Consider the following 144,179-nt stretch of genomic DNA (forward strand, 5'->3'; position numbering starts at 1 on the left):
AAATGCATTTATCTATTGTACAAAATTTTCCTAAGCCAAACTTGGAGTATTTTAATATTAGTTAAGTTACTAAATAGCTACTATATTCCTAAATTTTAAGTCATTATTTTGTATTTTATTTACAATACCAGTTTTCTGAATAGTACAAAGTTGCATTTCTACACCAGTGGTCCCCAACCATTTTGGCAACAGGGACTGGTTTCGTGGAAGACAATTTTTTCCAGACAGGAAAGGTGGGGTAGGAAGGGATCGTTCAGGTGATAATGCAAGTGATGATTCAGGCAGTAATGTGAGTGATGGGGAGCAATGGGGAGCGGCAGATGAAGTTTCGCTCTCTTGCCCACTGCTCACCTCCTGCTGTGCAGCTAGGTTCTTATCAGTCCTTGTGGCCTGGGAGTTGGGTATCCCTGTTCTAAACCACACAATACAAGAAGGATGTAGGTTCTCTTATTTTTTAAATAAATTTTTTTATTTATTTTTGCTGCATTGGGTCTTTGTTTCTGCATGTGGGCTTTCTCTAGTAGCAGCGAGTGGGGGCTACTCTTTGTTGTGGTGCACGGCTTCTCATTGTGGTTGCTTCTTTTCTTGCTGAGCACCAGCTCTACGCGGGTGGACTTCAGTAGTTGTGGCACATGGGCATAGTAGTTGTGGCTCATGGGCTCTAGAGCGCAGGCACAGTAGCTGTGGCACACGGGCTTAGTTGATATATGGCATGTGGGTTCTTCCCGGACCAGGGATCAAACCCATGCCCACTGCACTGGCAGGCAGATTCTTAACCACTGTGTCACCAGGGAAGTTGGATGTAGCTTCTTTATACTGTCTTTTAGAAGAATCACTTTGCTCTACTTTTAGCAGTATACCCTGCAAGAGCTACTAATCTGCTTCATGTTCTAAATCCATTGTTCGTGTGAGTAATGGAAATTCCCTCCAGATTTCTGCAAAATGTTCATTGTCAGTCAGTTTAGTATTCTGTGCTTTTTACAAATTTTTGGCTGTTTGTAAATTTTTGTGTGAGGTTGGGAGTAGTTTTACCAGGAAAGGAGGGTCAGATGGCATTGTATGATGGATTAGAAATTTCATTCCACATTTCTATTATGAAGTTGTTTGTACCATAAGATATTTTGGGTGAGTCCTACGTGCTGATATGCTCAGAAAACTTCCATGTGAAATCTACACTCTTATTAAAGAGTTTCATCGTATCATTCTGATTGTTATCAAAGTGGGTTCTAGGTATCAAAACTCACTAACATTTTGTTGATGTTCCTTTCAACCACTTATTCATGTGTGAGATAATGATTTTCTAAATATTTTTCAGAAAAATTGCTTTATAAGAAACATACATTGTCTGCAAAAAGTTTTTTTATATTTATTAGAATTGTATCTAATTGCAGCAATATGCATAGTGTCAGTGGCTTATATAAAGTAGTGTTTTTAATTTTTTCACTTAACAAAAATTTTTAAGTAGGCAATCCATGGCTGTTACGGCAGTACCATTATGCCATTAGATAGCCACAACTAATTATTTTGCCTCCTATATTACTATTTGAATTTTAGGAAGAAAAAATGGGAAGTGCAAGAGGCAAATGCTAAGAGTCTGCCTCAATGATATGTTTATTAGTTATATTAAGCTACATTTGGAGTGGTAGTGGGTTGGGGATGTCCCTGATTTATAGCATTTGCTGATTACATTGATATAAATACTGTTCTCGCAAGCCAGTTAAATAGATGGTTTTACCACAGACTCTTTGTTCTGCCCTCTTCTAAAGCACTTTCTTGGGAGCCACACTAAACAATTTCTTTTTATATCTGATTACTCAGAATTGTATTCTGTAGCAATCTCATGCTACACAGGAGCCTAGAAATTAGTACTGCCCTAAAATCAGAGAAGGGGAGAATAGCTGTTAGGCCAAAAGTTTCTCCCATAATTGTCCATGAAAAATAATAAAGTAATATTAGAAATATTTCTGAGGAACAGAATATTTAGAAAAAATAAATTAGGCTACTTCTATAAAGTAGCAGAAGCAGGCAAATTGAAAGATTGTACACAGTAGATGCATAATTCAGTGCTGAAATATTTTATTAAAAAGTTATTAAATTTGAGTCTGTAAATATGTAAAGGAATAAAAGTAAAACTGCTGAAAATATTCATATCTTTAAAATGTTTGGATGACAGAAAAATATTCTCATTGCATAAAATTTCATTATGGCTATATATATATATATATATATGAAGCATATATGCTTCAAAGGAAGCATATACAGAACATATTTAACATAAATTTATTAGTGTCTAATAATGTATAAAATGTAAATTGGTGGCAATGGTAGAAAATGGTTTTATTTTATTATTTTTTGGGGGGGGGGTTACGTGGTCCACACACTGTTGTGGCTTCTCCTGTTGAGGAGCACAGGCTCCGGACGTGCAAGCTCAGTGGCCATGGCTCACGGGCCCAGCTGCTCTGTGGCATGTGGGGTCTTCCTGGACTGGGACAGAAACCCACGTCCTCTGCATCGGTAGGGGGACTGTCAACCACAGCACCACCAGGGAAGCCCTAGGAAATAGATTTTTCACTTAAAATTGAATTAGAGTTCATTTGTTCTAAAAATAAATTAGGGAAGAAAATATGTATATTCCAAGTTCAGAAATTGTTGCTTTTTCTATTCCATTGGAATTCCAAGCAATAACTATGAGAATAATTTTTCCCTGGCTCTGAGATGGAGTCAAGAAGATTCATCAGTTCATTTTATCTGGATCATTGTTTTAATGCTTTCTAAAATCTATTATATTATTCATTTTCTAATTAACATCTACTGTGTGCTACGCAATTGTGTCAAGACATCTTTTAGTCTATTGGGGAAGATAGTCAATAAACATCATTTAAATGATGGTATCTTACCAAATTCTACTGCAAGGAGGAGCTGAAGAACCCTGTTGCCCATAAATTAACTAATTTGAGAATCATTGAATGCTTAAACACTAATTCCTCAGTTAATAAAATTGTTAAAATTTGTTTTCCCTCAAGTGTAAAATCATAGAAGAAAATGAAGTACACATTTGTAACTGCATCATGCCTCGCATGATGACAGATCACCTTCTTTGTTTATCTATAGACAGATATATCTATAATAGGTAATTCCACAGCAAAAATTGAAAATGATTATGCTTCTATGTTATCATATTCTCCTCAACTTCCTTCTGACAATTGTGATTGACTCCAGTTTCTAAAAGTGAGATATTATGTCTTTTTAGAATTATAGTCCCAATATCTATAAAATTCCTGAAATTATAGTAAATGGTTGAAAATAAATGTTGAATGAATAAATGAAAGCTGAGAGGATATTAGTGGTGTGCTGAAGTTCCGGATTGATAAGAGGCCAAGTGAGTTGGAAAGCAGCTGATAGGCCAAGAGAAATCTTTTCATTTAATAGTAAAGGCAAGAGACACTGTCTCTTGTATGATTTTGGACTCATGCCATACATATTTGTCATTATACATCTAAAGAAAACTAAATTATTTTTGCTAATGGACTGTATGGATAATTTTGTGTTTTTTTAACTTCTTTATTGGAGTATAATTGCTTTTCAGTGGTGTGTTAATTTCTGCTTTATAACAAACTGAATCATTTATACATATACACATGTTCCCATATCTCTTCCCTCCTGCATCTCCCTCCCTACCACCCTCCCTATCCCAACCCTATAGGCAGTCCCACACCTCTTAGCTGTTTTCCCTGTTCTACGCGGCTGCTTCCCACTAGATATATACTTTACGCTTGGTAGTGTATATATGTCCATGCCACTCTCTCACCTCATCACAGCCTATCCCTCCCCATCCCCATATACTCAAGTCATGCTCAGTAGGTCTGTGTTTATATCCCCGTCTTACCCTTAGGTTCTTCATGACCATTTTTTTTCATATATTCCATATATATGTGTTAGCATACGGTATTTGTTTTTCTTTTTCTGACTTACTACACTCTTTATGACAGACTCTAGATTCATCTAACTCACCTCAAATAACTCAATTCCGTTTCTTTTTATGGCTGAGTAATATTACATTGTATGTATGTGCCAAATCTTCCTTATCCATTCATCTGCTGATGGTCACTTAGGTTGCTTCCATATCCTGGCTATTGTAAGTAGAGATGCAATAATATTTTGGTACATGACTGTTTTTGAATTATGGCATTCTCAGTGTATATGTCCAGTAGTGGGATTGCTGGGTCATATGGTAGTTCTATTTGTAGTTTTTTAAGGAACCTCCCTACTGTTCTCCATAGTGGCTGTATCAATTTATATTCCCACCAACAGTACAAGAGGGTTCCCTTTTCTCCAAACCCTCTCCAGCATATATTGTTTCTAGATTTTTTTGATGACGGCCATTCTGACTGGTGTGAAATGATATCTCATTGTAGTTTTGATCTGCATTTCTCTAATGATTAATGATGTTGAGCATTCTTTCATGTGTTTGTTGGCAGTCTGTATATCTTCTTTGAAGAAATGTCTATTTAAGTCTTCTGCCCATTTTTGGATTGGGTTGTTTGTTTTTTTGTTACTGAGCTGCATGAGCTGCTTATAAATTTTGGAGATTAATCCTCTGTCAGTTGCTTCATTTGCAAATATTTTTCTCCCATTCTGAGGGTTGTCTTTTGTTCTTGTTAATGGTTTCCTTTGCTGTGCAAAAGTTTTGAAGTTTCGTTAGGTCCCATTTGTTTATTTTTGTTTTTATTTCCATTTCTCTAGGAGGTGTTTCAATAAGGATCTTGCTGTGATTTATGTCATAGAGTGTTCTGCCTATGTTTTCCTCTAAGAGTTTGATAGTTTCTGGCCTTCCATTTAGGTCTTTAATCCATTTTGAGCTTATTTTTGTGTATGGTGTTAGGGAGTGATGTAATCTCATACTTTTACATGTACCTGTCCAGTTTTCCCAGCACCACTTATTGAAGAGGCTTTCCTTTCTCCACTGTACATTCCTGCCTCCTTAATCAAAGATAAGGTGACCATATGTGAGTGGGTTTGTCTCTGGGCTTTCTATCCTGTTCCATTGATCTATCTTTCTGTTTTTGTGCCAGTACCATACTCTCTTGATTACTGTAGCTTTGTAGTATAGTCTGAAGTCAGGGAACCTGATTCCTCCAGCTCCGTTTTTCGTACTCAAGATTGCTTTGGCTATTCACGGTCTTTTGTGTTTCCAAACAAATTGTGAATTTTTTTGTTCTACGTCTGTGAAAAATACCAGTGGTACTTTGATAGGGATTGCATTGAATCTGTAGATTGCTTTGGGTAGTAGAGTCATTTTCACAGTGTTGATTCTTCCAATTCAAGAACATGATATATCTCTCCATCTATTGGTATCATCTTTAATTTCTTTCATCAGTGTCTTATAATTTTCTGCATATAGATCCTTTGTCTCCTTAGGTAGCTTTAGTCCTAAATATTTTATTCTTACTGATGTAATGGTAAATGGGAGAGTTTTCTTGATTTCACTTTCAGATTTTTCATCATTAGTGTATAGGAATGCCAGAGATTTCTGTGCATTAATTTTGTATCCTGCTACTTTACCAAAGTCATTGATTAGCTTTTGTAGTTTTCTGGTAGCATCTTTAGGATTCTCTACGTATAGTATCATGTCATCTGCAAACAGTGACAGCTTGACTTCTTTTCTGATTTGAATTCCTTTTATTTCCTTTTCTTCTCTGATTGCTGGGGTTAAAACTTCCAAAACTATGTTGAATAAGAGTTCTGAGAGTGCACAACCTTGTCTTGTTCCTGATCTTAGTAGAATTACTTTCAGTTTTTCACCATTGAGGACGATTTTGGCTGTGGGTTTGTCATATATGGCCTTTATTATGTTGAGGAAAGTTCCCTCGATGAGTACTTTCTACAGGGTTTTTATCAAAAATGGGTGTTGAATATTGTCGAAAGCTTTCTCTGCATCTATTGAGATGATCATATGGTTTTTCTCCTTAAATTATTTAATATGGTATATCACATTGATTGATTTCAATATATTGAAGAATCCTTGCATTCCTGGAATAAACCCCACTTGATCATGGTGTATGATCTGTTTAATGTGCTGTTGGATTCTGTTTGCTAGTATTTTGTTGAGGATTTTTGCATCTATGTTCATCAGTGATATTGGCCTGTAGTATTCTTTCTTTGTGACCTCCTTGTCTGGTTTTTGTATCAAGGTGATGGTGGCCTCGTAGAATGAGTTTGGGAGTGCTCCTCCCTCTGCCATATTTTGGAAGAGTTTGAGAAGGATAGGTGTAAGCTCTACTGTAAATGTTTGATAGAATTGGCCGGTGAAGCCATCTGGTCCTGGGCTTTTTTTTTTGTTGGAAGATTTTTAATCACAGTTTCAATTTTAGAGCATGTGTTTGGTTTGTTCATATTTTCTATTTCTTCCTGATTCAGTCTTGGCAGGTTGTGCATTTCTAAGGATTTGTCCATTTCTTCCACGTTGTCCATTTTATTGGCATAGAGTTGCTTGTAGTAATCTCTCATGATCTTTTTTATTTCTGCAGTGTCACTTGTTACTTCTCCTTTTTCATTTTTAATTCTATTGATTTGAGTCTTCTCCCTTTTTTTCTTGATGAGTCTGCTAATGGTTTATCAATTTTGTTTGTCTTCTCAAAGAACCAGCTTTTAGTTTTATTGATCTTTGCTACTGTTTCCTTCGTTTCTTTTCATTTATTTCTTTTCATTTATTTCTGATCTGATTTTTATGATTTCTTTCCTTCTGATAACTTTGGGGTTTTTTTGTTCATATTTCCCTAATTGCTTTAGGTGTAAGGTTAGGTAGTTTATTCGAAATGTTTCCTGTTTTATAAGGTATGATTGTATTGCTATAAACTTCCATCTTAGAACTGCTTTTGCTGCAACCCATAAGTTTTGGGACGTCATGTATCCATTGTCATTTGTTTCTAGGTATTTTTTTATTTCCTCTTTGATTTCTTCAGTGATCTCTTCGTTATTAAGTAGTGTATTGTTTAGCCTCCATGTGTTTGTATTTTTGACAGAACTTTTCCTGTAATTGATATCTAGTCTCATAGCGTTGCGGTCAGAAAAGATACTTGAAACAATTTCAATTTTCTTAAATTTACCAAGGCTTGACTTGTGACCCAAGATATGATTTCTCCTGGAGAATGTTCCATGAGCACTTGAGGAAAATATATATTCTGTTGTTTTTCGATGGATTGTCCTATAAATATCAATTAAGTCCATCTTGTATAATGTATCATTTAAAGCTTGTGCTTCCTAATTTATTTTCATTTTGGATGATCTGTCCATTGGTGAAACTGGGGTATTAAAGTCCCCTACTATGAATGTCTTACTGTCAATTTCACCTTTTATGGCTGTATTTGCCTTATGTATTGAGGTGCTCCTATGTTGGGTGCATAAATATTCACAATTGTTATATCTTCTTCTTGGACTGATCCCCTGATCATTATGTAGTGTCCTTCTTTGTCTCTTCTAATAGTCTTTATTTTAAAGTCTATTTTCTCTCATATGAGAATTGCTACTCCACCTTTCTTTTGGTTTCCATTTGCATGGAATATCTTTTTCGATCCCCTTACTTTGAGTCTGTATGTGTCTCTAGGTCTGAAGTGGGTCTCTTGTAGACAGCATATATATGGGTCTTGTTTTTGTATCCATTCAGCTAATCTGTGTCTTTTGGTGGGAGCATTTAGTCCATTTACATTTAAGGTAATTATCGATATGTATGTTCCTATTCTTATTTTCTTAAATGTTTTGGGTTCGTTATTGTAGGTCTTTTCCTTTTCTTTTGTTTCTTGCCTGGAGAAGTTCCTTTAGAAGTTGTTCTAAAGGTGGTTTGGTTGTGCTGAACTCTCCCAGCTTTTTCTTGTCTGTAAAGTTTTAATTTCCCCATCAAATCTGAATGAGATCTTTGCTGGATAGAGTAATCTTTGTTGCAGGTTTTTCTCCTTCATCACTTTAAATGTGTCCTGCCACTCCTTTCTGGCTTGCAGAGTTTCTGCTGAAAGATCAGCTGTTAATGTTATAGGGATTCCCTGTGTGTTATTTGTTCTTTTTCCCTTCCAGCTTTTAATATTTTTTCTTTGTATTTAATTTTTGGCAGTTTGATTAGTATGTGTCTTGGTGTATTTCTCCTTGGATTTATCCTGTATAGGACTCTCTGTGCTTCCTGGACTTGATTAACTATTTCCTTTCCCATATTAAGGAAGTTTTCCACTATAATCTCTTCAAATATTTTCTCAGTCCCTTTCTTTATCTCTTCTTCTTCTGGAACCCCTATAATTGGAATGTTGGTGAGTTTAATGTTGTCCCAGACGTTTCTGAGACTGTCCTCAGTTCTTTTCATTCCTTTTTCTTTATTCTGCTCTGCAGTGATTTCCACTATTTTATCTTCCATGTCACTTATCCATTCTTCTGCCTCAGTTACTCTGCTATTGATCCTATCTAGAGTAGTTTTATTTTCATTTATTGTGTTGTTCATCATTGTTTGTTTCATCCTTAGTTCTTCTAGGTTCTTGTTAAATGTTTCTTGCATTTTGTCCATTCTATTTCCAAAATTTTGGATCATCTTTACTGTCAATATTCTGAATTCTTTTTCAGGTATACTGCCTATATCCTCTTCATTTGTTAGGTCTGCTGGGTTTTTATCTTGCTCCTTCATCTGCTGTGTGTTTTTCTGTCTTCTCATTTTGCTTCTCTTACTGTGTTTGGGGTCTCCTTTTTGCAGGCTGCATGTCCGTAGTTCCCGTTGTTTTTGGTGTCTGTCCCCAGTGGCTAAGTTTGGTTCAGGTGGTTGTGTATGCTTCCTGGTAGAGGAGACTAGTGCCTGTGTTCTGGTGGATGAGGCTGGATCTTGTCTTTCTGGTCGTCAGGCCCACGTCTGGTGGTGTGTTTTGGGGTGTCTCTGGACTTATTATGATTTTAGTCAGCCTGTCTGCTAATGGGTGGGTTTGTGTTTCTGTCTTGCTAGTTGTTTGGCATAGGATGACCAACACTGTAGCTTGCTGGTCGTTGAGTGAAGCTGGGTGCTGGTGTTGAGATAGAGATATCTGGGAGATTTTTGCCATTTGATATTATGTGGAGCTGGGTGGTCTTTTTTGGACCAGTGTGTTGTAGTTGGCTCTCCCACCTCAGAGGCTCAGCACTGACTCCTGGCTGCAGCACCAAGAGACTTTCATCCACACGGCTCAGAATAAAAGGGAGAGAAAGTAGTAAGAGAGAATTAGTAGAAGTAGAAAGAAAGAAAGAAAGGAGGGAGGGAGGGAAGGAGGAATGAAGGAAGGGGGGATGGAAGGAAAAGAAGAAAGAAAGAAGATACAGTAAAATAAAATAAAGTCAGATAAAATATAACAGTTTTTAAAATAAAAGAATAATTATTAAGAAAAGAAAAAGAAAAAAATTAAAAAAACAAAAAAGCAACAACAAATACCAGATGGATAGAAACCTAGGACAAATGGTGGAAGCAAAGCTATAGAGACAAAATCTCACACCAAAGCATATACATACACACTCACAAAAAGAGGAAAAAAGATAAAAATCATAAATCTTGCCCTCAAAGTCCACCTCCTCAGTTTGGGATGATTCGTTATCTAAAGGAGTGAAGGAAGGTAAGAAAGAAAGAAAGAAAGAAAGAAAGAAAGAAAGAAAGAAAGAAAGAAAGAAAGAAAGAAAGAAGATAAGGTAAAATAAAATAAAGTTATTAAAATAAAAGATAATTATTAAGAAAAAAAGTAAAAAAAAAATCTACACACACACACACACACAAAAAAAGAAAAGGATGGATAGAACCCTAGGACAAATGGTGGAAACAAAGCTATACAGACAAAATCTCACACAGAATCATACACATACACTCTCACAAAAAGAGGAAAAGGGGAAAAAAACATAAATCTTGCTCTCAAAGTCCACCTCCTCAGTTTAGGATGATTCATTTTCTATTCATGTATTCTACAGCTGCAGGGTACATCAAGTTGATTGTGTAGCTTTAATCCGCTACTTCTGAGGCTGCTGGGAGAGATTTCCCTTTCTCTTCTTTGTTCTCACAGCTCCCAGGGCCTCAGCTTTGAATTTGGCCCCATCTCTGCGTGTAGGCCACCGGAGGGCATATGTTCTTCGTTCAGACTGCACAGGGCTAAAGGAGCTGCTGATTCGGGAGCTCTGGCTCATCAGGCCCTGGCGAAGGAGGGGCATGGAGTGTGGGGCGAGCCTGCGGCAGAGGCCGGCATGATGTTGCACAAGACTGAGGTGCACTGTGAGTTCTCCTGGGGAAGTTGTCCTTGGATCCCTGGACCCTGGCAGTGGCGGGCTGGACAGGCTCCCCGGAAGCGGGGTGTGGATAGTAACCTGTGCTCGCACACAGGCTTCTTGGTGGTGGCAGCAGCAGCCTTAGAGTCTCATGCCCGTGTCTGTGGTCCACGCGGCTCGCGCCCATCTCTGGAGCTCCTTTAAGCAGCGATCTTAATCTCCTTTCCTCGTGCACCAGGAAACAAAGAGGGAAGAAAAAGTCTCTTGCCTCTTTGGCAGGTCCAGACTTTTCCCCAGACTCCCTCCCGGCTAGCCGTGGTGTATTAACCCCCTGCAGACTGTGTTCACGCTGCCAACCCTAGTCCTCTCCTGGTGCTCCAAACGAAGAACAAGCCTCAACTACTAGCCCTGCCCACCCCAGCGGGTGAGCAGACAAGCCTCTCGGGCTGGTGAGTGCCAGTAGGCCCTGATCCTCTGTGCAGGAGTCTCTCTGCTTTGCCCTCCGCACCCCTGTTGCTGTGCTCTCCTCCGTGGCTCCAAAGCTTTCCCCCTCCGCCACCTGCAGTCTCTGCTTGCGAAGGGGCTTCCTATTGTGTGGAAACCTTTCCTCCATCACAGCTCCCTCCCACTGGTGCAGATCCTGTCCCTAACCTTTTATCTCTGTTTATTCTTTTTTCTTTTGCCCTACCCAGGTACCTGCAGAGTTTCTTGCCATTTGGGAGGTCTGAGGTCTTCTGGCAGCATTCAGTAGGTTTTCTGTAAGAGTTGTTCCACGTGTAGATGTATTTCTGATGTATCTGTTGGGAGGAAGTTGATCTCCACGTCTTACTCTTCCACCATTATCCTGGAAGTCTCAAGGCTTGAATCTCTGCTTTTCTAATATAAGCATTTGGTGTTATAAATGTCCCTCAGACTAACATTTTGGTGTATTCCACCAGATTTTATAGGGCCTATTTTCATTATCATTTGTTTGCAATATTTCCTAATTTCTATTATGATTAATAATTACAATTTGTCCTTTGTTGGTCATATTTATCACTTGATTCAGTTCGTATTTTTAAACGTTGCCACCCTAGGTTGTTTGTTTCTGTTTTCCTTGGGTTATTATTTTTTAACTTAATTACATTTTGTTCAGAGAACGTGGTTTCCACCTTCACAACACTTTTTTGAAAATTGCTGACATATATTTGTTGCCTAGTGTATGATCAGCTTTTCTAAATGTTCCAATTGTGCTTCCAAAGAATATATATTCTCTAATCTTTGGACCTAGTATTGTGTACATGCCCATTACATCAAGATTTTAATAGGGTTCTTCAAATCTTCCTTATCATTGCTAATAGTTATTGTTTTCTTAATCGATCAGTTACTGAGTGAGACACTAAAAGTTCCCACACTGTGAATTTGTCAATTTCAGTGAATTTTTGGCATATGTATATTTTGAGCTTTCGGAATTATAATCAAAATAATTAGCCCTGAATCCCTCCTTTTAATCATTTAAGAACTGAAATAATCATTTAAAAAATGTTCACAACTGTTTACTTTTGACGCTGCCATGCCCTTATGATTTAGATAGTCCTTTTTTAAGGTCATATGGCTCCATTTTGAAATTTTCCTAGTAATCTCTAGTTTGCAGTTGTTTCTGTCATCTTATTTCTGCTTCCTATTTATTGTGATTTTTCCCTACACTTCTCATGTATTATTCTCTTTTTCTGTTTTGTATTGCCCTGACTGAGTCTCTGTTGGATGGATTGAGTGTTCTTTAGTACCTTATTCACTCTAGTGGTTTGGAAGTAATATATCCTATTTCTATTTGTCAAGTTCACCCATGACATTTTAGCATGCTCTCCAGTGTTGCCGAGTCAGGTGTGCTGCTATGAGCAAATACTTGTTCATAGACAGCTTTACCCTAACCCAGTGTTCCTTAGGGAAAAATTTAACTCATCAACACAATCTAATGGACATCATGACAAAGATTTAAACCCAGTTGTTTAGATTTGGGGGTGGAAGGTTTGTAGTAGACTGGGGAGCTAATATTTACTAAGCAGTTTTAATATTCCAAGCACTTTATATGCATTTTTCTCATTTGACACTCCCAAACACCATACCAGATATGCATTCTTATATCCTCATTTGAAATGGGAAAAGTGAGAATCAGAGAGTTTAACCTTTCCCTTATCACATACCCAGACATTTCAGGAGTGAATCTAGATTCCTTTGACTGTAAATATCAGGGGCTCCCTATTTTCCATATTGTCTTCAGAGCGTGTGTTGAATTTTGTCACCAGGTTTTTCTGCTTCTATTGAGATTATCATATGGTTTTTATCCTTCAGTTTGTTAATATGGTGTATCACATTGATTGCTTTGCATATATTGAAGAATCTTTGCATTCCGGGGATAAACAGCAGTTGATCATGGTGCATGATCTTTTTAATGAGCTGTTGGATTCCTTTTGCTAGTATTTAGTTGAGGATTTTGCATCTATATTCATCCATGATATTGGACTGTAGTTTTCTTTTTTTGTGATATCTCTGTCTGGTTTACATATCAGGGTGTTTTTGGCCTCATAGAACGAGTTTGGGAGTGTTCCTACTTATGCTGTATTTTGTGAGAATTTGAGAAAGATAGGTGTTAGCTCTTCTCGAAATGTTTCATAGAATTCGCCTGTGAGGCTAACTGATCCTGGGATTCTGTTTGTCTGAAGATTTTTTTTAAGCACTGAATATTTTATATAAAAAACAATATAATAAAATGGTGAGCACAAATACATACATGTCAATTTATAAATCAATTGACAAAATGCACTTATCTACTGTACAAAGTTTTCCTAAGCCAAACTTGGAGTATTTTAATATTAGTTAAGTTACTAAATAGCTACTATATTCCTAAATTTTAACTCATTATGCTGTATTTTATTTTCAATAATAGTTTTCTGAATAGTACAATGTTGCATTACTACACCAGTGGTCCCCAACTTTTTTGGCACCAGGGACTGGTTTCGTGGAAGATAATTTTTCCACAGACAGTAAAGTTGGAGAGGAAAGGGATGGTTCAGGTGATAATGCAAATGATGGTTCAGGCAGTAATGGGAGTGATGGGGAGCAATGGGGAGCGGCAGATGAAGTTTCGCTCTCTTGCCCAGTACTCAACTCCTGCTGTGTAGCCAGGTTCCTAACAGGCCATGTGGCCTGGGAGTTGGGCATCCCTGTTCTAAACCACACAATACAAGAAGGATGTATGTTCTCTTATCTTTTAAGAAATTTATTTATTTTAAGTATTCATTTTTGTCTGTGTTGGGTCTTTGTTGCTGCATGTGGGCTTTGTCTAGTTGCAGTGAGTGAGGGCTACTCTTTGTTGTGGTTCATGGGCTTCTCATTGTGGTGGCTTATTTTGTTGCTGAGCACCAGCCCAAGGTGCGCAGACTTCAGTAGTTGTGGCACGTGTGCTTAGTAGTTGTGGCTCATGGGCTCTAGAGTGCAGGCTCAGTAGCTGTGGCACATGGGGTTAGTTGCTCTGCGGCATGTGGGATCTTCCCAGAGCAGGGATCGAACCCGTGTCCACTGCACAGGCAGACAGTTTTTTAACCACTGTGTCACCAGGGAAGTTGGATGTAGATTATTTATACTGTTTTTAGATGAATCACTTTGCCCTACTTTTAGCAGTATACCCTGCAAGAGCTACTAATCTGCTTGACATTCTAAATCCATTTTTCTTGTGAGTAATGGAAATTCCCTCCAGATTTCTGCAAAATGTTCATTGCCAGTCAGTTTGGTATTCTGCGCTTTTTACATAATTTTGACTGTTTGTAAATTTTTGTGGGAGTTTGGGAGTAGTTTTACCAGGAAAGGAGGGTCAGATGGCATTGTATGATGGATTAGCAATTTCATTCCATGTTTCTATTATGAAGTTGTTTGTACCATAAGGTGCGTTGGGTGAGTCCTACATGCTCAAATGCTCAGTAAACTTCCATGTGAAATCTACACTATTATAAAACAGTTTCATCATATCATTCAGAATGTTTTCAAATTGGGTTCTAGCTATCAAATCTCACCAATTCTTTGTTGATGTTCCTTTCAACCACTAATTCATGGATGAGATAATAAATCTCTAAATACTGTCTGGAAAATTTGCTTTATAAGAAACATACATCATCTGCAAAAATAAGTATTTATATTTATTAGGATTGTATCTAATTGCAGCTAAATGCATAGTGACAGTGGCTTATATAAAGTACTGTTTTTAATTTTTTCACCTAACAAAAATTTTGTAAGTAGGCAATCCAGGGCTGTCACGGCAGTACCATAATACCATTAGAGAGCCACTACTGATTATTTTGCCTCCTATATAACTATTTGAAGTTTAGGAAGAAAGAATGAGAAGAGCAAGGGGCAATTGCTGAGTCTGCCTCTATGATATGTTTATTAGCTACATTAAGCTACATTTGGAGAGGGGGTTGAATGGGGATGTCCCTGATTTGTAGCATTTGATGATTTCATTGATAGAAATACTGTTCTTACAAGCCACCAAAATAAATGGTTTTACCACAGACTCTTGGCTCTGCCCTCTTTTAAAGCACTTTCTTGGGAGCCACACTAAACAATTTCTATTTATATCTGATTACTCAGAATTGAATTCTGTAGCAACCTCAAGCTACACAAGAGGCTAGAAATTAGTACTGCCCTAAAATCAGGGAGGGGAGTATAGCTGTTAGGCCAAAATTGTCTGCTATAGTTGTCCATGAAAATCAAAAAAATAATATTAGAAATATTTCTGAGGAAGAGAATATTTAGAAAAAGTAAATTAGGTTACTACTATAAAGTAGCAGAAGCAAGCAAATTGAAAGATTGCACACAGTAGAAGAATAATTCAGTGCTGAAATATTTTATTGAAAAGTTAACAAATTTGCATATGTAAATATGTAAAGAAATGAAAGTCAAAGTGCTGAAAATATTCATATCTTTAAAATATTTGGACGATAGAAAAATATTCTCATTGCATAACATTTCATTATGGCTATACATATATATATATATATGCTTCAAAGGAAGCATATACAGAACATATTTAACATAAATTCATTAATGTCTGATAATGTATAAAATGTAAATTAGTGGCAATGCTAGCAAATGGACTTTTTTTTTTTTTTTTTGCGGTACGCATGCCTCTCACTTTTGTGGCCTCTCCTATTGCAGAGCACAGGGTCCAGACACGCTGATTCAGCCACCATGGCTCACGGGCCCAGCTGCTCTGTGCCATGTGGGATCTTCCCAAACAGGGGCACGAACCCACATCTCCTGCATTGGTAGGCGGACTGTCAACCACAGAGCCACCAGGGAAGCCCTAGGAAATGGATTTTTTTCACTTAAAATTGAATTAGAGTCCATATGTTCTAAAAATAAATTAGGGAGGAAAATATGTATATTCCAAGTAGAGAAAGTTTTGCTTTTTCTGTTCCATTAGAATTCCAAGCAATAACTACGAGAATAATTTTTCCCTGACTCTAAGATGGAGTCAAGAAGATTCATGGGTTCATTTTGTCTGGATCATTGTTTTAATGCTTTCTAAAATCTATTCTATTATTCATTTTCTAATTAAAATCTACTGTGTGTTAGGCAATTGTGTCAAGACACATTTTAGTCTAATGGGGATGATCGTCAATAAAAATCATTTAAAAAATGGAATTCTTGCCAACTTCCACTGCAAGGAGGAGCTGAAGAACACTATTGCCCATAAACTAAACTAAATTGAGAACCATTGAAAGCTTATAAGTTAATTCCTCAGTTAATAAAAATGTTAAAAATTGTTTTCCCTCAAGTGTAAAATCATAGAAGAAAATGAAGTACAGATTTCTAACTGCATCATGCCTGCCATGATGACAGATCACCTTCTTTGTTTATCTATAGCCAGATATATCTATAATAGGCAATTCCGCAGCAAAAGTTACAAATGATTATGCTTCTATGTTATTATCATATTCTCCTCAAGTTTCTTCTGACAATTTTCATTGATTCCAGTTTCTAAAAGTGAGATATTATATCTTTCTAATATTATAGTCCCAATATCTATAAAATTCCTGAAATTATAGTAAAAGGTTGAAAATAAATGTTGAATGAATAAATGAAAAGCTGAGAGGATATCGCTGGTGTGCTGAAGTTCTGGATTGATAAAAGGCAAAGTGAGTTGAAAAGCAGCTGATAGCCCAAGATAAAGCTTTTCAATAAATGTTAGAGGCAAGAGCCATTGACTCTAGTATGATTTTGGACTCATACCATACACATTTTTCATTATACATCTAATGAAATCTAAATTATTTATGTTAATGGACTCTATGGATAATTTTGGGGTTTTTTTAAAACATCTTTATCGGAGTATAATTGCTTTACAATGGTGTGTTAGTTTCTGCTTTATAACAAAGTGAATCAGTTATACATATACACATGTTCCCATATCTCTTCTTTCCTGCATCTCCCTCCCCCCACCCTCCCTATCCCACCCCTCTAGGTGGTCACACAGCACCTATATGATTTCCCTGTGGTATGGGGCTCTTCCCACTAGCTATCCACTTTACGCTTGGTAGTGTATATATGTCCATGCCACTCTCTCACCTCATAACAGCCTCCACCTCCCCCTCCCCATATTCTCAAGTCCATGCTCTGGTAGGTCTGGGTTTATATTCCCGTCTTCCCCTAGGTTCTTCATGACCATTATTTTTTCTTAGATTCCATATATATGTGTTAGCATATGGTATTTGTTTTTCTCTTTCTGACTTACTTCACTCTTTATGACAGACTCTAGATCCATCCACCTCACCACAAATAACTCAATTTTGTTCCTTTTTATGGCTGAGTAATATTCCATTGTATATATGTGCCACATCTTCTTTATCCATTCATCTGTTGTTGCACACTTAGGTTGCTTCCATGTCCTGGCTATTGTAAATAGAGCTGCAATGAATATTTTCTAACATGACTCTCTTTGAATTATGGTTTTCTCAGGGTTTATGCCCAGTAGTGGGATTGCTGGGTCATATGGTAGTTCTATTTGTAGTTTTCTAAGGAACCTCCATACTGTTCTCCATAGTGCCTGTATCAATTTACATTCCCACCAGCAGTGCAAGAGGGTTCCCTTTTCTCCACACCCTCTCCAGCCTTTATTGTTTCTAGATTTTTTGATGAAAGCCATTCTGACCAGTGTGAGATGATATCTCATTGTAGTTTTGATCTGCAGTTCTCTAATGATTAATGATGTTGAGCATTCTTTCATGTGTTTGTTGGCAATCTGTATAATTTCTTTGGAGACATGTCTCTTCAGGTCTTCTGCCCATTTTTGGATCAGATTCTTTGTTTTTTTTTGATATTGAACTGCATGATCTGCTTGTATATTTTGGAGATTAGTCTTCTGTGAGTTGCTTCATTTGAAAATATTTACTCCCATTCTGAGGGTTGTCTTTTCATCTTGTTTATTGTTTCCTTTGCTGTGCAAAAAGTTTTAAGTGTCATTGTGTCACAATTTTTTAATTTCTATTTCTGGGTCATAATGGATCTTGCTGTGATTTATGTCATGCATTGTTCTACCTATGTTTTCCTATAAGAGATTCATAGTATCTGTCCTTACATTTATTTCTTTAATCCATATTGAGTTTATTTTTGTGTACAGTGTTAGGGAGTTTTCTAATTTCATTCTTTTACAGGTAGCTCTCCTGTTTTCCCAGCACTAGTTATTGAGGAGGCTGTCTTTTCTCCACTGTATATTCTTGCCTCTTTCATCAAAGATAAGATGACCTTATGGTTTTGGTGTATCTCTGGGCTTTCTATTCTGTTCCATTGCTCTATATTTCAGTTTTTGTACCTGTACCATACTGTCTTGATTATTGTAGCTTTGTAGTATAGTCTGAAGTCAGCAAGCCTGTATCCTCCAGCTCCGTTTTTGTTTCTCAAAACTGCTTTGGCTATGGGGTCTTTTGTGTTTTCATTCAAATTTTGAAATATTTTGTTTTACTTCTTTGAAAAGTGCAATTTGTAGTTTGAAAAGGATTGCATTGACTCTGTAGATTGCTTTGGGTAGTATATTCCTTTTCACAATGTTGATTCCTCTGACCCAAGAACATGGTATATCTCTCCATGTGTGTGTCTCATCTTTAATTTCCTTCATCAGTCTCCTATGTTTTTCTCCATACAGGACTTTTGTCTCCTTAGGTAGGTTTGTTCCTAGGAATTTTCTTTTTTTCTGCAATGGTCAATGGGAGTGTTTCCGTACGTTCCCTTTCAGATTATTCTTCATTAGTGTATAGGAATGCAAGTGATTTCTATGCCTTAATTTTGTATACTGCTACTGTTCCAAATTGATTGATTAGCTCTCGTAGTTTTCTGTTAGCATATTTAGGATTCTCTATCTATAGTATCATGTCATCTGCAAACAGTGACACTTTTACTTCTTTCCTTATTTGGATTCCTTTTATTTTTTTTTCCTTGTCTGATTGCTGTGGCTAAAACTTCCAAAATTATGTTGAATAATAGTTGTTAGAATGAGCAGCCTTGTCTTATTCCTGATCTTAGTGGTAATGGTTTCAAGTTTTCACCATGGAGAACGATGTTGGCTGTGGGTTTGTCATATATGGCATTCATTATGTTGAGGTAAGTTCCCTCTATGCCTACTTTATAGATGGCTTTTATCATCAATGTGTGTTGAATTTTGTCACCAGGTTTTTCTGTTTCTATTGAGATTATCATATGGTTTTCATACTTCAGTTTGTTAATATGTTGTATCACCTTGATGGCTTTGCATATATTGAAGAATCCTTGCATTCCTGGGATAAATACCACTTGATCATGGTGCATGATCTTTTCAATGTGCTGTTGGATTCTTTCTGCTAGTATTTAGTTGAGGATTTTTGCATCTATATTCATCCAGGATATTGACCTGTAGTTTTCTGTTTTTGAGATATATTTGTCTGGTTTTGGTATCAGGGTGATGTTGGCCTCATAGAATGAGTTTGGGAGTGTTCCTACTTATGCTGTATTTTGTGAGAATTTGAGAAGGATAGGTGTTAGCTCTTCTCTAAATGTTTCATAGAATTCACATGTGAAGCTACCTGGTCCTGGGATTTTGTTTGTTTGAAGATTTTTTTTAAGCACTGAATATTTTATATAAAGAAAACAATATAATAATAAGGTGGTGAGTACAAATACACACAATGTAGATTCATAAATCAAATGACAAAATACATTTATCTATTGTACAAAGTTTTCCTAAGCCAAACTTGTAGTATATTTATATTAGTTAAGTTACTAAGTAACTACTATATTCCTAAATTTTAATTCATTATCTTGTATTATTATTTACAATACCAGTTTTCTGAATAGTACAATGATGCATTTCTACACCAGTGGTCCCCAAATTTTTGGCACCAGGAACTGGTTTCGAAGAAGACAATTTTTCCATAGACAAGAAAGATGGTGTGGGAAAGGATGGTTCAGGTGATAATGAAAGTGATGGTGCAAGCAGTAATATGAGTGATGGGGAGAGATGGGGAGCAGCAGATGAGGTTTCACTCTCTTGCCCACTGTTCACCTCCTGCTGTGCAGCCCGGTTTCTAACAGGCCATGTTTGCTGGGAGTTTGGTATCCCTGTTCTAAACCACACAATACAAGAAGGATGTAGGTTCTTTTATTTTTTTAATAAATTTATTGTTTTATGTATTTACTTTTGGCAGTGTTGTGTCTTTGTTGCCACATGTGGGCTTTCTCTAGTTGAAGCAAGTGACGGCTACTCTTCCTTGTGGTGGCTTATTTTGTTGCTGAGCACCAGCTCTAGGTGTGCAGACTTCAGTAGTTGTGGCACGTGGGCTTAGTAGTTGTGGCTCATGGGCTCTAGAGTGCAGGCTCAGTAGCTGTGGCACACGGGCTTAGTTGCTTCATGGCATGTGGGATCTTCCTAGACCAGGGATCGAAACCGTGTCCACTGCACTAGCAGGCAGATCCTTAACCACTGTGTCACCAGGGAAGTTCGATGTAGCTTCTTTATACTGTCTTTTTGATGAATGTTTTTGCTCTACTTTTAGCAGTGTACCCTGCAAGAGCTACTAATCTGCTTCACTTTCTAAATCCATTGTTTTTGTGAGTAATGGAAATTCCCTCCAAATTTCTGCAAAATGTTCATTGCCAGTCAGTTTAGTATTCTGTGCTTTTAAAATATTTTTGACTGTTTGTAAATTTTTGTGTGAGGTTGGTAGTAGTTTTACCAGGAAAGGAGGGTCAGATGGCATTGTATGATGGAATAGCAATTTCATTCCATATTTCTATTATGAAGTTGTTTGTACCATAAGGTATTTTGGGTGACTTCTATGTGCTCAAATGCTCAGTAAACCTCCATATGAAATCTACACTCTTATAAAAGAGTTTCATCATAACATTCAGATTGTTATCAAAGTGGGTTCTAGCTATCAAAACTCACCAACGCTTTGTTGATGTTACTTTCAACCACTAATTCATGTGCGCAATAATAATTCTCTACATATTTTCCAGAAAATTTGCTTTTTAAGAAACATACATCCTCTGCAAAAAAAGTTTTTTGTATTTCTTAGAATTGTATCTAATTGCAGCAAAATGCATAGTGACAGTGCCTTGTGTAAATTAGTGTTTTTAATGTTTTCACCTAACAAAAATTTTGTAAGTAGGCAATCCAGGGCTGTTACAGCAGTTCCATTATGCCATTAGATAGCCACAACTGATTATTTTGCCTCTTATATAACTATTTGAATTTTAGGAAGAAAGAGTGAGAAGGGCAAGAGGCAATTGCTAAGAGTCTGCCTCAATGATATGCTTATTAGCTACATTAAGCTACATTTGGAGAGGGGGTAGAATGGGGATGTCCCTGATTTGTAGCCTTTGCTGATTTCATTTATATGAATACTGTCCTTGAAAGCCAGTGTAATAGAAGGTTTTACAACAGAGTCTTGGCTCTGTCCTCTTTTAAAACACTTACTTTGGAGCCACACTAAACAATTTCTATTTATATCTGATTACTCAGAATTGTATTCTGTAGCAACCCCTTGCTACAGAGGAGGCTAGAAATTATTACTGATGTAAAATCAGGGAAGGGGAGAATAGCTGTCAGGTCCAAAGTGTCTGCTATAGTTGTCCATGAAAAGCAATAAAATAATATTAGAAATATTTCTGAGGAAGAGAATATTCAGAAAAATAAATTAGGTTACTTATATAAAGTAGAAGAAGCAGGCAAATTGAAAGATTGCACACAGTAGATGCATAATTCAGTGCTGAAATATTTTATTGAAAATTTATTAAATTTGAGTGTGTAAATATGTAAAGAAATGAAAGTCAAACTGCTGAAAATATTCATATCTCTAAAATATTTGGACGATAGAAAAATATTTCATTGCATAAAATTTCATTATCGATATATATATATACTTATATATATGCTTCAAAGGAAGCATATACAGAACATATTTAACATAAATTTATTAATGTCTAATAATGTATAAATTTTAAATTAGTGGCAATGCAAGCAAATGGATTTCTTTCTTTTTTTTTTTTTTGCGGTATACGGGCCTCTCACTCTTGTGGACTCTCCTGTTGAGGACACAGGCTCCATATATTCAGGCTCAGCGGTGATGTCTCACGGGACCTGCCGCTCCGCGCCATGTGGGATCTTCCCGAACTGGGGCACGAACCCACGTCCCCTGTATCGGTAAGCAGAGTCTCAACCACTGCACCACCAGGCAATCCCTAAAAAATGGATTTTTTCACTTAAAATTGAATTACAGTCCATTTCTTCTAAAAATAAATTAGGGAATAAAATATGTATATTCCAATTACAGAAAATTTTGCTTTTTCTATTCCATTAGAATTCTAAGCAATAACTACAAGAATAATTTTTCCCTGACTCTAAGATGGAGTCAAGAAGATTCATGGGTTCATTTTGTCTGGATCATTGTTTTAATGCTTTCTAAAATCTATTCTATTATTCATTTTCTAATTAAAATCTACTGTGTGTTAGGCAATTGTGTCAAGACATCTTTTAGTCTATTGGGGAAGATAGTCAATAATAATCATTTCAAATATGAAATTCTTACCAACTTCCACTGCAAGGAGGAGCTGAGGAACTGTATTGCCCATAAACTAATCTAATTTGAGAATCATTGAAAGATGAAAAATTAATTAATTCCTCAGTTAATAAAATTGTTAAAAATTGTTTCCCCTCAAGTGTAAAGTCATAGAAGAAAATGAAGTACACGTTTGTAACTGCATCATGCCTCCCATGATGACAGTTCACCTTCTTTCTTTATCTATAGCCAGATATATCTATAATAGGTAATTCCACAGCAAAAGTTGCAAATGATTATGCTTCTATGTTATTATCATATTCTCCTCAAGTTTCTTCTGACAATTTGGATTGATTCCAGTTTCTAAAAGTGAAATATTATGTCTTTTAAATATTATAGTGCCATTATCTACAAAATTCCTGAAATAATAGTAAATGGTTGAAAATAAATTTTGAATGAATAAATGAAATGCTGAGAGGATATCAATGGTGTGCTGAAGTTCTGGATTGATAAAAGGCGAAGTGAGTTGGAAAGCAGCTGATAGGCCAAGAAAAAGCTATTCAATAAATAGTAAAGGCAAGAGACATTGACTCTAGTATGATTTTGGACTCATGCCATACATATTTGTCATTATACATCTAATGAAAACTTAATTATTTATGCTAATGGACTCTATGGATAATTTTGGTTTTTTTTTAACATCTTTACTGGAGTATAATTGCTTTACAACGATTTGTTAGTTTTTGCTTTATAACAAAGTGAATCAGTTATACATATACACATGTCCCCATATCTCTTCCCTCCTGTGTCTCCTTCCCTCCCACCCGCCCTATCCCACCACTGTAGGCGGCCGAACACCACCTTGTGCTACACAGCTACTTCCCACTAGCTATCCACTTTACGCTTGGTAGTGTATATATAGTGTATATAGTGTATATATATCCATGCCTTTCTCTCACTTCATCAGAGCCGACCCCTACCCCTCCTCATATGCTCAAGTCCATGCTCTAGTCGGTCTGTGTTTTTATTCCTGCCTTACCCCTAGGTTCTTCATGAAGTTGTTTTTTTTCTTAGATTCCATATATATGTGTTAGCCTACGGTATTTGTTTTTCTCTTTCTGACTTACTTCACTCTTTATGACAGACTCTAGATGCATCCATCTCACCACAAGTAACTCAATTTTGATTCTTTTTTGGCTGAGTAATATTCCATTGTATATATGTGCCACATCTTCTTTATCCACTTACCTGCTGATGCACACTTTGGTTTATTCCATATCCTGGCTCTTGTAAATAGAGTTCTAGTGAATATTCTGGTACATGACTCGTTTTGAATTATGGTTTTCTCAGGGTTTATGCCCAGTAGTGGGATTGCTGGGTCGCATGGTAGTTCTTTTTGTAGTTTTTGAAGGAAGTTCCATACTGTTCCCCATAGTGGCTGTGTCAGTTTACATTCCCACCAACAGTGCAAGAGGGTTCCCATTTCTCCACACCCTCTCCAGCCTTTATTGTTTCTAGATTTTTGGATGAAAACCATTCTGAGCGTTGTGAGATGATATCTCATTTTAGTTTTGATTTGCATTTCTCTAATGATTAATGATGTTGAGCACTCCTTCATGTGTTTGTTGGCAATCTGTATACCTTCTTTTGAGACATGCCTGCTTAGGTCTTCTGCCCTTTTTGGATTGGCTTGTTTGTTTTTTTGATATTGAGCTGCATGATATGCTTGTATATTTCGGAGAGTAGACTTCTGTGAGTTGCGTCATTTGAAAATATTTTCTCCATGCTGAGGGTTGTCTTTTCATCTGGTTTATGGTTTCATTTGCTGTGCAAAATATTTTAATATTCATTGTGTCACAATTTTTATTCTATTTCCATTTCTGGGCCATAATGGATCTTGCTGTGATTTATGTCATGGATTGTTCTGCCTATGTTTTCCTCTAAGAGTTTCATAGTGTCTGGCCTTACATTTAGTTCTTTAATCCATATTCAGTTTATTTTTGTGTACAGTGTTAGAGAGTGTTCTTATTTCATTCTTTTACACATAGCTATCCTGTTTTCCCAGCACTAGTTGTTGAATAGCCTGTCTTTAATGCATTGTATATTCTTGCCCCTTTCATCGAAGATAAGAGGACCTTATTGTTTTGGTGTATCTCTGGGCTTTCTATTCTGTTCCATTGCTCTATTTTTCAGTTTTTGTTCCAGTACAATACTGTTTTCTTTACTGTGGCTTTGTAGTATAATCAGAAGTCAGGGAGCATGAAACCTCAAGCTCCATTTTTCTTTCTCAGAATTGCTTTGGCTATCAGGTCTTTTGTGTTTTCATACAAATTTTGAAATTTTTGTTTTAGTTCTGTGAAAAGCTCAATTTTCAGTTTGATAGGGATTGCATTGAGTCTGTAGATTGCTTTGGGTAGTATATTCATTTTCACAATATTGATTCTTCCAACCCAGGAACATGGTATATCTCTTCATGTGTGTGTACCATCTTTAATATCTTTCATCAGTGTCTTTTGGTTTTCTGCATACAGGACTTTTGTGTCCTTAGGTAGGTTTGTTCCTAGGAATTTTCTTCTTTTTGTTGTATTGGTAAATGGGAGTGTTTCCTTACATTCTCTTTCAGATTTTTCTTCATTAATGTACAGGAATGCAAATGATTTCTGTGCCTTAATTTTGTATACTGCTACTTTACCAAATTCATGGATTAGCTCTCATAGTTTTCTGGTAGCATGTTTCAGATGCTCTATGTATAATATCATGTCATCTACAAACAGTGAAAGTTTTACTTCTTTCCTAATTGAGATTCCTTTTATTTCTTTTTCTTGTCTGATTGCTGTGGCTTAAACTTCCAAAACTATGTTGAATAGTATTGCTTAGAATGAACAGCTTTGTGTTGTTCCTGATCTTAGTGGTAATGGTTTCAAGTTTTCACCATGGAGAACGATGTTGGCTGTGGGTTTGTCATATATGGCATTTATTATGTTGAGGTAAGTTCCCTCTATGCCTGCATTCTGGACGGTTTTTATCATCAATTTGTGTTGAATCTTGTCACCAGGTTTTTCTGCTTCTATTGAGATTATCATATGGTTTTCATCCTTCACTTTGTTAATATGGTGTATCACCTTCTTTGCTTTGTGTATATTGAAGAATCCTTGCATTCTTGGGATAAAAAACACTTGATCATGGTGCATGATCTTTTTAACGTACTGTTGGGTTCTTTTTGTTAGTATTTAGTTGAGGATTTTTGCATCTATATTCATCCGAGATATTGGACTGTAGCTTTCTTTTTTTTTTCTGATATCTCTGTCTGGTTTTGGTATCAGGGTGATGTTGGCCTCATAGAATGAGTTTGGGAGTGTTCCTACTTATGCTGTATTTTGTGAGAATTTGAGAAGGATAGGTGTTAGCTCTTCTCTAATTGTGTCATAGAATTCGCCTGTGAAGCTACCTGATACTGGGATTTTGTTTGTTTGAAGATGTGATTTTTAAGCACTGAATACTTATATAAAGGAAAACAATATAATAAGGTGGTTAGCACAAAATCACACAAGGTAGATTTATAAATCAAATGACAAAATGCATTTATCTATTGTACAAAATTTTCCTAAGCCAAACTTGGAGTATTTTAATATTAGTTAAGTTACTAAATAGCTACTATATTCCTAAATTTTAAGTCATTATTTTGTATTTTATTTACAATACCAGTTTTCTGAATAGTACAAAGTTGCATTTCTACACCAGTGGTCCCCAACCATTTTGGCAACAGGGACTGGTTTCGTGGAAGACAATTTTTTCCAGACAGGAAAGGTGGGGTAGGAAGGGATCGTTCAGGTGATAATGCAAGTGATGATTCAGGCAGTAATGTGAGTGATGGGGAGCAATGGGGAGCGGCAGATGAAGTTTCGCTCTCTTGCCCACTGCTCACCTCCTGCTGTGCAGCTAGGTTCTTATCAGTCCTTGTGGCCTGGGAGTTGGGTATCCCTGTTCTAAACCACACAATACAAGAAGGATGTAGGTTCTCTTATTTTTTAAATAAATTTTTTTATTTATTTTTGCTGCATTGGGTCTTTGTTTCTGCATGTGGGCTTTCTCTAGTAGCAGCGAGTGGGGGCTACTCTTTGTTGTGGTGCACGGCTTCTCATTGTGGTTGCTTCTTTTCTTGCTGAGCACCAGCTCTACGCGGGTGGACTTCAGTAGTTGTGGCACATGGGCATAGTAGTTGTGGCTCATGGGCTCTAGAGCGCAGGCACAGTAGCTGTGGCACACGGGCTTAGTTGATATATGGCATGTGGGTTCTTCCCGGACCAGGGATCAAACCCATGCCCACTGCACTGGCAGGCAGATTCTTAACCACTGTGTCACCAGGGAAGTTGGATGTAGCTTCTTTATACTGTCTTTTAGAAGAATCACTTTGCTCTACTTTTAGCAGTATACCCTGCAAGAGCTACTAATCTGCTTCATGTTCTAAATCCATTGTTCGTGTGAGTAATGGAAATTCCCTCCAGATTTCTGCAAAATGTTCATTGTCAGTCAGTTTAGTATTCTGTGCTTTTTACAAATTTTTGGCTGTTTGTAAATTTTTGTGTGAGGTTGGGAGTAGTTTTACCAGGAAAGGAGGGTCAGATGGCATTGTATGATGGATTAGAAATTTCATTCCACATTTCTATTATGAAGTTGTTTGTACCATAAGATATTTTGGGTGAGTCCTACGTGCTGATATGCTCAGAAAACTTCCATGTGAAATCTACACTCTTATTAAAGAGTTTCATCGTATCATTCTGATTGTTATCAAAGTGGGTTCTAGGTATCAAAACTCACTAACATTTTGTTGATGTTCCTTTCAACCACTTATTCATGTGTGAGATAATGATTTTCTAAATATTTTTCAGAAAAATTGCTTTATAAGAAACATACATTGTCTGCAAAAAGTTTTTTTATATTTATTAGAATTGTATCTAATTGCAGCAATATGCATAGTGTCAGTGGCTTATATAAAGTAGTGTTTTTAATTTTTTCACTTAACAAAAATTTTTAAGTAGGCAATCCATGGCTGTTACGGCAGTACCATTATGCCATTAGATAGCCACAACTAATTATTTTGCCTCCTATATTACTATTTGAATTTTAGGAAGAAAAAATGGGAAGTGCAAGAGGCAAATGCTAAGAGTCTGCCTCAATGATATGTTTATTAGTTATATTAAGCTACATTTGGAGTGGTAGTGGGTTGGGGATGTCCCTGATTTATAGCATTTGCTGATTACATTGATATAAATACTGTTCTCGCAAGCCAGTTAAATAGATGGTTTTACCACAGACTCTTTGTTCTGCCCTCTTCTAAAGCACTTTCTTGGGAGCCACACTAAACAATTTCTTTTTATATCTGATTACTCAGAATTGTATTCTGTAGCAATCTCATGCTACACAGGAGCCTAGAAATTAGTACTGCCCTAAAATCAGAGAAGGGGAGAATAGCTGTTAGGCCAAAAGTTTCTCCCATAATTGTCCATGAAAAATAATAAAGTAATATTAGAAATATTTCTGAGGAACAGAATATTTAGAAAAAATAAATTAGGCTACTTCTATAAAGTAGCAGAAGCAGGCAAATTGAAAGATTGTACACAGTAGATGCATAATTCAGTGCTGAAATATTTTATTAAAAAGTTATTAAATTTGAGTCTGTAAATATGTAAAGGAATAAAAGTAAAACTGCTGAAAATATTCATATCTTTAAAATGTTTGGATGACAGAAAAATATTCTCATTGCATAAAATTTCATTATGGCTATATATATATATATATATATATGAAGCATATATGCTTCAAAGGAAGCATATACAGAACATATTTAACATAAATTTATTAGTGTCTAATAATGTATAAAATGTAAATTGGTGGCAATGGTAGAAAATGGTTTTATTTTATTATTTTTTGGGGGGGGGTTACGTGGTCCACACACTGTTGTGGCTTCTCCTGTTGAGGAGCACAGGCTCCGGACGTGCAAGCTCAGTGGCCATGGCTCACGGGCCCAGCTGCTCTGTGGCATGTGGGGTCTTCCTGGACTGGGACAGAAACCCACGTCCTCTGCATCGGTAGGGGGACTGTCAACCACAGCACCACCAGGGAAGCCCTAGGAAATAGATTTTTCACTTAAAATTGAATTAGAGTTCATTTGTTCTAAAAATAAATTAGGGAAGAAAATATGTATATTCCAAGTTCAGAAATTGTTGCTTTTTCTATTCCATTGGAATTCCAAGCAATAACTATGAGAATAATTTTTCCCTGGCTCTGAGATGGAGTCAAGAAGATTCATCAGTTCATTTTATCTGGATCATTGTTTTAATGCTTTCTAAAATCTATTATATTATTCATTTTCTAATTAACATCTACTGTGTGCTACGCAATTGTGTCAAGAAATCTTTTAGTCTATTGGGGAAGATAGTCAATAAACATCATTTAAATGATGGTATCTTACCAAATTCTACTGCAAGGAGGAGCTGAAGAACCCTGTTGCCCATAAATTAACTAATTTGAGAATCATTGAATGCTTGAACACTAATTCCTCAGTTAATAAAATTGTTAAAATTTGTTTTCCCTCAAGTGTAAAATCATAGAAGAAAATGAAGTACACATTTGTAACTGCATCATGCCTCGCATGATGACAGATCACCTTCTTTGTTTATCTATAGACAGATATATCTATAATAGGTAATTCCACAGCAAAAATTGAAAATGATTATGCTTCTATGTTATCATATTCTCCTCAACTTCCTTCTGACAATTGTGATTGACTCCAGTTTCTAAAAGTGAGATATTATGTCTTTTTAGAATTATAGTCCCAATATCTATAAAATTCCTGAAATTATAGTAAATGGTTGAAAATAAATGTTGAATGAATAAATGAAAGCTGAGAGGATATTAGTGGTGTGCTGAAGTTCCGGATTGATAAGAGGCCAAGTGAGTTGGAAAGCAGCTGATAGGCCAAGAGAAATCTTTTCATTTAATAGTAAAGGCAAGAGACACTGTCTCTTGTATGATTTTGGACTCATGCCATACATATTTGTCATTATACATCTAAAGAAAACTAAATTATTTTTGCTAATGGACTGTATGGATAATTTTGTGTTTTTTTAACTTCTTTATTGGAGTATAATTGCTTTTCAGTGGTGTGTTAATTTCTGCTTTATAACAAACTGAATCATTTATACATATACACATGTTCCCATATCTCTTCCCTCCTGCATCTCCCTCCCTACCACCCTCCCTATCCCAACCCTATAGGCAGTCCCACACCTCTTAGCTGTTTTCCCTGTTCTACGCGGCTGCTTCCCACTAGATATATACTTTACGCTTGGTAGTGTATATATGTCCATGCCACTCTCTCACCTCATCACAGCCTATCCCTCCCCATCCCCATATACTCAAGTCATGCTCAGTAGGTCTGTGTTTATATCCCCGTCTTACCCTTAGGTTCTTCATGACCATTTTTTTTCATATATTCCATATATATGTGTTAGCATACGGTATTTGTTTTTCTTTTTCTGACTTACTACACTCTTTATGACAGACTCTAGATTCATCTAACTCACCTCAAATAACTCAATTCCGTTTCTTTTTATGGCTGAGTAATATTACATTGTATGTATGTGCCAAATCTTCCTTATCCATTCATCTGCTGATGGTCACTTAGGTTGCTTCCATATCCTGGCTATTGTAAGTAGAGATGCAATAATATTTTGGTACATGACTGTTTTTGAATTATGGCATTCTCAGTGTATATGTCCAGTAGTGGGATTGCTGGGTCATATGGTAGTTCTATTTGTAGTTTTTTAAGGAACCTCCCTACTGTTCTCCATAGTGGCTGTATCAATTTACATTCCCACCAACAGTGCAAGAGAGTTCCCTCTTCTCCACACCCTCTCCAGCATTTATAGTTTCTAGATTTTTTTCATGAAAGTCATTCTGACCAGTGAGAAAAGATATCTCATTGTAATTTTGATTTGCATTTCTCTAATGATTAATGATGTTGAGCATTCTTTCATGTGTTTGTTGGAAATCTGTATACCTTCTTTGGAGACATGTCTGTTTAGGTCTTCTCTCCATTTTTGGATTAGCTTCTTTGTTTTTATGATATTGAGCTGCATGATCTGCTTGTATATTTTGGAGATTAGTCTTCTGTGAGTTGCTACATTGGAAAATATTTTCTCCCATTCTGAGGGTTGCCTTTTCATTTGTTTATGGTTTCCTTTGCTGTGCAAAATATTTTAAGGGTCATTGTGTCACAATTATTTTAAAATTTCCATTTCTGTGTCATAATGGATCTTCCTGTGATTTATGTCATCGATTGTTCTGCCTATGTTTTCCTCTAAGTGTTTCATAGTGTCTGTCCTTACATTTATTTCTTTAATCCATATTGAGTTTATTTTTGTGTACAGGGTTAGGGAGTGTTCTAATTTCATTCTTTTACAGTTAGCTGCCCTGTTTTCCCAGCACTGGTTATTGAATAGGCTGTCTTTAATACATTGTATATTCTTGCCTCTTTCATCGAAGATAAGTTGACCTTATTGTGTGGATGTATCTCTGCGCTTTCTACTGTGTTCCATTGCTCTATATTTCAGTTTTTGTACCAGCACCATACTGCCTTGATTACTGTAGCTTTGTAGTATAGTTTGAAGTCAGGGTGCCTGAATACTTCAGCTCCATTTTTCTTTCTGAAAATTGCTTTGGCAATCTGGTCTTTTGTGTTTTCATACAAATTTTGAAATATTTTGTTTTACTTCTGTGAAAACTACAATTTGTAATTTGATAAGGATTTCATTGAATCCGTAGATTGTTTTGGGTAGTATATACATTTTCACAATGTTGATTCTTCCGACCCAAGAACATGGTATATCTCCCCATGTGTGTGTATCATCTTTAATTTCTTTCATCAGTGTCTTATGGTTTTCTGCATACAGGAATTTTTTCTCCTTAGATAGGTTTGTTCTTAGGAATTTTCTTCTTTTTGTTGCAATGGTAAATGCGAGTGTTTCCTTATGTTCTCTTTCAGATTTTCCTTCATTCATGTATAGGAATGCAAGTGATATCTGTGCCTTAATTTTGTATACTTCTACTTTACCAAATTCATTGATTAGCTCTCGAAGTATTCTGGTAGCATCCTTCGGATTCTCTATGTATAGTATCATGTCATCTGCAAACAGTGACTGTTTTACTTCTTTTCTGGTTTGGATTCCTTTTATTTCTTTTTCTTGTCTGATTGCTGTGGCTAAAACTTCCAAAACTATGTTGAATAATAGTGGTTAGAATGAGCAGCCTTGTCTTGTTCCTGACCTTAGTGGTAACAGTTTCAATTTTTTACCAGGAGAACAATGTTGGCTGTGGGTTTGCCATATATGGCATTTATTATGTTGAGGTAAGTTCCCTCTATGCCTACTTTCTGGACAGTTTTTATCATCAATGTGTGCTGAATTGTGTCACCATGTTTTCCTGCTTTTATTGAGATTATCATATGGTTTTTATACTTCAGTTTGTTAATAGGCGGTAACACATTGATTGCTTTGCGTATACTGAAGAATCCTTCCACTCCAGGGATAAATACCACTTGGTCATGGTGCATGATCTTTGTAACGTGCTGTTGGATTCTTTTTGCTAGTATTTAGTTGAGGATTTTTGCATCTATATTCATCCGTGATATTGGCCTGTAGTTTTTATTTTGTGATATCTTTTTCTGTTTTTGGTATCTGGGTGATGTAAGCCTCATAGAATGAGTTTGGGAGTGTTCCTACTTATGCTGTATTTTGTGAGAATTTGAGAAGGATAGGTGTTAGCTCATCTCTAAATATTTCATAAATTCACCTGTGAAGATACCTGGTCCTGGGATTTTGTTTGTTTGAAGATATTCTTTTTAAGCACTGAATATTTTGTATAAAAAAACAATATAATAAGGTGGTGAGCACTGATACACACAATGTAGATTTATAAATCAAATGACAAAATGCATTTATCTATTGTACAAAGTTTATCTAAGCCAAACTTGGAGTATTTTTATATTAGTTAATTTACTAAATAGCTACTATATTCCTAAATTTTAATTCATTATCTTTTTATCTACAATAACAGTTTTATGAATAGGACAAAGTTGCATTTCTACACAAGTGGTCCCCAAACTTTTTGGCACCAGGGACTGGTTTCACGGAAGGCAACTTTTCCACAGACAGGAAAGTTGGGGTTGGAAGGGATGGTTCAGTTGATAATGCAAGTGATGTTTCAGGCAGTAGAGCGATGGGGAGTGACAGATGAAGTTTCGCTCTCTTGCCCACTGCTCACCTCCTGCTGTGCAGCCATGTTCCTAACAGGCCGTGTGGCCTGGGAGTTGGGTATCCCTGTTCTTACTCATACAATACAAGAAGGATATAGGTTTTTATTTCTTAAATAAATTTATTTATATTATGTATTTATTTTTGGCTGTGTTGCGTCTTTTTTTGCTGCATGTTGGTTTTCTCTAGTTGTAGCGAGTGAGGGCTTCTCTTCGTTGTGGTGCACGGGATTCTTATTGTGGTGGCTTCTTTTTTTGCTGTGCAGTAGCTGTAGGAGTGTGGACTTCAGTAGTTGTGGTCGTGGGCTTAGCAGTTGTGGCTCATGGGCTCTAGAGCACAGGCTCAGTAGCTGTGGCACACGGGCTTAGTTGCTCCGGGCATGTGTGATCTTTCCAGACCAGGGACTGAACACGTGTCCACTGCACTGGCAGGCAGATTCTTAACCACTGGGTAACCAGGGAAGTTGGATGTACCTTCACTATACTGTCTTTTAGATGAATCTCTTTGCTATAATTTTAGCAGTATACTCTGCAAGAGCTACTAATCTGCTTCACATTCTAAATCCGTTGTTTCTGTGAGTAATGGAAATTCCCTCCAGATTTCTGCAAAATTTTCATTGCCAGTCAGTTTGGTATTCTGTGATTTTTACATATTTTTGGCTGTTTGTAAATGTTGTGGAAGGTTGGGAGTAGTTTTACCAGGAAAGGAGGGTCAGATGGCATTGTATGATGGAATAGCAATTTCATTCCATATTTCTATTATGAAGTTGTTTGTACCATAAGGTATTTTGGCTGAGTCCTACATGCTCACATGCTCAGTAAATTTCCATGTGAAATCTACACTCTTATAAAAGAGTTTCATCATATCATTCAATGTGTTATCAAAGTGGGTTCTAGCTATCAAATCTCACCAATTCTTTGTTGATGTTCCTTTCAGCCACTAATTCATGTGTGAGATAATAATTCTCTAAATATTGTCCAGAAAATTTGCTTTAGAGGAAACATACATCATCTGAAAAAATAAGTTTTTATATTTATTAGAATTGTATGTAATTGCAGTAAAATGCATAGTGAAATTGGCTTACATAAAGTAGTGTTTTTAATTTTTTCCCCTAACAAAAATTTTGTAAGTAGGCAATCCAAGGTTCTTACGGCAGTTCCATTATGCCATTAGATAGCCACAACTGATTATTTTGCCTCCTATATAACTATTTGAATTTTAGGAAGAAAGAATGAGAAGAGCAAGAGGCAACTGCTAAGAGTCTGCCTCAATGATATGCTTATTAGCTACATTAAGCTACATTTGGAGAAGGGGTTGAATGGGGATGTCCCTGATTTGTAGCATTTGCTGATTTCTCTGATATAAATACTGTTCTTGCAAGCCAGTGAAATAGATGGTTTTACCACAGACTCTTGGCTCTGCCCTCTTTTAAAACACTTTCTTGTGAGCCACACTAAACAATTTCTATTTATATGTGACTACTCAGTATTGTATTCTGTAGCAACCCCTTGCTGCAGAGGAGGCTAGAATTATTGCTGCCCTAAAAGCATAGAAGGGGAGGAGAGCTGTTAGGCCAAAAGTGTCTGCTATAGTTGTCCATGAAAAAGAATAAGATAATAGTAGAAATATTTCTGAGGAAGAGAACATTGAGAAAAAAACAATTAGGTTACGTCTATAAAGTAGCAGAAGCAGGCAAATTAAAAGATTGCACACAGTAGATGCATAATTCAGTGCTGAAATATTTTATTAAAAGTTATAAAATTTGAGTATGTAAATATGGAAAGGAATGAAAGTCAAACTGTTGAGAATATTCATATCTTTAAAATGTTTGGACAATAGAAAAATATTCACACTGCATAAAATTTCATTATGGCTATATATATATATATATATATATATATATATATGCTGCAAAGGAAGCATATACAGAACACATTTAACATAAATTTATTAATGTATAATAATGAATAAAATGTAAATTATTGGCAATGCTAGGAAATGGATTTTTATTTTATTTTTCTTTTTTTGTGGTACACGGCCTCTCACAGTGGTGGCCTCTCCTGTTGCAAACCACAGGCTCCGGACGCACGGGCTCAGTGGCCATGGCTCATGGGCCCAACTGCTCTGTGGCATGTGGATTCTTCCTGGACCAGGGCACGCAGTCGCGTCCCCTGCATCGGTAGGCAGACTGTCAACCACTGCACCACCATGGAAGCCCTAGCAACTGGATTTTATTACTTAAAATTGATTTAGAGTCCATTTGTTCTAAAGATAAATTAGAGAAGAAAATATGTATATTCCAAGTACAGAGAATTTTGCTTTTTCTATTCCATTAGAATTCCAAGGAATAACTATGAGAATAATTATTCCCTGACTCTAAGATGGCGTCAAGATGATACATGGGTTCATTTTGTCAGATCATTGTTTTAATTCGTTCTACAATCTATTCTATTATTCATTTTCTAATTAAAATCTACTGTGTGCTAGGCAATTGTGTCAAGACATCTTTTAGTCTATTGGGGAAGATAGTCAATAAAAATCATTTCAAATATGGAATTCTACCAACGTCCACTGCAAGGAGATGCTGAAGAACCCTATTGCCCATAAATTAAACTAATATGAGAATCATTGAAATCATAAAACTTAATTCCTCATTTAATAAAATTGTTAAAAATTGTTTTCCCTCAAGTGTAAAATCATAGAAGAAAATGATGTACACGGTTCTAACTGCATCATGCCTCCCATGATGAAAGATCACCTTCTCTGTTTATCTATAGCCAGATATAACTATAATAGGTAATTCCACAGCAAAAGTTGCAAATAATTATGTTTCTATGTTATTATCATATTCTCCTCAAGTTTTTTTGGACAATTTTGATTGATTCCAGTTTCTAAAAGTGAGATATTATGTCTTTTTAAAATTATAGTCCCAATATCTACAAAACTCCTGAAATTATAGTAAATGGCTGAAAATAAATGTTGAATGAATAAATGAAAGGCTGAGAGGATATCGGTGGTGTGCTGAAGTTCTGGATTGATAAAAGGCAAAGTGAGTTGGAAAGCAGCTGATAGGCCAAGAAAAAGATTTTCAATAAATGTTAAAGGCAAGAGACATTCACTCCAGTATGATTTTGGACTCATGCCATACATATTTTTCATTATATATCTAATGAAAACTAAATTATTTATGCTAATGGACTCTATGGATATTTTTTTAACAACTTTATTGGAGTATAATTGCTTTACAATGGTGTGTCAGTTTCTACTTTATAACAAAGGGAATCATTTATACATATACACATGTTCCCATGTCTCTTCCCTGCTGCATCTCCCTCCCTCCGACCCTCCCTACCCCACTCCTCTAGGCGGTCACACACCACCTAGCTGATTTCCCTGTGCTATGCGGCTGTTTTTCACTAGCTATCCACTTCATGCTTGGCAGTGTATATATGTCAATGCCACTCTCTCACCTCATCATAGCCTACCCTTCCCCCTCTCCATATCCTCAAGTCCATGCTCTGCTATGTCTGAGTTTTTATTCACGTCTTACACATAGGTTCTTCATGACCTTTTATTTTTTTTGTTAGATTCCATTTAAATGTGTTAGCATACGGTATTTGTTTTTCTCTTTCTGATTTATTTCACTCTTTAAGAGAGACTCTAGAGCCATCCACCTTACCACAAATAACTCAATTTCGTTTCTTTTTATGGCTGAGCAATATTCAGTTGTATATATGTGCCACAGCTCCTTTATCCATTCATCGGCTGATGGACACATAGGGTGCTTCCATATCCTGACTATTGTTAATAGAGCTGCAATGAATATTTTGGTACATGACTCTTTTTGAATTAATGTTTTCTCAGGGTATATGCCCAGTAGTGGGATTGCTGGGTCGTATGGTAGTTCTATTTTTACCTTTTTAAGGAACCTCCATACTGTTCTCCATAGTGGCTGTATCAATTTACATTCCCACCAATAGTGCAAGAGGGTTCCCTTTAGTCCACACCCTCTCCAGCATTAGTTGTTTCTAGATGTTTTGATGAAAGCCATTGTGACCAGTGTGAGATGATATCTCATTGTAGTTTTGATTAGCATATATCTAATGATTAATGATGTTGAGCATTCTTTCATGTGTTTTTTGGAAATCTGTATACCTTCTTTGGAGACATGTCCGATTACGTCTTCTGCCCATTTCTGGATTTGCTTGTTTATTTTTTTGATATTGAGCTGCATGATCTGCTTGTATATTTCAGAGATTAGTATTCTGTGAGTTGCTTCATTTGAAAATATTTTCTCCCATTTTGAGTGTTGTCTTTTCATCTTCTTTATGGTTTCCTTTGCTGTGCAAAGATTTTAAGTGTCGTTGTGTTACAATGTATTTTTATTTCCATTTCTGGGTCATAATGGATCTTGCTGTGATTTATGTCATAGATTGTTCTGACAATGTTTTCCTCTAAGAGTTTCATAGTGTCTGGCCTTACATTTAGTTCTTTAATCCATAATCAGTTTATTTTTGTGTACAGTTCTAGGGAGTGTTCTAATTTCATTCTTTTACAGTTAGCTCTCCTGTTTCCCAGCAGTAGATATTGAAGAGGCTGTCTTTTGTCCACTGTATATTCTTGCCTCTTTCATCGAAGATAAGATGACCTTATTGTGTGGGTTTATCTCTTGGCTTTCTATTCTGTTCCATAGCTCTATATTTCAGCTTTTGTGCCAGTACCTTACTGTCTTGATTACTGTAGCTTTATAATATAGTCTGAAGTCAGGGGGCGTGAATTGTCCAGCTCCATTTTCCTTTCTCAAAATTGCTTTGGCTATCGGGTCTTTTGTGTTTTCATACAAATTTTGAAATTTTTTGTTTTGGTTCTGTAAAAAGTGCAATTTGTAGTTTGATATGGTTTGCATTGAGTTTATAGATTGCTTTGGGTAGTATATTCATTTTCACAATGTTGCATCTTCCGACCCAAGGACATGGTATATCTCTACATGTGTGTGTATCATCTTTAATTTCTTTCAGCAGTGTCTTATTGTTTTCTGCATACAGGACTTTTGTGTCCTTAGGTAGGTTTGTTCCTAGGAATTTTCTTCTTTTTGTTGCAATGGTAAATGGGAGTGTTTCCTTACATTATTGTTCAGATTTTTCTTCATTACTGTATAGGAATGCAAGTGATTTCTGTGCCTTAATTTTGTATACTGGTACTTTACAAAATTCATTGATTAGCTGTCATAGTTTTCTGGTAGCAACTTTCGGATTCTCTATGTATAGTATCATGTCATCAGCAAACAGTGCCAGTTTTATTTCTTTTCTGATTTGGATTCCTTTTATTTCCTTTTCTTGTCTGATTGCTGTGGTTAAAACTTCCAAAACTATGTTGAATAATAGTGGATAGAATGAGAAGCCTTGTCTTGTTCCTGATCTTAGTGGTAATGGTTTCAATTTTTCACCATGGAGAACGATGTTGGCTGTGGGTTTGTCATATATGGCATTCATTATGTTGAGGTAAGTTCCCTCTGTGCCTACTTTCAGGACAGTTTTTATCATCAATGTGTGTTGAATTTTGTCACCAGTTTTCCTGCTTCTATTGAGATTATCATATGGTTTTTATACTTCAGTTTTTTTAATATGGTGTACCACATTGATTGTTTTGCATATATTGAAGAATCCTTGCATTCCTGGGATAAACACCACTTGATCATGGTGCATGATCTTTTTAACGTGCTGTTGGATTCTTTTTGCTAGTATTTAGTTGAGAATTTTTGCATCTATATTCATCCATGATATTGGCTTGTATTTTTCTGATATTTTTTTCTGGTTTTGGTATCAGGGTGGTATTGGCCTCAAAGAATGAGTTTGGATTTGGTCCTACTTATGCTGTATTTTGTGAGAATTTGAGAAGGATAGGTGTTAGCTTGTCTCTAAATTTTTGATAGAATTCGCCTGTGAAGGTACTTGGTCCTGGGATTTTGTTTGTTTGAAGATTTTTTTTTTAAGCACTGAATACTTATATAAACAAAAACAATATAATAAGGTGGTGAGCACAAATACACACAATGTAGATTTGTAAATCAAATGACAAAATGCATTTATCTATTGTACAAAGTTTTCCTAAGCCAAACTTGGAGTACTTTTATAGTAGTTAACTTACAAAATAGCTACTATATTGCTAAATTTTAATTCACTACCTTGTTTTTTTAATTTACAATACCAGTTTTCTGCATAGTACAAAGTTGCATTTCTACACCAGTGATCTCCAACCTTTTTGGCACCAGGGAGTGGTTTTATGGAAGACAATTTTTCCCCAGGCAGGAAAGGTGAGGTGGGAAAGGATGGTTCAGGTGATAGTGCAAGTGATCGTTCAGGCAGTAAAATGAGTAATTGTGAGCGTTGGGGAGCAGATGAAGATTCGATCTGTTGCCCACTGCTCACCTCCTGCTGTGCAGCCAGGTTCTTAACAGGCCATGCAGCCTGGGAGTTGGGTATCCCTGTTCTAATCCACACAATACAAGAAGGATGTAAGTTCTTTTATTTTTTAAATAAATTTATTTATTTTATGTATTTATTTTTGGCTGTGTTGGGGCTTTGTTGCTGCATGTGGTCTTTCTCTAGTTGCAGCGAGTGTGGGCTACTCTTCGTTTTGGGGCACGAGCTTCTCATTGTGGTGGTTTCTTTTGTTGCTGAGCACCAGCTGTAGGCATGCGGACTTCAGTACTTGTGGCATGTGGGCTTAATAGTTGTGGCTCATGAGCTCTAGAGCACAGGCTCAGTAGCTGTGGCACACTGGCTTAGTTGCTCCATGGCATATGGGATCTTCCCAGACTAGAGATTGAACCCATGTCACCTGCACTGGCAGGCAGATTCTTAACCACTGTGTCATGAGGTAAGTTGGATGTTACTTCTTTATACTGTCTTTTAGATGAATCACTTTGCTCTACTTTTACAAGTATACGCTGCAAGAGCTACTAATCTTCTTCACATTCTAAATCCATTGTTCCTGTGAGCAATAGAAATTCCCTCCAGATTTCTGCAGATTGTTTTTTGCCAGTCAGTTTGGTATTCTGTGCTTTTTACATATTTTTGGCTGTTTGTAAATTTTTGTGTGAGCCTGAGAGTAGTTTTACCAGAAAAGGAAGGTCAGATGGCATGGTATGATGGAATAGCAATTTCATTCCATATTTCTATTATGAAGTTGTTTGTACCATAAGGTATTTTGCATGAGTCCTACATCCCCAAATGCTCAGTGAACTTCCATGTGAAATCTACCCACTTATAAAAGAGTTTCATCATATCATTCAGATTGTTATCAAAGTGGGTTTTAGCTATCAAACTCACCAACTCTTTGTTGATGTTCCTTTCAACCACTAATTCATGTGTGAGATAATAAATGTCTAAATGTTGTCCTGAAAATTTGCTTTATAACAAATACATCACCTGCAAAATAAGTTTTTTATATTTATTAGAATTGCATCGAATTGCAGCAAAATGCATAGTGACAGTGGTTTATATAAAGTGGGGTTTTTAACTTTTTCACCTAACAAAATTTTTCTAAGCAGGCAATCCAGGGCTGTTACGGCAGTTCCATTATGCCATTAAATAGTCACAACTTATTATTTTGCCTCCTATAATACTGTTTGAATTTTAGGAAGAAAGGATGAGAAGGGCAAGAGGCAATTGCTAAGAGTCTGTCTCAATGATATGTTTTTTAGGTACATAAAGCTACATTTAGAATTTGAGTGGGATGGGGATGTCCCTGATTTGTAGCATTTGCTGACTTAGTTGATATAAATACTGTTCTTGCAAGCCAGCGAAACAGAAGGTTTTACCACAGACTCTTGGCTCTGCCCTCTTTTCAGCACTTTCTTGGGAGCCACACTAAATAATTTCTATTTATATCTGATTACTCAGAATTGTATTCGGTAGCAACCCCTTGCTACAGTGGAGGCTAGAAATTAGTACTGCCCTAAAAACAGGGAAGGGGAGAATAGCTGTTAGGCCAAAAATGTCAGCTATAATTGTCCATGAAAAGCAATAAAGTAATATTAGAAATATTTCTGAGGAAGAGAATATTCAGAAAAAATAAATTAGGTTACTTCTATAAAGTTGCAGAAGCAGACAAATTGAAGGATTGCACACAGTAGATGCATACTTCAGTGCTGAAATATATTATGAAAAATTTATTAAATTTGAGTATGTAAATATGTAAAGGAATGAAGGTCAAATTGCTGAAAATGTTCATATCATTAAAATATACGTGCAGGGCTTCCCTGATGGCACAGTGGTTGAGAGCCCGCCTGCCAATGCAGGTGACTTAGGTTCGTCTCCCTGTCTGGGAAGATCCCACATGCCGTGGAGCGGCTGGGCCCATGAGCCATGGTCGCTGAGACCGTGCGTCCAGAGCCTGTGTCCAGTGGTGGGAGAGGCCACAATAGTGAGAGGTCCATGTACTGCAAATAACTAAATAAGTAAAACTAATATAAAATAAAAAAAATATATGGAGGATAGAAATATATACTCATTGCATAAAATTTCATTATGGCTATATATATATATATATATATATATATATATATATATATATGTCAAAGGACGCATATAGAGAACACATTTAACATTAATTTATTAATGTCTAATAAAGTATAAAATATAAATTAGTAATAATGCTTGCAAATGGATTTTTTTTTTTTGTGGTACATGACCTCTCACAGTTGTGGCCCCACTTGTTGTGGACCACAGGCTCCAGACGCGCAGACTCAGTGGCCATGGCTCATGGGCCCAGCCACTCCATGGCATGTGGGATCTTCCCGGACCAGGGCATGAACCCACGTCCCCTGCATTGGTAGGTGGACTCTCAACCACTGCACCACCAGGGAAGCCCTAGCAAATGGATTTTATCACTTAAAATTGAATTAGAGTCCATTTGTTCTAAAAATAGATTAGAGAAGAAAATGTGTATATGCCAAGTACATAAAATTTTGCTTTTCATATTCCATTAGAATTCCAAGAAATAACTATGAGAATTATTACTCCCTGACTCTTTGATGGAGTCAAGAAGACACATGGGTTCATTTTCTCTGGATCGTTGTTTTAATTCTTTCTAAAATCTATTCTATTTTTCATTTTCTAATTAAAATCTACTGTGTGCTAGGCAACAGTGTCAAGACATCTTTTAGTATATTGGGGAAGATAGTCAATAAAAATCATTTAAAATATGGAATTCTTACCAACTTCCACTGCAAGGAGGAGTTGAGAAACCCTATTGGCCATAAACTAAACTAATTTGAGAATCATTGAAAGCTAAGAAGTTAATTCCTCAGTTAATAAAATTGCTAAAAATTGTTTTCCCTCAAGTGTAAAATCATAGAAGCAAATGAAGTACACATTTCTAACTGCATCATGCCTCCCATGATGACAGATCACCTTTGTTTATCTATAGCCAGATATATCTATAATAGGTAATTCCACAGCAAAAGTTGCAAATGATTATACTTCTATGTTATTATCATATTCTCCTCAAATTTCTTCTGAAAATTTTGATTGATTCCAGTTACTAAAAGTGAGATACCTGTTTTTAAAAAATTATAGTCCCAATATCTAAAAAATTCCTAAAATTATAGTAAATGGTTGAAAATAAATGTTGAAATAATAAATGAAAGGCTGAGAGGATATCGGTGGTGTGCTGAAGTTTTGGATTGATAAAAGGCAAAGTGAGTTGGAAAGCAGCTGATAGGCCAAGAAAAAGCTATTCAATGAATAGTAAAGGAAAGAGACATTGACTCTAGTATGATTTTGGACTCATGCCATACATATTTGTCATTATACTTATAATGAAAACTAAATTATTTATGCTAATGGACTCTGGATAATTTTGTGTTTTTTTAACGTCTTTATTGCAGTATAATTGCTTTACAATGGAGTGTTAATTTCTACTTTAAAATAAATTGAATTAGTGGTTCATATACACATGTGCCCATATCTCTTCTCTCCTGCATCTCTTTCCCTCCCACCCTCCCTATCCCACCCTTCTAAGTTGACACACACCATCTAGCTGATTTCCCTGTGTTTCACAGCTGCTTCCCACTATCTATCCACTTTATGCTTGGTAGTGTATATATGACCATGCCACTCTCTCACCTCATCACAGCCTACCACTCCCGCTCCCCATATCCTAAAGTCCATGCTCTAGTAAGTCTGTGTTTTTATTCCCATCTTACTCCTAGTTTCTCCATGACCTTTTTTCTTTTCTTTTCTTAAATTCCATATATATGTGTTAGCATATGGTATTCGTTTTTCCCCTTCTGACTTACTTCACTCTTTATGACAGTCTCTAGACCATCCACCACACTACAAGTAACTCAATTTCATTTCTTTTTATGGCTGAGTAATATTCCATTGTATATATGTGCCACACCTTCTTTATCCATTCATCTGCTGATGGACATTTAGGTTGCTTCCATGTCCTGGCTATTGTAAATAGAGTTGCAGTGAACATTTTGGTACATGACTGTTTTTGAATTATGGCATTCTCAGTGTATATGTCCAGTAGTGGGATTGCTGGGTCATATGGTAGTTCTATTTGTAGTTTTTTAAGGAACCTCCCTACTGTTCTCCATAGTGGCTGTATCAATTTACATTCCCACCAACAGTGCAAGAGTGTTCCCTTTTCTCCACACCCTCTCCAGCATTTATGGTTTCTAAATTTTTTGATGAAAGCCATTCTGACCGGTGTGAGATGATATCACATTGTACTTTCGATTTTCAATTCTCTAATGATTAATGATGTTGAGCATTCTTTCATGTGTTTGTTGGAAATCTGTATACCTTCTTTGGAGACATGTCTGTTTAAGTCTTCTGCCTATTTTTGGATTGGCTTGGTTGAATTTTTGATATTGAGCTGCATAGTCTGCTTGTATATTTTGGAGATTAGTCTTCTGTTAGTTGCTTCATTGGAAAATATTTTCTCCCATTCTGAGAATTGTTTTTCCATCTTGTTTATGGTTTGCTGTGCTGTGCAAAAGATTTTAAGTGTAATTGTGTCACAATCTTTTTTTTTAAATTTCCATTTCTGTGTCATAATGGTTCTAGCTGTGATTTATGTCATGGATTTTTCTGCCTATGGTTTCCTCCTAGAGTTTCATAGTGTCTGGCCTTACATTTAGTTCTTTAATCCATATTGAGTTTATTCTTGTGTGCCGTGTTGGGGTGTGTTCTAATTTCATTCTTTTACATGTAGCTGTCCTGTTTTTCCAGCACTAGATATTGAAGAGGCTGCCTTTTCTCCATTGTATATTCTTGTCTCTTTCATCAAAGATAAGATGACCTTGTTGTGTGAGTGTATCTCTGGGCTTTCTATTCTGTCCCATTGCTCTATATTTCAGGTTTTGTGCCAGTACAATACTGTCTTGATTACTGTAGCTTTGTAATATTGTCTGAAGTCAGGGAGCCTGAATCCTCCAGCTCCGTTTTCCTTTCTCAAAATTGCTTTGGGTATCGGGTCTTTTGTGTTTTCATACAAATTTTGAAATTTTTTGTTTTACTTCTCTGAAACGTGCAATTTGTACTTTGATAGGAATTGCATTGAGTCTGTAGATTGCTTTGCATAATATATTCATTTTCACAGTCTTGATTCATGCGGCCCAAGAACATGGTATCGCTCTCCATATTTGTGCACCATCTGTAATTTCTTTCATCAGTGTCTTATGGTTTTCTGCGTACAGGACTTTTGTGTCCTGAGGTAGGTTTGCTCCTAGGAATTTTCTTCTTTTTGTTGCAATGGTAAATGGGAGTGTTTCCGTACATTCTCTTTCAGATTTTTCTTCATTAATGTATAGGAATGCAAGTGATTTCTGTGCCTTAATGTTGTATAATGCTACTTTACCAATTTCATTCATTAGCTCTCGTAGTTTTCTGGTAGCATCTTTCGGATTCTCTATGTATAGTATCATGTCATCTGCAAATAGTGACAGTTTTACTTCTTTTCTGATTTGGATTCCTTTTATTTCTTTTTCTTGTCTGACTGCTGTGGTTAAAACTTCCAAAATTATGTTGAAAAATAGTGGTTAGAATGAGCAGCCTTGTCTTGTTCCTGACCTTAGTGGTAATGGTTTCAGTTTTTCACCAGAAGGATGATGTTGGCTGTGGGTTTGTCATATATGGCATTTATTATGTTGAGGTAAGTTCCCTCTATGCCTACTTTCTCGACGGTTTTTACCATCAATGTGTGTTGAACTGTGTCACCCTGTTTTTCTGCTTTTATTGAGATTATCATATGATTTTTATCCTTCAGTTTGTTAATATAGTGTATCACAATGATTGGTTTGTGTATATTGAAGAATCCTATTATTTTTGTTTATTATGTCTATTCCTGGATAAACACCACTTGATCATGTTGTATGATCTTTTTAACGTGCTGTTGGATTCTTTTTGCTAGTATTTAGTTGTGGATTTTTGAATTTATATTCATCCGTGATGTTGGCCTTTAGTTTTCTTTTTTTGTGATATCTTTTTGTGGTTTTGGTATCAGAGTGATGTTGGCCTCATAGAATGAGTTTGCGAGTGGTCCTACTTATGGTGTATTTTTTGAGAATTTGAGAAGGATAGGTGTTAGCTCTTGACTAAATGCTTGGTAGAATTCGCCTGTGAATCTACCTGGTCCTGGTATTTTGTTTGTTTTAAGATTTTTTTAAAGCACTGAATATTTTATATAAAGAAAAACAATATAATAATGCTGTGAGCACAAATATACAAAATTTAGATTAATAAAACAAATGACAAAATGCATTTATCTATTGTACAAAGATTTCCTAAGCCAAATTTGGAGTATTTTTATATTAGTTAAGTTACTAAATAGCTACTAAATTCCTAAATTTTAATTCATTATATTGTATTTTCATTTACAATACCAGTTTTCTGAATAGTGCAAAGTTGCATTTCTACAGCAGTGGTCCCCAAACTTTTTGGCACCTGGGTCTGGTTTCGTGAAAGACAATTTTTCCACAGCGAGGAAAGGTGGGGTTGAAAGTGATGGTTCAGGTGATAATGCAAGTGATGGTTCAGGCAGTATTGTGAGTGATGGGGAGTGATGGGGAGCAGCAGATGAAGTTTCACTCTCTTGCCCACTGCTCACCTCCTGCTGTGCAGCCTGGTTCATAACAGGCCATTCGACCTGGGAGTTGGGTATCTCTGTTCTAAACCACACAACACAAGAAGGTTGTAGGTTCTTTAATTTTTTTATACATTTTTTTATTTTATGTATTTATTTTTGGCTGTGTTGTGTCTGTGTTGCTGCATGTGGGCTTCCTCTAGTTGAAACGATTGGGGGATACTCTTCACTGTGGTGCATGGGCTTCTCATTGTGGTGACTTCTTTTGTTGCTGAGAGCCAGCTCTAGGTGTGCGGACTTCAGTAGTTGTGACACGTGGGCTTAGTAGTTTTGGCTCATGGGCTCTAGAGCGCAGGCTCAGTAGCTGTGGCACACGGTCTTAGTTGCTCTCTGGCATGTGGGATCTTCGTGGACCAGGGATTGAACCCGTGTCCACTGCCGTGGCAGGCAGATTCTTAACCATTGTGTCACCAGGAAAGTTGGATGTAGCTTCGTTATACTGTCTTTTAGATGAATCACTTTGTTCTACTTTAGCAGTATACCCTGCAAAAGCTACTAATCTGCTTCACATTCTAAATCCATTGTTCTTGTGAGCAATGGAAATTCCCTCCAGATTTCTGCAAAATGTTCATTGCCAGTCAGTTTGGTATTCTGTGCTTATTACATACTTTTGACTGTTTGTAAATATTCATGGGAGTTTGGAAGTAATTTTACCAGGAAAGGAGGGTCAGATGGCATTGTATGATGGAATAGCAATTTCATTCCATATTTCTATTATGAAGTTTTCTGTACCATAATGTACTTTGTGTGAGTCCTACGTCTCAAATGCTCAGTAAACCTCCATGTGAAATCTACACTCTTATAAAAGAGTTTCATCATATCATTCAGATTATTATCAAAGTGGGTTGTAGCTATCAAAACTCACCAACTCTTTGTTGATTTTCCTTTCAACCATTAATTCATGTGTGAGATAATAATTCTCTAAATAAGTCCGGAAAATTTGCTTAATAAGAAACATGCCTCATCTGCAAAAATAAGTTTTTTATATTTATTAGAATTGTATCTAATTGCAGCAAAATGCATAATGACAGTGGCTTATATAAAATACTGTTTTTAATTTTTTCACATAACAATAATTTTCTAAGTAGGCAATCCAGGGCTGTTACAGCAGTTCCATTATGCCATTAGATAGCCACAACTGATTATTTTGTCTCCTATAATACTATTTGAATTTTAGGAAGAAAGAATGAGAAGGGCAAGAGGCAATCACTAAGTGTCTGCCTCAGTGATATGTTTATTAGCTACATTAAGCTACATTTAGAGTTTGGGAGGAATGGGGATGTCCCTGATTTGTAGCATTTGCTGATTTCATTGATATAAATACTGTTCTTGCAAGCCTGTGAAACAGAAAGTTTTACCACAGCGTCTTTCTGCCCTCTTTTAAAGCACTTTATTGGGAGCCAATCTAAATAATTTCTATTTATATCTGATTACTCAGAATTATATTCTGTTGCAAGCCCTTGCTACAGTGGAGGCTAGAAATTAGTACTGCCCTAAAATCAGGGAAGAGGAGAATAGCTGTTAGGCCCAAAATATCAGCTATCGTTGTCCATGAAAAGCAATAAAATAATATTAGAAATATTTCTGAGGAAGAGAATATTCAGAAAAAATAAATTAGGTTATGTCTATAAAGTTGCATAAGCAGGCAAATTGAAGGATTGCACACAGTAGACGCATACTTCAGTGCTGAAAGATATTATTAAAAATTTATTAAATTTGAGTATGTAAATATGTAAAGGAATGAAAGGCAAACTGCTGAAAATATTTGTATCTTTAAAATATATGTACGGGGCTTCCCTGATGTCCCAGTGGTTGAGAGTCCACTTGCCGATGCAGGTGACATGGGTTCGTATCCCTGTCTGAGAAGATCCCACATGCCGCGGAACAGCTGGGCTCATGAGCCATGGCCACTGAGCTCGCACATCCAGAGCCTGTGCTCAGCGACGGGAGAGACCACAATAGTGAGAGGCACTTGTACCGCAAATAAATAAATAAATAACATATAAAATAAAATAAAATATATGGACAATAGAAAAATATTCTCATTGCATAATATTCCATTATGGCCATATATATATATATATATATATATATATATTTCAAAGGAAGCATATACAGAACACTTTTAACAGTAATTTATTGATGTGTAATAATGTATAAAATATAAATTAGTAGCAATGCTTGCAAATGGATTTTTTTTTTTTTTTTTTTTTTTTTGCGGTGCGTTTCCTCTCACAGTTGTGGCCTCTCCTGTTGCGGACCACAGCCTCCGGACGCGCAGGTTGAGCGCCCATGTTTCATGGGCCCAGCCACTGCATGGCATGTGGGACCTTCCCGGACCAGGGCAGGAAACCGTGTCACCTGTATCGGTAGCTGGACTCTCAACCACTGTGCCACCAGGGAAGCCCTAGCAAATGGATTTTATCACTTAATATTGAATTATAGTCCATTTGTTCTAAAAATAAATTAGGGAAGAAAATATGTATATGCCAAATACAGAAAATTTTGCTTTTTCTATTCCATTAGAAATCCAAGCAATAACAATGAGAATAATTATTCCCTGACTCTATGATGTAGTCAAGAAAATACATGGGTTCATTTTGTCTCGATCATTGTTTTAATTCTTTCTAAAATCTATTCTACTTTTCATTTCCTAATAAAAATCTACAGTGTACTAGGAAATTGCATAAAGACATCTTTTAGACTACTGGGGAAGATAGTCAATAAAAATCATTCAAATATGGAATTTTTACCAAATTCCACTACAAGGAGGAGCTGAGGAACCCTATCACCCATAAACTAAACTAATTTGAGAATCATTGAAAACTAAAAAGTTAATTCCTCAGTTAATAAAATTGTTTAAAATAGCTTTCCCTCAAGTGTAAAATCATAGAAGCAAATGAAGTATACATTTCTAACTGCATCATGCCTCCCATGATGACAGATCACCTTCTTTGTTGATCTATAGACAGATATATCTATAATAGGTAATTCCACAGCAAAAGTTGCAAATGATTATGCTTCTATGCTATTATCATATTCTTCTCAAGTTTCTTCGGAAAATTTTCATTGATTCCAGTTTCCAAAAGTGAGATATTATGTCTTTTTAAAATTACAATCCCAATATCTATAAAATTCCTGAAATTATAGTAAATGGTTGAAAATATATGTTGAATGAATAAATAGAAGGCTGAGAGGATATCGGTGGTGTGCTGATGTTCTGGAATGATAAAAGGCAAAGTGAGTTGGAAAGCAGCTGATAGGCCAAGAAAAAGCTTTTCAATAAATAGTAAGTGCAAGAGACATTGACTCTAGTATGATTTTGGACTCATGCCATACATATTTGTCATTATACGTATAATGAAATCTAAATTATTTATGCTAATGGACTCTGGATAATTTTGTGTTTTTTTTTTAACATCTTTATTGGAGTATAATTGCTTTACAACGGTGTGTTAGTTTCTACTTTATAACAAAGTGAATCAGTTATACATGTACACATGTTCCCATATCTCTTCCCTCCTGTATTTCCCTCCCTCCAACGCTCACTATCCCACCCCTCTAGGCGGTCACACACCACCTAGCTGATTTCCCTGTGCTATGCAGCTGCTTCCCATGAGGTATCCATTTTATGCTTTGTAGTGTATATATGTCCATGCCACTCTCTCACCTCATCACAGCCTACCCCACCCCCTCCCCATATTCTCAAGTCCATGCTCTAGTAGGTCTGTTTTTTATTCGTGTCCTCCCCCTAGGCTCATGACATTCTTTTTTCTTTTCTTAAATTTCATATATATGTGTTAGCATACGGTATTTGTTTTTCTCTTTCTGACTTGCTTCACTCCTTATGACAGACTCTAGGTCCATCCACCTCACCACAATTAACTTAATTTCGTTTCTTTTTATGGCTAATATTCCATTTTATATATGTGGCACATCTTCTTTATCCATTCATCTGCTGATGGACATTTAGGTTGCTTCCATGTCCTGGCTGTTGTAAATACAGCTGCAATGAATATTTTGGTACATGACTGTTTTTGAATTATGGTTTTCTCAGGGTATATGCCCAGTAGTGGGATTGCTGGGTAGTATGGTAGTTTTATTTGTAGTTTTTTAAGGAACCTCCATACTCTTCTCCATAGTGGCTGTATCAATTTACATTCCCACCAACAGTGCAAGAGTGTTTCCTTTTCTCCACACCTTCTCCAGCATTTATTGTTTGTAGATTTTTTGATGAAAGCCATTCTGACTGGTGTGAGAGGATATCTCATTGTAGTTTTGATAGGCTTTTCTCTAATGATTAATGATGTTGAGCATTCTTTCATGTGTTTGTTGTCAATCTGTATGCCTTCTTTGGAGACATGTCTGTTTAGGTCTTCTGCCCATTTCTGGATTGGCTTGTTTGTTTTTTTGATACTGAGCTGCATGATCTGCTTGTATATTTTGGAGATTAGTCTTCTGTGAGTTGCTTCATTTGAAAATATTTTCTACCATTCTGAGGGTTGCCTTTTCATTTTGTTTATGGTTTCCTTTACTGTGCAAAATATTATCAGTGTCATTGTGTCCATTTTTTAAAATTTCCATTTCTGGGTCATAATGGATCTTGCTGTGATTTATGTCATGGTTTGTTCTGCCAAAGTTTTCCTCTAAGAGTTTCATAGTGTCTGGCCTTACATTTAGCTCTTTAATCCATATTGAGTTTATTTTTCTGTACAGTGTTAGGGAGTGTTCTAATTTTATTCTTTTACAGGTAGCTGTCCTGTTTTGCCAGCACTAGATATTGAAGAGGATGTCTTTTCTCCATTGTATATTCTTGTGTCCTTCATCAAAGATAAGATGACCTTAGTGTGTGGGTGTATCTCTGGGCTTTCTATTCTGTTCCATTGCTCTATATTTCAGTTTTTGTGGCAATAGCATAATGTCTTGATTACTGTAGCTTTGTAGTATTGTTTGAACTCACAGAGCCTGAATCCTCCAGCTCCATTTTTCTTTCTCAAAATTGCTTTGGCTATCGGGTCTTTTGTGTTTTCATACAAATTTTGAAATTTTTTGTTTTAGGTCTGTGAAAAGTGAAATTTGTAGTTTGATAGGGATTGCATTGTGTCTGTTGATTGCTTTGCATAATATATTCATTGTCACAATCTTGATTCTTCTGGCCCAGGAACATGATATATCTCTCTTTCACCAGTGTCTTATGGTTTTCTGCATTAAGGACTTTTGTCTCCTTAGGTAGGCTTGTTCCTAGGAATTTTCTTCTTTTTGTTGTAATGGTAAAAGGGAGTGTTTCCTTACATTCTCTTTCAGATTTTTCTTCATTCGTGTATAGGAATGCCAGTGACTTCTTGCCTTAATTTTGTATACTGCTACTTTGCCAAATTCATTGATTAGCTCTTGTAGTTTTCTGGTAGCATGTTTCAGTTTCTCTATGTATAGTATCATGTTATCTGCAAACACTGACAGTTTTATTTCTTTTCTGATTTGGATTCCTTTTATTTCTTTTTCTTGTCTGATTGCTGTGGCTAAAACTTACAAAACTATGTTGAATAATAGTGGTTAGAATGAGCAGCCTTGTATTCTTCCTGACCTTAGTAGTAATACTTTCAATTTTTCACCAGGAAAATGATGTTGGCTGTGGAATTGTCATATATGGCATTTATCATGTTGAGGTAAGTTTCCTCTATGCCTACTTTTGGGTGGATTTTATCATCAATGTGTGTTGAATTTTGTCACCAGGATTTTTTGCTTCTATTGAGATCATCATATGGTTTTTATCCTTCAGTTTTTTAATATGGTGCATAACATTGATTGTTTTGTGTATATTGAAGAATCCTTACACTCCTGGGATAAACACCACTTGATCATGGTGCATGATCTTTTAAACGTGCTGTTGGATTCTTTTTGCTAGTATTTAGTTGAAGATATTTGCATCTATATTCATCCGTGATATTGGCCGGGCCTTTTATTTTTTTGTGATATCTTTGTCTTGTTTTGGTATCAGGGTGGTGTTGGCCTCATAGAATGAGTTTGGGAGTGTTCCTACTTATGCAGTATTTTGTGAGAATTTGAGTGGATAAGTGTTAGCTCTTCTCTAAATGTGTCATATATTTTGCTTGTGAAGCTAACTGGTCCTGGGATTTTGTTTCTTTAAAGATTTTTTTAAGCACTGATTATTTTATATAATAAAAAAATAAAATAAGGTGGTGAACAAAAATACACACAATGTAGATTTATAAATCAAATGACAAAATGCATTTATCTATTGTACAAAGTTTTCCTAAGCCAAACTTGGAGTATTTTTATATTAGTTAAGTTACTAAATAGCTACTATATTCCTAAATTTTAATTCATTATCTTGTATTATTATTTACAATACCAGTTTTCTAAATAGTGCAAAGTTGCATTTCTACAGCAGTGGTCCCCAATCTTTTTGGCACCAGGGACTGTTTTCGTGGAAAACAATTTTTCCACAGACAGGAAAGTTGGGTTGGAAAGGGATGGTTGAGGTTATAATGCAAGTGATGGTTCAGGCAGTAATGCGAGTGATGTGGAGTGATGCGGAGCGGCAGATGGAGTTTCACTCTCTTGCCCACTGCTCACCTCCTGCTGTGCAGCCAGGTTCCTAACAGGCCATTCGGCCTGCGAGTTGGGTATCCCTGTTCTAAACCACACAACAAAAGATGGATGTAGGTTCTTTTAATTTTTAAATATTTTTTTTATTTTATGTATTTATTTTTGGCTGTGTTGCCTCTTTGTTGCTGCATGTGGGCTTTCTCTAGTTGCAGCGAGTGGGGGCTATTCTTCGTTGTGGTGCACGTGCTTCTCATTGTGGTGGCTTCTTTTGTTGCTGACCACCAGCTCTAGGAGTGGGGACTTCAGTAGATGCAGCACGTGGGCTTAGAAGTTTTGGCTCATGGGCTCTAGGGCACAGGCTCAGTAGCTGTGGCTCATGGGCTTAGGTGTTCTGTGGCATGTGGGATGTTCTCTCACCAGGGATCGAACCTGTGTCCACTGAAGTGGCAGGCAGATTCTTAACCACTGTGTCACCAGGGAAGTTGGATATAGCTTCTTTATACTGTCTTTAGATTAATCACTCTGCTCTGCTTTTAGCAATGTACCCTGCAAGAGCTACTAGTCTGCCTCACATTCTAAATCCATTATTCTTGTGAGTATTGGAAATTCCCTCCAGATTTCTGCAAAATGTTCATTGCCAGTCAGTTTGGTATTCTGTGCTTTTTACATAATTTTGACTGTTTGCAAATTTTTGTGGGAGTTTGGGTGTAATTTTACCAGGAAAGGAGGGTCAGATGGCATTGTATGATGGAATAGCAATTTCATTCCATATTTCTATTATGAAGTTTTCTGTACCATAAAGAACTTTGTGTGAGTCTACGTCCTCAAATGCTCAGTAAGCTTCCATGTGAAATCTACACTCTTAATAAAAGAGTTTCATCATATCATTCAGATTGTTATCAAAGTGGGTTCTAGCTATCAAAACTCACCAACTCTTTGTTGATTTTCCTTTCAACCACTAATTCATGTGTGAGATAATAATTCTCTAAATATTGTCTGGAAAATTTGCTATATAAGAAACATACATCATCTGCAAAAATAAGTTTTTTGTATTTATTAGACTTGTATCTAATTGCAGCAAAATGCATAGTGACAGTGGCTTATATAAAGTAGTCTTTTTAACTTTTTCACCTAACAAAAATTTTGTAAGTAGGCAATCCAGGGCTGTCACGGCAGTTCCATTATGCCATTAGATAGCCACAACTGATTATTTTGCCTCCTGTATTACTATTTCAATATTAGGAAGGAAGAATGAGAAGGGCAAGAGGCAATTGCTACGTGTCTGCTTCAATGATATGTTTATTAGCTACATTAAGTTACATTTGGAGTAGGGGTGGGATGAGGATGTACCTGATTGGTAGCATTTCCTGATGTCGTTGATATAAATACTCTTGTTGCAAGCCAGTGAAACAGATGATTTTACCACAGACTCTTGGCTCTGCCCTCTTTTAAAGCACTTTCTAGGGAGCCACACCAAATAATTGCTGTTTATATCTGATTACTCAGAATTGTATTCTATAGCAAGCCCTTGCTACAGTGGAGGCTAGAAATTAGTACTGCTCTAAAATCAGGGAAGGGGAGAATAGCTGTTAGGCCAAACGTGTCAGCTATAGTTGTCCATGAAAAGCAATATAATAATATTAGAAATATTTCTGAGGAAGAGAATATTCAGAAAAAATAAATTAGGTTACTTCTATAAAGTAGCAGTAGCAGGAAATTTGAAGGATAACACACAGTAGATGCGTAATTCAGTGCTGAAATATTTTATTAAAAAGTTATTAAATTTGAGTATGTAAATATGTAAAGGAATGAAAGTCAAACTGCTGAAAATATTCATATCTTTAAAATATATGGACGATAGAAAAATATTCTCATTGCATAAAATTTCATTATGGCTATATATATATATATATATATATATACACACACACATATATGCTTCAAAAGAAGCATATACAGAACATATTTAACATAAAATTATTAATGTCTAATAATGTATAAAATGTAAATTAGTGGCAATGTTAGCAAATGGATTTTTTTTTGGTTCTGTTTTGTGGTACGTGACCTGTCAGAGTTGTGGCCTCTACTGTTGTGGACCACAGGTTCCGGACACGCAGGCTCAGCGGCCATGGATTATGGGTGCAGCCACTCCACGGCATGTGGGATCTTCCTGGAACGGGGCACGAATCCGCAATCCCTGCATCGGTAGGTGGACTCTCAACAACTGCGCCACCAGGGAATCTAGCAAATGGATTTTATCACTTAAAATTGAATTAGAGTCCATTTGTTCTAAAAATAAATTAGGGAAGAAAATATGTATATTTCAAGTACAGAAAATATTGCTTTTTCTATTCCATTAGAATTCCAAGGAAAAATTACGAGAATAATTATTCCCTGAATGTAAAGTGGAATCAAGAAGTTTCATGGGTTCATTTTTATCTGGATCTTTGTTTTAATGCTTTCTAAAATCTATTCTATTGTTCACTTTCTAATTAAAATCTACTGTGTGCTAGGCAATTGTGTGAAGACATCTTTTAGTCTATTGGGGAAGGTAGTCAATAAAAATCATTTAAAATATGGAATTCTTACCGACTTCCACTGCAAGGAGGAGCTGAGGAACTCTATTGACCATAAACTAAACTAATTTGAGAATCATTGAAAGCTTAAAAATTCATTCCTCAGTTAATAAAATTGTTCAAAATTGCTTTCCCTCAAGCGTAAAATCACCGAAGAAAATGAAGCACACATTTCTAACTGCATCATGCCTCGCCTGATGACAGATCACCTTCTGTGTTTATCTATAGCCAGATATATCTATAATAGGTAATTCCACAGCAAAAGTTGCAAATGATTATGCTTCTATGTTATTATCATATTCTCCTCAAATTTCTTCTGACAATTTTGATTGATTCAAGTTTCTAAAAGTGAGATATAATGTCGTTTTAAAATTATAGTCCCAATGTCTATAAAATTCCTGAAATAATAGTTAATGGTTGAAAATAAATGTTGAGTGAATAAATGAAAGGCTGAGAGGATATCGGTGGTGTTCTGATATTCTGGATCGATAAAAGGCAAAGTGAGTTGGAAAACAGCTGATAGCTCAAGAAAAACGTTTTCAATAAGTAGTAAAGGCAAGAGACATTGACTCTAGTATGATTTTGGAAACATGCCATACATATTTGTCATTATACATCTAATGAAAACTAAATGCTTTATGCTAATGGACTCTATGGATAATTTTGTGTTTTATTTTAACATCTTTATTGGAGTATAATTGCTTTACAATGGTGTGTTAATTTCTGCTTTATAACAAAGTGAATCCGTTATACATATACACATGTTCCAATATCTCTTCTCTCCTGCATCTCCCCCCTCCCACACTCCCTCTCCTACCCCTCTAGGTGGTCACACACCACCTAGATGATTTCCCTATGCTACGCATCTGCTTTACACTAGCTATTCACATTATGCTTGGTAGTGTACATATGTCCATGCCACTTTCTCTCCTCATCACAGCCTTCCCCAACCCCTCTCCATATCCTCAAGTCCATGCTCTACTAGGTCTTTGTTTTTATTCCCGTTTTTCCCCTAGGTTCTTCATTACATTTTTTTCTTTTCTTAAATTTCATATATATATGTTAGCATACGGTATTTGTTTTTCTCTTTGTGACTTACTTCACTCTTTATGACAGACTCCAGATCCATCCGCCTCACCACAAATAACTCATTTTCGTTTCTTTTTATGGCTGAGTAACATTCCATTGTATATATGTGCCACATCTTCTTTGTCCATTCATCTGCTGATGGACACCTAGGTTGCTTCCATGTCCTGGCTATTGTAAATAGAGCTACAATGAATATTTGGTACATGATTCTTTTTGAATTATGGTTTTCTCAGGGTATATGCTCAGTAGTGGGATTGCTGTGTTGTATGGTAGTTCTATTTGTAGATTTTTAAGGAACCTCCATACTGTTCTCCATAGTGGCTGTATCAATTTACATTCCCACCGACAGTGCAAGAGGGTTCCCTTTTCTTCACACCCTCTCCAGCATTTATGGTTTCTAGATTTTTTGATGAAAGCCATTCTGACCAGTGTGAGATGATATCTCATTGTAGTTTTGATTTGCATTTCTCTAATGATTAATGATGTTGAGGATTCCTTCATGTGTTTGTTGGCCATCTCTATACCTTCTTTGGAAACATTTCTGTTTAGTTCTATCCATTTTTGATTGCCTTGTTTGTTTTCTTCATATCTGTACAAGCAGAGCTGCATGATCTCCTTGTACATTTCAGAGAATAGTGTTCTGTGAGTTGCTTTATTTGAAAATATTTTCTGAGGGTTGTCTTTTCATCTTGTTTATGGTTTCCTTTGCTGTTCAAAAGTTTTTAAGTGTCATTGTGTCACTATTATATTTTATTTCCATTTCTGGGTCATAATGGTTATTGCTGTGATTTATACCATGGATTTTTCTACCTAAGTTTTCCTCTAAGAATTTCATAGTGTCTGGCCTTACATTTAGTTCTTTAATCCATATTGAGTTTATTTTTGTGTACAGTGTAAGGGAGTATTCTAATTTCATTCTTTTACAAGTAGCTGTTCTGGTTTCCCAGCACTAGATATTGAAGAAGCTGTCTTATTTCCATTGTACATTCTTGCCTCCTTCATCGAAGATAAGATGACCTTATTGTGTGGGTGTTTCTATTCTTTTCCATTACTCTATATTTCAGTTTTTGTGCCAGTACCACACTGTCTTGATTACTGTAACTTTGTAGTATAGTCTGAAGTCAGGGAGCCTGAATCCTCCAGCTCCGTTTTCCTTTCTCAAAATTGCATTGGCTATCGGGTCTTTAATGTTTTCATACAGATTTTGAAATTTTTTGTTTTCGTTGTATGAAAAGTGAAATTTGTAGTTTGATAGGGATTGCTTTGAGTCTGTAGATTGTTTTGCGTAGTATGTGCATTTTCACAATCTTGATTCTTCTGACCCGAGAACATGACATATCTCTCCATGTGTTTGTATCATCTTTAATTTCTTTCATCAGTGTGTTATTGTTTCCTGCATAAGGACTTTTGTCCCATTAGGTAGGTTTTTTCCTAGTAATTTTGTTCTTTTTGTTGAAATGGTGAATGGGAGTGTTTCCTTATGTTCTCTTTCAGAATTTCCTTCATTAGAGTATAGGAATGCAAGTGACTTCTGTGCCTTAATTTTGTATACTGCTACTTTACCAAATTCGTTTGTTAGCTCTCGCAGCTTTCTGGTAGCATTTTTCGGATTCTCTAAGCATAGTATCATGTTATCTGCAAACAGTGACAGTGTTACTTCTTTTCTGATTTGGATTCCTTTTATTTCCTTTCCTTGTCTGATTGCTGTGGCTAAAACTTCCAAAACTATGTTGAATATTAGTGGTTAGAATGAGCAGCCTTGCCTTCTACCTGATCTTACTGGTTATGGTTTCTCTTTTTCACCAGGAGAATGATGTTGACTGTGGGTTTGTCATATATGGCATTAATTATTTTGAGGTTAGTTCCATCTATGCCTACTTTCTGGACTGTTTTTATCATCAATGTGTGTTTAATTTTGTCACCAGGTTTTTCTGCTTCTATTGAGATTATCATATGTTCTTTATACTTCAGTTTGTTAATATGGTGTATTCCATTGTTTGCTTTGTGTATATTGAAGAATCCTTGCATCCCTGGGATAAACACCACTTGATTATGGTGCATGATCTTCTTAACATGCTGTTGCATTCTTTTTGCTAGTATTTAGTTAAGGATTTTTGCATCTATATTTATTGGTGATATTGGCCTGTAGTTTTCTTTTTTTGTGATATCTTTGTCTGGTCTTGGTATCAGGGTGATGTTGGCCTCATAGAATGAGTTTGGGAGTGTTCCTACTTATGCTGTATTTTGTGATAATTTGAGAACAGTAGGTGTTAGCTCTTCTCTAAATGTTTTATAGAATTTGTCTTTGAAGCTACCTGGTCCTGGGGTTTTGTTTGTTTGGAGATATTTTTTTAAGCACTGAATATTTTTTATAAAGAATAACAATATAATAAGCTTGTGAGCACAAATTCACATAATTTAGATTTATAAATCAATTAACAAATACATTTTATCTATTGTACAAAGTTTTCCTAAGGCAAACTTGGAGTATTTTTATATTAGTTAAGTTATTAAATAGCTATTAAATTCCTAAATTTTAATTCATTATATTGTATTATTATTTACAATACCAGTTTTCTGAATAGTACAAAGTTGCATTTCTACAGCAGTGGTCCCCAATCTTTTTGGCACCAGACACTGGTTTCGTGGAAGACAATCTTTCCACAGACAGGAAAGGTGGTGTGGAAAGGGATGGTTGAGGTGATAATGCAAGTGATGGTTCAGGCAGTGATGTGAGTGATGGGGAGTGACAGGGAGCAGCAGATGAAGTTTCACTCTCTTGCCCACTGCTCACCTCCTGCTGTGCAGCCAGGTTCCTAACAGGCCGTGGGGCCTGGGATTTGGGTATCCCTGTTCTAAACCACACAACACAAGAAGGATGTAGGTTCCTTAATTTTTAAAATAAATTTATTTATTTTATGTATTTATTTTTGGCTGTGTTGCATCTTTGTTGCTCCATGTGGGCTTCGTCTAGTAGCAACGAGTGGGGTCTACTCTTCGTTTTGGTGCACGGGCTTCTCATTGTGGTGGCTTCTTTTGTTGCTGAGAACAAGCTCTAGATGTGCAGACATCAGTATTTGTGGCACGTGGGATTAGTAGTTTTGGCTCATGGGCTCTAAAGCGCAGGCTCTGTAGCTATGGCACATGGGCTTAGTTGCTCCATGTCTTGTGGAATCTCCGTGGGCCAGGGATTGAACCTGTGTCCACTGCAGTGGCAGGCAGATTCTTAACCACTGTGTCACCAGGGAAGTTGGATGTAGCTTCTTTATACTGTCTTTTGGAAGAATTAGTTTGTTCTACTTTTAGCAGTATACCTTGCAAGAGCTATTAATCTGCTTCACATTCTAAATCCATTTTTCTTGTGAACAATGGAAATTCCCTCCAGATTTCTGCAAAATGTTCATTGCCAGTCAGTTTGGTATTCTGTGCTTTTTACATATTTTTGACTGTAAATTTTTGTGGGAGCTGGGAGTAGTTTTACCAGGAAAGGAGGGTCAGGTGGCATTTTATGATGGAATAGCAATTTCATTCCATATTTCTATTATGAAGTTTTTTGTACCATAAGGTACTTTGGGTGAGTCCTACATCAAAAATGCTCAATACACTTCCATGTGAAATCTACACTCTTATAAAAGAGCTTCATCATATCATTCAGATTGTTATCAAAGTGGGTTCTAGCTATCAAAACTCACCAACTCTTTGTTGATGCTCCTTTCAACCACTAATTCATGTGTGAGATAATAATTCACTAAATATTATCTGGAAATTTTGTTTTATAAGAACCATACATTATCTGCAAAAGTAAGTTTTATATATTTATTAGAATTGTATATAATTGTAGCAAAATGTATAGTGACAGTGGCTTATATATAGTAGTGTTTTTAATTTTTTCACCTAACAAAAATTTTGTAAGTAGGCAAACCAGGGCTGTTACGACAGTTCCATTATGCCATTAGATAGCCACAACTGATTATTTTCCCACCTATAATACTATTTCAGTTTTATGAAGAAAGAATGAGATGGGCAAGAGGCAATTGCTAAGGGTCTGCCTCAATGATATGTTTATTAGCTACATTAAGCTACATTTAGAATTTGGGTGGGATGGGGATGTCCCTGAGTTGTAGCATTTGCTAATTTTGTTGATATAAATACTGTTCTTGCAAGCCAGTGAAACAGAAGGTTTTACCACAGACTCTTGGCTCTGCCCTCTTTTAAAGCACCTTCTTGGGAGCCACACTAAGTAATTTCTATTTATATCTGAATACTCAGAATTATATTCTGTAGCATCCCTTTGCTACAGTTTAGGCTAGAAATTAGTCCTGCCTTAAAATCAGGGAAGGGTAGAATAGCTGTTATGCCAAAAGTGTCATCTATAGTTGTCCATGAAAAGCAATAAAATAATATTAGAAATATTACTGAGGAAGAGAATATTCAGAAAAAATAAATTAGGTTACTTCTGTAAAGTAGCAGAAGCAGGCAAATTGAAGGATTGCACACAGTAGATGCATAAATCAGTGCTGAAATATTTTATTAAAATGTTATTCAATTTGAGTATGTAAATATGTAAAGGAATGAAAGTAAAACGACTGAAAATGTTCATATCTTTAAAATATATGTACAGGTTTTCCCTAATGGCACTGTGGTTGAGAGTGCACCAGCTGATGCAGGTGACACGGGTTCGTGCCCCTGTCTGGGAAGATCCCACATGGCACGGAGTGGCTGGGCCCATGAGCCATGGCCACTGAGCCCACATGCCTGGAGCCTGTGCTCAGCGATGAGAGAGGCCACAACAGTGAGAGGCCTGTGTACTGCAAAAAATAAATAAATAAATAAAAACAAATAAAATATATGGATGCTATTAAAATATTCTCATTGCATAAAATGTCATTATCGGGCTATATATATATATATATATATATATATATATGTATATATATATATCCTTCAAAGGAAGCATATACAAAACATATTTAACATAAATGTATTAATGTCTAATAAGGTATAAAATGTAAATTAGTGGCAATGCTAGCAAATGGATTGTTTTGTTTGTTTGTTTGTTTTTATTGCGGTATGCTGCCTGTCACAGTTATGGCCCTCCTGTTGTGGACGACAGGCTCTAGGCGAACAGGCTCAGCAGCCATGGCTCATGGGTTCATCCACTCCACAGCATGTGGGTTCTTACCAGACTGGGGCACGAACCAGCATCCCCTGCATCGGTGGGTGGACCCTCAACCACTGTGCCACCAGTGAAGTCCTAGGAAATGGATTTAATCACTTAAAATTCTGTTAGAGTGCATTTGTTCTAAAAATAAATTAGGGAAGAAAATATGTATATTGCAAATACAGAAAATTTTGCTTTTATTATTCCATTTGAATTCCAAGCAAACCTATGAGAATAATTATTCCCTGACTCTAAGATGGAATCAAGAAAATACATAGGTTCATTTTGTCTGGATCATTGTTTTAATTCTTTCTAAAATGTATTCTATTTTTCATTTACTAATTAAAATCTACTGTGTGCTAGGCAATTGTCCCAAGACATCTTTTAGTCTATTGGGGAATATAGTCAATAAAAATCATTTACGGGGGACCTTGAAGATGGCAGAAGAGTAAGATACGGAGATCACCTTCCTCCCCACAGATACACCAGAAATACATCTACACGTGGAACAACTCCTACAGAACACCTACTGAAGGCTGGCAGAAGACCTCAGACCTCCCAAAATGCAAGAAACTCCCCACGTACCTGGGTAGGGCAAAAGAAAAAAAGAAAAAACAGAGATAAAAGAATAGGGACGGCACCTGCACCAGTGGGAGGGAGCTGTGAAGGAGGAAAGGTTTCCACACACTAGGAAGCCCCTTCGCAGGCGGAGACTGCAGGAGGCGGAGGGGGGAGCTTTGGAGCCACGGAGGAGTGCACAGCAACAGGGGTGCGTAGGGCAAAGCGGGGAGATTCCCGCACAGAAGATCGGTGCTGACCGGCACTCACCAGCCCGAGAGGCTTGTCTGCTCACCCGCCGGGGCGGGCGGGGCTGTGACCTGAGGCTCGGGTTTCCGTCGGAGGGCAGGGAGAGGACTGGGGTTGGCGGCTTGAACATAGCCTGAAGGGGTTAGTGCACCACGGCTAGCCGGGAGGGAGTCTGGGGAAAAGTCTGCACCTGCCGAAGAGGCAAGAGACTTCTTCCCTCTTTGTTTCCTGGTGCGTGAGGAGAGGGATTTAAGAGCGCTGATAAAAGGAACTCCAGAGACGGGCGCGAGCCGCAGCTAAAAGAGTGAACCCCAGAGGCGGGCACCAGCTGCTGCTAAAAGCGCGGACACCAGAGACGGGCGCGAGCTGCAGCTAAAAGTGCGGACTCCAGAGACGGGCACGAGCCGCGGCTAAAAGCACGGACCCCAGGGACGGACGGGAGATGCTAAGGCCGCTGCTGCCACCACCAAGGGACCTGTGTGCGAGCACAGGTCACTATCCACATCACACTTCCGGGGAGCCTGTGCAGCCTGCCACTGCCAGGTTCCCGGAATCCAGGGACAACTTCCCCGGGAGAACGCACAGCGGGCCTCAGGCTGGTGCAACGTCACGCCAGCCTCTGCCACCACAGGCCCGCCCCGCAAGCAGTACCCCTCCCTCCCCACAGCCTGAGTGTGCCAGAGCCCCCGAATCAGCGGCTCCTTTAACCCCATCCTGTCTGAGCAAAAAACAGACGCCCTCCAGCGACCTACATGAAGAGGCAGGGCCAAATCCAAAGCTGAGCCCCTGTGACCTGTGAGAACAAAGAAGAGAAAGGGAAATCTCCCCCAGCAGCCTCAGAAACAGCGGATTAAAGCTCCACAATCAACTTGATGTACCCTGCATCTGTGGAATACATGAATAGACAACGAATCATCCCAAATTCAGGAGGTGGGCTTCGAGAGCAAGATCTATGATTTTTCCCCTTTTCCTCTTTTTGTGAATGTGTATGTGTATGCTTCTGTGTGAGATCTTGTCTGTATAGATTTGCTTCCAACATTTGTCCTAAGGTTCTATCCGTCCATGGTTTTATTTTACTTTTTTTCTTAATAATTAATTTTAATAACTTTTTTATACTTCACCTTCTTTCTTTCTTTCCTTGCTTCCTTCCCTCCTTTAGACAACGAATCATCCCAAAATGAGGAGGTGGTCTCTGAGAGCAAGATTTATGATTTTTTACCGTTTACCTCTTTTTGTGAGGGTGTATGTGTATGCTTCTGTGTAAGATTTTGTCTGTATAGCGTTGCCTCCAACATTTGTCCTAAGGTTCTATCCGTCCTTTTTTTTTTTTCTAAAAAATTATTTTTAATTCAATAACTTTATTATACTTTATTTTATTTTACTGTATCTTCCTTCTTTCTGTTTTTTCCTTCCTTCCCTCCTTCCTTCCCTCCTCCCTCCCTCCCTCCCTCCTTTCTTTACTTCTTGCCTTCTTTCCTTCTTTGCTTTTTTTCTTTCTTTCTTCCTTCCTTCCTTCCTTCCTTCCTTCCTTTCCTCCTTTCTTTCTTCCTTTCTTCATACTTCTACTGATTCTCTCTAACTTTTTTCCCTTTTATTCTGACCCGTGTCAATGAAAGGCTCTTGGTGCTCCAGCCAGGAGTCAGGGCTCTGCCTCTGAGGTGGGAGAGCCAACTTCAGGACACTGGTCAACAAGAGACCTCCCAGCTCCACATAATATCAAATGGTGAAAATCTACCAGAGACCTCCATCTTAACACCAGCACCCAGGTTCAATCAACGACCAGCAAGCTACAGTGCTGGACAACCTATGCCAAACAACTAGCAAAACAGGAACAAAACCCCACCTGTTAGCAGACAGGCTGCCTAAAATCATAATAAGGCCACAGACACCCAAAACACACCACCAGATGTGAACCTGCCCACTAGAGACACAAGATCCAGCCTCATCCACCACAACACAAACACTAGTCCCCTCCACCAGGAAGCCTACACAACCCACTGAACCAACATTATCCACTGGAGACAGACATCAAAAACAGCAGGAACTACGAACCTGCAGCCTGCAAAAAGGAGACTCCAAGCACAGTAAGATAAGCAAAATGAGAAGACAGAAAAACACACAGTGGATAAAGGAGCAAGATAAAAATGCACCAGACCTAACAAATGAAGAGGAAATAGGCAGTCTACGTGAAAAAGAATTCAGAATAATGATAGTAAGGATGATCCAAAATCTTGGAAATGGGATGGACAAAATGCAAGAAACAGTTAACAAGGACCTAGAAGAAATAAAGATGAAACAAGCAATGATGAACAACAGAATAAATGAAATTAAAAGTACTCCAGATGGGATCAATAGCAGAATAACTGAGGCAGAGGAACAGATAAGTGACCTGGAAGATAAAATAGTGGAAATAACTACTGCAGAGCAGAATAAAGAAAGAATAATGAAAAGAACTGAGGACAGTCTCAGAGACTTCTGGGACAACACTAAGCACACCAACATTCGAATTATAGGGGTTACAGAAGAAGAAGAGAAAAAGAACGGGACTGAGAAAATATTTGAAGAGATTATAGTTGAAAACTTCTCTAATATGGGAAAGGAAATAGTTAATCAAGTCCAGGAAGCACAGAGAGTCCCACACAGGATAAATCCAAGGAGAAATGCACCAAGACACATATTAATCAAACTGTCAAAAATTAAATACAAAGAAAGCATATTAAAAGCAGCAAGGGAAAAACAACAAATAACACACAAGGGAATCCCCATAAGTATAACATCTGATCTCTCAGCAGAAACCCTACAAGCCAGAAGGGAGTGGCAGGACATACTGAAAGTGATGAAGGGGAAAAACCTGCAACCAAGACTACTCTACCCAGCAAGGATCTCATTCAGATTTGATGGAGAAATTGAAACATTTACAGACAAGCAAAAGCTGAGAGAGTTCAGCACCACCAAACCAGCTTTACAACAACTGCTAAAGGAACTTCTCTAGACAAGAAACTCAAGAGAAGGAAAAGACCTATAATAACGTACCGAAAACAATTTAGAAAATGGGAATAGGAACATACACATCGATAATTACCTTAAATGTAAATGGACTAAATGCTCCCACAAAAAGACACAGAGTGGCTGAATGGATACAAAAACAAGACCCATATATATGCTGTCTACAAGAGACCCACTTCAGACCTAGAGACACATACAGACTCAAAGTAAGGGGATCGAAAAAGATATTCCATGCAAATGGAAAGCAAAAGAAAGCTGTAGTAGCAATTCTCATACCAGAAAAAATATACTTTAAAATAAAGACTATTAGAAGAAACAAAGAAGGACACTACATAATGATCAAGGGATCAATCCAAGAAGAAGATATACCAATTGTAAACATTTATGCATCCAACATAGGAGCATTTCAATACCTAAGGTAATTACTAACAGCCATAAAAGGGGAAATCGACAGTAACACATTCATAGTAGGGGACTTCAACCCCCCATTTTCAACCATTGACAGATCATCCAAAATGAAAATAAATAAGGAAACACAAGCTTAAATGATACATTAAACAAGATGGACTTAATTGATATTTATAGGACACTCCATCCAAAAACAACAGAATACGCATTTTTCTCAAGTGCTCATGGAACATTCTGCAGGATAGACCATATCTTGGGTTACAAATCAAGCCTTGGTAAATTAAAGAAAATTGAAATTGTATCAAGTATCTTTTCCAACAACAATGCCATGGGACTAGATATCAATTACAGGAAAAGATCTGCACAAAATACAAACACATGGAGGTTAAACAATACACTACTTAATAATGAAGTGATCACTGAAGAAATCAAAGAGGAATTAAAAAGATACCTAGAAACAAATGACAATGGAGACACAACGACCCAAAACTTATCGGATGCAGAAAAGCAGCTCTATGGGGGAAGGTTATAGCAATACAAGCCCACCTTTAGAAGCAGGAAACATCTCGAATAAACAACCTAACCTTGCACCTCAAGCAATTAGAGAAAGAAGAACAAAAAAACCCCAAAGCTAGCAGAAGGAAAGAAATCATAAAAATCAGATCAGAAATAAATGAAAAAGAAATGAAGGAAACAATGTCAGAGATCATTAAAGCTAAAAGCTGGTTCTTTGAGAAGATAAACAAAATAGATAAACCACTAGCCAGACTCATCAAGAAAAAAAAGGGAGAAGACTCAAATTAATAGAATTAGAAATGGAAAAGGAGAAGTAACAACTGACACTGCAGAAATAAAAAAAGATCATGAGAGATTACTACAAGTAACTCTATGCCAATAAAATGGACAATCTGGAAGAAATGGACAAATTCTTAGAAATTCACAACTTGCCAAGACTGAATCAGGAAGAAATAGAAAATATGAACAGACGAATCACAAGCACTGAAATTGATACTGTGATTAAAAATCTTCCAACAAATAAAAGCCCAGGGCCAGATGGCTTCACAGGCGAATTCTATCAAACATTTAGAGAAGAGCTAACACCTATCCTTCTCAAACTCTTCCAAAATATAGCAGAGGGAAGAACACTCCCAAATTCCTTCTATGAGGGCACCATCACCTTGATACAAAAACCAGACAAGGATGTCACAAAGAAAGAAAACTACAGGCCAATATCACTGATGAACATAGATGAAAAAATTCTCAATAAGATACTAGCAAACAGAATCCAATAGCACATTAAAAGGATCATACACCATGATCAAGTGGGGTTTATTCCAGAAATGCAAGGATTCTTCAATATACACAAATCTATCAATGTGATAAACCATATTAACAAACTGAAGGAGAAACACCATATGATCATCTCAATAGATGCAGAGAAAGCTTTTGACAAAATTCAACACCCATTTATGAGAAAAACCCTGCAGAAAGTAGGCATAGAGGGAACTTTCCTCAACATAATAAAGGCCATATATGACAAGCCCACAGCCAACATCATCCTCAATGGTGAAAAACTGAAAGCATTTCCACTAAGATTAGGAACAAGACAAGGTTGCCCACTCTCACCACACTTATTCAACATAGCTTTGGAAGTTTTAGCCACAGCAATCAGAGCAGAAAAGGAAATAAAAGGAATTCATATTGGAAAAGAACAAGTAAATCTGTCACTGTTTGCAGATGACATGATAGTATACATAGAGAATCCTAAAGATGCTACCAGAACACTACTAGAGTTAATCAATGAATGTGGTAATGTACCAGGATACAAAATTAATGCACAGAAATTTCTGGCATTCCTATATACTAATGATGAAAAATCTGAAGGTGAAATCAAGAAAACACTCCCATTTACCATTGCAACAAAAAGAATAAAATATCTCGGAATAAACCAACCTAAGGAGACAAAAGACCTGTATGCAGAAAATTATAAGACACTGATGAAAGAAGTTAAAGATGATACAAAAAGATGGAGAGATATACCATGTTCTTGGATTGGAAGAATCAACATTGTGAAAATGACTCTACTACCCAAAGCGATCTATAGATTCAACGAAATCCCTTTCAAACTACCAGTGGCATTTTTCACATAACTAGAACAAAAAATTTCACAATTTGTGTGGAAACACAAAAGACCCCGAATAGCGAAAGCAATCTTGAGAACGAAAAATGGAGCTGGAGGAATCAGACTCCCTGACTTCAGACTATACTACAAAGCTACAGTAATTAAGACAATATGGTACTGGCACAAAAACAGAAAGATAGATCAATGGAACAGGATAGAAAGCCCAGAGATAAACCCACGCACATATGCACACCTTATCTTTGATAAAGGTGGCAGGAATGTACAGTGGAGAAAGGACAGCCTCTTCAATAAGTGGTGCTGGGAAAACTGGACAGATACATGTAGAAGTATGAGATTAGATTACTCCCTAACACCATACACAAAAATTAGCTCAAAATGGATTAAAGACGTAAATGTAATGCCAGAAACTATCAAACTCTTAGAGGAAATCATAGGGAGAACACTCTATGACATAAATCACAGCAAGATACTTTCTGACCCACCTCCTAGAGAAATGGAAATAAAAACAAAAATAAATAAATGGGACCTAATGAAACTTCAAAGCTTTTGCACAGCAAAGGAAACCATAAACAAGACCAAAAGACAACCCTCAGAATGGGAGAAAATATTTGCAAATGAAACAACTGACAAAGGATTAATCTCCAAAATTTACAAGCAGCTCATGCAGCTCAATAACAGAAAAACAAACAATCCAATCCATAAATGGGCAGAAGACCTAAATAGACATTTCTCCAAAGAAGATATACAGACTGCCAACAAACACATGAAAGAATGCTCAACATCATTAATCATTAGAGAAATGCAAATCAAAACTACAATGAGGTATCATCTCTCACCAGTCAGAATGGCTTTCATCAAAAAATCTAGAAACAATAAATGCTGGAGAGGGTGTGGAGAAAAGGGAACCCTCTTGCACTGCTGGTGGGAATGTGAATTGGTTCAGCCACTATGGAGAACAGTATGGAGGTTTCTTAAAAAACTACAAATAGAAATACCATATGACCCAGCAATCCCACTACTGGGCATATAACCTGAGAAAACCAAAATTCAAAAAGAGTCATGTACCAAAATATTCATTGCAGCTCTATTTACAATAGCCTGGAGATGGAAACAACCTAAGTGCCCATCATCGGATGAATGGATAAAGAAGATGTGACACATATATACGATGGAATATTACTCATCCATAAAAAGAAACGAAATTGAGCTATTTGTAATGAGGTGGATAGACCTAGAGTCTGTCATACAGAGTGAAGTAAGTCAGAAGGAAAAGACAAATACTGTATGCTAACACATAGATATGAAATTTAAGAAAAATAAATGTCATGAAGAACCTACGGGTAAGACAGGAATAAAGACACAGACCTACTGGAGAACGGACATGAGGATATGGGGAGGGGGAAGGGTGAGCTGTGACAGGGCGAGAGAGAGCCATGGACATATATACACTAACAAACGTAAGGTAGATAGCTAGTGGGAAGCAGCCGCATGGCACAGGGATATCGGCTCGGTGCTTTGTGACCGCCTGGTGAGGTGGGATAAGTAGGGTTGGAGGGAGGGAGGCGCAAGAGGGAAGAGATATGGGAACATATGTATATGTATAACTGATTCACTTTGTTATAATGCAGAAACGAACACACCATTGTAAAGCAATTATACCCCAATAAAGATGTTAAAAAATAAAATAATCATTTAAAATATGGAATTCTTACCAACTTCCACTTTAAGGAGGAGTTGAGGAACCCTAATGCTCATAGACTGAACTAATTTGTGAATCATTGAAAGCTTAAAAGTTAATTCCTCAGTTAATAAAATTGTTAAAGACTTTTCCCCCAAGTGTCAAATCATAGAAACAAATGAAGTACACATATCTAACTGCATGCCTCCCGTGATGACAGATCACCTTCTTTGTTTATCTATAACCAGATATATCTTTAATAGGGAATTCCAAGCAAAAGTTCCAAATGATTATGCTTCTATGTTATTATCATATTCTCTTCAAGTTTCTTCTGACAATTTTGATTGATTCCAGTTTCTAAAAGAGAGATATTATGTCTTTTTAAAATTATAGTCCCAATATCTATAAAATTCCTGAAATTATAGTAAATGGTTAAAAAAAATGTTGAATGAATAAATGAAAGGCTGAGAGGATATCAGTGGTATGCTGAAGTTCTTGACTGATAAAAGGCAAAGTGAGTTGGAAAGCAGCTGATAGGCCAATAATAAGCTTTTTAATAAATAGTAAAGGCTAGAGACATTGACTGTAGTATGATTTTGGACTCATGCCTTACATATTTGTCATTATACCTCTAATGAAAACTAAATTAGTTTTGCTAATGGACTCTATGGATAATTTTGTTTTTTTAAAAAGCATCTTTATTGGGGTATAATTGCTTTACAGTGGTGTGTTAGATTCTGCTTTAAAACAAAGTGAATCGGTTGTGCATATACACATGATCCCATATCTCTTCTCTCCTGCATCTCCCTCCGTACTACCCTCCCAATCCCACCCTTCTAAGCGGTCACACACGAACTAGCTGACTTCTCAGTGCTACATGTCTGCTTCCCACTAGCTATCCACTTTATGCTTCGTAGTGTATATATGTCCATGCCACTCTCTCACCTCATCACAGCCTACACCTCCCCCTCCCCATATCCTCAAGTCCATGCTCTAGTAGTATTGTTTTTCTATTCCCGTCCTCCCCCTAGTTTCTTCATGACCTTTTTTTTTCTTTTCTTAAATTTCATATATATGTGTTAGCATATGGTATTTTTTTTCTCTTTCTGACTTACTTCACTCTTTATGACAGACTTTAGATCCATCCACCTCACCACAAACAACTCAATTTCGTTTCTTTTTATGGCTGAGTAATATTCCATTGTATACATGTGCCACATCTTCTTTATCCATTCATCTGCTGATGGACACTTTGGTTGCTTCCATGTCCTGGCTATTGTAAATAGAGCGGCAATGAATATTTTGGTACATGACTCTTTTTGAAATATGTTTTTTTCAGTGTATATGCCCAGTAGTGGGATTCCTGGGTTGTATGGAAGTTCTATTTGTAGTTTTCTAAGGAACCTCAATACTGTTCTCCATAGTGGCTGTATCAATTTACGTTCCCACCAACAGTGCAACAGGGTTCCCTTTGGTCCAAACCCTCTCCAGCACTTATTGTGTCTAGATTTTTTGATGAAAGCCATTCTGACTGGTGTGAGATGATATCTCATTGTAGTTCTTATTTGCATTTCTCTAATGATTAATGATGTTGAGCATTCCTTCATGTGTTTGTTGGCAATATGTATACCTTCTTTGGAGACATGTCTATTTAGGTCTTCTGCCTATTTTTGGATTGGCTTTTTATATATATATATATATATTGAGCTGCATGAACTGCTTGTATATTTTGGAGATTAGTCTTCTGTGAGTTGCTTCATTTGAAAATATATTCTCCCATTCTGAGGGCTTTCTTTTCATCTTGTTTACGGTTTCCTTTGCTGTGCAAAAGATTTTAAGTGTCATTGTGTCACAATTATTTTTAAATTTCCATTTCTGGGTCATAATGGATCTTCCTGTGATTTATGTCATCGATTGTTCTGCCTACTTTTTCTTCTAAGATTTTCATAGTGTCTGGCCTTACATTTAATTCTTTAATGCATATTGAGTTTATTTTTGTGTACACTGTTAGGGAGTGTTCTAATTTCATTCTTTTACAGGTAGCTGTCCTGTTTTACCAGCACTGGATATTGAAAAGGCTTTCTTTTCTCCATTGTATATTCTTGCCTCCTTCATTGAAGATAAGATGACCTTATTGTGTGGGTGTATCTCTGGGCTTTCTATTCTGTTCCATTGCTCTATATTTCAGTTTTTTTCCCAGTACGATACTGTCTTGATTATTGTAGCTTTGTAGTATAGTCTGAAGTCAGGGAGCCTGAATCCGCCAGCTCCGTTTTCCTTTCTCACTATTGCTTTGGCTATCAGGTCTTTTGAGTTTTCATAGAAATTTTGAAATTCTTTGTTTTAGTTCTGTGAAAAGTGCAATTTGTAGTTTGATAGGGATTGCTTTGAGTCTGTAGATTGCTTTGGGTAGTATATTCATTTTCACAATCTTGACTCTTCTGACCCAAGAACATGGTACATCTCTCCATGTGTGTGTATCATGTTTCATTTCTTTCATCAGTGTCTTATGGTTTTCTGCATACAGGACTTTTGTCTCCTTTGGTAGGTTTGTTCTTAGGAATTTTCTTCTTTTTGTTGCAATGGTAAATGTGAGTGTTTCCTTACGTTCTCTTTCAGATTTTTCTTCATTAGTGTATAGGAATGCAAGTGACTTCTGTGCCTTAATTTTGTATCCTGCTACTTTACCAAATTCATTGGTTAGCTTTTGTAGTTTTCTCATAGCATCTTTTGGATTCTGTATGTAGAGTATCATGTCACCTGCAAACAGTGACAGTTTTACTTCTTTTCTAATTTGGATTCCTTTTATTTCTTTTCTTGTCTGATTGCTGTGGCTAAAGCTTCCAAAACTATGTTGAATAATATTGGTTAGAGTGAGCAGCCTTGTCTTCTTCCTGATCTTATTGTTAATGGTCTCAATTTTTCACCAGGAGAACGATATTTGCTGTGTGTTTGTCATATATGGCATTTATTACGTTGAGGTAAGTTCCCTCTATGCCTACTTTCTGGACGGTTTTTATCATCAATATGTTTTGAATTTTTTCTCCAGGTTTTTCTGCTTCTATTGAGATTACCATAAGGTTTTTATCCTTCAGTTTCTTTATATGTTGTATCACATGGATTACTTTGCGTATATTGAAGAATCCTTGCATTCCTGGGATAAACAACTCTTGATCATGGTCCATGATCCTTTTAACGGGCTTTTGGATTCTTTTTGCTAGTATTATTTGAGTATATTTCCATCTATATTCATCCGTGATATTGGCCTGTAGTTTTCTTTTTTGTGATATCTTTGTCTGGTTTTGGTATCAGGATGATGTTGACCTCACAGAATGAGTTTGGGAGTGTTCCTACTTATGCTCTATTTTGTGAGAATTTGAGAAAGATAGGTGTTAGCTCTTCTCTAAATGTTTGATAGATTTTGCCTGTGAAGGTACCAGGTCTTGGGATTTTGTTTGTTTGAAGATATTTTTTAAGCACTGAATACTTTATATAAAGAAAAACAATATAACAAGTTGGTGAGCACAATGTAGATTTATAACTCAAATGACAAAATGCATTTATCTATTGTACAGAGTTTTCCTAAGCCAAACATGTACTATTTTCATATTAGTTAAGTTACTAAATAGCTACTAAATTCCGAAATTTTAATTCATTGTCTTGTTTTTTTATTTACAATACCAGTTTTTTGAATAGTATAAAGTGGCATTTCTACACCAGTGGTCCACAACCTTTTTGGCACCTGGGACTGGTTTCTTGGAAGACAATTTTTCCACAGACAGGAAAGGTGTGCTGGAAACGTATGGTTCAGGTGATAATGCAAGTGATGGTTCAGGCAGTAATGTGAGTGATGGGGAGCGATGGGGAGTGGCAGATGAAGTTTCACTCTCTTGCCCACTGCTCACCTCCTGCTGTGCAGCCAGGTTCCTAACAGGCCGTGCGGCCTGGGTGTTGGGTATCCCTGTTGTAAACAACACAAGAAGGATGTAGGTTCTTTTATTTTTTAAATATGTAAATAAAATAAATAAATTTATTTATTTTGTGTATTTATTTTTGGCTGTGTTTGATCTTTGTTCCTGCATGTGGGCTTTCTCTATTTGCAGCGAGTTGGGGCTACTCTTCATTGTGGTGCACGGGCTTCTCATTGTGGTGGCTTCTTTTTTGCTGAGCATCAGCTCTAGGTGTGCGGACTTCTCTAGTTGTAGCACGTGGGCTTAGTAGTTTTGCCTCATGGGTTCTCCAGTGCAGGCCCAGTAGCTGTAGCACACGGGCTTAGTTGCTCCGCAGCATGTGGGATCTTCACGGACCAGGGATCGAACCTGTGTCTACTGCAGTGACATGCAGATTGTTAAACACTGTGTCACCAGGGAAGTTGGATGTACCTCATTTATACTGTCTTTTAGATGAATCACTTTGCTCTACATTTAGCAGTACACCCTGCAAGAGCTACTAATCTGCTTCACATTCTAAATCCATTGTTCTTGTGAGTAATGGAAATTCCCTCCAGATTTCTGCAAAATGTTCATTGCCAGTCAGTTGGGTTTTCTGTGCTTTTTACATATTTTTGGCTGTTTGTATATTTTTGTGGGAGTTTGGGAGTAGTTTTACCAGGAAAGGAGTGTCAGATGGCATTGTATGATGGAATAATAATTTCATTCCATATTTCTATTATGAAGTTGTTCATACCATAAGGTACTTTGGGTGAGTCCTACATCCTCAAATGCTCAGTAAACTTCCATGTGAAATCTACACTCTTATAAAAGAGTTTCATCGTATCATTCAGATTGTTATCAAATGGGTTCTAGCTATCAAAACTCACCAACTCTTTCTGGTTTTTCCTTTCAACCACTAATTAATGGGTGACATAATAATTCTCTAAATATTGTCTGGAAAATTTGCTTTATAAGAAACATACATCATCTGCAAAAATAAGTTGTTTATATTTATTAGAATTGTACCTAATTGCAGCAAAATGCATAGTGGCAGTGGCTGATATAAAGTAGCATTTTTAATTTTTTCACCTAACAAAAATTTTGTAAGTCAGCAAGCCAGGGCTGCTACGGCAGTTCCATTATGCCATTAGATAGCCACAACTGTATATTTTGCCTCCTATATTATTATTTGAATTTTAGGAACAAAGAATGAGAAGGGCAAGAGGCAATTGCAAAGAGTCCCCCTCAATGATATGTTTTTTAGCTACATTAAGCTATATTTTGAGTTGGGGTGGGATGCGGATGTCCCTGATTTGTATCATTTGCTGATTTCCTTGATATAAATACTGTTCTTGCAGGCCAGGGGAATGAATGGTTTTACCACAGCCTCTTGGCTCTGCCTTCTTTTAAAGCAATTTCTTGGGAGCCACACTAAATAATTTCTATTTATATCTGATTACTCAGAATTGTATTCTGTAGCAACCCCTTGCTACCGTGGAAGCTAGAAATTACTACTGCCCTAAAATCAGGGAAGGGGAGAATAGCTGTTATGCCAGAAGTGTCAGCTATAGTAGTCCATGAAAAGCAATAAAATAATATTAGAATTATTTCTGAGGAAGAGAATATTCAGAAAAAAATAAATTAGGTTACTTCTATAAAGTAGCAGAAGCAGGCAAATTGAAAGATTGCACACAGTAGATGCATATTTCAGTGCTGAAATATTTTATTAAAAGTTATTAAATTTGAGTACATAAATATGTAAAGGAATGAAAGTAAAACTGTAGAAAATATTCATATCTTTAAAATATATGGACGATAGAAAAATATTCCCATTACATAATATTTCCTTATGGCTATATATATATATATATGTATATATATACTTCCAAGGAAGCATATACAGAACGTATTTAACATAAATTTCTTAATGTCTAATAATGTATAAAATGTAAATTAGTGGCAATGCTAGCAAATGGATTTTTTCTTTTTTATTTGTGGTACGCAGCCTCTCACAGTTGTGGCCTCTCCTGTTATGGACCAAAGGCTCCGGATGCGCAGGCTCAGCGGCCATGGCTCATGGGCCCAGCCACTCCGTGGCATGTTGGATCTTCCAGGACCAGGGAATGAACCCACGTCCCCTGCATCGGTAGCTGGACTCTCAAACACTGTGCCACCAGGGAAACCCTAGGAAATGGATTTTATCACTTAAATTTGAATTAGAGTCCATTTGTTCTAAAAATAAATTAGGGAGGAAAATATGTATATTCCAAGAACATAAAATTTTGCTTTTTCTATTCCATTAGATTTCAAAGCAACAACTAAGAGAATAATTATTCCCTGAATCGAAGATCGAGTCAAGAAGATATATGGGTTCAGTTTTTTTGGATCACTGTTTTAATTCTTTCTAAAATCTATTCTATTTTTCATTTTCTAATTAAAATCCACTGTGTGCTAGGCAATTGTGTCAAGACATCTTTTAGTCTATTGGGGAAGATAGTGAATAAAAATCATTTAAAATATGAAATTCTTACCAACTTCCACTGCAAGGAGGAGCTGAGGAACTCTACTGCCCATAAACTAAACTAATTTGAGAATCATTGAAAGCTTAAAAATTAATTCCTCACTTAATAAAATTGTTAAATATTGTTTTCCCTCAAGTGTAAAATCATAGAAGCAAGTGAGGTACACATTTCTAACTGCATCATGCCTCCCATGATGACAAATCACCTTCTTTGTTTATCTATAGCCAGATATATCTATAATAGGTAATTCCACAGCAAAAGTTGCAAATGATTATACTTCTATGTTATCATATTCTCCTCAAATTTCTTCTGAAAATTTTGCTTGATTCCAGTTACTAAAAGTGAGATATATATCTTTTTAAAATTATAGTCCCAATATCTATAAAATTCCTGAAATTATAGTAAATGGTTGAAAATAAATATTGAATGAATAAATGAAATGCTGAGAGGATATCAGTGGTGTGCTGAAGTTCTGGATTGATAAAAGGCAAAGTGAGTTGGAAAGCAGCTGATAGGTCAAGAAAAAGCTTTTAAATAAATAGTAAAGGCAAGAGATATTGACTGTAGTATGATTTTGGACTCATGCCATACATATTTGTCATTATACGTCTAATGAAAACTAAACTATTTATGCTAATGGACTCTATGGATAATTTGGTGCATTTTTTAACATATTTATTGGAGTTTAATTGCATTACAGTGGTGTGTTACTTTCTGCTTTAAAACAAAGTGAATCACTTGTTCATACACACATGTTCCCATATCTCTTCTCTCCTGCATCTCCCTCCCTCCCACCCTCCCTATCCCACCCCTCTAAGCAGTCACACACCACCTAGCTGATTTCCCTGTGCTACACGGCTGCTTCCCACTAGCTATCCACTTTACGCTTGGTAGTCTATATATGTCCATGCGACTCTCTCACCTCATCACAGCCTACACCTCCCCCTTGCCATATCCTCAAGTCCATGCTCTAGTAGGTCTGTTTTTTATTTGCGTCCTCCTCCTAGGTTCATGACCTTCTTTTTTCTTTTATTAAACTTCATATATATGTGTTAGCATACGGTATTTGTTTTTCTCTTTCTGACTTACTTCACTCTTTATGACAGACTTTAGATCCATCCACCTCACACAAGTAACTCAATTTCGTTTCTTTTTATGTCTGAGTAGTATTCCATTTTATATATGTGGCACATCTTCTTTATCAATTCATCTGCTGATGGACACTTAAGTTGCTTCCATGTCCTGGCTATTGTAAATAGAGCTGCAATGAATATTTTGGTAAATGAATCTTTTTGAATTATGGTTTTCTCAGGGTATATTCCCAGTAGTGGGATTGCTGGGTCGTATGGTAGCTCTATTTGTATTTTTTTAAGGAACCTCCATACTGTTCTCCATAGTGGCTGTATCAATTTACATTCCCACCAACAGTGTAAGGGAGTTCCCTTCAGTCCACACCCTCTCCATCATTTGTTGTTTCTAGATTTTTTGATGAAAGCCATTCTGACCGGTGTGGGCTGATATATCATTGTAGTTCTGATTTGCATTTCTCTAATGATTAACGATGTTGAGCATTCTTTCATGTGTTTGTTGGCAATCTGTATATCTTCTTTGGAGACATATCTGTTTTGGTCTTCTGCCCATTTTTGGATTGGCGTTTTTTTTTTATATTGAGCTGCATGATCTGCATGTATATTTTGAAGATTAGTCTTCTGTGAGTTGCTTCATTTGAAAATATATTCTCCCATTCTGAGGGTTGCCTTTTCATCTTGTTTATAGTTTCCTTTGCTGTGCAAAAGATTTTAAGTGTCCTTGTGTCACAATTTTTTAATTTCCATTTCTGGATCATAATGGATCTTGTTGTAATTTATGTCATAGTTTGTTCTGCCTATGTTTTCCTCTAAGTGTTTCATAATGTCTGGCCTTACATTTAATTCTTTAATGCATATTGACTTTATTTTTGTTTACAGTGTTAGGAAGCGTTCTAATTTCATTCTCTTAAAGGTAGCTGTCCTTTTTTTCCCAGCACTAGATATCGAAGGGGCTGTCTTTTTCTCCATTGTATATTCTTGCCTTCTTCATTGAAGATAAGATGACCTTATTGTGTAGGTGTATCTCTGGGCTTTCTATTCTGTTCCATTGCTCTATATTTCAGTTTTTGTTGATGTTCCTTTCAACCACTAATACATGTGTGAGATAATAATTCTCTAAATATTGTGCAGAAAATTTGCTTTATAAGAAACATACATCATCTTCAAAAATAAGCTTTTTGTGTTTATTAGAATTGTATCTAATTGCAGCAAAATGCATAGTGACAGTGACTTATATAAAGTAGTGTTTTCTATTTTTTCACCTAACAATAACTTTGTAAGTAGGCAATCCAGGGCTCTTACGGCAGTTCCATTATAGAGCCACACTGATTATTTTGCCTCCTATGTTACTATCTGAATTTTAGGAAGAATGAGAAGAGCAAGAGGCAGTTGGGAAGAGTCCACCTCAATGATATATTTATTAGCTACATTAAGCTACATTTAGAGTTGGGGTGGGATGGTGATGTCCCTGATATGTAGCATTTGCTGATTTTGTTGATATAAATACAGTTCTTGCAAGACAGGGAAACAGAGGCTTTTACCAGAGACTCTTAGCTCTGCCCTCTTTTAAAGCACTTTCTTGGGAGCCACACTAAATAATTTCTATTTATATCTGATTACTCAGAATTGTATTCTGTAGCAACCCCTTGCTACTGTGGAGGCTAGAAATTAGTCCTTCCCTAAAATCAGGGAAGGGGAGAATAGTTGTTAGGCCAAACGTGTCAGCTATATTTGTCCATGAAAAGCAATAAAATAATATTAGAAGTATTTCTGAGGAGGAGAATACTCAGAAAAAATAAATTAGGTTACTTCTATAAAGTAGCAGAAGCCGGCAAATTGAAAGATTGCACACAATAGATGCATAATTCAGTGCTGAAATATTTTATTAAAACTTTATTAAATTTCAGTATGTAAATATGTAAAGGAATGAAAGTCAAACTGCTGAAATATTCATATCTTTAAAATATATGGACGATAAAAAATATTCTCGCATAAAATTTCCTTTTGGCCATATATAACTAACTTACTATATATATATATATATATATATACATTTCAAAGGAAACATATACAGAACATATTTAGCATAAATTTATTAAAGTCTAATAATATATAAAATGTAAATTAGTGGCAATGCTAGCAAATGGATTTTTTTTCCCTATACGTGGCCTCTCACAGTTGTGGCCTCTCCTGTTGCCAACCACAGACACGCAGGCTCAGCAGCCATGGCTCATGGTCCCAGCCACTCCGCGGCTTGCGGGATCTTCCTGGATTGGGGCATGAACCCGTATTCCCTGAAGTGGTCAGCGGACTCTCAACCACTGCGCCAAGAGAAGCCTTAGCAAATGGATTTTTTCACTGAAAATAGAATTAGAGTCTATTTGTTCTAAAAATAAATTAGGGAAGAAAATATGTAGAGTCCAAGAACAGAAAATTGTTCTTTTTCTATTCCATTATAATTTCAAGCAATAACTACGAGAATAATTATTCCTTGCCTCTAAGATGGAGTCAAAAATATGCATGGGTTCATTTTTTCTGGATCATTGTTTTAATTCCTTCTAAAATCTATTCTATTTTTCATTTTCTAATTAAAATCCACTGTGTGCTAGGCAACTGTGTCAAGACATCTTTTAGTATATTGGGGAAGATAGTCAATAAAAATCATTTAAAATATGAAATTCTTACCAACTTCCACTGCAAGGAGGAGCTGAGGAACCCTTTGCCCATAAACTAGACTAATTTGAGAATCATTAAAAGCTTAAAAATTAATTCCTTACTTAATAAAATTGTTAAAAATTGTTTTCCCTCAAGTGTAAAATCATAGAAGAAAATAAAGTACACATTTCTAACTGCAACATGCCTCCCATGATGAAAGTTCACCTTCTTTATTTATCTATAGCCACAAATATCTATAATAGTTAATTCGACAGCAAAAGTTGGAAATGATTTTGCTTCTATATTATTATCATATTCTCATCAAGTTTCTTCTGATAATTTTGATTGATTCCAGTTTCTAAAAGTGAGATATTATATCTTTTTAAAATTATACTCCCAATATCTATAAAATTTCTGAAATTATAGTAAATGGTTGAAAATAAATGCTGAATGAATAAATGAAAGACTGAGAGGATATCGGTAGTGTGTTGAAGTTCTGGATTGATAAAGGCAAAGTGAGTTGGAAAGCAGCTGATAGGCCAAGAAAAAGCTTTTCACTAAATAGTAAAGGCAAGAGACATTGACTGTAGTATGATTTTGGACTCATGCCATACATATTTGTCATTATACATCTAATGGAAAATATTTATGCTAATTGACTCTATGGATAATTTTGTTTTTTTAACATCTTTATTGGAGTATAATTGCTTTACAATGGTGTGTTAGTTTCTGCTTTATAACACAGTGAATCAGATATAAATATACACATGTTCCCATATCTCTTCGCTCCTGCATCTCCCTCTCTCCCACCCTCCCTATCACACCCCATGCCACTCTCTCACCTCATCACAGCCTCCCCCTCCCCCTTCCCATATCCTCAAGTCCATGCTATATTATGTCTGTGCTTTTATTCCCGTCCTATCCCTAGGTTCTTCATGACCTTTTTTTTTTCTTTTCTTAAACTTCATATATATGTCTTAGTATACGGTATATGTTTTTCTCTTTCTGACTTACTTCACTCTTCATGACAGACACTAGATCCATCCACTTCACCACAAATAACTCAATTTCCTTTCTTCTTATGCTGGAGTACATTCCATTGTATATATGTGCCACATCTTCTTTATCCATTCAACTGCTGATGGACACTTAGGTTGCTTCCATGTCCTGGCTATTGTAAATAGAGCTGCAATGAATATTTTGGTACATGACTCATTTTGAATTATGGTTTTCTCAGTTTATATGCCCAGTAGTGGGATTGCTGGATTGTATGGTAGTTCTATTTGTAGTTTTTTAAGGAACCTCCATACTGTTCTCCATAGTGGCTGTATCAATTTACATTCCCACTGGCAGTGCAAGAGAGATCCCTTTTCTCCACACCCTCTCCAGCATTTATTGTTTATAGATTTTTTGATGAAAACCATTCTGACTGGTGTGAGATGATATCTCTTTGTAATTCTTATTTGCATTTCTCTAATGATTAATGATGTTGGGCATTCTTTCATGTGTTTGTTGTCAATCTGTGTACCTTCTTTGGAGACATATCTGTTTAGGTCTTCTGACCATTTTTAGATTGGCTTGTTTGCTTTTTTAATATTGTGCTGCATGATCTGCTTGTATATTTTGGAGATTATTCTTCTGTGAGTTGCTTCATTTGAAAATATATTCTCCCATTCTGAGGGTTGTCTTTTCATCTTGTTTATGGTTTCCTTTGCTGTGGGAAAGATTTTAAATGTCATTGTGTCACAATTTTTTTTTATTTCCATTTCTGGGTCATAATGGATCTTGCTGTGATTTATGTCATGGATTGTTCTGTCTATGTTTTCCTCTAAGTGTTTCATAATGTCTGGCCTTACATTTTATTCTTTATCCATATTGAGTTTATTTTTGTGTTCACTGCTAGGGAGTGTTCTAGTTTCATTCTTTTACATGTAGATGTCCTGTTTTCCCAGCACTAGATATTGAAGAGGCTGTCTATTCCATTGTATATTCTTGCCTCCTTCATTGAAGATAAGATGACCTTATTGTGTGGGTGTATTTCTGGGCTATCTATTCTGTTTCATTACTATATATTTCAGTTTTTGTGCCAGTACCATACCATACTGTCCTGATTACTGTAGCTTTGTAGTATAGTCTGAAGTCAGGGAGCCTGAATCCGCCAGCTCTGCTTTCCTTTCTCAAAATTGCTTTGGCTATCGGTCTTTTGTGTTTTCATACAAATTTTGAAATTTTTTGTTTTAGTTCTATGAAACGTGCAATTTGTAGTTTGATAGGGATTGCTTTGAGTCTGTAGATTGATTTGCATAGTATATTCATTTTCACAACATTGATCCTTCCAACCCAAGAACATGGTATATCTCTCCATGTTTGTGTATCATCTTTAATTTCCTTCATCAGTGTCTTATGGTTTTCTTCATAAAGGACTTTTGTCTCCTTTGGTAGGTTTGTACCTACGAATTTTCTTATTTATGTTGCAATGGTAAATGGGAGTGTTTCCTTACGTTCTCTTTCAGATTTTTCTTTATTAGTGTATAGGAATGCAAGTGACTTCTGTGCCTTAACTTTGTATCCTGCTACTTTATCAAATTCATTCATAGCTCTCGTAGTTTTCTGGTAGCGTCTTTCGGATTCTCTATGTATAGTATCATATCATCTGCAAACAGTGACAGTTTTACTTCTTTTCTGAATTGGATTCCTTTTTTTTTTTTTTGTCTGATTGCTGTGGCTAAAACTTTCAAACTGTGCTGAATAATAGGCTTTAGAATGAGCAGCCTTGTGTTGTTCCTGACCTTAATGGTAATGGTTTCAATTTGTCACCAGGAGAATGATGTTGACTGTGGGTTTGTCATATATGGCATTTATTATGTTGAGGTAAGTTCCCTCTGTGCCTACTTTATGGATGGCTTTTATCATCAATGTGTGTTGAATTTTCTCACCAGGTTTTTCTGTTTCTATTGAGATTATCATATAGTTTTTATCCTTCAGTTTTTTCATATGGTGTATCACATTGTTTGCTTTGTGTATTTTGAAGAATCCTTGCATTCCTGGGACAAACACCACTTGATCATGGTGCATGATCTTTTTCACGTGCTGTTGGATTCCTTTTGCTAGTATTTAGTTGAAGATTTTTGCCTCTATATTCATCCGTGATATTGGCCTGTAGTTTTCTTTTTTTGTGATATCTTTGTCTTGTTTTGGTATCAGGGTGATGTTGGCCTCATTGAATGCATTTGGGCGTGTTCTTACTTATGCTGTATTTTGTGAGAATTTGAGAAGGATAGGTGTTAGTTCTTCTGTAAATGTTTGACAGAATTCGCCTTTGAAGCCACCTGGTCCTGGGATTTTGTTTGTTTGAAGATATTTTTTAAGCCCTGAATACTTTATATAAAGAAAAACAATATAAAAAGTTGGTGAGCACAAATACACAAAATGTAGATTTATAAATCAAATGACAAAATGCATTTATCTATTGTACAAAGTTTTCCTAAACAAAACTTGGAGTATTTTTATATTAGTTAAGTTGATAAATAGCTACTAAATTCCTAAATTTTAATTATCTTGTTGTTTTATTTATAATAACAATTTTCTGAATAATATAAAGTTGCATTTCTACACCAGTGGTCCCCAATCTTTTTGGCACCAGGCATTGGTTTCGTGGAAGACAATTTTTCCACAGACATGAAAGTTGGTGTGGAAAGGGATGGTTCAGGTGATAATGCAAGTGATGGTTCAGGCAGTAATGTGAGTGATGGGGAGCGATGGGGAGTGGCAGATGAAGTTTCACTCTCTTGCCCACTGCTCACCTCCTGCTGTGCAGCCAGGTTCCTAAAAGGTCATGCGGCCTCGGAGTTGGGTATCCCTGTTCTAAATCACACAACAAAAGAAGGATGTAGGTTCTTTTATTTTTTAAATAAAATTATTTATGTATTTATTTTTGGCTGTGTTGTGTCTTTTTTGATGCATGTGGGCTTTCTCTTGTTGCAGCGAGTGGAGTTTACTCTTCCTTGAGGTGCACAGGCTTCTCTTGTGGTGGCTTCTATTGTTGCTGAGCACCAGCTCTAGGTGTGCAGACTTCAGTATTTGTGGTACGTGGGCTTAGTAGTGTTGGCTGATGGGCATTAGAGTGCAGGCTCAGTAGCTGTGGCACACGGGCTTAGTTGCTCAGTGACATGTGGGTTCTTCTCGGACCAGGTATCGAGCCCATGTCCACTGCAGTGGACAGCAGATTCTTAACCACTGTGTCACCAGGCAAGTTGGATGTAGCTTCTTTATACTATCTTTCAGATGAATCACTTTGCTCTACTTTTAGCAGTATACCCTGCAAGAGCTACTAATCTGCTTCACATTCTAAATCCATTTTTCTTGTGAGTAATGGAAATTCCCTCCAGATTTCTGCAAAATATTCATTGCCAGTCAGTTTGGTATTCTGTGCTTTTTACATATTTTTGACTATTTGTAAATTTTTGTGGGAGGTTGGGAATAATTTTACCAGGAAATGTGGGTTAGATGGCATTGTATGATGCAATAGCAATTTCATTCCATATTTCTATTATGAAGTTTTCTGTACCATAAGGTAATTTGAGTGACTCCTATGCCCTAAAATGCTCAGTAAACTTCCATGTGAAATCTACACACTTATAAAAGAGTTTCATCATATCACTCAGATTGTTATCAAAGTGTGTTCTAGTTATCAAAACTCACCAACAGTTTGTTGATGTTCCTTTCAACCACTAATTCATGTGTGAGATAATAATTCTTTAAATATTGTCCAGAAAATTTGCTTTATGAGAAACATATATCATCTTCAAAAATAAGTTTTTTGTATTCATTAGAATTGTATCTAATTGCAGCAAAATGCATAGTGACAGTGGCTTATATATAGTAGTGTTTTCTATTTATTCACCTAACAAAAATTTTGTAAGCAGGCAATCCAGGGCTGTTCCGGCAGTTCCATTCTGCCATTAGATAGCCACAACTGATTATTTTGCCTCCTGTATTACTATTTGAATTTTAGGAAGAATGACAAGTGTAAGAGACAATTGCTAACAGTCCACCTCAATGCTATGTTTATAAGCTACATTAAGCTACATTTAGAGTTGGGGTGGGATGGTGATGTCCCTGATATGTAGCATTTGCTGATTTCATTGATATAAATACAGTTCTTGCAAGACAGGGAAACAGTAGGTTTTACCACAGCCTCTTGCATCTACCCTCATTTAAAGCACTTTCTTGGAAGCCACACTAAATAATTTCAATTTATATCTGATTACTCAGAATTGTATTCTGTAGCAACCCCTTGCTACCGTGGAGGCTAGAAATTAGTCCTGCCCTAAAATCAGGGAAGGGGAGAATAGCTGTTAGGCCAAAAGTGTCAGCTACAGTTGTCCATGAAAAGCAATAAAATAATATTAGAAGTATTTCTGAGGAAGAGAATATTCAGAAAAAATAAATTAGGTTACTTCTATAAAGTAGCAGAAGCAGGCAAATTGAAAGATTGCACACAGTAGATGCATAATTCATTGCTGAAATATTTTATTAAAAATTTATTAGGGCTTCCCTGGTGGCGCAGTGGCTGAGAGTCTGCCTGCCGATGCAGGGGACGCGGGTTCATGCCCTGGTCCAGGAAAATCCCACATGCCGTGGAGCGGTTGGGCCCGTGAGCCGTGGCTGCTGGGCCTGCGTGTCTGGAGCCTGTGCTCCACAACAGGAGAGGCCACAACAGTAAGAGGCCCACGTACTGCAAAAAAAAAAAACAAACAAAAAACAAAACAAAACAAAACAAAAAATTTATTAAATTTCAGTATGTAAATATGTATAAGAATTAAAGTCAAACTGCTGAAATATTCATATCTTTAAAATATATGGACTATAGAAAAATAGTCTCATTGCATAAAATTTCATTATGGCTATATATATATACTTCAAAAGAAGCATATACAGAACATATTTAACATAAATTTATTAATGTATAATAATGTATATAATGTAAATTAGTGGCAATGCTAGCAAATGGATTTTTTTTTTTTGCGTTACACAGTCTCTCACTGTTGTGGCCTCTCTTGTTGCAGACCACAGGCTCCAGACGCACAGGCTCAGTGGCCATGGCTCATGGGCCCAGCCATTCCATGGCATGTGGAATCCTCCCAGACTGGGGCACGAACCCACGGCCCCTGAATTGGTCAGAGGTTTGAAAGATTAATAATTAATTCCTCTTTGAAAGCTTAAAAAATAATTCCTCAGTTAATAAAATTGTTAAAAATAGTTTTCCCTCAAGTGTAAAATCATAGAAGCAAATGAAGTACACATTTCTAACTGCCTCATGCCTCCCATGATGACAGATCACCTTCTTTGTTTATCTATAGCCAGATATACCTATAATAGGTAATTCCACAGCAAAAGTTGCAAATGGTTATACTTCTATGTTATTATCATATTCTCCTCAAATTTCTTCTGACAATTTGGATTGATTCCAGTTTCTAAAAGTGAGATATTAGGTCTTTTCAAATTATAGCCTCAATATCTATAAAATTCCTGAAATTATAATAAATGATTGAAAATAAATGTTAAATGAATAAATGAAAGGCTGAGAGGATATCGGTGGCGTGCTGAAGTTCTGGATTGATAAAAGGCAAAGTGAGCTGCAAAGCAGCTGATAGGCCAAGGAAAACCGTTTCAATAAATAGTTAAGGCAAGAGACATTGACTCTAGTATGATTTTGAACTCATGCTAAAATATTTGTCATTATACATCTAATGAAAAATAATTATTTATGCTAATTGACTCTATGGATAATTTTGTGTTTTTTTAACATCTTTATTGGAGTATAATTGCTTTACAATGGTGTGTTAGTTTCTGCTTTATAACAAAGTGAGTCAGTTATACATATACACATGTTCTCATATCTCCTCCCTCATGCATCTCCCTTCTTCCAACCCTCCCTATCCCACCCCTCTAGGCAGTCACAAAACACCTAGCTGATTTCCCTGTGCTACACAGCTGCTTCCCACTAGCTATCCACTTTATGCTTGGTCGTGTATATATGTCCATGCCACTCGCTCACCTCATTACAGCCTACAACTCCCTCTCCCCGTATCCTGATGTCCATTCTCTAACAGCTCTGTGTTTTTATTCCCATCTTACCACTAGGTCCTTCATGACTTTTCTTTGCTTTCCTTACATTCCATATATATGTGTTAGCATATGGTATTTGTTTTTCTCTTTCTGACTTACTTCACTCTTTGTGACAGACTCTAGATTCATCCACCTCACCACAAATAACTCAATTTCATTTCTTTTTATGGCTGAGTAATATTCCATTGTATATATGTGCCACATCTTCTTTATCCGTTCATCCGTTGACAGACACTTAGGTTGCTTCCATGTCCTGTCTATTGTAAATAGAGCTGCAATGAATATTTTGGTACATGACTCTTTTTTAATTATGGTTTTCTCAGGGTATATTCCCAGTAGTGGGATTGCTGGGTCATATGGTATTTCTAATTGTAGTTTTTTATGGAACCTCCATACTGTTCTCCATAGTGGCTGTATCAATTTACATTCCCACCAACAGTGCAAGAGGGTTCCCTTTTCTCTGCACCCTCTCCAGCATTTACTGTTTATAGATTTTTTGATGAAATCCATTCTGACTTGTGTGAGATGATATCTCATTGTAGTTTTGATTTGCATTTCTCTAATGATTAATGATGTTGAGCATTCTTTCATGTGTTTCTTGGAAATCTGTATACCTTCTTTGGAGACATGTCTGTTTAGGTTTTCTGCCCATTTTTAGATTGGCTTGTTTGTTTTTTTGATATTGAACTGCATGATCTGCTTGTATATTTTGGAGATTAGTCTTCTGTGAGTTGCTTCATTTGAAAATATTTTCTACCATTCTGAGGGTTGTCTTTTCATTTTGTTTATGGTTTCCTTTACTGTGCAAAAGATTTTAAGTGTCGTGTCACAATTTTTTTTAATTCCCATTTCTGGGTCATAATGCAAATTGCTGTGATTTATGTCATGGATTGTTCTGTCTATGTTTTCCTCTAAGTGTTTCATAGTGTCTGGCCTTACATTTAGTTCTTTATTCCATATTGAGTTTATTTTCGTGTACTGTGTTAAGGAGTGTTCTAATTCTTTTACAGGTAGCTGTCCTGTTTTGCCAGCACTAGATATTGAAGAGGATGTCTTTTCTCCATTGTATATTCTTGTGTCCTTCATCAAAGATAAGATGACCTTATTGTGTGGGTGTATCTCTGGGCTTTCTATTCTATTCCATTGCTCTTTATTTCAGTTTTTGTGCCAGTACCTTGCTGTCTTGATTACTGTAGCTTTGTAGTATAGTTTGAAGTCAGGGAGCCTGAATCCACCAGCTCTGTTTTCCTTTCTCAAAATTGTTTTGGCTATCGGGTATTTTGTGTTTTCATACAAATTTTGAAATTTTTTGTTTTATTTCTGTGAAACATGCAATTTGTAGTTTGGTAGGGATTGCATTGAGTCTGCAGATTGCTTTGGGTAGTATATTCATTTTCACAGTCTTGATTCTTCTGACCCAAGAACATGGTATATCTCTCCATGTTTGTGTATCATCTTTAATTTCTTTCATCAATGTCTTATAGTTTTCCACATACAGGACTTTTGTCTCCTTAGGTAGGTTTGTTTCTAGTAATTTTCTTCATTTTGTTGCAATGGTAAATGTGAGTGTTTCCTTATGTTCTCTTTCAGATTTTTCTTCATTAGTGTTTAGCAATACAAGTGACTTCTCTGCCTTAATTTTGTATCCTGCTACTTTATCAAATTCATTGATTAGCTCTCGTAGTTTTCTGGTAGCATCTTTTGGATTCCCTATGTATATTATCATGTTATCTGCAAACAGTGACAGTTTTACTTCCTTTCTGATTTGAATTCCTTTTATTTCATTTTTTTGTCTGATTGCCGTGGCTAAAACTTCCAAAATTATGTTGAATAATAGTGGTTAGAATGAACAGCCTTGTCTTGTTCCTGATCTTAGTACTAACGGTTTCAATTTTTCACCTTGGAGAATGATGTTGGCTGTGGGTTTGTCATATATGGCATTTATCATGTTGAGTGAAGTACCCTTTATGCCTACTTTCTAGTCGATTTTTATCATCAATATGTGTTGAATTTTGTCACCAGGTTTTTCTGCTTCTTTTGAGATTATCATATGGTTTCTATCCTTCAGTTTTTTAATATGGTGTATCACATTGATTGCTTTGCGTATAGTGAAGAATCCTTGCATTCCTGGGGTAAACACCAGGTGATCATTGTGCATGATGTTTTCAACATGCTGTTGGATTCTTCTTCTTAGTATTTAGTTGAAGATTTTTGCATCTATATTCATCCGTGATATTGGCCTCTAGTTTTCTTTTTCTGTGATATCTTTGTCTTCTTTTGGTATCAGGGTGATGTTGGCCTCATTGAATGAGTTTGGGTGTGTTTTTACTTAGACTGTATTTTGTGAGAATTTGAGAGGTATAGGAGTTAGCTCTTCTCTAAATGTTTCATAGAAGTTGCCTGTGAATTTACCTTGTCCTGGGATTTTGTTAGTTTGAAGACTTTTTTGTTTAAGCACTGAATAATTTATGTAAAGAAAAAGAATATAATAAGGTGGTGAGCACAAATACACACAATGTAGATTTATAAATCAAGTGATAAAATGCATTTAACTTTGTACAAAGTTTTCCTAAGCCAAACTTGGAGTATTTTTATATTAGTTAAGTTACTAAATAGCTACTATATTCTTATATTTTAATTCATTATCTTGCTTTTTTATTTACAAGAACAGCTTTCTGAATAGTACAAAGTTGCATTTCTACACCAGTGGTCCCCAACCTTTTTGGTACCAGGACTGTTTTTGTGGAAGACAATTTTTCCACAGACAGAAAAGGTGGGGTTTGAATGGATGGTTCAGTTGATAATGCAAGTGATGGTTCAGGCAGTAATGTGAGGGTTGGGGAGTGACTGGGAGCGGCAGATGAAGTTTCGCTCTCTTGCCCACTGCTCAAGTCCTACTCTGCTGCCTTGTTTCTAAGAGGCTGTGCCAACTGGGAGTTGGGTAACCCTGTTCTAAACCACACAATACAAGAATGATGTAGGTTCTTTTATTTTTAAAATAAATTTATTTATTTTATGTATTTATTTTTGGCTGTGTTGGGTCTTTGTTGCTGCATATAGGCTTTGCCTAGTTGCAGCGAGTGGTGGCTATTCTTCATGTGGTGCATGGGCTTCTCATTGTGGTGGCTTCTTTTGTTGCTGAGAACCAGCTCTATGTGCGCGGACTTCAGTAGTTGTGGCACGTGGCCTTAGTAGTTTTGGCTCATGGACTCTAGAGTGCAGGCTCAGTAGCTGTGGCACGTGGGCTTAGTTGCTCCATGGCATGTGTGATCTTCGTGGACCAGGGATTGAACCTGTGTCCACTGAAGTGGCAGGCAGATTCTTAACCACTGTGTCACCAGGGAAGTTGGATGTAGCTTCTTTATACTGTCTTTGAGATGAATCACTTTGCTCTACTTTTAGCAGTATACACTGCATGAGCTACTAATCTGCTTCACATTCTAAATCCATTGTTCTTGTTAGTAATGGAAATTCCCTCCAAATTTCTGCAAAATATTCATTGCCAGTCATTTTGGTATTCTTTGCTTTTTACATATATTTAGCAGTTTGTAAATTTTTGTGGGAGATTGGGAGTAGTTTTACCAGGAAAGGAGGGTCAGATGGCATTGTATGATGGAATAGCAATTTCATTCTGTATTTCTATTATGAAGTTTTTTGTACCATAAGGTACTTTGGGTGAGTCCTACGTTCTCAAATTCTCAGTAAACTTCCATATGAAATCTACACTCGTATCAAAGAGTTTCATCATATCATTCAGATTGTTATCAAAGTGGGTTCTATCTATCAAAACTCACAAACTCTTTTTTGATGTTGCTTTCAACCACTAATTGTTGTGTGAGATAATAATTCTCTAAATATTGTCTGGAAAATTTGCTTTATAAGAAACATAAATCATCTGTAATAATAAGTTTTTTGTATTATAATTGTATCTAATTGCAGCAAAATGTATAGTGACACTGGGTTATATAAAGTAGTGTTTTTAATTTTTTCACCTAACAAAAAATTTGTAAGTAGGCAATCCTGGGCTGTTATGGCAGTTCCATTATGCCATTAGATAGCCACAACTGATTATTTTCTCTCCTGTATTACTATTTGAATTTTAGGAAGAAAGAATGAGAAGGGCAAGAGGCAATTGCTAAGATCCCTCCTTAATGATATGTTTATTAGCTACATTAAGCTACATTTGGAGTGCAGGTGGGATGGGGATGTCCCTGATTTGTAGAATTTGCTGATTTTATTGATATAAATACAGTTCTTGCAAGCCAGGGAAACAGAGATTTACCACAGACTCTTGGCTCTGCCCTCTTTTAAAGCAGTTTCTTGGGAGCTACACTAAGTAGTTTCTATTTATATCTGATTACTCAGAATTGTATTTTGTAGCAACCCGTAGCTACAGTGGAGGCTAGAAATTATTATTGCTCTAAAATCAGGGAAGGAGAGAGTAGCTGTTAAGCCAAAAGGGTCAGCTATATTTGTCCATGAAAAGCAATAAAATAATATTAGAAATATTTCTGAGGAAGAGAATATTCAGAAAAAATAAATTAGGTTGCTTCTATAAAGTAGCAGAAGCAGGCAAATTGAAAGATTGTCCACAGTAGATGCATAATTCAATGCAGAAATATTTTATTAAAAAGTTAGTAAGTTTGAGTATGTAAAGTAATTGAATTCAAACTGACGAAAATATTCATATGTTTAAAATATTGGGACAATAGAAAAATATTCTCATTGCATTAAATTTCCTTATGGCTATATATGTACATATATATATATATGCCTCAAAGGAAGCATATACAGAACATATTTAACATAAATTTATTAATGTCTAATAATGTATAAAATGTAAATTAGTGGCAATGTTAGCAAATGGATTTTTTTTTTTTTTGTCGTACACGGGCCTCTCACTGTTGTGGCCTCTCCTGTTGCGGATCACAGTCTCTGGACATGCAGGCTCAGTGACCATGTCTCACGGGCCCACCTGCTTTGTGGCATGTGGGATATTCCTGGACCATGCCAAGAACCCGTGTCCCCTGCATTGGTAGGTGGAGTCTCAACCACTGTGCCACCAGGGGAGCCATAGCAAATGGATTTTATCACTGAAAATTGAATTAGAGTCCATTTGTTCTAAAAATAAAATGGGAAGAAAATATGTATATTCCAAATACAAAAATTTTTGCTTTTTTTTATTCCATTAGAATTGCAAGGAATAACTATGAGAATACTTATTCCCTGACTCAAAGATGGAGTCATGAAGATTCAAGGGTTCATTTTGTCTGGATCATTGTTTTAATTCCTTCTAAAATCTATTCTATTATTCATTTTCTAATTAAAATCTACTGTGTGTTTGCAATTGTGTCAAGACATCTTTTAGTCTACTGGGGAAGATAGTCAATAAAAATCATTTAAAATATGGGATTCTTACTGACTTTCAGTGCAACGAGGGGCTGAAGAACCGTATTGCCCATAAACTAAACTAATTTTAGAATCACTGAGAGCTTAAAAATTATTCCCTCAGTAAATAAAATGGTTAAAAATTGTTTTTCCACAAGTGTAAAATCATAGAAGAAACTGACGTACACATTTCTAACTGTGTCAAGCCTCCCATGATGATATATCACCTTCTTTCTTTATCTATAGCCAGATATACCTATAATAGGTAATTCCACAGCAAAAGTTGCAAATGATTATACTTCTATGTTATTATCATATTCTCCTCAAGTTTCTTCTGACAATTTGGATTGATTCCAGTTTCTAAAAGTGAGATAGTATGTCTTTTTAAAATTATAGTCACAATATCTATAAAATTCCTGAAATTATAGTAAATGGTTGAAAATAAATGTTGAATGAATAAATGAAAGGTTGAAGGATATCGGTGGTGTTCTGAAGTTCTGGATCGATAAAAGGCAAAGTGAGTTGGAAAACAGCTGACAGCCCAAGAAAAACGTTTTCAATAAGTAGTAAAGGCAAGAGACTTTGACTCTTGTATGATTTTGGACTCATGCCATAAATATTTGTCATCATACATCTAATGAAAACTAAACTATTTATGCTAATGAACTCTATGGATAATTTTGTTTATTTTTTAACATCTTTATTGGAGTATAATTGCTTAAAAGATGTGTTAGTTTCTGCTTTATAACAAAGTGAATTAGTCATACATATACACATGTTCCCATATCTCTTCCCTCCTGCATCTCCCTCCCAACCACACTCCCTATCCCACACATCTAGACGGTCACACACCACCTAGCTGATTTCCCTGTGCTGTGCAGCTGCTTCCCATTAGCTCTCCACTTTAAGCTTGGTAGTGTAGGTATGTCCATGTCACTCACTCACCTCATCACAGCCTACCACCTCCCTCTGCCCATATTCTCAAGTCCATGCTCTAGTAGGTCTGTGTTTTTATTCCCCTCTTACCCCTAGGTTCTTCATGACTTTTATTTCCTAGATTACGTATATATTTGTTAGCATACGGAATTTGTTTTTCTCTTTCTGACTTACTTCACTCTTTATGACAGACTCTTGATCCATTCACCTCACCACAAATAACACAATTTTGTTTCTTTTTATGGCTGAGTAATATTCCATTGTATATATGTGCCACATCTTTTTTTTTAACATCTTTATTGGAGTATAATTGCTTTACAATGGTGTGTTAGTTTCTGCTTCATAACAAAATGAATCAGTTATACATATACATATGTTCCCATATCTCTTCCCTGATGCTTCTGCCTCCCTCTCACCCTCCCTATGCCACCCCTCCAGGTGGTCAAAAAGCACTGAGCTGATCTCCCTGTGCTATGTGGCTGCTTCCCACTAGCAATCTACCTTATGTTTGGTGCTGTATATATGTCCATGCCTCTCTCTCGCTTTGTCACAGCTTATCCTTCCCCCTCCCCATATCCTCAAGTCCATTCTCTAGTAGGTCTGTGTCTTTATTTGTGTCTTACCCCTAGGTTCTTCATGACATTTTTTTCCTTAAATTCCATATATATATGTTAGCATACGGTATTTGTCTTTCACTTTCTGACTTACTTCACTCTGTATGACAGACTCTATGTCTATCCACCTCATTACAAATAGCTCATTTCGTTTCTTTTTATGGCTGAGTAATATTCTATTGTGTATATGTGCCACATCTTCTTTATCCATTCATCTCTTGATGGACGCATAGGTTGCTTCCATGTCCTGGCTATTGTAAACAGAGCTGCAATGGATATTTTGATACATGACTTTTCAAATTATGGTTTTCTCAGCGATTATGCCCAGTAGTGGGATTTCTGGTCATGAGCTATTTCTATTTATAGTTTTTTAAGGAAACTCCATATTCTTCTCCACATTGGCTGTACCAATTCACATTCCCACCAGCAATGCAAGAGAGTTCCCTTTTCTCCACCCCCTCTACAGCATTTATTGTTTCTAGATTTTTTGATGACAGCCATCCTTACCAGTATGAGATGATATTTCATTCTAGTTTTGATTTGCATTTCTGTAATAATTAATGATCTTGAGCATTCTTTCATGTGTTTGCTGGCAATCTGTATATCTTCTTTGGAGAAATGTCTATTTGGTCTTCTGCTCATTTTTGGTTTGGGTTGTTTGTTTTATTGTTATTGTGCTGCATGAGCTGCCTATAAATTTTGGAGATTAATCCTTTGTCAGTTGCTTCATTTACAAGTATTTCCCCCCATTCTCAGTGTTGTCTTTTGGTCTTCTTTATGGTTTCCGTTGCTGTGCAGAAGCTTTTACGTTTCCTTAGGTCTCATTTGTTTTTGTTTCCATTTCTCTAGGAGGTGGGTCTAAATGGATCTTGCTGTGATTTGTGTCATAGAGTGTTCTGCCCATGTTTTCCTCTAAGAGTTTGATAGTTTCTGGCCTTACCTTTAGGTCTTTAATCGATTTTGAGCTTATTTTTTATGTGGTGTTAGGGAGTGTTCAAATCTCATACTTTTACATGTACCTGTCCAGTTTATCCAGCACAAATTATTGAAGTTGCTGTTCTTTCTCCACTGTACAATCCTGCCTCATTTATCAGAGATAAGTTGACAATGTTTCCACGGGTTTTTCTGTGGGTTTGTATCCTGTTCCATTGATCTATATTTCTGTTTTTGTGCCAGCACCATACTGTCTTGATTAATGTAGCTTTGTATTATAAACTGAATTCAGGGCACCTGATACATCCAGCTCCATTTTTCATTCACAAGATTGCTTTGGCAATTCGGATTTTTTTTGTGTTTCCATACAAATTGTGAATTTTTTTGTTCTAGTTCTGTGTATAATGCCAGTGGTAGTTTGATAGGGATTGCATTGAATCTGTAGATTGCTTTGGGTAGTAGAGTCATTTTCACAATGTTGATTCTTCCAATCCAAGAACATGGTTTATCTCTCCATCTATTTGTATCATATTTAATTTCATTCATCAGTGTCTTATAATTTTCTGCATACAAGACTTTTGTCTCTTTAGGTAGGTTTATTCCTAAATATTTTATTCTTCTTGCTTCAGTGGTAAATGGGAGCGTTTTTTTGATTTCACTTTCTGATTATTCATCATTAGCGTATAGGAATGCCAGAGATTTCTGTGCATTAATTTTATATCCTGCTACTTCAACAAATTCACTGATTAGCTCTAGTAGTTTCCTGGTAGCATGTTTAGGATTCTCTCTATATAGTATCATATCATCTGCAAACAGTGGAAGCTTTACTTCTTTTCCAGTTTGGATTCCTTTTACTTCTTTTCCTTCTCTGATTGCTGTGGCTAGAACTTTCAAAACTGTGTTAAATAAGAGTAGTGAGTGTGGGCAACCTTGTGTTTTTCCTGATCTTAGTGAAATGGTTTCAATTTCTCACCATTCCGGACGATGATGGTTGTGGTTTTGTCATATCTGGTCTTTATTATGTTGAGGAAAGTTCCCTCTATGCCTACTTTCTCCAGGGTTTTTATCATAAATAGTTGTTGAATATTGTTGAAAGCTTTCCCTGCATCTATTGAGATGATCACCTGGTTTTTCTCCTTCAGTTTGTTAGTATGGTGTATCACGTTGATTGCTTTGTATATATTGAAGAATCCTTGCATTCCTGGAATAAGCCCCACTTGATCATGGTGTATGATCCTTTTAATGTGCTGTTTGATTCTGTTCGCTAGTATTTTGTTGAGGATTTTTGCATCTATGTTCATCAGTGATATTGGCCTGTAGTTTTCTTTCTTTGTGACATCTTTGTCTGGTTTTGGTGTCAGGGTGTTGGTGGCCTTGTAGAATGAGTTTGGGAGTGTTCCTCCCTCTGCTATATTTCGGAAGAGTTTGAGAAGTATACATGTTAGCTCCTCTCTAAATGTTTGAAAGAATTCGCCTGTGAAGCCATCTGGTCCTGGGCTTTTCTCTGTTGGAAGATTGTTTTTAATATCCTTATTGGAGTATAATTGCTTTACAATGGTATGTTAGTTTCTACCTTTTAACAATGTGAATCAGTTATACATATACATATGTTCCCATATCTCTTTGTTGGAAGATTTTTAGTCACAGATTCAATTTCAGTGCTTGTGATTGGTCTGTTCAAATTTTCTATTTCTTCCTGGTTCAGTCTCAGTAGGTTGTGCATTTCTAAATATTTGTCCATTTCTTCCAGGTTGTCCATTTTATTGTCATACAGTTGCTTGTAGTAATCTCTCATGATCTTTTGTATTTCTGCAGTGTCAGATGTTACTTCTCCATTTTCATTTCTAGTTCTATTCATTTGAAACTTCTCCATTTTTTTGATGTGTCTGTCTAATGGTTTATCAATTTTGTTTATCTTCTCAACGAACCAACTTTCAGTTTTTTGATCTTTTCTATCATTTCTTTTTCATTTATTTCTGATCTGATCTTTCTGTTTTCTTTCCTTCTGCTATCTTTCAGGCTTTTATGTTCTTCTTTCTCTAATTTCTTTAGCTGCAAGGTTAGGTTGTTTATTTGAGATGCTTCCTGTTTCTTAAGGTAGGATTGTATTGCTATAAACTTCCCTCTTTGAACAGCTTTTGCTGCATCCCATAGGTTGTGATTCATCGTGTCTCCCTTGTCATTTCTTTCTAGGTATTTTTTTTACATCGTTCTTGGAGTAAAATTGCTCTACAATAGTGTGTTAGTTTGTGCTTTATAACAAAGTGAATCAGTTATACAGATACATATGTTCCCATATCTCTTCCCTCTTGCATCTCCCTGCATCCCATATTCCCTATCCCACCCCTATCAGTGGTCAAAGAGCACCGAGCTGATCTCCTACTGCTATGCTGCTGCTGCTCAATAGCTACCTATTTTACGTTTGGTAGTGTATATATGTCCATGCCACTCTCTCACTTCGTCACAGCTTAGCATTCCCCCTCCCCATATCATCAATTCCATTCCCTAGTAGGTCTGTGTCTTTATTCCTCTCTTACCCCTAGGTTCTTCAATACATATTTTTTCTTAGATTCCATATATATGTGTTAGCATACATTATTTGTCTTTCTCTTTCTGACTTACTTCACTCTGTATGACAGACTCTATGTCCATCCACCTCACTACAGAAACCTCAATTTCGGTTCTTTTATGACTGAGTAATATTCCATTGTATATATGTGCCACATCTTCTTTATCCATTCATGCAATGATCAACACTTAGGTTGCTTCCATCTCCTTGTTATTGTAGATAAAGGTACAATGAACTTTTTGGTACATAAGTCTTTTCAAATTATGGTTTTCTCAGGGTATATTGTCCAGTAGTGAGTTTTCTGGTCATGTGGTATTTCTATTTTTAGTTTTTTAAGGAACCTCCATACTGCTCTCCATAATGGCTGTACCAATTCACATTCCCACCAGCAGTGAAAGAGAGTTCCCTTTTCTCCAAACCCTCTCCAGCATTTTTGTTTCTAGATATTTTGATGATGGCCATTCTGACTGGTATGAGATGATATCTTACTGTAGATTTGATTTGCATTTCTGTAATGATTAATGATGTTGAGCATTCTTTCATGTGTTAGCTGGCAATCTGTATATCTTCTTTGGGGAAATGTCTATTTGGTCTTTTGTCCATTTTTGGATTGGGTTGTTTGTTTTATTGTTATTGTGCTGCATGAGCTGCCTATAAATTTTGGAGATTAATCCTTTGCCAGTTGCTTCATTTGCAAATATTTCCCCCCATTCTGATGGTTGTCTTTTGGTCTTCTTTATGGTTTCCGTTGCTGTGCATAAGCTTTTATGTTTCATTAGGTGTCATTTGTTTATTTTTGTTTTTATTTCCATTTCTCTAGGAGACGGGTCTAAACGGATCTTGCTGTGATTTGTGTCATAGAGTGTTCTGCCTATGTTTTCCTCTAAGAGTTTGATATTTTCTGGCCTTACATTTAGGTCTTTAATGCATTTTGAGCTTATTTTTGTATATGGTGTTAAGGAGTGTTCTATTCTCATACTTTTACATATAGCTGTCCAATTTTCCCAGCACAACTTATTGAAGCGGCTGTCTTGTCTCCACTTTACATTCCTTCCTCCTTTACCAAAGATAAGTTGACCATATGTGCGTTGGGTTATCGCTGGGCTTTCTATCCTATTCCATTGATCTATATTTCTGTTTTTGTTCCAGTACCATACTGTCTTCATTACTTTAGACTTGTAGTATAGTCTGAAGTCATGGAACCTAATTCCTCCAGCTCCGTTTTTCATTCTCAAGATTGCATTGGGATGAGGGGAAGTTGCCACAAGAGTAAGACACAGAGATCATCTTCCTCCCCAGAGATACAGCAGAAATACATCTACATGTGGAACAACTCCTACAGAACACCTACTGAATGCTGGCAGAAGACCTCAGAAATCGCAAAAGGCAAGAAATCCCCACGTACCTGTGTATGGCAAAAGAAAAAAAGAATAAACTGAGACAAAATAATAGGGATGGGACCTGCAACAGTGAGAGGGAGCTGTGTAGGAGGAAATGTTTCCATACACTAGGAAGCCCCTTCACGGGTGGAGAGTGCGGGTGGTTGAGGGGGAAAGCATCGGAGCCGCAGAGAAGAGCACTGCAACAGGGATACAGAGGGCAAAGCGGAGAGATTCCCGCACAGAGGATTGGTGCCAACAGGCACCCACCAGCCCGAGAGGCTTGTCTGCACACCCGCCGTGGCTGGAGAGTTGGGAGTTGAGGCTTGGGCTTCGTTCAGAGCACAGGGAGAAGACTGGGTTTGGCAGCTTGAACACAGCCTGAAGGGGGTTAGTGCACCACAGCTAGCTGGGTCGGAGTCTGGGGAAATGTCTGTCCCTGCCGAAGAGGCAAGAGACTTTTTATTCCCTCTTTGTTTCCTTGTGTGCGAGGAGAGGAGATTAAGATCGCTGCTTAAAGTAGCTCCAGAGACGGGTGCATGCTGCTGCAAAAACGGCAGACTCCAGAGAGAGGTATGGGATGCTAAGGCTGCTGCGGTCCCCAACAAGAAGCCTGTGTGCGAGCACAGGTTAATATACACACCATCCTTCTGGGGAGCCTGTGCTGTCCACAACTGGCAGGGTCCTGGGATCCAGGGACAACTTCCCCAGGAGAACACATGGCATGCCTCATGCTGGTGCAACGTCACGCCGGCTTCTGCCACAGCAGGGTCACACCGAATCCGTACCCCTCCCTTGCTTTCGCCTGAGTTTGCCAGAGTGCCCAAACCAGCTCCTCCTTTAACTCCATCGTGTCTGAGCAAAGAACAGACTCCATCCGTTGACCTACATGCAGAGACAGGGCCAAATCTGAAGCTGAGTCCCGGGAGCTGTGAGAACAAAGAAGAGAAAGGGAAATCTCTCCCCAGAGCCTCAGAAGCAGCAGATTTAAACTCCACGTTCAACTAGATGTACCCTGCATCTGTGGAATACATGAATAGAGAATGAAACATCCAAACTTGAGGAGGTGGAGTTTGAGAGCAAGATTTATTATTTTTTCCCCTTTTCCTCTTTTTGTGAGTGTGTATGTGTATGCATCTGTGGGAGATTTTGTCTGTAAAGCTTTGCTCCCACAATTTGTCCTAGGGATCTCTCTGTCCGTTTTTTGTTTTCTTTCTTTTTAAAAAATTTTTTCCTTAATAATTTTTTTATTTTAATTATTTTATTTTATTTTATCTTCCTTCTTTCTTTCTTTCTTTCCTTTCTACCTTCTTTTCTTCCTTCCTTCCTTCCCTCCTTCCTTCCTTCTTTCCTTCCTTCTTCCCTCCCACCCTTCCTCCCTCCTTTCTTTCTTTCTTCCTTTCCTCCTTTCTTTTCTCTTTCTTTCTGTCTACTTTTTCTCCCTTTTTTTCTGAGCCATGTGGATGAAAGGCTCTTGGTGCCATAGCCAAGAGTCAGTGCTGTGCCTCTGAGGTGGGAGAGCCAACTTCAGGACACTAGTCCACAAGAGACCTCCCAGCTCCACATAATATCAAATGGTGAAAATCTCCCAGAGATCTCCATCTCAACACCAGCACCCAGCTTCACTCAACGACCAGCAAGCTACAGTGCTGTACACCCTATGCCAAACAACTAGCAAGACAGGAACACAACCCCACCCATTAGAAGAGAGGCTGCCTAAAATCATAATAAGTCCACAGACAGCCCAAAACACACCAACAGACATGGACTTGCTTACCAGAAAGTCAAGATCCAGCCTCATCCACTAGAACACAGGAACTAGTCCCCTCCACCAGGAGCACTACATAACCACTGAACCAACTAGAGCCACTAGAGACAGACACCAAAAACAACGGGAACTACGAACCTGAAACCTATATAAAGGAGACCCCAAACACAGTAAGATAAGCAAAATGAGAAGACAGAAAAACACACAGCAGATGAAGGAGCCAGGTTAAAACCCACTAGACCCAACAAATGAAGAGGAAATAGGCAGTCTACCAGAAAAAGAATTCAGAATAATGATAGTAAAGATCATCCAAATTCTTGGAAATAGAATAGACAAAATGCAAGAAACATTTAACAAGGACCTAGAAGAACTAAAGATGAAAGAAGCAATGGTAAACAACAAAATAAATGAAATTAAAAATACTCTAGATGGGATCAATAGCAGAATAACTGAGGTAGAAAAACGGATAAGTGACCTGGATGATAAAATAGTGGAACTAACTACTGCAGAGCAGAATAAAGAAAAAAAGAATGAAAAGAACTGAGGACAGTCTCAGAGACCTCTGGGACAACATTAAACGCACCAACATTCGAATTATATGGGTTCCAGAAAAAGAAGAGAAAAAGAAAGGGACTGAGAAGATATTTGAAGAGATTATAGTGAAATTTTCCCTAATATGGGAAAGGAAATAGTTAATCAATCCAGGAAGCACAGCGAGTCCCATACATGGTACATCCAAGGAGAAATACACAAAGACACATGTTAATCAAACTGTCAAAAATTAAATACAGGGCTTCCCTGGTGGTGCAGTGGTTGGGAGTCCGCCTGCCGATGCAGTGACGCGGGTTCATGCCCCGGTCCGGGAGGATCCTGCATGCCGGTGGAGCGGCTGGGCCCGTGAGCCATGGCCACTGGGCCTGTGCGTCCGGAGCCTGTGCTCCACCACAGGAGAGGCTACGACAGTGAAGGGCCCGCGTACCACAAAAAAAACCCAAACAAACAAAAAAATTAAATACAAAGAGAAAATATTAAAAGCAGCAAGGGAAAAACAAGAAATAACACACAAGGTAATCCCCATAAGGTTAACAGCTGACCTTTCAGAAGAAAATCTGTAAGCCAGAAGGGACTGGCAAGACATATTTAAAGTGATGAAGGAGAGAAACCTGCAACCACGATTACTCTACCCAGCAATGATCTCATTCAGATTTGATGGAGAATTTAGAACCTTTACAAACAAGCAAAAAAGAGAGAGATCAGCACCACTAAACCAGCTTTACAACAAATGATAACGGAACTGCTCTAGGGAAGAAACACAAGAGAAGGAAAAGACCTACAATAATGAACACAAAACAATTAAGAAAATGGGAATAGGAACATACATATCGATAATTACCTTAAAAGTAAATGGACTAAAGGCTCCCACCAAAATACACAGATTGGCTGAATTGATACAAAAACAAGACCCATATATATGCTGTCTACAAGAAACACAGTTCGGACCTAGAGACATATACAGACTGAAAGTAAGGGGATAGAAAAAGATATTCCATGCAAATGGAAACTGAAAGAAAGCTGGAGTAGCAATTCTCATAACAGACAAAATAGACTTTAAAATAAAGACTATCAGAAGATACAAAGAAGGGCACTACATAATGATCAAGGGATCGATCCAAGAAGAAGATATAACAATTGTAAATATTTATGCACCCAACATAGGAGCACCTCAATACATAAGGCGAATGCTAACAGCCATAAAAGGGGAAATCGAAAGTAACACATTCATTGTAAGGGACTTTAACAGCCCACTACCACCAATGGACAGACCATCCAAAATGAAATAAATAAGGAAACCCAAGCTTTAAATGATACATTAAACAAGATGAACTTAATTGATATTTATAGGACATTCCATCTAAAAAGAACAGAACACACATTTTTCTCAAGTACCCATGGAACATTCTCCAGGATAGATCATATCTTGGGTCACAAATCAAGCCTTGGTAAATTTAAGAAAATTGTATCTTGTCTGAACACAATGCTGTGAGACTAGATATCATTTCCAGGAAACTATCTGTAAAAAATATAAAACAAATGGAGGTTAAGCAATACACTATATAATAACGAAGTGATAACTGAAGAAATCAAACAGGAAATTAAAATACTACCTAGAAACAAAAGACAATGGAGACACAATGACACAATACCTATGGAATGAACAAAAGCAATTGTAAGAGGGAAGATTATAACAATGCAATCCTACCTTAAGTAACAGGAAATATCTTGAATAAGCAAGGTAACCTTGCACCTAAATTAATTAAAGAATGAAGAACAAAAAAACCCCTAAAGCTAGCAGAAGGAAAGAAATCATAAAAATCAGATCAGAAGTGAATGAAAAATAAATTAAGGAAACACAGCAAAGATCAATAAAACTAAAAGCTGGTTCTTTGAGAAGATAAGCAAAGTTGATAAACCATTAGCCAGACTAATCAATAAAAAAAGGGAGAAGACTCAAATTAATAGAATTAGAATTGAAAAAGGAGAAGCAACAACTGACACTGAAGAAATACAAAAGATCATGAGATATTACTGCAAGCAACTGTATGCCAATAAAATGGACAACCTGGACGAAATGGACAAATTCTTAGAAATGCACCACCTGCCAAGAATGAATCAGGCAGAAATAGAAAATATGAACAGACCAATCACAAACACTGAAATTGAAACTGTGATTAAAAATCTTCAAACAAACAAAAGCCCAGGACCAGAGAGCTGCAAAGGCGAATTCTATCAAACATTGAGAGAAGAGATAACACCTATACTTCTCAAACTGTTCCAAAATATAGCAGAGGGAGGCACACTCCCAAAATCATTCTACGACGCCACCATTACCCTGACACCAAAACCAGACAAAGACATCACAAAGAAAAAAACTACAGGCCAATATCACTGATGAATATAGATGCAGAAATCCTCAACAAAATACCAGCAAACAGAATCCAACAGCACATTAAAAGGATCATACACCATGATCAAGTTGGTTTATTCCAGGAATGCAAGGATTCTTCAATATACGTAAATCAATCAATGTGATAAACCATATTAACAAATTGAAGGAGAAAAACCATATGATTATCTCAAGAGATGCAGAGAAATGTTTAGACAGAATTTGACACCCATTTATGATAAAAACCCTGCAGAAAGTAGGCATAGGGGGAACTTTCCTCAACATAATAAAGGCTATATATGACAAGCCCACGGCCAACATCGTCCTCAATGGTGAAAAACTGAAAGTATTTTCACTAAGTTCAGGAACAAGACAAGGTTGGCCACTCTCACAACTCTTATTCAACATAAACTTTTGGAAGTTTTAGCCACAGCAATCAAAGAAGGAAAGGAAGTAAAAGGAATCCAAATTGGAAAAGAAGTAAAGCTGTCACTGTTTGCAGGAGACATGATACTGTACATAGAGAATCCTAAAGATGCTACCAGAAAACTACTAGAGCTAGTCAATGAATTTGGTAAAGTAGCAGGGTACAAAATTAATGCAAGGGAATCTCTGGCATTCCTATACACTAATGATGAGAAATCTGAAATTGAAATCAAGAAAACACTCCCATTTACCATTGCAACAAAAACAATAAAATATCTAGGAATAAACCTACGTAAGGAGACAAAAGACCTGTATGCAGAAAATTATAAGACAGTGATGAAAGAAATTAAAGATGATACAAATAGCTGGAGAGATATAACATGTTCTTGGATTGGAAGAATCAACATTGTGAAAATGACTCTACTACCCAAAGCAATCTACAGATTCAATGCAATCCCTATCAAACTACCACTGGCATTTTTCCCAGAACTAGAACAAAAAAATTCACAATTTGTAAGGAAACACAAAAGACCCCGATTAGCCAAAGGAATCTTGAGAATGAAATACAGAGCTGGAGGAATCAGGCTCCCTCTCTTCAGACGACAGAACAAAGCTACAGTAATTAAGACAGTATCCTACTGGAATAAAAACAGAAAGATAGATCAATTGAACAGGATAGAAAGCCGAGAGGTAAACCCATGCACATACGGTCACCTTATCTTGATAAAGGAGGCAGGAATGTACAATGGAGAAAGGACAGCATCTTCAATAAATGGTTCTGGGAAAACTGGACATGTGCATGTAAAAGTTTGATATTAGATCACTCCGAAGTACCATACACAAAATAACTGCAGTGTCAGTTATTATTTCTCCTTTTTCATTTCTAATTATATTGATTTGAGTCTTCTCCCTTTTCTCTTTGATGTGTCTGGCTAATGGTTTATCAATTTTGTTTATCTTCTCAGAGAAGCAGCTTTCAGTTTTATTTATCTTTTCTATCTTTTCTTTCATTTCTTTTTCATTTATTTCTGATATGATCTTTATGATTTCTTTCCTTCTGCTATCTTTGGGTTTTTTGTTCTTCTTTCTCTAATTACTTTAGCTGCAAGGTGAGGTTGTTTATTTGAGATGCTTCCTGTTTCTTAAGGTAGGATTGTATTTCTACAAACTTCACTATTCGAACTGCTTTTGCTGCATCCCATAGGTTTTTTGTCATCATGTCTCCACTGTCATTTGTTTCTAGGTATTTTTCGTTACATCTTTACTGGAGTATAATTGCTTTACAATGGTGTGTTAGTTTCTGCTTTAAAACAAAGTGAATAAGTTATACAGATATCTATGTTCCCACGTGTCTTCCCTCTTGCATCTCCCTGTCTCACACCCTCCCTCTCCCACACCTCTTGGTGGTAAAATGCACCAACCTGATCTCCTTCTGCAATGTGGCTTCTTCTCACTAGCTATCTATTTTAAGTTTCGTAGAGTATATATGTCCATGCCAACCTCTCACTTTGTCACAGCTTACACTTCCGCCTCCCCAAATCACCAAGTCCATTCTCTAGTAGGTCTGTGTCTTTATTTCTGTCTTACCCCTAGGTTTTTTATGACAATTTTTTTCTTAGATTCCACATATATGTGTTAGCATACAGTATTTGTTTTCCCCTTTCTGACTTTCTTCACTCTGTATGACAGACTCTATGTCCACCCACCTCACTACAAATAACCCAATTTCGTTTCTCTTTATGGCTGAGTCATATTCCATTGTATATATGTGCCACATCTTCTTATCCATTCATCCAATGATTGACAATTAGGTTGCTTCCATCTCCTTACTACTGTAAATAAAGCTGCAATGAACATTTTGATACATGACGGTTTTTGAATTATGGTTTTCTCAGGGTATATGCCTAGTAGAAGCACTGTTGGTTCATGTGGTAGTTCTATTTGTAGTTTTTTAAGGAACCTCCATACTGTTCTCCATAGGGGCTTTACCCATTCACATTCCTACCAGCAGTGCAAGAGTGTTCCCTTTTCTCCATCACCTTTCCAGCATTTTTGTTTCTAGATTTTTTTTTAACATCTTTATTGGGGTATACTTGCTTTACAATGGTGTGGTAGTTTCTGCTTTATAAAAAAGTGAATCAGTCATACATAAACTTATGTTCCCATATGTCTTCCCTCTTGCGTCTCCCTCCCTCCCACCTCCCTATCCCACCCCTCCAGGCTGTCACAAAGCAACGAGCCAATATCCCTGTGCCATGCGACTGCTTCCCACTAGCTATCTACCTTACTACGTTTGTTAGTGTGTATATGTCCATGACTTCCTCTCGCCCTGTCACAGCTCACCCTTCCCCCTCCCCATAACCTCAAGTCTGTTCTCTAGTAGGTCTGCGTCTTTATTCCTGCCTTACCCCTAGGTTCTTCATGACATTTTTTTTCTTAAATTCCATATATATGTGTTAGCATACAGTATTTGTCTTTCTCTTTCTGACTTACTTCACTCTGTATGACAGACTCTAGGTCTATCCACCTCATTACAAATAGCTCAGTTTCGTTTCTTTTCATGGCTGAGTAATATTCCATTGTATATATGTGCCACATCTTCTTTATCCATTCATCTGATGATGGGCACTTAGGTTGTTTCTATCTCTGGGCTATTGTAAATAGAGCTGCAATGAACATTTTGGTACATGACTCTTTGAATTTTGGTTTTCTCAGGGTATATGCCCAGTAATGGGATTGCTGGGTCATATGGTAGTTCTATTTGTAGTTTTTTAAGGAACCTACATACTGTTCTCCATAGTGGCTGTATCAATTCACATTCCCACCAGCAGTGCAAGAGTGTTCCCTTTTCTCCACACCCTCTCCAGCATTTATTGTTTCTAGATTTTTGGATGATGGCCATTCTGACTGGTGTGAGATGATATCTCATTGTAGTTTTGATTTGCATTTCTCTAATGATTAATGATGTTGAGCATTCTTTCATGTGTTTGTTGGCAGTCTGTATATCTTCTTTGGAGAAATGTCTATTTAGGTCTTCTACCCATTTTTGGATTGGGTTGTTTGTTTTTTTGTTATTGAGCTGCATGAGCTGTTTGTAAATTTTGGAGATTAATCCTTTGTCGGTTGCTTCATTTGCAAATATTTTCTCCCATTCTGAGGGTTGTCTTTTGGTCTTGTTTATGGTTTCCTTTGCTGTGCAAAAGCTTTGAAGTTTCATTAGGTCCCATTTGTTTATTTTTGTTTTTATTTCCATTTCTCTAGGAGGTGGGTCAGAAAGGATCTTTCTCTGATTTATGTCATAGAGTGTTCTGCCTATGTTTTCCTCTAAGAGTTTGATAGTTTCTGGCCTTACATTTAGGTCTTTAATCCATTTTGAGCTTATTTTTGTGTATGGTGTTAGGGAGTGATCTAATCTCATACTTTTACATGTACCTGTCCAGTTTGCCCAGTACCACTTATTAAAGAGGCTGTCCTTTCTCCACTGTACATTCCTGTCACCTTTATCAAAGGTAAGGTGTCCATATGTGCATGGGTTTATCTCTTGGCTTTCTATCCTGTTCCATTGATCTATCTTTCTGTTTTTGTGCCAGTACCATACCTTCTTGATAACTGTAGCTTTGTAGTATAGTCTGAAGTCAGGGAGCCTGATTCCTCCAGTTCCTTTTTTCGTTCTCAAGATTGCTTTGGCTGTTCGGGGTCTTTTGTGTTTCCATACAAATTGCGAAATTTTTTGTTCTAGTTCTGTGAAAAATGCCACTGGTAGTTTGATAGGGATTGCATTGAATCTATAGATTGCTTTGGGTAGTAGAGTCATTTTTACAATGTTGATTCTTCCAATCCAAGAACATGGTATATCTCTCCATCTATTTGTATCATCTTTAATTTCTTTCATCAGTGTCTTATAATTTTCTGCATACAGGTCTTTTGTCTCCTTAGGTAGGTTTATTCCTAGATATTTTATTCTTTTTGTTACAATGGTAAATGGGAGTGTTTTCTTGATTTCACTTTCAGATTTTTCATCATTAGAATATAGGAATGCCAGAGATTTCTGTGCATTAATTTTGTATCCTGCCACTTTACCAAATTCATTGATTAGCTCTAGTAGTTTTCTGGTAGCATCTTTAGGATTCTCTATGTATAGGATCATGTCATCTGCAAACAGTGACAGCTTTACTTCTTCTTTTCCGATTTGGATTCCTTTTATTTCCTTTTCGTCTCTGATTGCTGTGGCTAAAACTTCCAAAACTACGTTGAATAAGAGTGGTGAGAGTGGGCAACCTTGTCTTCTTCCTGATCTTAGTGGAAATGCTTTCAGTTTTTCACCATTGAGGATGATGTTTGCTGTGGGCTTGTCATATATGGCCTTTATTATGTTGAGGAAAGTTCCCTCTATGCCTACTTTCTGCAGGGTTTTTATCATAAATGGGTGTTGAATTTTGTCAAAAGCTTTCTCTGCATCTCTTGAGATGATCATATGGTTTTTCTCCTTCAGTTTGTTAATATGCTTTATCACATTGATAGATTTGCGTATATTGAAGAATCCTTGCATTCCTGGAATAAACCCCACTTGATCATGGTGTATGATCCTTTTAATGTGCTGTTGGATTCTGTTTGCTAGTATTTTGTTGAGGATTTTTGCATCTATGTTCATCAGTGATATTGGCCTGTAGTTTTCTTTCTTTGTGACATCCTTGTCTGGTTTTGGTATCAAGGTGATGGTGGCCTCGTAGAAGGAGTTTGGGAGTTTCCTCCCTCTGCTATATTTTGGAAGAGTTTGAGAAGGATAGGTGTTAGCTCTTCTCTAAATGTTTGATAGAATTCGCCTGTGAAGCCATCTGGTCCTGGGCTTTTTTTATTTGAAGATTTTTAATCACAGTTTCAATTTCAGTGCTTGTGATTGGTCTGTTCATATTTTCTATTTCTTCCAAGTTCAGTCTTGGCAGGTTGTGCATTTCTAAGAATGTGTCCATTTCTTCCAGGTTGTCCATTTTATTGCCAATGTGTTGCTTGCAGTAATCTCTCATGAACTTTTCTATTTCTGCAGTGTCAGTTTTTACTTCTCCTTTTTCATTTCTAATTTTATTGATTTGAGTCTTCACCCTTTCTTTTTTTGTTGGGTCTGGCTAATGTTTTATCAGTTTTGTTTATCTTCTCAAAGAACCAGCTTTCAGTATTATTGATCTTTTCGATCGTTTCCTTCATTTCTTTTTCATTTATTTCTGGTCTGATCTTTATGATGTCTTTCCTTCTGCTAACTTTGGGGTTTTTTGTTCTACTTTCTCTAATTGCTTTAGCTGCAAGGTTAGTTTGTTTATTTGAGGTGCTTCCTGTTTCATAAGGTAGGATTACATTGCTATAAACTTCCCTCTTTGAACTGCTTTTGCTGCGTCTCATAGATTTTTTGTCATCATGTCTCCATTGTCATTTGTTTTGAGGCATTTTTTTCATCTTTATTGGAGTATAATTGCTTTACAATGGTGTGTTAGTTTCTGCTTTATAAAAAAGTGAATCAGTTATACAGATATATATGTTCCTATATCTCTTCTCTCTTGCGTCTCCCGCCCTCCCACACTCCCTATCCCCCCTCTCTAAGTGGTCAGAGAGCACTGAGCCGATTTCCTTGTGCTATGTGGCTGCTTCTCACTAGCTATCTATTTTAAGTTTGGTCGGGTATATATGTCCATGTCAGTCTCTCACTTTATCACAACTTACACTTCCCACTCCCCATTTCCTCAAGTCCATTCTCTAGTACGTCTGTTTCTTTATTCCCGTTTTACCCCTAGGTTCTTCACGACATTTTTTTCCTTCGATTCCATATATATGTGTTACCATATGATATTTGTCTTGCTCTTTCTGAATTACCTCACTCTGTATGACAGACTCTATGTCCATCCACCTCACTACAAAAAAGTCAGTTTCGTTTCTTTTTATGGCTGAGTGATATTCCATTGTATATATGTGCCACATCTTCTTTATCCATTCATCCAATGATTGACACTTAGGTTGCTTCCATCTCCTTGCTATTATAAATAAAGCTGCAATGAACTTTTTCGTATCTGAGTCTTTTTGAATTATGATTTTCTAAGGGTATATGCCCAGTAGTGGGATTGCTTGGTCATGTGGTATTTCTATGTGTAGTTTTTTAAGGAACCTCCATCCTGTTCTCCCTAGTGGCTGTACCAATTCAAATTCCCACCAGCAGTGCAAGGGTGTTCCCTTTTCTCCACACCCTCTCCAGCATTTATTGTTTCTAGATTTTTTGATGGTGGCCATTCTGACCAGTATGAGAGTATATCTCACTGTAGTTTTGATTTGCATTTCTCTAATGATTAATGATGTTGAGCATTCCTTCATGTGTTTGTTGGTAATCTGTATATCTTCTATGGTGAAATGTCTATTTGGTCTTCTGCCCATTTTTGGATTAGTTTGTCTGTTTTATTGTCATTGAGCTGCATGTGCTGCTTGGATATTTTGGAGATTAGTCCCCTGTCAGTTGCTTCATTTGCCAATATTTTCTCCCATTTGGAGGGTTGACTTTTCATCTTCTTTATGGTTCCCTTTGCTGTGCAAAAGCGTTTATGTTTCATTAGGTCCCATTTGTTCACTTTTGTTTTTATTTCCATTTCTCTAGCAAGTGGGTTTAAACGGATCTTGCTGTGATTTATGTCATAGAGTGTTCTGCCTATGTTTTTCTGTAAGAGTTTGAAAGTTTCTGGCCTTAGATTTAGGTGTCTATTCCATTTTGAGTTTATTTTTGTGTATGATGGTAGGGAGTGTTTTAATCTCATACCTTTTAATGCACCTGTCCAGTTTTCCCAGCACAAATTATTGAAGAGTCTGCCCTTTCTCCACTGTACATTCCTCTCTCCTTTATCAAAGGTAAGGTGACCATATGTGCATGGGTTTATCTCTTGGCTTTCTATCCTGTTCCATTGATCTATATTTCTGTTTTGTGCCAGTACCATACTGTCTTGATTACTGTAGCTTTGTAGTATAGCCTGAAGTCAGTGAGCCTGATTCCTCCAGCTATGTGTTTTTTTTCCTCAAGATTGTTTTGGCTATTCAGGGTCTTTTGTGTTTCCATACAAATTGTGAAATTGTTTGCTCTTCTTCTGTGAAAAATGCCAGTCGTAGTTGGATAGGGATTGCATTGAATCTGTAGATTGCTTTGGGTAGTAGACTCATTTTCAGAATGTTGATTCATCCAATCCAAGAACATGGTATATCTCTGCAGCTGTTTGTATCATCTTCAATTACTTTGATCAGTGTCTTATAATTTTCTGCATACAGGTCTTTTGCTCCTTAGTTAGGTTTATTCCTTAATATTTTATTCTTTTTGTTGCAATGGTAAATGGGAGCGTTTTCTGTATTTCATTTTCAGATTGTTCATCCTTAGTGTATAGCAATGCCAGAGATTTCTGTGCATTAATTTTGTACTCTACTACTTTACCTAATTCATTGATTAGCTCTAGTAGTTTTCTGGTAGCATCTTTAGGATTCTCTATATAGAGTATCATATCATCTGAAAGCAGTGACATCTTTTCTTCTTCATTTCCGATTTGGATTCCTTTTACTTCTTTTTCTCCTCTGATATCTGTGGCTAGAACTTCCAAAACTATGTTGAATAAGAGTGCTGAGAGTGAGCAATCTTGTCTTGTTCCTGATCTTAGTGGAAATGGTTTCACTTTCTCACCATTGAAGATGATGTTGGCTGTGGATTTGTCCTATATGGCCTTTGTTATGTAGAGGAAAATTCCCTCTAAACCTACTTTCTTCTCGGTTTTTATCATAAATGGGTGTTTAATTTTGTCGAAAGCTTTCCCTGCATCTATTGAGATGATCATATTTTTTTTCACCTTCAGTTTGTTAATATGGTGTATCACATCAATTGATGTGCTTATATTGAAGAATCCTTGCATTCCTGGAATAAACCCCACTTGATCATGGTGTATGATTCTTTTAATGTGCTGTTGGATTCTTTTGGCTAGTATTTTGTTGAGGATTTTTGCATCTAAGTTCATCTGTTATATTGTCCTGTAGTTATTCTTTGTGACATCTTTGTCTGGTTTTGGTATCAGGGTGATTGTGGCCTTGTATAATGAGTTTGGGAGTGTTCCTCCGTCATCTATATTTTGGAAGCATTTGAGAAGTATAGTTGTTAGCTCTTCTCCAAATGTTTGATAGAATTCACCTGTGAAGCCATCTGGTCCTGGGATTTTTTGTGTTGGAAGTTTTTTTTTTAATATCTTTATTGGAGTATAATTGTTTTACAATAGTATATTTGTTTCTGCCTTTTAAAAAAGTGAATCAGTTTTATATATATATATATATATATATATATATATATATATATATATATATATATATATATACACAAATATGTTCCCATATCTCTTTGTTGGAAGACTTTTAGTCACAGTTTCAATTTCAGTGCTTGTGATTGGTCTGTTTATATTTTCTATTTCTTCCTCGTTCAGTCTGGGCAGGTTGTGCATTTCTAAGAATTTCTCCATTTCTTCCAGGTTATGCACTTTATTGGCATAGTCTTGCTTGCAGTAATTTCTCATGAGCTTTTGTATTTCTTCAGTGTCAGTTGTTACTTCTCCTTTTTCCTTTCTAATTCTATTCATTTGAGACTTCTCCCTTTTTTCTTAATGTGTCTGGCTAATGGTTTATGAGTTTTGTTTATCTTCTCAAAGAACCAGCGTTTCTAGGTATATTTTTTACATCTTTATTGGAGTACAATTGCTTTACAATGGTGTGTTAGTTTCTGCTTTATAACATAGTGAATCACTTATACTGATATATATGTTCCTATATCTCTTAGCTCTTGCGTCTCCCTCACTCCCACCATCCCGATCCCCCCTCTCTAGGTGGTCACAAAGCTCCGAGCTGATCTCCTTGTGCTATGTGGCTGCTTCTCACTAGCTATCTATTTTATGTTTGGTAGAGTATATATGTCTGTGTCAATCTCTCACTTTGTCACAGCTTACACTTCCCACTCACCATATCCTCAAGTCCATTCTCTACTAGGTCTGTGCCTTTATTCTCGTCTTACGGTTAGGTTCTTCATAACATTTTTTTCTTAGATTCCATATATATGAGTTAGCACACGATATTTGTCTTGCTCTTTCTGACTTATTTCACTCAGTATGACACACTCTACGTCCATCCACCTTGCTACAAAAAACTCAGTTTCATTTCTTTTTATGGCTGAGTCATATTGCATTATATATATATGCCACATCTTCTTTATCCATTCATCCAATGATCAACACTTAGGTTGCTTCCATCTCCCTGCTATTGTAAATAAAGCTGCAATTCACGTTTTGGTACCTGCGTCTTTTTGAATTATGGTTTTCTCAGGGTATATGCCCAGTAGTGGGATTGCTGGGTCATGTGGTATTTCTATTTGTAGATTTTTAAGGAACCTCCATACTGTTCTGCATAGTGTCTGTAACAATTTACATTCCCACCAGCAGTGAAAGAGTGTTCCCTTTTCTCCAACATCTCTCGAGCATTTATTGTTTCTTGATTTTTTGATGATGGCCATTCTGACATATATGAGAGTATATCTCACTGTGGATTTGATTTGCATTTCTCTATTGATTTATGATGTTGAGCATTTCTTCATGTGTTTGTTGGCAATCTGTATATCTTCTTTGGAGAAATGTCTATTTGGTCTTCTGCCCATTTTTGGTTTGGGTTGTTTGTTTTATTGTTATTGAGCTGCATGAGCTGCTTGTAAATTTTGGAGATTAGTCCTTTGTCAGTTGCTTCATTTGCAAATATTTTCTCCCATTTGGAGGGTTGCCTTTTGGCCTTCTTTATGGCTTCTTTTGCTGTGAAATAGCTTTTATGTTTCATTTGGTCCCAATTGTTTATTTTTGTTTTTATTTCCTTTTCTCTAAGAGGTGGGTCAAAACGGATCTTGCTGTGATTTATGTCAGAGTGTTCTGCCTATGTTTTCCTCTAACAGTTTGATAGTTTCTAGCCTTACATTTAAATCTTTAATCCCTTTTGAGCTTATATTTGTATATGGTGTTAGGGAATGTTCTAATCTCATACTTTTACATTTACCTGTCCAGTTTTCCCTGTCCAAATTATTGAAGAGACTGCCCTTTATCCACTGTACATTCATGCCTACTTTATCAAAGGTAAGGTGACCAAAAGTGCATGGGTTTATCTCTGTGATTTCTATCCTGTTCCATTGATGTACATTTCTGTTTCTGTGGCAGTACCATACTGTCTTGATAACTGTAGCTTTGCAGTATATTCTGAAGTCAGCAAGCATGATTCCACCAGCTACGCTCTTCGGTCTCAAGATTGCTTTGGGTATTTGGGGTCGTTTGTGTTTCCATACAGATTGTGAAATTTTTGGTTCTAGTTCTGTGAAAAATGACAGTGATAGTTTGATAGGGATTGCATTGAATCTGTAGATTGCTTTGGGTATTAGAGCCATTTTCAGAATGTTGATTCTCCCCATCCAAGAAAATGTTATATCTCTCCAGCTGTTTGTATCATCTTTAATTTCTTTCATCAGTGTCTTATAATATTCTGCATACAGGTCTCTTGCTCCTTAGGTAGGTGTATTCCTTAATATTTTATTCTTTTTCTTGCAATGGTAAATGGGAGCGTTCTCTGAATTTCTCATTCAGATATTTCATCATTAGTGCATAGGAATGCCAGAGATTACTGTGCATTAATTTTGTACTGTGCCACTTCACCAAATTCATTGATTAGCTCTAGTAGTTTTCTGGTAGCCTCTTTAGGATTCTCTATATATAGTATCATATCATCTGCAAAGAGTGACAGCTTTACTTCTTCTTCTCCGATTTGGATTCCTTTTACTTCTTTCTGTCCTCTGATTTCTGTGGCTAGAACTTCCAATTCTATGTGGAATAAGAGTGGTGAGAGTGGGAAATCTTGTCCTCTTCCTGATCTTAGTGGAAATGCTTTCAGTTCCTCACCATTGAGGATGATGTTGGCTGTGGGTTTGTCATATATGGCCTTTATCATCTTGAGGTAATTTCCCTCTAAGCCTACTTTCTTCTCGGTTTGTATCATAAATGGATGTTTAATTTTGTCAAAAGTTTCTCTGCATCTATTGAGATGATCATGTGGTTTTTCTCCTTCAATTTGGTAATATGGTGTATCACGTTGATTGATTTGTGTATATTGAAGAATCCTGGCATTCCTGGAATAAACTCCACTGGATCATGTTGTATTGTCCTTTCAATGTGCTGTTGGATTCTGTTTGCTAGTATTTTGTTGAAGATTTTTGCATCTATGTTCATCAGTGATATTGGCCTGTAGTTTTTCTCTTTGTGACATCTTTGTCTGTTTTTGGTATCAGGGTGATTGTGGCCTTGTAGAATGAGTTTGAGGGTGTTCCTCCATTGGACATATTTTGGAAGAGTTTGAGAAGTATACGTGTTAACTCTCATCTAAATGTTTGATAGAATTCGCCGGTGAGGCCATCAGGTCCTGGGCTGTTTTGTGTTGGAAGATTTTTTTTTAATATCTTTATTGGAGTATAATTGCTTTCCAATGGTATATTAGTTTCTGTCTTTTAACAATGTGAATCAGTTATACATATACATATGTTCCCATATCTCTTTGTTGGAAGACTTTTAGCCACAGTTTCAATTCCAGTGCTTGTGATTGGTCTGTTCATATTTTCTATTTCTTCCTGGTTCAGTCTCGGCACGTTGTGCATTTGTAAGAATTTGTCCATTTCTTCCAGGTTGTGTATTTTATTGGCATATTGTGGCTTGCAGTAATCTCTCATGATCTTTTGTATTTCTGCCGTGTCAGTTGTTACTTCTACTTTTTCATTTCTAATTCCATTGATTTGTGTCTTCCCTCCCTTTTTTTGTGATGTGTGGCTAATGGTTTGTCTGTTTTGTTTATCTTCTCAAAGAACCAGCTTTCAGTTTTTTTTATCTTTGCTATCGTTTCCTTCATTTCTTTTTCATTTATTTCTTATCTGATCTTTATGATTTCTTTCCTTCTGCTATCTTTGGGGTTTTTCTATTCTTCTGTCTCTAATAGCTTTAGCTGCAAGGTTAGGTTGTTTATTTGAGAAGCTTCCTGTTTCTTAAGGTAGGATTGTATTGCTATAAACTTCCCTCTTTGAACTGCTTTTGCTATATCTCATAGGTTTTTTGTCACCATGTCTCCATTGTCATTTGTTTCTAGGTATTTTTTTTACATCTTTATTGGAGTATAATTGCTTTACAATGGTGTGTTAGTTTCTGCTTTATAACATAATGAATCAGTTATACAGATATATATGTTCCTATATCTCTTCCCTCTTGCATCTCTCTCTCTCCCACCATCCGTATCCCCCTCTCTAGGTGGTCACAGAGCACCGAGCTGATCTCCTTGTGCTATGTGGCTGCTTCTCACTAGCTATCTATTTTAACTTTGGTGGAGTATATATGTCCATGTCACTCTCTCACTTTGTCACAGCTTACACTTCCCACTCCCCATATCCTCAAGTCCATTCTCTACTAGGTCTGTGTCTTTATTCCCGTCTTACGACTAGGTCCTTCATAACATTTTTTTTCTTAGGTTCCATATATATGAGTTAGCAAACGATATTTGTCTTCCTCTTTCCGACTAATTTCACTCTGTATGACAGACTCTACGTCCATCCATCTCACTACAAAAAACTCAGTTTCGTTTCTTTTTGTGGCTGAGTCACATTCCATTATATATATGTGCCACATCTTCTTTATACATTCATCCAATGATCGACACTTAGGTTGCTTCCATCTCCCTTCTACTGTAAATAAAGCTGCAATGAACTTTTTGGTACATGCGTCTTTTTGAATTATGGTTTTCTCAGGGTATATGCCCAGTAGTGGGATTGCTGTGTCATGTGGTATTTCTATTTGTAGTTTTTTAAGGAACCTCCATACTGTCCTCCATAGTGGCTGTACCAATTCATATTCCCACCAGCAGTGAAGGAGAGTTCCCTTTTCTCCAACCCCTCTCCAGCCTTTATTGTTTCTAGATTTTTTGATGATGGCCATTCTGACCGTTATGAGAGTATATATCACTGTGGGTTGGATTTGCATTTCTCTACTGATTAATGATGTTTAGCTTTGCTACATGTGTTTGTTGGCAAACTGTATATCTTCTTTGGAGAAATGTCTATTTGATCTTCTGCCCAATTTTGATTGGGTTGTTTGTTTTATTGTTATTGTGCTGCATGAGCTGCTTGTAAATTTTGGAGATTAGTCTTATGTCTGTCGCTTCATTTGCAAATATTTTCTCCCATTTGCAGGGTGGTATTTTGGTCTCCTTTATAGCTTCCTTTGCTATGCAAAAGCTTTAATATTTCATTGGGTCCCAGATGTTTACTTTTGTTTTTATTGCCATTTCTCTAGGTGATGTGCCTATATGGATCTTTCTGTGATTTATGTCATACAGTGTTCTGCCTATGTTTTCCTCTGAGAGTTTGATAGTTTCTGGCCTTATATATTTAGGTTTTTAATCCATTTTGAGCTTATTTTTGTATATGGTATTAGGGCATGTTCTAATCTCATACTTTTGCATGTACCTGTCCAGTTGTCCCATCACAACTTATTGAAGAGACTGCCCTTTCTCCAGTGTATCTTCCTTCCTACTTTATCAAAGAGAAGGTGACCATATGTGCGTGGGTTTATCTCTGGGGTTTTTATCCTGTTCCATTGATCTATCTTTCTGTTTTTGTGCCAGTACCATACTGTCTTGTTTACTGTAGCTTTGTAGTATAGTCTGAAATCATGGAGCCTGTTTCCTCTGGCTACATTCTTCATTCTCAAGATTGCTTTGTGTATTCGGGGTCGTTTTTGTTTCCATACAAATTGTGAAAGTTTTTGTTGTAGTTCTGTGAAAAATGCCAGTGGTAGTTTGATAGGGATTGTATTGAATCTGTAGATTGCTTTGGGGAGTAGCGGCATTTTCAGAATGTTGAGTCTCCCCATCCAAGAACATGTTATATCTCTCCAGCTGCTTGTAACATCTTTAATTTCTTTCATCAGTGTCTTATAATTTTCTGCATACAGGTCTTTTTCTCCTTAGGTAGATTTATTCCTTAATATTTTATTCTTTTTGTTGTAATGGTAAATGGGAGTGTTTTCTTAATTTCACTTTCAGATATTTCATCATTAGTGTATAGGAATGCAAGAGATTTCTGTGCATTAATTTTGTATCCTGCTACTTTACCGAATTCATTGATTAGCTCTAGTAGTTTTCTGGTAGCATCTTTACGATTCTTTCTATATAGTATCATATAATCTGCAAACAGTGGCAGCTTTATTTCTTTTCTGATTTGGATTTTTTTTTCACCTCTGATTTCTGTTGCTAGAACTTCCAAAACTATGTGGAATAAGAGTGGTGAGAGTGGGCAATCTTGTCTTGTTCCTGATCTTAGTGGAAATGGTTTCAGTTTCTCACCATTGAGAACGATGTTGGCTGTGGATTTGTCATATATGGCCTTTATTATGTTCAGGAAATTTCCCTCTAAGACTACTTTCTTCTCTGTTTGTATCATAAATGGGTGTTTAATTTTGTCGAAAGCTTTCTCTGTCTCCTTTGAGGTGGTCATGTGGTTTTTCTCCTTCAATTTTTTAATATGGTGTATCACATTGATTGATTTTCATATATGGAAGAATCCTTGCATTTCTGCAATAAACATCATTTGATTATGGTGTATTGTCCTTTCAATGTGCTGTTGAATTCTGTTTGCTAGTATTTTATTGAAGATTTTTGTATCTATGTTCATCAGTTATATTGGCCTGTAGTTCTTTTCTTTGTGACATGTTTGTCTGGTTTTGGTATCAGGGTGATTGTGGCCTTTTAGAATTAATTTTGGAGTGTTCCTCCCTCGGATATATTTTGGAAGAATTTGAGATGTATAGGTGATAACTCTTCTCTAAATGTTTGATAGCATTCGCCTGTGAAGGCATCTCGTCCTGGGCTCTTTTGTGTTGGCAGATTATTTTTAATATCTTTATTGGAGTATAATTGCTTTACATTGGTATATTAGTTTCTGCCTTTTAACCAAGTGAATCAGTTATATATATACATATGTTCCCATTTCTCTTTGTTGGAAGATTTTTAGTCACAGTTTCAATTTCAGTGCTTGTGATTGGTCTGTTCATATTTTCTATTTCTTCCTGGTTCAGTCTCGGCAGGCTGTGCATTTCTAAGAATGTGTCCATTTCTTTCAGGTTGTGCATTTTATTGACATTGTGTTGCTTGCAGTAATCTCTCATGATGTTTTGTATTTCTACAGTGTCAGTTGTTACTTCTACTTTTTAATTTCTAATTCCATTGATTTGAATCTTCCCCCTTTTTTTTGATGTGTCTTGCTAATGGTTAATCAGTTTTGTTTATCTTCTCAAAGAATCAGTTTTCAGTTTTATTGATTTTTGTATCGTTTCCTTCATTTGCTTTTCATTTATTTCTGAGCTGATCTTTTTTATTTCTTTCCTTCTGCTGTCTTTGGGGTTTTTTTTCTTTCTTCTTTCTCTAATTGCTTTAGCTGCAAGGTTAGGTTGTTTATTTGAGATGCTTTCTGTTTCTTAAGGTAGGATTGTATTGCTATAAACTTCCCTGTTCGAACTACTTTTGCTACATCTCATACATTTTTTGTCATCATGTCTCCATTGTCATTTGTTTCTAGGTATATTTTTTACATCTTTATTGGAGTACAATTGCTTTACAACAGTGTGTCTGTTTGTGCTTTATAACAAAGAGCATCAGTTATACAGATATATATGTTCCCATATATCTTCCCTCTTATGTCTCCCTCCCTCCCACCATCCCTACCCCCTCTCTCTAGGTGGTCACAGAGCACAGGTCTGATCTCTTTGTGCTATGTGACTGTTTCTCACTAGCTATCTATTTTACATTTGGTAGAGTATATATGTCCATGCCACTCTCTCACTTTGTCACAGCTTACAATTCCCACTCCCCATATCCTCAAGTCCATTCGCTACTAGGGCTGTGTCTTTATTCCCATCTTACCCCTAGGTTCTTCTTGATATTTTTTTCTTAGATTCCATATATGTGAGTTAGCACACGATATTTGTCTTACTCTTTCTGACTTACTTCACTCTGTATGACAGACTGTATGTCCATCCCTCTCACTACAAAAAACTCAGTTTTGTTTCTTTTTATGGCTGAGTCATATTCCATTATATATATGTGCCACATCTTCTTTATCCATTCATCCAATGATCGACACTTAGGTTGCTTCCATCTCCTTGCTATTGTAAGTAAAGCTGCAATGAACTTTTTGGTACATGCGTCTTTTTGAATTATGGTTTTCTCAGGGTATATGCCCAGTAGTGGGATTGCTGGGTGATGTGGTATTTCCATGTGTAGTTTTTAAGGAACATCCATACTGTTCTTCATAGTGGCTGTACCAATTCACAGCTCCATGAGCAGTGAAAGACTGTTCCATTTTCTCCAGCCTCTCTCCAGCATTTATTGTTTCTTGATATTTTGATGATGGCCATTGTGAACCTTATGAGAGTATATCTCACTGTGGTTTTGATTTGCATTTCTCTAATGATTAATGATGTTGAGCATTCTTTCACGTGTTTGTTGGCAGTCTGTATATCTTCTTTGGAGAAATGTCTATTTAGGTCTTCTGCCCATGTTTGGATTGGGTTGTTTGCTTTTTTTTGTTATTGAGCTGCATGAGCTGATTTTGGAAATTAATCCTTTGTCAGTTGCTTCATTTGCAAATATTTTCTCCCATTTGGAGGTTTGTCTTTTGGTCTTCTTTATGGTTTCATTTGCTGTGCAAAAGTTTTTATGTCTCATTTTGTCCAAATTGTTTATTTTTGTTTTTATTTCCATTTCTCTAGGAGGTGAGTCTCAACGGATCTTGCTGTGATTTATGTCTTAGAGTGTTCTGCCTACCTTTTCCTCTAAGAGTTTGACAGTTTCTTGCCTTACATTTAGGTCTTTTATCGATTTGGGGCTTATGTTTTATATGGTTTTGGGGAGTGTTCTAATCGCATACTTTTACATGTACCTGTCCAGTTTTCCCAGCACAAATCATTGAAGAGACTGCCCTTTCTCCACTGTACATTCCTGCATATTTTATCAAAGATAAGGTGACCATATGTGCGTTGGTTTATCTCTGGGCTTTCTATCCTGTTCCATTCATCTATATTTCTGTTTTTGTGCCAGTACCATAGTGTCTTGATTACTGTAGCTTTGTAGTATAGTGTGAAGTCAGGGAGCCTGATTCCACCAGATATGTTCTTCGTTCTCAAGATTGCTTTGGGTGTTTGGAGTCGTTTGTCTTTCCATACAAATTGTGAAAATTTTTGCTCTAGTTCTGTGAAAAATGCCAGTGTTAGTTTGATAGGGTTTGCATTGAATCTGTAGATTGCTTTGGGGAGTAGATTCATTTTCAGAATGTTGAGTCTCCCCATCCCAGAACATGTTGTATCTCTCCAGCTGTTTGTATCATCTTTAATTTCTTTCATCAGTGTCTTTTAATTTTCTGCATACAGGTCTCTTACTCCTTAGGTAGGTGTATTCCTTAATATTTTATTCTTTTTCTTGTAATGGTAAATGTCAGCGTTTTCCTAATTTCACTTTCAGATTTTTCATCATTAGTGTATAGGAATGCCAGAGATTACTATGCATTAATTTTGTACCATTCTACTTTACCAAATTCATTGATAGCTCTAGTAGTTTTCTGGTAGCATCTTTAGGATTCTCTATATATATTATCATATAATCTGCAAAAAGTGACAGCTTTACTTCTTCTGTTCCAATTTGGATACATTTTACTTCTTTCTCTCCTCTGTTTTCTATGGCTAGAAATTCCAAAGCTCTGTGGAATAAGAGTGCTGAGAGTGGGCAATCTTGTCTTCTTCCTGATCTTAGTGAAAATGGTTTCAGTTTTTCACCATTGAGGATGATGTTGGCTGTGGGTTTGTCATATATGGCCTTTATTATGTTGAGGAAATTTTCCTCTAAGACTACTTTCTTCTCGGTTTGTATCACAAATGGGTGTTTAATTTTGTCGAAATCTTTGTCTGCATCTATTGAGATAGTCATATGGTTTTTCTCCTTCAATTTGTTAACATGGTGTATCACGTCGATTGATTTTCATATATTGAAGAATCCTTGCATTCCTGGAATAAACCCCACTTGATCATGGTGTATTGTCCTTTCAGTGTGCTGTTGGATTGTGCTTGCTAGTATTTTATTGAAGATTTTTGCATCTATGTTCATCAGTGATATTGGCCTGTAGCTTTTTTCTTTGTGACATCTATGTCTGGTTGTGGTGTCAGGGTGATTGTGGACTTCTAGAATGTATTTGGGATTGTTCCTCCCTTGGCTATATTTTGGAAGAATTTGACAAGTATACATGTTAATGCTTCTCTAAATGTTTGATAGAATTTGCCTGTGCAACCGTCTGGTCCTGGGCTTTTCTGTGTTGGAAGATTATTTTTTAATATCTCTATTGGAGTGTAATTGCTTTACAATGGTATATTACTTTCTGCCTTTTAACAAAGTGAATCAGTTATACATATACATATGCTCCCATATCTCCTTGTTGGAAGATTTTAGCCACAGTTTCAATTTCAGTGCTTGTGATTGGTCTGTTCATATTTTCTATTTCTTCATGGTTCAGTCTTGGCAGGTTGTGCATTTCTAAGAATTTGTCCATTTCTTCCAGGTTGTGCATTTCATTGGCATAGTGTTGCTTGCAGTAGTCTCTCATGATCTTTTGTATTTCTGCACTGTCAATTGTTACTTCTCCTTTTTCATTTCTAATTCCATTGATTTGAGTCTTCCTCTTTTATATTTTTTTGATGTGTCTGGCAAAGATTTTATCAGTTTTGTTTATCTTCTCAAAGAACAAGCTTTTAGTTTTATTGATCTTTGCTATCGTTTCCTTGTTTGCTTTATCATTTATTTCTGATATGATTTTTATGATTTCTTTCATTCTGCCAACTTTGGGTTTTTTTTGTTCTTCTTTCTCTAATTGCTTTAGTTGCAAGGTTGATTGTTTATTCGAGATGTTTCCTGTTTCTTAAAGTAGGGTTTTTTAGAAAATCCTCTTAGAAAACCCTCTTAGAACTGCTTTTGCTGCATCCCATAGGTTTTGGGTCATCGTGTCTCCATTGTCATTTGTTTCTAGGTATTTTTTAATTTCTGCTTTCATTTCTTCAGTGATCACCTCGCTATTAAGTAGTGTATTGTTTAGCTTTCATCTGTTTCTATTTTTTACAGATTTTTTCCTGTAATTGATATCTTGTCTCAAAAGCATTGTTGTCAGAAAAGATGCTTGTTACAGTTTCAATTTTCTTAAATTTATCAAGGCTTGATTTGTGACCCAAGATATGATGTATACTGGAGAATATTCCATGATCACTTGAGAAAAATGTGTGTTCTGTTGTTTTTGGATGGAATGTCCTACAAATATCAATTAAGTCCATCTTGTTTAATGTATCATTTAAAGCTTGTGTTTCCATGTTTATTTTCATTTTGGATGATCTGTCCAATGGTGAATGTGGGGTGCTAAGGTCCCCTACTATGAATGTATTACTGTTGATTTCAACTTTTATGGCTGCTAGTATTTGCCTTATGTATTGAGGTGTTCCTACGTTGAGTGCATAAATATTTACAATTAATATATATTTTTCTTAGTTCGATCCCTTGATCATTATCTAGTGTCCTTCTTTGTCTCTTCCAATAGTCTTTATTTTCACGTCTATTTTTTTCTGATATGAGAATTGTTACTCCAGCTTTCTTTTGCTTTCTATTTGCATGGAATATCTTTTTCCATCCCCTCATTTTCAGTCTGTATGTGTCTCTTGGTCTGAAATGGGTCTCTTGTAGACAGCATATACATGGGTCTTGTTTTTATATCCATTCAGCCAGTCTGTGTCCTTTGGTGGGAGCATTTAATCCATTTACGTTTAAGGTAATTATCCAAATGTATGTTCCTATTCCAATTTTCCTAATTGTTTTGGGTTTGTTATAGTAGGTTTTTCCTTCTCTTGTGTTTCTTGCCTAGAGAAGATCCTTTGGCATTTGTTGTAAAACTCGTTTGTTGGTGCTGAACTCTCTCAGCTCTTGCTTGTCTGTAAAGGTTTTAATTTCTCTATCAAATCTGAATGAGATCCTTACTGGGTAGAGTAATCTAGGTTGCAGGTTTCTCTCCTTCATCACTTTCAATATGTCCTGCCACTTCCTTCTGGCATGCAGATTTCCTGCTGAAAGATCAGCTGTTAACCTTATGGGGATTCCCTTGTGTGTTATTTGTTGTTTTTCCCTTGCTGCTTTTAATATATTTTCTTTGTATTTAACTGTTGACAGTTTGGTTAATATGTGTTTTGGTGTGTTTTTCCTTGGATTTATCCTGTATGGGACTCTCTGTGCTTCCTGGACTTGATTAACTATTTCCTTTCCCATATTAGGGAAGTTTTCAAATATAATCTCCTCAAATATTTTCTTAGTCCCTTTCTTTTTCTCTTCTTATTCTGGAACCCCTATAATTCGAATGTTGGTGAGTTTAATGTTGTCCCAGAGGTCTCTGAGACTGTCCTCATTTCTTTTCATTCTTTTTGCTTTCTTCTTCTCTGCAGTGGTTATTTCCACTATTTTAACATCCAGGTCACTTATTCTTTCTTCTGCCTCAGTTATTCTGCTCTTCTTCCCTTCTAGAGTATTTTTAATTTCATTTATTGTGTTGTTCATTGTTGCTTGTTTCATCTTTTGTTCTTCTAGGTCCTTGTTAATTGTTTCTGGGAATTTCTCTATCCCATTTCCAGGATTTTGGATCATCTTTACTATCATTATTCTGAATTCCTTTTCAGGTAGACTGCCTATTTCCTCTTCATTTGTTAGGTCTGGTGGGTTTTTATCTTGCTCCTACATCTACTGTGTGTTTTTTTGTCTTCCCATTTTGCTTATCCTACTTTGTTTGAGGTCTCCTTTTTGCAGGCTACTGGATTGTAGTTCCCGTTATTTTTGGTGTCTGTCCCCAGTGGCTAAAGTTTGTTCAGTGGGTTTTGTAGGCTTCCTTGTGGACAGGACAAGTGCCTGTGTTCTGGTGGTTGAGGCTGAATCTTGCCTTTCTGGTGGGTGAGCCCACATCTGGTGGTGTATTTTGGGGTGTCTGTGGACTTATTATGATTTTAGGTAGTCTCCCTCCTAATGGGTGGAGTTGTGTTCCTCTCTTGCTTGTTGTTTGGCATGCGGTATCCAGCACTGTAGCTTCCTGGTCGTTGAGTGAAGCTGGGTGTTAGTGTTGAGATGGAGATCTCTGGGAGATTTTCGCCATTTGATATTACATGGAGCTAGGAGGTCTCCTGTGGACCAGTGTCCTGAAGTTGGTCCTCCCACCTCAGAGGCACAGCAGTGACATTTGGGTGCAGCACCAAGAGACTTTCATCCACATGGCTCAGTATAAAAGGGAGAAAAAGTAGAAAGAAGGAAAGAAAGATGATAAAAGAAAAGAAAAGAAAGAAAAATAAAAGAAAATAAAGTTATTAAAATGAAATAATTATTAAGAAAAAAATTTTTTAAGTAAAAACAAACAAACAAACAAAACAAAAACCAGAGGATAGATCCCTAGGACAAATAGTGAAAGCAAAGCTATACAGACAAAATCTCACACAGAAGCATACCCATACACACTCACAAAAATAAGAAAAGGGGAAAACATAATAAATCTTGCTTTCAAAGTCCACCTCCTTAATTTGGGATGATTTGTTGTCTATTCAGATATTCCATAGATGCAGGGTACATCATGTTGATTGTGGAGATTTAATCCCCTGCTCCTGTGGCTGCTGGGAGATATATCTCTTTCTTTTCCTTGTTTGCACAGCTCCCTGATCTCAGCTTTGGATTTGGCCATGCCTCTGCATGTAAGTCGCTGGACGGCATCTCTTCTTAGGTCAGACAGGATTGGGTTAAAGGAGCCTCTGTTTCAGGGAGTCTGGCTCATTCAGGCCAGGGGGAAGGGGGGTTAAGTAGTGCGGGGCTGGCCTGTGGTGGCAGAGGGAAGCATGACCTTGCACCAGCCTGATGAGTGCCATGCATTTTCCCGGGGTAGTTGTTACTGGATCCCTGGACCCTGGCAGTGGTGTGCTGCACAGGCTCTCCAGAAGGGAGGTGTGGATAGTGACCTGTGCTCACACACAGGATTCTTTGTGGTGGCAGCAGCACCTTTAGCGTCTCATGCCCGTCTCTGTGGTCCACACTTTTAGCCGAGGTTCGCGCCCATCTTGAGCTCCTTTAAGCAGCGCTCTTCATCACCTCTCCTGGAGCACTAGGAAATAAAGAGGGAAGATAAAGTCTCTTGCCTCTTTGGAAGGTCCAGACTTTGCCCCGGACTCCCTCCCAGCTAGCCGTGTTGCACTAACCCTCTGCAGGCTGTGTTCAGGCAAACAATACTAGTCCTCTACATGCACGCTGACTGAAGCCCAAGCCTCAGCTCTCAGGCCCGCCCACCCAAGTGGTTTAGCAGAGAAGCCTCTCGTGCTGGTGAATGCCACTTTGCACCGATCCTCTGTGAGGGAATCTCTCCGCTTTGTCCTCTGCAACTCTGTTGCTGTGCTTTCCTCCACTGCTCCGAAGCTTCTGCCCTCCAAGACCCGAAGTCTCCAACCATGAAGGGGCTTCCTAGTGTGTGGAAACTTCTCCTCCTTCACAGCTCCCTCTCACTGGTGCAAGTCACGTTCATATTCTTTTGTCTCTGTTTATTCTCTTTTATTTTGCCCTACTCAGGTCTGTGGGGATTTTCTTGCATTTTAGGAGGTCTAAGGTCTTCTGCCAGCGTTCAGTAGGTGTTCTGTAGGATTTGTTACACGTGTTGATGTATTTCTGATGTATCTGTGGTGAGGAAGGTGATCTCCGCTTCTTACTCTTTGGCCGTCTTCACTGGGAGCATTTTCTTAATTTCACTTTCAGATTTTTCTTCATTAGGGTATAGAAATGCCAGAGATTTCTGTGCATTAATTTTGTATCCTGATACTTTACAAAATTCATTGATTATCTCTAATAATTTCCTGGTAGCATCTTTAGGATTCTCTCTATATAGTATCATATCATCTGCAAACAGTGACATCTTTACTTCTTCTTTTCCGGTATGGATTCCTTTTACTTCTTTTTCTTCTCTGATTACTGTGGCTAGAACTTCCAAAACTATGTAGAATAAGAGTAGTGAGAGTGGGCAATCTTGTCTTGTTCCTGGTCTTATTGGAAATGGTTTCGATTTCTCACCATTGAGGACGATGTTGACTGTGGGTTTGTCATATATGGCCCTTGTTATGTTGAGGAAAGTTCCCTCTATGCCTACTTTCTGCAGGGTTTTTATCATAAATGGGTGTTGACTTTTGTCAAAAGCTTTCTCTGCATCTATTGAGATGATCATATGGTTTTTCTCCTTCAATTTGTTAATATGGTGTATCACGTTGATTAATTTGCATATGTTTAAGTATCCTCGCATTCCTAGAATAAACACCACTTGATCATGTGTATTATCATTTTACTGTGCTGTTGGATTCTGTTTGCTAGTATTTTGTTGAGGATTTTTACATCTATGTTCATCAGTGGTATTGGTCTGTAGTTTTTTCTTTGTGATATCATTCTCTGTTTTTGGTATCAGGATGATGGTGGCCTCGTATAATGAGTTTAGGAGTGTTCCTCCCTCGGCTATATTTAGGAAGAGTTTGAGAAGGATACGTGTTAGCTCTTCTCTAAATGTTTGATGGAATTTGCCTGTGAAGCCATCTGGTCCTTGTCTTTTGTGTGTTGGAAGATTTTTTTAAATATCTTTATTGGAGTATAATTGCTATGCAAGGGTGTGTTAGTTTCTGACTTTTAACAAGGGGAATCAGTTATACATATACATATGTTCCCATATCTCTTTGTTGGAAGATTTTTAGTCACAGTTTCTATTTCAGTGCTTGTGATTGGTCTGTTCATATTTTCTATTTCTTACTGATTCAGTCTTGGCAGGTTGTGCATTTCTAAGAATTTGTCCATTTCTTCCAGGTTGTCCATTTTATTGGCATAGTGTTGCTTGTAGTAATCTCTCATGATCTTTTGTATTTCTGCAGTGTCAGTTGTTACTTCTCTTTTTTCATTTCTAATTCTCTTGATTTGGGACTTCTCCCTTTTTTTGATGTGTCTGGCTAATGTTTTATCAATCTTCTTTATCTTCTCAAAGACACAGCTTTTAGTTTTATTGATCTTTGCTATCGTTTACTTCATTTCTTTTTCATTTATTTCTGATCTGATCTTTATGATTTATTCCCCTCTGCTAACTTTGGCTTATTTATTTTAGCATCTTTATTGGAGTACTATTGCTTTATAATGTGTGTTAGTTTCTGCTTTACAACAAAATGAATCAGTTATATATATACATATGTTCCCATATCTCTTCCTTCTTGCATCTCCCTTCCTCCCACCTTCTGTATCCCACCCCTTCAGGCAGTCACAAAGCACTGAGCTGATCTCCCTGTGCTATGTGGCTGCTTCCCACTAGCTATCTAACTTACGCTTGGTAATGTATATATGTCCATGCCTCTCTCTCACTTTGCCACAGCTTACACTTCCCCCTCCCCATTTCCTGAAGTCTATACTCTAGTAGGTCTGTGTCTTTATTCCTGTGTTACCCCTAGGTTCTTCATGACATTTTTTCTTAAATTCCATATATATATGCTAGCATACGGTATTTGTCTCTCTCTTTCTCACTTACTTCACGCTATATGAGAGACTCTAGGTCTATACACCTCATTACAAATAGCTCAGTTTCGTTTCTTTTTATGGCTGAGTAATATTCCATTGTATATATGTGCCACATCCTCTTTATCCATTCATCTGATGATGGAAACTTAGGTTGTTTCCATCTCCGGACTATTGTAAATAGAGCTGCAATGAACATTTTGGTATATGACTCTTTTTGAAATATGGTCTTCTCAGGGTATATGCCCAGTTGTGGGACTGCTGTGTCATATGGTAGTTCTATTTGTAGTTTTTTAAGGAACCTCCATGCTGTCCTCCACAATGGCTCTATCAATTTACATTCACACCAAGTTGGGTTTTTTTTCTTGTTGTTCTTTCTCTAATTGCTTTAGGTACAAATTTAGGTTGTTTATTAGAGATGTTTCTTAAGGTAGGATTGTATTGCTATAAACTTCCCTCTTAGAACTGGTTTTGTTGCACCCCATAGGTTTTGGTTCATCGTATCTCCATTGTCATTTGTTTCTAGGTGTTTTTTGATTTACTCTTTTATTTCTTCAGTGATCACTTCGTTATTAAGTAGTGTATTGTTTTGTCTCCACGTGTTTGTATTTTTTACAGATCTTTTCCTGTATTTGATATCTAGTCTCATAGCTTTGTGGTCAGAAAAGATAGTTTAACAATTTCAATTTTCTTAAATATACCAAGGCTTGATTTGTGACCCAAGATATGATCTATCCTGGAGAATATTCCATGAGCACTTGAGAAAAATGTGTATTCTTTTGTCTTTGTGTATAAATATCAATTAAGTCCATCTTGTTTAATGTATCATTTAAAGCTTCTGTTTCCTTATTTATTTTCATTTTGGATGATCTGTCCATTGGTGAATGTGGGGTGTTAAATTCCCATACTATGTATGAGTTACTGTCAATTTCTCCATTTATGGGTGTTAGTACTTGCCTTATGTATTGAGGTGCTCCTCAGTTGGGTGCATAAATTTTTACAATTGTTGTATCTTTCTCTTGCGTCGATCCCTTGATCATTATCTAGTGTCCTTCTTTGTCTCTTCTAATAGTCTTTATTTTAAAGTCTATTTTGTCTGATATGAGAATTGCTACTACAGCTTTCTTTTTGTTTCCATTTGCATGGAATATCTTTTTCCATCCCCTTACTTTCTGTCTGTATATGTCTCTAGGTCTGAAGTGGGTCTCTTGGAGACATAATATATATGGGTCTTTTTTTTATATTCATTCGACCAGTCTGTGTCTTTTGGTGGGAGCCTTTAATCCATTTACATTTAAGGTAATTATCGATATGTATGTTCCTATTCCCATTTTCTGAATTGTTTTGGGTTTGTTATTGTAGGTATTTTCCCTCTCTTGTGTGTCTTGCCTAGAGAAGTTCCTTTAGCATTTGTTGTAAAGCTGGTTTGGTGGTGCTGAACTCTCTCAGCTTTTGCTTATCTGTAAAGGATTTAATTTCTCTATCAAATCTGAATGAGATCCTTGCTGGGTAGAGTAATTTTGGTTGCAGGTTTTTCTCCTTCATCACTTTACATATGTCCTGCCACTCCCTTCTGGCTTGCAGAGTTTCTGCTGAAAGTTCAGCTGTTAACCTTATTGGGATTCCCTTGTGTGTTATTTGTTATTTTTCCCTTGCTGCTTTTAATATGTTTTCTTTGTATTTAAATGTTGACAGTTTGATTAATATGTGTCTTGGCATATTTCTCCTTGGATTTATCCTGTATGGGACTCTCTGTGCTTCCTGGACTTGATTAACTATTTCCTTTCCCATATTAGGGAAGTTTTGAAATATAATCTCCTCAAATATTTTCTCAGTCTCTTTTTTTCTCTCTTCTTCTTCTGGAAACCCTATAATTCGAATGTTCGTGAGTTTAATGCTGTCCCAGAGGTCTCTGAGACTATCCTAATTTCTTTTCATTCTTTTTTCTTTCTTCTTCTCTGCAGTAGTTATTTGCACTATTTTATCTTCCAGGTCACTTATTCTTTCTTCTGTCTCAGTTATTCTCCTACTGATTCCTTCTAGAGTATTTTTAATTTCATTTATTGTGTTGTACATCATTGCTTGTTTTATCATTTGTTCTTCTAGGTCCTTGTTAAATGTTTCTTGCATTTTCTCTATTCTATTTCCAAGATTTCGGATCATGTTCACTATCATTATTCTGAATTCTTTTTCAGGTAGACTGCCTATTTCCTCGTCATTTGTTAGGTCTGGTGGGTTTTTATCTTGCTCCTTCATCTGTGTGTTTTTCTGTCTCTCATTTTGCTTATCCTACTGTGTTTGGGGTCTCTTTTTGCAGGCTGCAGATTCGTAGTTCCTGTTGTTTCTAGTGTCTATTCCTAGTGGCAAAAGTTTGCTCAGTCGGTTTTGTAGGCTTCCTGGTCGAGGGGACTAGTGCCATTGTTCTCCTGGATAAGGCTGGATCTTGTCTATCCGGTGGCCAAGTCCACATCTTGTGGTGTGCTTTGAGGTGTCTGTGGACTTATTATGACTTTAGGCAGCCTCTCTGCTAATGGGTGGGTTTGTGTTCCTTTCTTGCTATTTGTTTGGCATAGGGTGTCCAGCACTGTAGCTTTCTGGTCGTTGAGTGAAGCTGGGTGTTGGTGTTGAGATGGAGATCTCTGGGAGATTTTCGCCATTTGATATTACTTGGAGCTGGGAGGTCTGTCGTGGACCAGTGTCCTGAAGTTTGCTCTCCCACCTCAGAGGCACTGCACTGATGCTTGGCTGCAACACCAAGAGCCTTTCATCAACATGGCTCAGAATAAAAGGGAGAAAAATTAGAAAGTAGGAAAGCAAGATGATAAAAGAAAAAATAAACTAAGATAAAATAAAATAAAGTTATTAAAATAAAAAATAATTATTAAGAAAAAAAAGTTTTTTAAGTAAATATAAAAAGTTGATGAATAGAACCCTAGGACAAATAGTGAAAGCAACGCTATACAGACAAAATCTCACACAGAAGCATACACATACACACTCACAAAAAGAAGAAAATGGAAAAACATAATAAATCTTGCTCTCAAAGCCCACCTCCTCAGTTTGGGATGATTCATTGTCTATTCAGGTATTCCACAGATGCAGGGTACAGCAAGTTGATTGTGGAGATGTAATCCACTACTCCTGAGGCTGTTAGGAGAGATTTCCCTTTCTTTTCTTTGTTTGCACAGCTCGCATGTCTCAGCTTTGGATTTGGCCCCGCCTCTGCATATAGGTCACCAGAGGGGAACTCTTTTTCGCTCAAACAGGATGGGGTTAAATGAGCTGCTGATTCGAGGGCTCTCACTGACTCAGGCCTGGGGGAAGGAGTGGTACATAGTGCGGGGCGAGCCTGCGGCGGCGTAGGCCAGCATGACATTGCACAGGCCTCATGCACACCAAGCATTCTCCCAGAGAATTTGTCCTGGAATCCCGGGACCCTGGCAGTGGCGGGCTTCACAGGCTCCCCAGAGGGGAGGTGTGGATAGTGACCTGTGCTCACACACAGGCTTTTGGTGGCGGCAGCAGCAGCCTTAGTGTCTCATGCCTGACTCTGGTGTCCATTCTGTTAGCCGCGGCTTGCGCCCATCTCTGGAGCTCCTTTAAGTGGTACTCTTAATCCCCTCTGCTTGTGCACTAGGAAACAAAGAGGGAAGAAAAAGTCTCTTGCCTATTGGGCAGGTCCAGACTTTTCCCCAGAATCCCTCCCAGCTGGCCGTGGTGCACTTAACCCCTGCAGGCTGTGTTCATGCCAACAACACCAGTTCTCTCCCTGTGCTCTGACTGAAGGCTTAGCCTCAGCTCTCAGGCCTGCACACCCGAGCGGGTGAGCAGACAAGGCTCTCGGGCTGGTGAATGCCAGTCGGCACTGATCTTCTGTGTGGGACTCTCTCAGCTTTGCCCTCCACACCCCTGTTGCTGTGCTTTCCTCCACAGCTCCGAAGCTTCCGCCGTCCACCACATGCAGTCTCCGCCCACGAAGGGGCTTCCTAGTGTGTGGAAACCTATCTTCCTTCACAGCTCCCTCCCACTCATGCAGGTCCCATTCCTATTCTTTTGTCTCTGTTTATTCTTTTTTCTTTTGCCCTACTCAGGTTCTTGGGGATTTTCTTCCTTTTTGGGAGGTCTGAGGTCTGCTGACAGCATTCAGTAGCTGTTATGTAGGACTTGTTCCACGTGTTGATGTATTTCTCATGTATCTGTGGGGAGGAAGCTGATCTCTGCGTCTTACTTTTCGGCCAACTTCCCCGGGAGTGTTTTCTTAATTTCACTTTCAGATATTTCATCATTAGTTTATAAGAATGCCATTGATTTCTGTGCATTAATTTTGTATCCTGCTACTTTACAAAATTCACTGATTAGTTCTAGTAGTTTTCTGGTAGCATCTTTAGGATTCACTATATATAGTATCACATCATTTGCAAACACTGACAGCTTTACTTCTTCTTTTCTGATTTGGATTCCTTTTACTTCCTTTTCTTCTCTGATTACTGTGGCTAGAACTTCCAAAACTATGTTGAATAAGAGTGGTGAGAGTGGGAAACCTTGTATTGTTCCTGGTCTTAATGGAAATGTTTTCAGTTTCTCACCATTGAGGATGGTGTCGGCTGTGCGTTTGTCATATATGGCCTTTATTATGTTGAGGAAAGTATCCTCTATGCCTACTTTCTGCAGGGTTTTTATCATAAATGGGTGTTGAATTTTGAAGAAAGTTTTCGCTCCATCTATTGAGATGATCATATGTTTTTTCTCCTTCAATTTGTTAATATGGTGTATCACATTGACTGATTTGCATATATTGCAGAACCCTTGTATTCCTGGAATAAACTCCACTTGATCATGGTGTATTATCCTTTCAATGGGCTGCTGCATTCTGTTTGCTAGTATTTTGTTGAGGATTTTTGCATCTATGCTCCTCAGTGATATTGACCTGTAGTTTTTATTTTTTGGGACATCTTTGTCTGGTTTTGGTATCAGGGTGTTTGTGGCCTTGTAGAATGATTTTGGGCCTGATCCTCCCTCTACTATATTTTGGAAGAGTTTGAGAAGGATACGTGTAAGCTCTTCTCTAAATGTTTGATAGAATTCACCTGTGAAGCCATCTTGTCCTGGGTTTTGTGTGTTGGAAGATTTTTTTAAAATATCTTTATTGGAGTATAATTGCTTTACAATTGTGTGTTAGTTTCTGCCTTTTAACAATGTGAATCATATATATATATATATATATATATATATATATACACATATGTTCCCATATCTCTTTGTTGGAGGAAGTTTAATAACATTTTCAATTTCAGTGCTTGTGATTGGTCTGTTCATATTTTTTTATTTCATCCTAGTTCAGTCTTGGCAGGTTGTGCATTTCTATGAATTTGTGCATTTCTTCCAGGTTGTCCATTTTATTGGCGTAGAGTTGCTTTTAGTAATCTCTCATGAACTTTTGTATTTCTGCACTGTCAGTTGTTACTCTTCCTTTTTCATTTCTAATTCTATTGATTTGAGACTTCTCCCTTTTTTTTTTGGTGTGTCTGGCTCATGGTTTATCAATCCTGTTTATCTTCTCAAAGGCACAGCTTTTAGTTTTATTGATCTTTGCTATCGTTTCCATCATTTCTTTTTCATATATTTCGATCTGTCTTTATGATTTCTTTCCTTCTGCTAACTTTGGGTTTTTTTTTGTTCTTTCTCTAATTGCTTTAGGTGCAAGGTTAGGTTGTTTATTTGAGATGTTTTCTGTTTCTTAAGGTAGGATTGTATTGCTATAAACTTCCCTCTTAGAACTGTTTTTATTGCATCCCACAGGTTTTAGTTCATCGTGTCTCCATTGTTATTTGTTTCTAGATTTTTTTGATTTCCCCTTTGATATCTTCAGTGTTCACTTCGGTGTTAAGTAATGTATTGTTTTGCCTTGATCTGTTTGTATTTTTTACAGGTCTTTTCCTGTAACTGATATGTAGTCTCATAGCATTGTGGTCGGAAAAGATACTTGATACAATTTCAATTTTCTTAAATTTACAGAGGCTTGATTTGTGATTCATGATAAGATCTATCTGGGAGAATGTTCCGTGAGCACTTTAGAAAAATGTGTATTCTGTTGTTTTTGGATGGGATGTCTTATAAATATCAATTAAGTCCTTCTTGTTTAATGTATCATTTAAAGCTTGTGTTTCCTAATTTATTTTCATTTTGGATGATCTGTCCATTGGTGAATGTGGGGTGTTAAAGTCCCATACTATGTATGTGTTACTGTCGATTTCCCCTTTTATTACTGTTATCATTTTCCATACGTATTGTGGTGCTCCTAAGTTGGGTGCATAATTATTTACAATATTTATATCTTCTCCTTGGATTCATCCCTTGATCATTATCTAGTGTCCTTCTTTGTCTCTTCTAACAGTCTTTATTTTAAAGTCCATTTTGTCTGATATGAGAATTGCTATTCCAGCTTACTTTTGGTTTCCATTTGCATGGAGTATCTTTTCCATCCCCTCACTTACAGTCTGTATGCATCTCTAGGTCTGAAATGGGTCTCCTGTAGACAGTATATATATGTGTCTTGTTTTTATATCTATTCAGTCAATCTATGTCTTTTGGTGGGGGCATTTAATCCATTTACATTTAAGGTAATTATCAATATGTATGTTCCTATTCCCATTTTCTGAATTGTTTTGGGTTTGTTATTGTAGGTCTTTCCCTTCTCTTGTGTTTCTTGCCTAGAAAAGATCCTTTAGCATTTGTTGTAAAACTGGTTTGGTGGTGCTGAACTCTCTCAGCTTTTGCTTGTCTGTAAAGGTTTTAATTTCTCCATCAAATGTGAATGAGATCCTTACTGCGTAGAGTAATTTTGGTTGTAGGTTTCTCTCTTTCATCACTTTAAATATGTCCTGCCACTCCCTTCTGGCTTGCAGTTTCTGCTGAAAGTTCATCTGTTAACTTTACAGGGATTCCTTTGTGTGTTATTTGTTCTTTTTCCCTTTCTGCTTTTAATATGTTTTCTTTGCATTTAAATTTTGAAAGTTTGATTAATATGTGTCTTGTCGTGTTTCTCCTTGGATTTATCCTGTATGGGACTCTCTGTGTTTCCTGGACTTCATTAACTATTTCCTTTCCTGTATTAGGGAATTTTTCAACCATAATCCCTTCAAATATTTTCTCAGTCCCTTTCTTTTTCTCTTCTTCTTCAGGGACCCCAATAATTCGAATGTTGGTGAGTTTAATGTTGTCCCAGAGGTCTCTGAGACTGTCCTCATTTCTTTTCATTCTTTTTCTTTTTTCTGCTCTGCAGCAGTTATTTCCACTATTTTATCTTCCCGGTCACTTATTCTTTCATCTTCCTCAGTTATTCTGCTATTGATCCCATCTAGAGTATTTTTAATTTCATTTATTGTGTTGTTCATCATTGCTTGTTTCATCTTTTGTTCTTCTAGGTCCTTGTTAAATGTTTCTTGCATTTTCTCTATTCTATTTCCAAGATTTTGGATCATCTCTACTATCATTATTCTGAATTCTTTTTCAGGTAGACTGCCTATTTCCTCTTCATTTGTTAGGTATGGTGGGTTTTTAACTTGCTCCTTTATCTGCTGTGTGTTTTCTGTCTTCTCATTTTGCTTATCCGACTGTGTTTGGGGTCTCCTTTTTGCAGGATGCAGTTTCATACTTCCTGTTGTTTTTGGTGTCTCTCTCCAGTGACTAAAGTTTGTCAGTGGGTTTTGTAGGCTTCCTGGTGAAGGAGACTAGTGCCTGTGTTCTGGTGGATGAGGCTGGATCCTGGCTTTCTGGTGAGCAAGCCCACGTCTTGTGGCATGTTTTAGGGTGTCTGTGGACTTATTATTTTAGGCAGACTCTCTGCTAATGGGTGGTGTTTTGTTCCTCACTTGCTTGTTGTTTGTCATAGGGCATAGAGCACTGTAGCTTGCTGGTCGTTGAGTAAAGCTGGGTGTTGGCATTGAGATGCAGATCTCAGGGAGATTTTCACCATTAGGTATTACGTGGAGCTTGGAAGTCTCTTTTGGACCAGTGTCCTGAAATTGGCTCTCCCACCTCAAAGGCACAGCTCTGATGCTTGGCTGCAGCATCAAGAGAGTTTCATCCACATGGTTCAGAATAAAAGGGAGAAAAAGTAGAAAGAAAGAAAGAGAGAGTATAAAAGAAAAGAAAATAAAGTAAGGTAAAATAAAATAAAGTAAGGTAAAATAAAATAAAGTAAGGTAAAATACAATAAAGTTATTAAATTAAAAAAAATTATTAAAACTACAATGAGGTATCATCTCACAACAGTCAGAATGGCCATCATCAAAAAATCTGGAAACAATCAGTGCTGGAGAGGGTGTGGAGAAAAGAGAACATTCTTGCACTGCTGGTGGGAATGTGAATTGGTACAGCCACTATAGAGAACAGTATGCAGGTTCCTTAAAAAACTACAAATAGAACTACCATATGACCCAGCAATCCCACTACTGGGCATATACCCTGAGAAAACCAAAATTCAAAAAGAGTCATGTACCAAAATGTTCATTGCAGCTTTATTTACAATAGCCCAGAGATGGAAACAACCTAAATGCCCACCATCAGATGAATGGATAAAGAAGATGTGGCACATATATACAATGGAATATTACTCAGCCATAAAAAGAAACGAAATTGAGCTGTTTGTAATGAGGTGGATAGACCTAGAATCTGTCATACAGAGTGAAGTAAGTCAGAAAGAGAAAGACAAATACCATATGCTAACACATATATATGGAATTTAGGGAAAAAAATATCATGAAGAACCTAGGGGTAAGACAGGAATAAAGACACAGACCTACTGGAGAACGGACTTGAGGATATGGGGAGGGGAAGGGTGAGCTGTGACAAAGTGGGAGAGACACATGGACATATATACACTAACAAACGTAAGGTAGATGGCTAATGTGAAGCAGCCACATAGCACAGGGATGTCAGCTCGGTGCTTTGTGGATCATCTTTATTATCATTATTCTGAATTTTTTTCAGGTAGACTGCCTATGTCCTCTTCATTTGTTAGGTCTGTTGGGTATTTATCTTTCTCCTTCATCTGTGGTGTGTTTTCCCGTCTTCTCATTTTGCTTATCTTACTGTGTTTGAGGTCTCCTTTTTGCAGGCTGCAGGTTCGTAGTTCCCGTTGTTTTTGGTGTCCCTCCCCAGTGGATAAGGTTGCTTCAGTGGGTTGTGTAGGCTTCCTGGTGGAGGGGACTAGTGCCTGTGCTGTGGTGGATGAGGCTGGATCTTGTCTCTCTGGTGGGGAGGTCCACATCTGGTGGTGTGTTTTGGGGTGTCTGTGGACTTATGATTTTAGGCAGCCTCTCTGCTAATGGGTGGGTTCCAGTTTTGCTAGTTGTTTGGCATAGGGTGTCCAGCACTGTAGCTTGCTGGTCGTTGAGTTAAGCTGGGTGCTGGTGTTGAGATGGAGATCTCTGGGAGATTTTCGCCATTTGATATTATGTGGAGCTGGGAGATCTCTTATGGACCAGTGTCCTCAAGTTGGCTCTCCCACCTCAGAGGTACAGCACTGACTCCTGTCTGCCACACCAAGAACGCTTCATCAACATGGCTCAGAATAAAAGGGAGAAAAAGTAGAGAGACAGAATTAGTAGAATTAGGAGGGAAGAAAGAAAGGCAGGAAGGAAAGAAGGAAGAAAGAAAGAAAGGAGGGAGGGAGGGTGGGAGGTAAGGATGGTGGGAGAAAGGAAGGAAGGAAGGAGGGAAGGAAGAAAAAAAGAAAGAAGATAAAGTAAAACAAAATAAAGTAAAATATAATAAAGTTATTAAATTAAAAAATAATTATTAAGAAAAAAATTTAAAAAAACAAAATGGACAGATAGAAACTTAGGACAAATGGTGGAAGCAAAGCTATATGGATAAAATCTCATACAGAAGCATACACATACACATTCAGAAAAAGAGGAAAAGGGGAAAAAATCATAATCTTGCTCTCAAAGTCCACCTCCTCAATTTGGGATGATTCGTTCTCTAAAGGAGGGAAGGAAGGAAAGAAAGAAAGAAGATAAAGTAAAATAAAATAAAGTAAAATAAAATAAAAATTATTAAGAAAAAAATTTTTTAAAAAAACGGGCAATTAGAACCCTACGACAAATGGTGGAAGCAAAGGTATACAGACAAAATCTCACACAGAAGCATAAACATACACATTCACAAAAAGAGGAAAAGGGGAAAAAATCATAAATCTTGCTCTCAATGTCCGCCTCCTCAGTTTGGGATGATTCATTGTCTATTCATGTATTCCACAGATGCAGGACACATCAAGTTGATTGTGGAGATTGAATCCATTGCTTCTGAGGCTTCTGGGAGAGATTTCCCTTTCTCTTCTTTGTTCTCACAGCTCACAGGGGCTCAACTTTGGATTTGGCCCCGCCTCTGGTTGTAGGTCCCCGGAGGGCGTCTGCTTTTCTGCTCAGACAGGACGGGGTTAAAGGAGCCGCTGATTCGGGGCCCTGGCTCACTCAGGCCCGGTAGAGGGAGGGGCACTCTGTGCGGGGTGAGCCTGTGGCGGCAGAGGTCAGCATGATGTTGCACCAGCCTAAGGCTAGTCATGCTTTCTCCTGGGGAATTTGTCCCTGGATCCCGGGATCCTGGCAGTGGCGTGCTGCACATGCTCCCATGGGGGGCTGTGTCGATAGTGACCTGTGCTCACACACAGGCTTCTTGGTGGTGGCAGCAGCAGCCATAGCATCACCTGCCCAACTCTGGGGTCCACGGTTTTAGCCACAGCTCATGCCCGTCTCTGGAGATCCTTAAAGCAGCACTCTTAATCCCGTCTCCTGGCACTCCAGGAAACAAAGAGGGAAGAAAAAGTCTCTTGCCCTTCAGAAGGTCCAGACCTTTTTCTGGCCTCCCTACTGTCTAGCCGTGGTGCACTAACCCCTTCAGGCTGTGTTCACACCGCTAACCCCAGTCCTCTCCCTGTGCTCCGACTAAAGCCCAAGCCTCAGCTCGCAGCCCCGCCCACCCCGGCAGGTGAGCACACAAGCCTCTCGGGCTGGTGAGTGCTGGTCAGCACCGATCCTCTGTGCGGGAATCTCCCCACTTTGTCCTCTGCACCCCTGTTGCTGTGCTCTCCTCCGTGACTCCAAAGCTCCCCCCCTCTGCCAACCACTGTCTCCACCTGCGAAGGGGCTTCCTAGTGTGTGGAAACCATTCGTCTTTCACAGTTCCCTCCCACAGATATATGTCCCATCCCTATTCTTTTGTCTCTGTTTTTTCTTTTTATCTTTTGCCCTACCCAGGTACGTGGGGAGTTTCTTGCCTTTTGCGAGGTCTGAGGTCTTCTGCCAGCTTTCAGTTGGTGTTCTGTAGGAGTTGTTCCATGTGTAGATGTATTTCTGGTGTATCTGTGGGTAGGAAGGTGATCTCTGCATCTTACTCTTCTGCCAATCTCCCCTCGCCTGCTTGTTTCATCTTTTGTTCTTCTAGGTTCTTCTTAAATGTTTCTTGCATTTTCTCTATTCTATTTCCAAGATTTTGGATCATCTCTACTATCATTATTCTGAATTCTTTTTCAGGTAGACTGCCTAGTTCCTCTTCATTGTTTAGGTCTGGTGGGTTTTTATCTTGTTCCTTCATCTTCTGTGTGTTTTTCTGTCTTCTCATTTTGCTTATCTTACTGTGTTTAGGGTCTCCTTTTTGCAGGCTGCAGGTTTGTAGTTCCCGCTGTTTTTGGTGTCTGTCCCCAGTGGCTAAAGTTTGTTCAGTGGGTTGTGTAGGCTTCCTGGTGGAGGGGACTAGTGCCTGTGTTCTGGTGGATAAGGCTGGATCTTGTCTTTCTGGTGAGGAATTCCACGTCTGTTGGTGTGGGTCTGGGGTGTCTGTGGACTTATTATAATTTTAGGCAGCCTTTCTGCTAATGGGTGGGTTTGTGTTCCTCTCTTGCTAGTTGTTTGGCTTAGGGTGTCCAGCACTGTAGCTTGCTGGTCATTGAGTGCAGCTGGGTGTTGATTTTGAGATGGAGATCTCTCGGAAATATTCAGCATTTGATAATACGTGGAGCTGGGAGGTCTCTTGTGGACCAGTGTCCTGATGTTGGCTCTCCCATCTCAGAGGCACAGCACTGATGCTTAGGTGCAGCACCAAGAGACTGTCATCCACACGGATCAGAATAAAAGGGAGAAAAAGTACAAAGAAGGAAAGAAAGAGGATAAACGAAAAGAACATAAAAACAAAATAAAATAAAGTTATTAAAATAAAAAATATTTATCAAGAAAAAACATTTTTTAATTAAAATAATGGACGAATAGAACCCTAGGACAAATAGTGAAAGCAAATTTATACAGACAAAATCTCACACAGAAGCATACACATACACACTCACAAAAAGAGAAAATGTGAAAACATAATAAATCTTGCTCTCAAAGTCCACCTCCTCAATTTGGGATGATTTGTTGCCTCTTCAGGTATTCCACAGACACAGGGTACATCAAGTTGATTGTGGAGATTTAATCTGCTGCTCCTGAGGCTGCTGGGAGAGATTTCCCTTTCTTTTCTTTGTTTGCACAGCTCCCGGGGCTCAGCGTTAGATTTGGCCGTGCCTCTGCATGTAGGTCACCAGAGGGCATCTATTCTTTGCGCAGACAGCATGGGATTAAAGGAGCTGCTGCTTCGGGGGCTCTGGCTCACTCAGGCCAGGGGGCAGGAGGGGTACATAGGGCAGTCGAGCCTGCGGCGGAAGAAGCCAGCATTTCCTTTCACCAGACTGATGCGTGACATGCGTTCTCCTGGGGAAGTTGTCCCTCAATCCCGGTACCCTGGCAGTGGTGGGCTGCACAGGCTCCCCAGAAGGGAGGTGTAGATAGTGACCTGTGCTCACACACAGGCTTCTTTGTGGTGGCAGCAGCAGCCTTAGAGTCTCATGCCCATCTCTGGGGTCTGCGCTGTAAGACACGGCTCACACCCGTCTCTGGAGCTCCTTTAACCAGCACTCTTAATCCCCTCTCCTTGTGCACCAGTAAACAAAGAGGGAAGAAAAAGTCTCTTGCCTCTTCAGCAGGTCCAGTCTTGCCCCGGACTCCCTCCCGGCTAGCCATGGTGCACTAACCCCCTGCAGGCTGTGTTCACACCCACAACACCAGTCCTCTCCCTGCACTCCGACCGAAGCTTGAGGCTCAGCTCTCAGGCCCGCCCACCACAGCAGGTGAGCAGACAAGCCTCTTGGACTGGTGAATGCCAGTCGGCAGCGATCCTCTGTGCAGGAATCTCTCTGCTTTGCCCTCTGAACCCCTGTTGCTGTGCTCTCCTCTGCTGCTCTGAAGATTCTGACCTCCGAGACCCTTAGTCTCTGCCTGTGAAGGGGCCTCCTAGTGTGTGGAAACGTTTCCTCCTTCACAGCTCCCTCCCACTGGTGCAGGTCACATTCCTATATTTTTGTCTCTCTTTATTCTTTGTTCTTTTGCCTTACTCAGGTACATGGGTATTTTCTTGCCTTTTGGGAGGTCTGAGGTCTTCTGCCAGTGTTTAGCAGGTGCTCTGTTGGACTTGTTCCACGTGTTGATGTATTTCTGATGGATCTGTGGGGAGGAAGGTGATCTCCGCATGTTAATCTTCTGCCATCTTCCCTGGGAGCGTTTTCTTAATTTCACATTCAGATTTTTCATCATTAGTGCATAGGAATGCCATTGATTTCTGTGCATTAATTTTGTATCCTGCTACTTTACAAAATTCATTGATTAGTTCTAGTAGTTTTCTGGTAGCATCTTTAGGATTCTCTATATATAGTATCATATCATTTGCAAACAGTGACAGCTTTAGATCTTCTTTTCCGATTTGGATTCATGTTCCTTCCTTTTCTTCTCTGATTACTCTGGTTAGAACTTCCAAAACCATGTTGAATAAGAGTGGTGAGAGTGGACAACCTTGTATTGTTCCTTTTCTTATTGGAAATAGTTACAGTTTCTCACCATTGAGGATGCTGTTGGCTGTGGGTTTGTCATATATGGCTTTTATTATGTTGAGGAAAGTTCCCTCTACACCTACTTTTTGCAGGGTTTTTATCATAAATCGGTGTTGAATTTTGTTGAAAGCTTTCTCTGCATCTATTGAGATGATCATATGATTTTTCTCCTTCAATTTGTTTATATGGTTTATCACATTGATTGATTTGCGTATATAGAAAAATCCGTGCATTCCTGGAAAAAACCCCACTTGATCATGGTGTATTATCATTTTAATGTGCTGTTGCATTCTGTTTGCTAGTATTTTGCTGAGGATTTTTGCATCTATATTCATCAGTGATATTGTCTTGCAGGTTTTTTTTTTTTGTGTGTGTGTGTGAACTCTTTGTCTCATTTTGGTATCAGGGTGATTGTGGTCTCGTAGAATGAGTTTGGGCGTGTTCCCCCCTTTGCTATATTTTGGAAGAGTTTGAGAAGGATATGTGTTTGCTCTTCTCTAAATGTTTGATAGAATTCGCCTGAGAAGCAATCTTGTCCTGGGCTTTTGTGTGTTGGAAGATTTTTTTTAATATCTCTATTGGAGGATAATTGCTTTACAATTCTCTGTTAGTTTCTGCCTTTTAATAAAGTGTATCAGTTATACATATACATATGTTCTCATATCTCTTTGTTGGAAGATTTTAAATCACAGATTCAATTTCACTGCTTGTGATTGGTCTGTTCATATTTTTATTTTATCCTGATTCAGTCTCAGCAGGTTGTGCATTGCTAAGAATTTGTCCATTTCTTCCAGGTTGTCCATTTTATTGGCATAGAGTTGCTTTTAGTTATCTCTCATGATCTTTTGTATTTCTGCCGTGTCAGTTACTTCTCCTTTCCTCCTATTGATTTGAGACTTTTTTTTCATGTGTCTGGCTAATGATTTGTCAATCTTGTTTACCTTCTCAAAGACACAGCTTTTAGTTTTATTGATCTTTGCTATCATTTCCTTCATTTATTTTTCATTTATTTCTGATCTGATCTTTGTTTTCTTTCCGTCTCCTAACTTTGGTTTGTTTTGTTCCTTCTCTAATTGCTTCAGGTGCACGGTTAGGTTGTTTATTCGAGATATTTCCTGTTTCTTAAGTAAGGATTGTATTGCTCTCATCTTCCCTCTTACAACTCTATTTTTTGCATCACATAGGTTTTGATTCATCGTGTCTCCATTGTCATTTGTTTCTAGGTATTTTTTGATTTTCTCTTTGATTTCTTCAGTGATCACTTCGTTATTAAGTAGTGCATTGTTTTGCCTCCATGTGTTTGAATTTTTTACAGGTCTTTTCCTGTAATTGATATCTAGTCTCATAGCATTGTGGCCAGAAAAGATACTTGATACAATTTCAATTTTCTTATATTTACCAAGGGTTCATTTTTGACCCAAGATATGATCTATCCTGGAGAATGTTCAATGAGAACTTGAGAAAAATGTGTATTCTGTTGTTTTTGGATGGAGTGTCCTATAAATATCAATTAAGTCCATCTTGTTTAATGTATCATTTAAAGCTTGTGTCTCCTTATTTATTTTCATTTTGGATGATCTGTCCATTGGTGAAGGTGGGGTGTTAAAGTTCCATACTATGAATGTGTTACTGTTGATTTCACCTCTTACGGCTGTTAGTATTTGCCTTACGTATTGAGGTGCTCCTATGTTGTGTGCAGAAATATTTACAGTTGTTACATCTTCTTCTTGGATCCATCCCTTGATCATTATCTAGTGTCCTTCTTTGTCTCTTCTAATAATCTTTATTTTAAAGGCTATATTTTCTTATATGAGAATTGTTACTTTAGCTTTCTTTTGGTTTCCATTTGCATAGAGTATCTTTTCCATCCCCTCACTTTCAGTCTGTATGCGTCTCTAGGTCTGAAATGGGTCACTTGTAGAGAGCATATATGTGGATCTTGTTTTTATATCCATTCAACCAGTCTGTGTCTTTTGGTGGGAGCATTTAATCCATTTACATTTAAGGTAATTAGCCATATGTTTGTTCCTA

Source organism: Orcinus orca, chromosome X, assembly GCF_937001465.1.
Source record: "Orcinus orca chromosome X, mOrcOrc1.1, whole genome shotgun sequence".
Taxonomy (NCBI): Eukaryota; Metazoa; Chordata; class Mammalia; order Artiodactyla; family Delphinidae; genus Orcinus; species Orcinus orca.